At 39.2% G+C, this 144,179-nt stretch overlaps 7 protein-coding genes and 2 long non-coding RNA genes across 10 annotated transcripts; 3 read left to right on the top strand and 6 right to left on the bottom strand.

The window, feature by feature from the left end:
* Nucleotides 1-45,236: 45,236 nt before the first annotated feature.
* LOC135767068 (polymeric immunoglobulin receptor-like) lies at nucleotides 45,237-60,680 on the bottom strand. Its single transcript, XM_065276662.2, has 9 exons — nucleotides 59,627-60,680; nucleotides 59,019-59,333; nucleotides 58,636-58,929; nucleotides 50,468-50,501; nucleotides 48,450-48,547; nucleotides 46,440-46,492; nucleotides 46,159-46,218; nucleotides 45,977-46,030; nucleotides 45,237-45,554 (listed from the first exon to the last, which is right to left on the bottom strand). Exons 1-8 carry the CDS (start codon nucleotides 59,799-59,801, stop codon nucleotides 45,977-45,979), a joined length of 1,083 nt encoding a protein of 360 aa, XP_065132734.1. The 5' UTR covers nucleotides 59,802-60,680; the 3' UTR covers nucleotides 45,237-45,554.
* Nucleotides 60,681-63,109: 2,429 nt separating this feature from the next.
* On the top strand, nucleotides 63,110-70,894 carry LOC141282306 (uncharacterized). The gene is made up of 3 exons (XR_012336866.1): nucleotides 63,110-63,766; nucleotides 70,368-70,522; nucleotides 70,758-70,894. It is a non-coding gene; the product is annotated as an uncharacterized lncRNA (long non-coding RNA).
* Nucleotides 70,616-72,372, bottom strand: LOC135767067 (uncharacterized). Its single transcript, XM_065276660.2, has 5 exons — nucleotides 72,159-72,372; nucleotides 71,785-72,033; nucleotides 71,423-71,594; nucleotides 71,191-71,339; nucleotides 70,616-71,079 (listed from the first exon to the last, which is right to left on the bottom strand). The coding sequence occupies exons 1-5, from the start codon at nucleotides 72,310-72,312 to the stop codon at nucleotides 70,853-70,855; spliced, it is 951 nt and encodes a 316-aa protein (XP_065132732.1). The 5' UTR covers nucleotides 72,313-72,372; the 3' UTR covers nucleotides 70,616-70,852.
* LOC135767066 (uncharacterized) lies at nucleotides 72,201-75,674 on the bottom strand. Its single transcript, XM_065276658.2, has 7 exons — nucleotides 75,046-75,674; nucleotides 74,121-74,292; nucleotides 73,271-73,514; nucleotides 72,906-73,179; nucleotides 72,595-72,772; nucleotides 72,420-72,495; nucleotides 72,201-72,339 (listed from the first exon to the last, which is right to left on the bottom strand). Exons 1-6 carry the CDS (start codon nucleotides 75,316-75,318, stop codon nucleotides 72,455-72,457), a joined length of 1,182 nt encoding a protein of 393 aa, XP_065132730.1. The 5' UTR covers nucleotides 75,319-75,674; the 3' UTR covers nucleotides 72,201-72,339; nucleotides 72,420-72,454.
* An 8,119-nt stretch (nucleotides 75,675-83,793) lies between these two features.
* pigr (polymeric immunoglobulin receptor) lies at nucleotides 83,794-99,492 on the bottom strand. Its single transcript, XM_065276657.2, has 8 exons — nucleotides 99,343-99,492; nucleotides 88,500-88,844; nucleotides 88,117-88,198; nucleotides 87,347-87,570; nucleotides 87,083-87,158; nucleotides 85,872-85,960; nucleotides 85,596-85,645; nucleotides 83,794-84,335 (listed from the first exon to the last, which is right to left on the bottom strand). The coding sequence occupies exons 1-8, from the start codon at nucleotides 99,386-99,388 to the stop codon at nucleotides 84,225-84,227; spliced, it is 1,023 nt and encodes a 340-aa protein (XP_065132729.1). The 5' UTR covers nucleotides 99,389-99,492; the 3' UTR covers nucleotides 83,794-84,224.
* On the top strand, nucleotides 97,612-98,736 carry LOC135767065 (uncharacterized). Its single transcript, XR_010541880.2, has 2 exons — nucleotides 97,612-98,015; nucleotides 98,524-98,736. It is a non-coding gene; the product is annotated as an uncharacterized lncRNA (long non-coding RNA).
* A 654-nt stretch (nucleotides 99,493-100,146) lies between the features above and the next one.
* Nucleotides 100,147-103,564, bottom strand: dad1 (defender against cell death 1). The gene is made up of 3 exons (XM_065276656.1): nucleotides 103,252-103,564; nucleotides 102,709-102,872; nucleotides 100,147-100,364 (listed from the first exon to the last, which is right to left on the bottom strand). The coding sequence occupies exons 1-2, from the start codon at nucleotides 103,460-103,462 to the stop codon at nucleotides 102,742-102,744; spliced, it is 342 nt and encodes a 113-aa protein (XP_065132728.1). The 5' UTR covers nucleotides 103,463-103,564; the 3' UTR covers nucleotides 100,147-100,364; nucleotides 102,709-102,741.
* A 956-nt stretch (nucleotides 103,565-104,520) lies between these two features.
* abhd4 (abhydrolase domain containing 4, N-acyl phospholipase B) lies at nucleotides 104,521-109,806 on the top strand. Of its 2 annotated transcripts, none has more exons than XM_065276654.1 (8): nucleotides 104,521-104,677; nucleotides 105,351-105,439; nucleotides 105,749-105,853; nucleotides 106,022-106,310; nucleotides 108,316-108,500; nucleotides 108,665-108,776; nucleotides 108,857-109,043; nucleotides 109,285-109,806. In XM_065276654.1, the coding sequence occupies exons 1-8, from the start codon at nucleotides 104,655-104,657 to the stop codon at nucleotides 109,372-109,374; spliced, it is 1,080 nt and encodes a 359-aa protein (XP_065132726.1). In that variant the 5' UTR covers nucleotides 104,521-104,654; the 3' UTR covers nucleotides 109,375-109,806. The 2 variants fall into 2 exon arrangements, with proteins under 2 accessions (XP_065132726.1, XP_065132727.1); XM_065276655.2 differs by having other exon boundaries at nucleotides 104,545-104,584.
* Nucleotides 109,807-112,422: 2,616 nt separating this feature from the next.
* tgm1l1 (transglutaminase 1 like 1) lies at nucleotides 112,423-139,401 on the bottom strand. Its single transcript, XM_065276653.1, has 14 exons — nucleotides 139,247-139,401; nucleotides 130,667-130,914; nucleotides 128,315-128,506; nucleotides 127,317-127,568; nucleotides 123,122-123,240; nucleotides 120,870-120,977; nucleotides 120,550-120,727; nucleotides 119,749-119,887; nucleotides 117,733-117,925; nucleotides 117,258-117,411; nucleotides 114,802-115,086; nucleotides 114,480-114,640; nucleotides 114,163-114,299; nucleotides 112,423-113,907 (listed from the first exon to the last, which is right to left on the bottom strand). Exons 2-14 carry the CDS (start codon nucleotides 130,911-130,913, stop codon nucleotides 113,754-113,756), a joined length of 2,319 nt encoding a protein of 772 aa, XP_065132725.1. The 5' UTR covers nucleotide 130,914; nucleotides 139,247-139,401; the 3' UTR covers nucleotides 112,423-113,753.
* Nucleotides 139,402-144,179: the final 4,778 nt, after the last annotated feature.

The raw sequence follows: 144,179 nt of genomic DNA, 5'->3' as shown, positions 1-144,179 counted from the left end.
ATTAAAATGTAAAAGATTATTATTGAGTCTCTTGGACATAAATGATGACCGGTTATGAGACGTTAGAAGGCGTAAATAGCTGCTTCATCTAAGTAAATAAATGCTTTACTTTAAACGAATGCATCTATTTTTTTTATTTAAATGCTACCCCACGAATTTATTGTATATAATGACTATGTACCTGTGGATATGGTGAGATGAGAACGTTTGTAAATTCTTTATCTCTTGTTTGTAACAAATAAAGAATTTTTAGAGTACAAACCTTATATAAAGCCTATATTCTAAAAATGTAATTATACACCATGTATTTATTTTATAAAAGTATACAATATCAGAACTAAACCCATTATTATTTTTGTTCCATTTATGAATTGTAAGTTAAAAAAGACAGTAATAGTATTATTTAGTAAAAAAAAGATCTATATAAAAATATACTAGGTATGTTTCTGTGAGAATATTTTACCACTGTTAATCGACGTGTGATTTAAAAACGAAAGTAAAATATTTGCGTCCGCATGGATATTAAAAATTGTGAAGTTTAATTATTATTATGTTGTTATAATATTATATGTTGTATTAAAATATGTTCTATGTATGTATATCTGAAGTTATAATGAAAGTAATTTTCCCTGGGATTATTCAAAGTATTTCTGCTTCTGATTAATAGCGCATATATTTATCTTATAACTGATGATGTCTGTATGTTTCAGACCCTGGCTGTGTGCACTGAAGTGTATATGACAATAAAGTATTAAAACTCAATGTATTTATTTTTAAAATGTATTTAAAATAGGCCTATAGGCTCATAGGTTTTTTGTTAAAAAAAAAATTATTTCACAGCACCTCCTGTTCAAAACTTCCAAACTTTTTACAATTAAACTAGATTATCTTTAATCCTGTTGCTCCATTACTTTAAACTTTGTTTTAAATCTCTGATTAACTTTAATGTTTGATGAGTTCAAATAGATTTTCTACAATTAAATATGTGGCTAAATCATCAGAAACAGACACCGCGAGCGTGGTGGCACTATTCAAAGATGCGTTTATTATAACGTCTCAACAGAGTGAGTTTGACGGCTTAAAAATATTACTTAACACTATCAGTGACAGCTCCCGATGCTCGTATGCGCTTCTCCTCTGTCATGCGCGCTCCAGTCAGAAACTGAGAGCAGTGAATAAACGGACACACGGCGGTGCTGCATGACAAATGCGTCGCGTCGGAACATCTTGTTCATTCATTATATCACAATAACTGAGCTTCGCAATATTTCCTGCCACATTGCTTCGTTAATCAATACAATTGATTGTTTTAATGATTGTCAAATGTTTTTATTTGAATAAGATCTTTAGATTACCGATGTATAGTGATTTATAATATAGGCTACAAAAAAATATATTACATTTGCCTGCATAAACTGTTTATTTTCTTTATGAATGACAACGTCAACATTTGTTGCTGTTTAATTACACCGGCAGATTCATCAGCGCAGATGATGGGTTTAACATAAATAAGTTTTAATCTATATTATAAGGTTTGTAAGCTGTGTTTAAATGTAAGTGGTGCAACACAACTCGAATTAAAATTAAACTGAGATAAACAAACCATATTTTAGCTCTAAACTCGGCTTATTTTAATCTGTGCAACCCACGCTGAATCCTGCGCAGCGTGAGGAGGTCCGACTCCATAGTGTATTTTAACTACAGTAGGTTAAATCATAACATGAAAACTTTATCTCGTGATTTGTGTCATCACGACATACTGCAACATTATCTAACGTGTGTTTGAAAAAATTATGTAGGCTAATCGTCCTTTGCTTTTTTCTAGGGGGCATTTTATCCCAGACGGCGTAATAGCAAAAGTAAATGAACAAACGAAACTTCACAAGAGCAACAAGAGATTTGAAGCTCATGCAGACACGCTCTGTGATTGGCTGAATGTTAGTTCACTCAAATCTAAGTAACAAATCAGAGAACACTGTACATGACGCACTGCGCTGTTGCTCGCCGGAGCTCGCCTCCGTCTCTCATTAAAAATTTATGACTTCTGGCCACTTTGATGCTTGGTGGCCTTGTGAACGCACAGTAAAAGTGGGGGGGTCGTGACCCCCCCGTCCCCCCCGGTTGCTACGCCCCTGGTTTCGACACTGTGTCGAGATCCCGAAGCGTAAATGTTTCGAAACACTGCTCCGAAATGTGATTCGAAACACCCATGTCACGTGATGAAGTGATTCGAAACACCAAGCGGTGCATTTCACAAGTATTTCGAAAGGTCCCTTACGAAAATTAACCATGGTTATATTGTGGTAAAAGTGTAGTAACCATGTTTTTTTGGTGTATTGATTACTATCAGCAAAACCATGGTTTTACTACACTAACTATGGTTTAACTATGGTTTTTGAAAAGCATGATTGTCAAAACCATGGTTATTTTGTAGTTACTATGGTTTTACTACAGTAACCATGGTTTTTTGGTTTTTAACTGTAGTAAAACCATGGTTAATTTTCGTAAGGGGTGGCGTACCTGTCGAATCTGCTTCGAATCTTAAACTGACAGGGTATGAAACAAAACTGACTATACCTCATAGATGCGTTTTTGGCAAGATCAAATACTATAAATTACTGAAAAGAAGTTATTTTTCCTCATAGGTATGTAACACTTAGGCTACTTACAAAAAATGCATGCCAGCAAGTGTCCCTTGTGTGAGAATGTTTTCAAAGGCTGGAGAAATTATCAGTGGCGGAGCCAGAGGGCTAATTGGGGTGTTTGATTTTTACGAACATTTCTCAAATCTCCCAGCGGACGTGAATGCGCAGCTGTTGCTGCTACACTTTTCATTAGGCTTGTTCGACTTCATGCGGCGCCGCAAGAACAGACAGCCGGTGACGTCAAAGCTCCACGAGAGCGACTTAACAGCAAACTCCTCCGTATGATTTCGCGAATCGCTCTCGCGGTACTTTGACGTAATCCGGCGCCGCATGAAGTCGAACAAGCCTATTGGTTAAGCTGACACGCAGCTCCTTCGTGCAAAACATAACGCGGCAGCACACACAGGATCGATGAAGAGCGTTTTGCTGGTATGTACAGCTTTTATTGGTATTAAATTAAACAAAGTACTGTTTTAACGGCGAGTAAGGGAGACGTTGCACTGTAGTGCTTAGCATTAATACTTCAATGAGCCTTACTAGTCTTGTGAAACTGACTAATACTGTCACGCCTGCGTGAAGATGCTTAAAACAATAAAAAACATGTCGTTAGCAAATGTTCAGCAACAATCACAGACATTAGGTAGGCTTATTCATATTGGCACGTGTAATGCAGCATATTGAACTTAATAAAACCACCGTGGACATATTACAGGGATGTAAACATCTCGCTTTTCGGCGCCTCCCGCTTTTTTCACGCCAGTTTGGGTGACTTGGGTCTGAGAGGGTTGGATTATAATTTCACAAAGTCATCTGAAGCCATTCCATAGCTTAATGTGAGGGACATAAGTCTATTTACATGATTAAATTAATGATTAAATTAAATAATCATTAAATTAATCCCTTCTCCCTTAACATAACATGTCTAGACGTCTTTAAGCAATTTTCCTTGTGTTGTCAAATAGGCTAGACCTCAATATACTCAGATTTTGTCTTAATGTATTACTTTAGTATTTGTATTATTAGTAACGGTGTACTTATGGTAAATAAAAAACAAGCAAATTAAATTTTGGTTTCTTCATGAGGTGTGTAACCAAGTTTTCCTTTGTATAGGGACAGCAGAATGAAGAGAAAAAGCGATATTACCAACTTCTTTCTAAAGAAGCAAAAGTCAGGTGCAGATCAGGGCCAAACAGATCCCAGTTGTTCTATTTTGCTGTATACTTAATACATATAGGCTATAATTGTGTACATTTTGGAAAATAAACAACTTTAATTTAATCTATATACATTTTGTGGAAAATAATTTATTTTTAGTGTAATTGAACACTTTGTATATTGACCCCCCAGAATAATACCTTGCCACCCCTTTGCCACCCCTGTTTTAAAAGTCTAGCTCCGCCACTGGAAATTATATGTAAAAAAGTAGCTGGTTGAGTTTATCAACACAGAACAATTTATATATTTGAATAAAGATCTTTATATGTAAACAATGTGGCATATTATGGCTTGATTTATTTTATGAATCTCTTATTATTTATTTGGTATATCTCTATTCTATTTTTTTTCATTAAATAGACCCGAATAGCCTATAGTTATCGACAATTGTGAGCCTAAAAGCTCATGTAGTTGTCAAACAGATGTTAAAACAACAACAAAACTATTTTATTATGATGACGTAGCACATACATTTCCCAGGTTCGATCCTAAGATCTACGAATGAGAGTCGAGAGCACTATCCACTCTCCCATTCTATCACTTGTGTGTCAATCAAACAACATGTGGGATACAATTTGTCAGCGCAAGTCTAAAATCTTGTCAAGGCTGCTTCATGTAAAGACATGCAAACGACCGCTAGGTGTCACTGTGGAGGCGGTTTCGGATTGATGTTTCGAAGCCTCGAAACATACGGCACAATTGATTCAACTGTTTCAGTGTTTCACGAAGCCTCGCTCTGCTCACCACTAGTGAGCAGTGGTGAAATCCAGACTGAACACGGGAACATCCACACGAAGACGACGACAATACACATCCAACTGAAACTGTAATCCAAACAACACGAGACAACCAACCAACACAGAGCCGAAACACAATGAAAGAATCTGGCAGGGAACAGAAAGTCAGGTGAGTATTTATGGAGGTGATGTAATGATGAACAGCTGGAGCGAGACAATCAACACACAGGTGAAGGGGATCGCTCTAACGAGCACATGGCTGGGGTGAGTGAACAAACAAACACACACACACATGACACGGTGGAAACAGTGGATTTCCTACCGTGACAAGAAGTGTGTACGATTGAATTTGCGGGACAAGACAGATCTGGCGATCGTACCCCCCTTGGGCTTGGCTAACGTAATTCGTGTTACAGTGTTTGTGTGGCTGCGTTTTGTGAGTGCTGCTTGTCTGGAACTGTGTAAGGCAGTGTACTTCATTAATAAACTTGTAGTCACTAGACTGCTACCCTTTTTCATCTATTGGCTTTTTTTCTTTTTATTTAACATGGAGCTTTTTAACACCTTGTCTCAACTGCACCAATTGTTTTTCTCGGCAGGATTTTTCTACATATGAATGGTGTAAAAGCTTTGCCGCCCTCGTTATATTCATCGATCCCATAACCGCTGATTGATTCAACACTTCTCCTTCGACTTTGTTTTCTCTCCACCTTGCCAAATCTAAACCCAAATCTTCAATATCGTATCGAAACCTGAAAACATAAATGCTGATAACTTCTCTAGTGCTATTGCTGCTTCCTTCCTGCCTCTCTCTGTTGTCCTGGTGAGATTCTCTCATCATATAATGAAGCTACATCTAATGCATTGAAAGCTCTGGCCCCTGTTAAGACCTGGGGCATCATTAATTATTAAAACGACGTATGCACAGATTTAATCGTAAAGTGTGCGTACACAAAAATCCACAGCAAAGTCCATATTTATAAAAACTGTCTTTGACGTGGAAAAGTGCTTAGCACCACGTCAGGGTCTGAGCAGACGTACGCACTTATGCTTGTCTGATTGCTGCAGGTTTTTGGAAATATAAGCCATTCTTGCTGCTCGAAATTATGTTTATACATTGACAGGCGCTCATTTATGTCTATGACATTAATTAGGCATCGTTTAAAGGGGCAGATCTGAAACTGCTTAGCTGCGCACAAGTTCAAGATCATTTGCGATTTATAAATTTCACATCTGAAAGAAACGGGTATGTGCATTTTCTGTGCGTACGTTCAGTTTATGAATCACATGTACGCATTTTTGATCAATCATCGTAAGATCAAATGTAGGATGGTTTCTACGAAGCATTTTATAAGTGAGGCCCCAGAACTTGACCCTACCCAATCTCAAATTTTACTCTCACCAATACATCTGTGGTTGAACAGCTGATGATGAGCTCCTCCACCTGCCAGTTAGATCTTTTACCAACACATCTACTCAAAGACTTTCTCTCTTCCCTCATTATACCCATAACCCACATGATAAATAGTTCTCTTTTATTACTGGTTATGTACCACCTGGACTGAAAATAGCCATGATCACCCATATACTTAAAAAACCTGGCCTTGATGACACAGTACTGATTAACTTTAGACCAATCTCCAATTTTTCTTTTTTGTCTAAAATCCTAGAAAAAGTGGTTGCCACACAACTGCAGATTCACTTGGACAAAAATAATCTGCAGGAACTATATTTATTCTGATTTTCACCCCCTCCACATTACAGAGACTGCTCTTCTCAAAGTGGTGAATGACCTCCTCCTCACCTCTGATTCTGGTATTCAGTGGGAACCTGAGTTCAGTTTTTGATACCATCTGCTACTCTGCACATTTGTTCCTTTCTGCAACCGGAATTTCAGAAACGGCTTTACAATGGTTAATTTCTCACAGACATGTGGCAGTTCATTAGCACTGACAAATTAAATTCTCATTCTTTCACTGTCTCCCGTGGAGTGCCTCACGGATCTGTTCGTGGTCCACTTTTATTTTTAATCTACACAATTTCCCTAGGTCAAAATATGGATGGCTAAAAACTACTTGAAGTTGAACATGGACAAAAATGAAATTCTGCTAGTAGCCCCTAAATCACTCACAACATGTTAATCGTGTCAAGTCTAATTATTAGTATTTGTCATTAATATAGTTATTTTGGGGAAAATGCATTACTACTTGCATTGCAGGTTGATTTAAGGTCTGCCCTAAATTTTCTGCTTGTGTTTCTAGTTAAAAAGTTAGGCTGGAGCCCTACAATGACTAGACCTTTAAAATATGGGGGGGGGGGGGGCACTTCAAATGTTGTCACCCTAAGGCACTACATTGTGTTTATCCGGACCTGACAATCATTACCAGAATGTGTCAGTATTTTTCAGTTTTTATTGGCTGAAAGCAGGGCTGGACTGGGACAAAAAATTGGCCCTGGCATTTTGGCCCAGACCGGCCCACTACATAGGATCCCAAATCTCTGTGCAAACTTGACTACCAACTCCACACAATGATTAAGTAGAAAAGTATAAGAGCTGACACGTGACATTACAAAAATGTAAGCGCTGTAAAAGGCTTTGCAGGTTTTAAAAATAATAGTATTAGCCAGTGAGTGCACAATGTTTAAACTAACCATTCTGAACACCTTATGATAACACTGGCACCTGATAAATGTTACAATGAAGTCGCACTCTCGTGGCTGAGTCCCATTACAGTGTGTGCAGAATATTTTGATCACTTTTTTTCTGAACACCTTTTACCAATTCCAAAACACAGTAATTTTAATAACCAACATTAATTTTGTATATATCTTTTCCTTTTATCCTATTTAATGCCCTTGCTGGCCAAATCAGGATTTCTTGTATACCTCAATTTTGCAATTTCCATGCATGGCATCTTTGTTATGGACATCAAATAATGAATTTCCAGTGTGTGTGTTAAAAGTGTGTTTTTGGCCCATTTTAAATGAAAAGAAAATGTGCCTAATAATTCTGCACACTTTATATATAAGGTGTTTTTTTCTCCAGCCAGACATCATTTACAATAATGTATTACTTATAAATGCCTTATTTACAAAATGAATGGTAGTTATTAAGATTAATTTGGTTTGGAATTAGTAAAATATGTTTGATAAAAATTGTGATCAAAAGTTTTATGTAGCTACCTAATAATTCTGCCCACACTGTATTTTATTGCAGTGTAATCATCAAAGTCATTTTGCAAACAGCAATTGGTCTATCACTTGTGTTTTTGACTGTGTTTTATGAAGAGGATATCTAACAACAGAGTTTTAGATGCAGTTCTGCTTACCACACGTCCACTTGGATCTCAGTCGTCTCTTATTTTGACAGACGCACACTGACGCTGCATGCTTCATAAAATGCCCTAAAAGGTGTGATTGGGCTAGCCAAATGTCAAATAAAAAAGAACCAATGGGCTGCTGATTAGGTGTCTCCTGGGCCGGTCTGTTCGGAAAAAAAAATCTTACGCTAACTTTTTTGGAAAATGCGATACATTGCCACCGCACCTTTTAGCGCCATTAATGAATTACATTAAAACAAAGAAAGAAAGCAACGGGCTGCGTTGCGTGATGTACGAGTGTTATGGGCTGGTCAGACAAAAATAGTGTGAGATGTATGTTACGTCTGTATGATACTCGCTCTCTGTTTCTTGTGTCAGATGCCGCTCTGTCCATCTGACACAAGAAACAGAGGGGTGGAGCTTGTTAAGAGATGATTGGGCAAGCCCAGTGTCAGTATGGAAAATGAACCAATGGGCCGCTGTCCCTGCTTTATGGGCCGGTCGTTGGCCAATAAAAAAATAATCATATTATATTCACCGGCCCCCAAGGACGTCGGCCCACCGGGCATTTGCCCGGTATGCCAGATTACCAGTCCAGCACTGGCTAAAAGCAACGTCACTCTACACTCACAACTCATGGGGCGGCATTTGTCTGTAGCGGAAACGAGAGTTAGAAGCAGAATTACTTGTGAGCAATGTGTAGCTTTCAGCCTGTTGTTTCCGATGATCCTGAACTTCACTTTCCACAGTTCCCGTTTTAGAAATAAATCTGTCAATCTCCATCTCAGTTCCCCAAAATCATGTTACAGGCCTGGACTTAAATTTAAATGCACCATCCATGTAATGATGAACAGTCTGTTTCCTCTGTCAGAAATTGCTGAGGGCTTTGGGCAGAATGCAACAAAGATTAATAAAAATGCCCAAACATGACCCTTACAATTAAACAACAACAACAAAAAAAGATTACTGTCATGATCAAAATATAAAGTAACAATGAATGAAGACAAGCGTCAATGACAGCATTAAATTTAGATATGTTCATGTTGCATCAGGTTACGCATTATTTTTGCAGCATTGAGCATTACAACCAATCACAGTTGTGCCTCGTGCAATTAAACAATTTGGTTGAAGCAGTTATCAACAGGAGTCCACAGAAATGTGTAAAGGTATTTGATTTTAGACTTGTGAAGTTTTAGCGCAGTGTCGTTGCTAAGAAACGCTCTCTTGTTTACCTTTGTGTCACGTGCTGCAATCCGAGTTTGTTCTCGCGTGTCCTCGCGTGCGTTAGTGTATTACAGTAAATACAGTAGTAGTTTCGGCCATTAACTTGTTGGTGATTGTTTTCGGGCGTGGCCTGCTGAGTTTCAGCCCACATTTGAAGCACTTATAAAAGCAGTCAGTCCACCGCGGTAGCGGTCGCGTGCAGCCCTCGTCGTGTGAAGACCGAAGAGTGTAAAGACCATCGACTCTACCTGCGCGACTCCACCGAGCAGAGACACCGACAGGGCACTTGAGTATTGCACTTTTTGTACAAACTTTTTCTATTTATCTATATAGCACTCTTTTTCCTCTCTTGTACATTTCCCATTCTTATAATTTTACTATGTGCTTTCAAATCTCTACTGTCATTACAACTCGTAAATCTGTTGTATCACGTCGCTGCGGGAGAAATATTAATAACCTCCGCACTCTCCCACCTTCCACTATTGCCTCACTCTCTCTTCCCATTGGCTTATAGAACTGCCAATCTGCTGTCAACAAAGCAGATTTCATAACTGCCATTGCCTAACATTCTGGCCTTTCTGTTTTAGCACTTACTGAGACATGGATTAAACCAGAGGACACTGCCACTCCGGCTGCCCTCTCCAACAACTACACTTTCTCACACAGTCCTCGCACAACAGGAAGGGGTGGAGGAACTGGTCTGCTCATCCCAAAGGACTGGAAATTCCAACAGCAAACCCCCTCATGTGACAGCAACTCTTTCGAATCGCATATCGTTACTATCATCCACCCTACTAAAATGCATTTTTTAGTTATCTATCGCCCCCCCAGGTCAACTTGGACACTTCTTGGAGGAGTTAGACGTACTTCTGTCTTCATTGCCTGAGGATGGTACTCCTTTAGTAGTACTTGGTGACTTCAATATCCACCTGGAGAAACCACAGGCAGCTGACTTCAACACCCTGACTGCGTCGTTTGACCTCAAGCGAGTCCCTACTTCACCAACACACTGGTCTGGTAATCTTTTAGATCTTATCTACACACGCTGTTGTTCTACCTACCACACCCAGGTCACCCCACTTCACACATCTGATCACTTCCTAATTACTCTCGACCTCGACCTGACTCCCCCTGTCGCTACACACGATCCCCCATTGGTCACGTTCAGGCGCAACCTGCGCACGCTCTCTCCCTCCCGCTTATCCTCTGCGATTGCTTCCACGCTGCCCGCTCCCAGCCAACTCTCTCTGTTAGATACTGACAATGCCACTGACACACTTTGTTCCACTCTTACATCCTGCTTAGACACATTATGCCCTCTGACATCTGGACTGGCCCAGGTCACACCTCCTGCTCCTTGGCTAACTGAGGTTCTCCGTGAGCATCGTTCCACACTCAGGGCTACAGAGAGGAAGTGGCGCAGATCAAATGATCCCTCTGATCTCTGCCTCTATCAGTCTCTTCTTGCCTCCTTCTCCAAGGATGTCTCCGCTGCAAAGACCCTATACTACCATTCAAAGATTAACAAATCACCTGACTCTCACACTCTCTTCAAGACCTTCTCTACCCTTCTTTGTCCCCCTGCCCCTCCACCTTCATCCGACCTAACGGCTGATGATTTTGCTTCCTTCTTTGTGAAGAAAACGAAAACTATTAGCAGTCAGTTCTCCGAGCCGCCGCTTCTTGCGCATTCTCAAATCCCTGAGACATGCTCCCTTCCCTCCTTCTCTCTCCTATCCAAAGCAGATGTTTCCAAGGTCTTGGCTTCTAATCATCCGACTACCTGCCCGCTAGATCCCATACCCACCCATCTCCTCCAGGCCATCTCTCCGTCTGTTATCCCTGCTCTCACTCACATTATCAATTCATCCTTTTCCACTGGCACCTTCCCTGTAGCATTTAAAGAGGCCCGGATAACCCCACTGCTAAAGAAACCCACTCTCAATCCTGCTATGCTAGAGAACTACAGACCCGTTTCTCTTCTTCCCTTCATTTCCAAGACTCTTGAACGCATTGTGTTCAACCAGCTCTCCACTTTCTTCACACAAAATAACCTCCTGGATAGCAATCAGTCTGGATTCAAAAGTGGTCACTCCACTGAGACTGCGCTGCTCTCAGTCATTGAGGCCCTAAGGGAGGCAAGGGCAGCCTCCAAATCATCTGTGCTGATCTTACTGGATCTATCTGCAGCGTTTGACACAGTCAATCACCCTATCCTCCTGTCGACTCTCATGTCTATGGGTGTCACTGACACTAGGTCATTTCGGGTATCCTGGAGAGGTGACGTCTCCGAACCCCAACGTCTTGATACCGGGGTCCCTCAAGGCTCTGTGCTTGGACCGCTGCTCTTTTCGATATACATGACATCCCTGGGCTCTATCATTCGGAAACATGGCTTTTCCTACCACTGCTATGCAGACGACACTCAACTCCACTTGTCGTTCCACCCTGATGATCCTACGGTTTCTGCCCGCATCTCGGCATGCCTGAGGGACATCTCACTCTGGATGAACGATCACCATCTCCAGCTTAACCTTGCGAAGACAGAACTGCTTGTCATATCATCTGAATCAAAGATTCAGCACAACTTTTCCATTCAGCTAGGTTCCTCAACCATCACGCCTTCCAAAACGGCCAAAAACCTGGGAGTGGTCATTGATGATCGGCTTAGCTTCACGGAGCATGTTGCCAGCACCGCTCACTCTTGTAGATTCATCCTCTACAATATTAGGAAAATTAGACCTTTCCTAGATGAGCATGCTACGCAGGTCCTGGTCCAAGCTCTTGTCCTGTCCAGGCTGGACTACTGCAATGCGCTACTGGCAGGACTTCCAGCCTGCACGACCAAACCCCTACAGATGATTCAGAACGCAGCGGCAAGAGTGGTCTTTAATGAGCCAAAGAGGGCGCACATCACTCCACTCTTTGTCAAGTTACACTGTGTAAATGACCACTAATTCCCCCATCAATGAAGTGAGCTGACATCTTTACCTCCAGCTGTAGAGGGCGATGTTGTCAAGGAACTGTACAAAAAGGCTTTCACCAAAAAGGACCTTATTGCTAAACTTTGAGCAAAATGCTGCTAAAGCGCTATTTATTTATTTTTGCTTTAGTTAAATATTGATTTTGTTGAATGCTTAAAGTGTACTTTTTTGTGATTTGTTTTGTTTTAGTGCTTATGTTTTTACCACATACTTTTATTTTGAAATATGAGAGGAAGTGCGGAGGCGCTGTGTGTGTGTATTTTCGCGCACTTTCTAAGGGAAGCGTCAGTCTGATTAACGCTACCGGAGACGTAAGGTGATCGTTTTGTACATGCTGTTAAAAAAGGTTTATTTCTCCAACTAAGCTCCTGGCTGACAAAGGGCACAAGGTACTGTTGTGATTTTGTACTGTTTGGTGAACTTTGAGACTTTCATATGTTTATTTTACTTTGCTTAATCTTTTAATTAATCTCCTCTGAAGCTGTTCGCTAATGTTAAACGGGTCATTTGCGTATATTTGCTAATGTTGCTGATATCGTCTTATTTCTGTTTATTGCACCCTAAATAGTTTAGTATGAAACTGTCTTTATTTGGTAATATATGTTTTTCTCTAAATTGAGTCATTTGTACTAAAAGGTTGTTAACTCCAGTCCAGTGTTAATTAAGCTAACATTGCACTTTAAAATGAGATTTTTGTAATCCATTAAATGGTTTAGTCTTTAAGGTAGCACTTTAATTGAAGTTTATCAATCATCTAAAACCTTTTGGTAGTCTTTATTTGCACTAAATATTGTTACTGCCAAGTGTAAATAATTTATATTATTAAGGATTACAGTACGGTAAGGGAGTGATACTAAATGAGCCTGTAGACTAAAATGTGATTTATTGTCAGACTATATATGGTCTAAGACAGTGTAAATGTGTATTATGTGTTTATGGACATTTATGTTTAACTTGTGGGCAAATGACTAATTAATTATCTGTTTGTTTGTTTTTATTCAGCTCTTACGGTGTTTGTCCTAGAAATTAAATCTTTCATAAACATCAGTTGAGAGTCAGTTGTCATCTGTCCAGCCGGGGATGCTACACACTGGCTTCCTATAGCCGCCCGCATCAAATTTAAGGCTCTGCTCCTGGCCTTTAAAACCACCACTGGGTCAGCACCCCCTTACCTTCGCTTGCTTATAAAGCCTTATGTACCCTCTCGATCACTGCGCTCTGCCACCGAGCGACAGCTTGTGGTACCATCTCAAAAAGGGAAGAAAACACTAACTCGTACCTTCTCAGGAACTGTCCCACAACTGTGGAATGATCTGCCGGTCGTGACACGATCAGCTGACACTGTAGCTGTCTTTAAGACTCGGCTAAAAACCCATCTCTTCCACCATTACCTAACTTCCTAATTACAGATTTACTATCTTTCTTTAGTTACCCTTCTCTTTATCTCTTTCTCTATTTACCTTCCTCTTTATCTAAAAAAAAAAAAAAAAATACTAACATACCCTTGGCTATGTATATTGTGTTGGACTTGATGAGACTATTTCCAGTGCACTTATGTATTGCTGTTCTTATGTTGCCATAATTGCTTCTATTGTTTACCTCACTTGTAAGTCGCTTTGGACAAAAGCGTCTGCTAAATGACTAAATGTAAATGTAAAGCATGACACCTCTTCAATATATATAATTGCCAGTGCTGGACTGGTAATCTGGCATACCGGGCAAATGCCCGGTGGGCCGACGTCCTTGGGGGCCGGTGAATATAATATGATTATTTTTTTATTGGCCAACGACCGGCCCATAAAGCAGGGACAGCGGCCCATTGGTTCATTTTCCATACTGACACTGGGCTTGCCCAATCATCTCTTAACAAGCTCCACCCCTCTGTTTCTTGTGTCAGATGGACAGAGCGGCATCTGACACAAGAAACAGAGAGCGAGTATCATACAGACGTAACATACATCTCACACTATTTTTGTCTGACCAGCCCATAACACTCGTACATCGCACAACGCAGCCCGTTGCTTTCTTTCTTTGTTTTAATGTAATTCATTAATGGCGCTAAAAGGTGCGGTGGCAATGTATCGCATTTTCCAAAAAAGTTAGCGTAAGATTTTTTTTTCCGAACAGACCGGCCCAGGAGACACCTAATTAGCAGCCCATTGGTTCTTTTTTATTTGACATTTGGCTTGCCCAATCACAACTTTTAGGGCATTTTATGAAGCATGCAGCGTCAGTGTGCGTCTGTCAAAATAAGAGACGACTGAGATCCAAGTGGACGTGTGGTAAGCAGAACTGCATCTAAAACTCTGTTGTTAGATATCCTCTTCATAAAACACAGTCAAAAACACAAGTGATAGACCAATTGCTGTTTGCAAAATGACTTTGATGATTACACTGCAATAAAATACAGTGTGGGCAGAATTATAAGGTAGCTACATAAAACTTTTGATCACAATTTTTATCAAACATATTTTACTAATTCCAAACCAAATTAATCTTAATAACTACCATTCATTTTGTAAATAAGGCATTTATAAGTAATACATTATTGTAAATGATGTCTGGCTGGAGAAAAAAACACCTTATATATAAAGTGTGCAGAATTATTAGGCACATTTTCTTTTCATTTAAAATGGGCCAAAAACACACTTTTAACACACACACTGGAAATTCATTATTTGATGTCCATAACAAAGATGCCATGCATGGAAATTGCAAAATTGAGGTATACAAGAAATCCTGATTTGGCCAGCAAGGGCATTAAATAGGATAAAAGGAAAAGATATATACAAAATTAATGTTGGTTATTAAAATTACTGTGTTTTGGAATTGGTAAAAGGTGTTCAGAAAAAAAGTGATCAAAATATTCTGCACACACTGTAATGGGACTCAGCCACGAGAGTGCGACTTCATTGTAACATTTATCAGGTGCCAGTGTTATCATAAGGTGTTCAGAATGGTTAGTTTAAACATTGTGCACTCACTGGCTAATACTATTATTTTTAAAACCTGCAAAGCCTTTTACAGCGCTTACATTTTTGTAATGTCACGTGTCAGCTCTTATACTTTTCTACTTAATCATTGTGTGGAGTTGGTAGTCAAGTTTGCACAGAGATTTGGGATCCTATGTAGTGGGCCGGTCTGGGCCAAAATGCCAGGGCCAATTTTTTGTCCCAGTCCAGCCCTGATAATTGCCCCCCAGGATATCTGCCAGACCACTCTTCTAGCTGGCAAGAACCGGCCCTGACAAGTCATTTCTCTAGTCTCAGGATCTCTAGTCCATTCATTACTTTCAGGAAGCCTCTAGTACCTTTCTTAGTTTCAGGTAAACTAAAGCTCCTGGTTGCAAAGCTGCAAAGTTTTTGACTTGCGTTAATAATTTAGGAAGAATTTTGCTATATTCCTCAACATTAGCTCCTATCAGAGGTGTCAAGTAACGAAGTACAAATACTTCGTTACCTTACTTAAGTAGATATTTTGGGTATCTATACTTTACTTAAGTAATTATTTTTCAGACGACTTTTTACTTCTACTCCTTACATTTTCTTGCAATTATCTGTACTTTCTACTCCTTACATTTTAAAAATCGCTCGTTACTTCTATTAATTTCGGCTTGTTTTCTTTTTTTACATTCCGGTTTGTCAAAGCTTAAAAAAACTATCTTGATAAATTGCATCATCTGGATGAATGCGAATGTGGTTGGATGAGAAGTATAAACATACACAATTCCGACACCCTATAGGTTTGTACGCAATCCCCGCCCCCCAGCTGACTGCAGATGATCAAAAGTTTGTTCGATAGCCCTGCAAAGATAAGCATAAAAGAACCGCGAGAGCGATTAGAAAGCATGCGGAGCAGTTTGCTCTCGCGATGCTTTGATATCATCCGCCATCCGTTTGTACAGTAACAGAACGCAGCATTCTGTCTTCAAATGGAAAAGTACGAAATAAAACTCGCGCATCACTTTCAGGTCAGTTCACATTCACAAGCCTGTGTAAATGTATAGCTGGCTGCTGACACCAACTCATCTGTGTGATTAAAATAGTGTAACAATACCAATTTATATCAGGTAACTTCAGTTGTTCAACTTAAATGACATTGTGCTGCTTTGCGTTTTGAGCCATGGCAAATATATCTATGCTAAAGACATCTGTTGTTTTGTATATGCTAATAACTGTCCTAAAATTTATTTGCATTAACAAAACCTACTTAGCTGAATGCTTGAGTGTTAAATCAATCAAAACACATAACCATACATACCAACTTTTGCTTTTGTTAATATACATCAATTGTTTCCTTAAACCTGACTTTTAATTTACTTACAAGAAATATGTAAGTATACTGACATGTAAGATCAGCTCACATTAGATTAAGCTAAAGTCCATTAGCTAACACAAGTACAGATGCAGAAATATAGGCTATAATATATAATTGCATATTTGTAGTTTGTGTTGCTGTCAAAATAAAATTATAAATGATAACAATAGCATATTTCTATTCTCACACATACTATAGTTGTGTGTGATTTTGTTGTTTTTTAACTAAAGAGGGCACCACTGTAAAAGTTTTGCCAGCAGCGGCCCTGCTCTGAAGTTTGACTTTTTGCACCATTACAATATTTATAGGCAACTAGTCATCATATCTTCTTCTCTATGGAACACATGTTAATGCTCAGTAGTACACATATATGGTTCTTTAATGCAGTGGTTATCAAACCTTTTTTTTGCGGCCTCCCTTGTGTACAGTGGATTCCTTCGCGGCCCCCAAAAGAAAATGTATGACATAAACATTCTAAAACTTAAAATTTGAATTAAACAAAACATATTAAATTATACAATGTATTGCTTTTGTTTAGTAGCCTTATTTTTCTGAGGTTTAATTACAAAGAATTTATAATAAAGTAATGTATTTCATAAAATATTATAAAAAAACTGGGGCCCCTGGCACCATCTCGCAGTCTTCAGTTTGAGAACCACTGATTTAATGTATTTGTTTGCATTGTACTAAAATGCGTTCATTTTTAATGGGCATATACCGTATGTGGTTGAAACAGATGGCCTAGTGCAGGGGTAGGCAACTCCTGCAGTGTTTAGCTCCAGGTCTAAACAAGCAGACCTGAACAAACTAATCAAGGTCTAAAAAGTCACCTGAAACTACAGGTAGCCAAGGTTTTATAAGGGTTGGAGCTAAAATCTTCAGGACATCGGCACTCCAGGACGGACGTTGCCTACCCCTGGCCCTAGTGCATCCCACATTTTTTAACATTTTAATATAACACTATAGTTATTATGGCCTTTAGAAACGTTTTTAGAGGAGATAGTGTAGTGCACAATAGGCCCCTGTGGCGCGGCCTAGGCTTTTTTCCGTAATGACTTTTTTCCCTTACATTACTTTTACTTTTATACTTTAAGTAGTTTTGAAACCAGTACTTTTTCACTTTTACTTGAGTAAAAAGCTTAAGTTGATACTTCAACTTCTACAAAAGTCTTTTTAAACCCTAGTATCTATACTTCTACTTGAGTAATGAATATGAATACTTTTGACACCACTGGCTCCTATTAGCCACGTTTGCACTATCGGGCTAGTGCAAGCCAGGGCTTTAAACGGGCTCATGGAGCCAATAGCCTGTGCATGTACAGTACATTCACACAGGGCATAAGGGTTAACGTTTCTCATTTACATTAAATGGTTGACGTAGTGCATTGCAGAATTGTGGATCCTTCGGTGTCGTATCACTGCGATTGCTCGCTGCAGAAGTTGAACATTTCTCAACTTTTCAAGCGCCAATCTACTATTTTTCTTGTTATCAGAAATAAACTTCTCTTAAAGGACTTTGTTGTTATTAAATCTTTGTGGAGTTTAATGGAAGTTATGTTTGTTCCATGAAAGCCACTTGGATGAAAGCCATGTGGTTATTGCTAAAACCGTTTATAGAAGAAAAAAGTTAGGTGTGTCGTGTGAGCATGTAAACTAGCTGAAATGCTTGTGTCTCACAGTGAAAAAGTGAGACTTCAGAGCAGAGATGGGAAGTTACGAGAAAAAAAAACCTTGTTATTGTATTTCAGTAGATTTTTTCTGGTATCAGAAAAATCATTTAATCATTTAAATAAACACTGGTAATATTTATTAAAATAATAAAGCCATATCACCCTGTTGCCCAAGACTGGTTGCCCACTGAAGCTAAGTAGCAGAAGTGGGAGTAAGTCACACATGTGCAAGTCTCAAGTTAGTCTCAAGTCTTAACCTTCAAGTCTCAAGCATGTCCGAGTCAATTTTTGTGAGAGTCGAGTCAAGTCAAGTCACTGCTTTATGTTAAACAATTCCAGTCAAGTCGCAGCTTGTGTCAATCAAGTCACAAGTCATACAAATGTTTGATGATTTAACTAAATTTATATATTAAACAAAGTTAAATCTACAGTAGTTATAGACCATGAGAGTTTTATTTGCAAAAAAAAAACAGAGCCAACTTTAGGATTTAAAACAGAAATAAAAGTGTTCACAGCAATAGCTCCATGCAGAATCCTCCACTGATATCACCAACTCTTTTAGTTAATGGTGGTTTATACAAGATTCTCCATGCTGGCATAATATTTTCAACTAATTTAAAAAAAAAAGGATGCCAGGGTGTGTCTACCTTGTCATTTCAAAACTTCCTATTGAACACCAGAACACACATTTTATATAAATTTTTTACCACTAGCTGAGAAAAAATTTTTCAGCCTTTAAAAACACCCAGAACAGTCATCTTGTTGAGAATACATAAGTAACGGGTCGTCACTATTTGGAATTCTTTTCCCTGTGCAATAATCTGAAATTAAAAAACTTTCATTGAGTACGTTTACATGCACAGAATAAGCGGATAACTATCAAAAATCTTCTTATTACAGAAAACTGTTTTCATGCGTTTATATGCAAATCAATAAGCCGGCTATGCAGACAAATGCGTTTACATGGGACTTGAAGACTTATCAGTTTTCTCGCAGGCAGGCAGTGACGTCACCACCTATAGTACACAATAGTCGTTCAAAAAGTCAACGGCATATCTGTCTTAAGCTGTACTGTTGTATCTCTTCTTGTGTGTGCAGAACCTGTAAATGTAACATGAGTTTCTTAACAGTTTCTCTGCCAGCTGCTTTTGTCGAGCGGAGACTTTTATGCGTTACTTTGCGTTTACTTCCGCGTGTGACGTTTATCTTTCATACTCGGAGACATGCGCACATGGACAAAACTGTGAGAAAGCCGGTTAAGGTGTTTACATGCCACGCGAAATCGGCGTAATAAGCAAAAAACTACCTGTGCCGATCGCTTTTTGCTTACGCCGTTTATGAGCTTTCCCCGATTAAAGAAAACAGTTTTACGTGTTTACATGACCCCACGTGTTATCAGTTTATTAAAGAGTAACTAAACCCTAAACCAACTTTTTTTAGTTAATGATCTGTAAGAATGATGCTTTATTAGTGCTGTTCATTGATTTTAGTCAGTTTTTTGACATTTGGATATAAAGTGTTTCAATACTACAATATATGGTGTAAAAACGTCTGATTGCTGCCCTCTTCAGAACTACACAATATGGAATTTAAACCAGGAAATGTAAAACAAGAGACAGATATGTCCAGATGAGCTCCATGTACTAAAGGCTCTATTAGCAGCCAATGAAGCGAGCCCGTCACTTGTGTTCTTTAAAAACTAAATAGGCTCCATACTTAAAAAAAGATTCTGAAAAAAACTGGGAAACTTAGAGTGTCTAACTTAAGGGGATCTACCAGGAAAAGGGATTTATCCACCTTAGGCCTAACAAACAACCCCATCCCAGTTCTTTTTCATGGTGATCTCATCCTCTAGAAAAAAACCCAAGTATTTAAAAACCACCTTTACTCAAGGACAATTCAACAGTAAAAATTTTATTCTAATTGTTCACATTCCCACATAATAAAGCCTTGCTCTTATTCCAGTTTACTTTGGCAGAGGATAAGGACTTAAAACATCAAGAAACTTTATTAAACACTGTACATCACTTTGATTTTTAATGCCTATAACCACTTCATCAGCATACGTTGATAAATTAACCTTGTAGTTAAAACCAGGTATATGTAAACCACTTAACTTGGATCTTATTTGTTGCAAAAGGGGTTTAATTGCAATCGAAAAAAGCATGCCTGATAAAGAACACCCTTGTCTGACACCCCTACCGAATTGAAATGGAGTGCATGTAATGTGTTTGTTAATGTAATGTTGTTTAATGTAACTTGGTTTTGATACTTTATTTGAACCAATTATTATTGCATCTTCATTATTATGTCATTTTAAAAGCTATTGCTCACTTGAGTCTATTTTTATTACCCAAAAATAACAAATTACTTCATTATCAGTTAGCAAAATAATTGTTAGGGCCAGTCCTTGATTAGTTAAAACATTTAAAAATAATGTGACTTCAGTTTCTTATTCATTTATTTTATCATTGAGGATTTCTTAAAGTGTAAAAATATTGTCTCGTCTTGTTCTCGTGAACCCAATCTTGTGTAAAGAACCTTGATTTTATCAATAAATTCCTGACAAAAGCCAAAGACTGTCAGAGTTTTCCAAAGATACTTATGTTCGACTCTGTCAAAGGCTTTCTCTTGGTCTAAAGCAGTGTTTCTCAAAGTTTTTCTGCCATTTCCCACTTCGGAGGTAGGGAAGGGTTCCGAGCCCCACCTGTCCCCAATTGCCCTGACAAAATGGTATCAAGTAGGCTTTAATTTTAACTGCTGAAATTTGTTTAATCCCATCATATTTTAAAACATAACAGCATTAAACACTTTCAATAGAGAAATGCAAAAAAACAAACAAATGTGCAAATGTGAAAAAAACTTTTGCAACTGTGTTTGCATTTTGTCTCTGACAAAAGTCATCATACTTTCTTTACGGCTGGCGTTTTGGTTGATTGGGTTGACTGTCTTTCTTGGTTTTCTCTGCTAGTACAGAATCTCCAGTTTACATTCCTTGTCACAAACATATCCATTGTTAACTTTTATACCCACTACCGCCTATACCGCCTCTCCACATTAAAGTTTTTGTTCCACTTCAATTCTGACTTTAATTAATTCTTGTAGACTATGGTTCCGGGTGAAATTTTCTTCACAGTCTGATGTTGCTTTAAGTTAGGCTTATATTTAAATGTATCATTTTGAGTGTATGGTCAATGATTAAAAGAATTAATAGAGATGGGCACAAAAATGACCAAATTTCCTCCCATTTGTCACGCCCCACTTGTAATGTTCCTATTCCCCACCAATGGGGCCCGCCCCACACTTTGAGAAACGCTGGTCTAAAGAAATTAAAGCAAAGTCCAAATTAAACAATTTAGACTTCCAAAATATCTCATATTAAAGAAACATTATCAAAGATCGTTCTGCCAGGTACACAGTAACTTTGGTCTAGATGGATGATTAAGAAAGCAGTTTGTAATCTGTGCAGAGCAGTGAGACTGGGCGCCAGTTCTTGATATCAGTTAAATCCCCCTTTTTAGGAAGGAGGGTAAGAACTGCCCTACAACAGCTCAATGGCAGCAGTCCTTTGGCTAGGCTTTCACTGAGCACCGAGAGCAGATCACCTCCTAACTTAAGTCTAAAAAGACTTATAAAAGTCGACTGGGAGACCATCGATACCAAGAGCTTTACCAGACTCCATACTTCGCATCCTTTCAATACCTGTGCCAGATTTTCGAAAAAAAGACAACTCCAACATTAGTCTCTGCTACACACTCACAACTATACAGCTCTTTGTAAAAACAAACTGCTCTTTTTCGAATTTCTGCTGAGTCAGACAACAACAGCATTGGCCATTTTAAGAGAAAGAGCTTCCAATTAGTTGCTCTCTCTAGACAAGGAAGCTAATTCCTGAAGTTTAACTAATGAAGTCTCCAAAATTTTCATAAATCTGAATGACTCTACAGTAACGTTTTGAGTATACCGTATTTTTCGGTCTAGAAGCTGCGTTTTTTTTTCTTAACTTGGCTGGTGCTGCGTCTTACAGTCAGGTGCGCCTTGTAAGTCAGTATTAATTCATTTTGACATTGATATGGCAAGAGACATCATTACCGTCTACAGCCGCGAGAGTCCGCCGTAAGCTGCTTCTATAATTAAGTAATTCAATGGATTCTGTACTGTGGAATGACGAGTATGCAAACTTCACGCTAGTTGGCTTGTTCGGTTAATTTAGCCTATTCAACATTCCAGGTAAGTTCTGTATGCTATGGTTTATTGTTTAAATAACTGATAATATTATCTTTATAATTTAACGTACAGACATCTATTCAGCCTGCTGTTCTGTCTGCTATTGTTTAGTTGAATAACTTGCCTTTACAGATTAAATGTCTGTTCTTCCGCTTGGATTTTGTGAAATAATTTTCTATATAAACGCGACGTATAGTCCACTGTGACTTATATATGTTATTTCGTCTTAATGACGCATTTTTGAATGGTGCGGCTAATACTCCGGTGCGGTTTATAGTCTAGAAAGTATGGTACTGTTGACAAAATTGCTTTATTTGCACTTTACCAAAGTCCCACCATTGCCTTAAAGAATTAAAATAGCTTTTTGCATCCCTAAAAGTTTCCCAGTAATACTTAAAAGCATCTTTAAAAATTTTATCATTTAACAAGGAGTTCTTTTTTAAAGCTTTATTAACAACAACAGATAGCATGCACAGTGCCATATATCATATAACAGAAACAATTCACATGCCTCAACAAGAAGGAACAAGAAGAAGAGAAAAAACAAGAGAAAAGAGAAAAAAAGAAAATACAACAACAACACCAACAAGAGGGTACTTAGTTAGATATACATTATATTATACCATTCCAAAGGACATTACAATGGAATTTGAATACAGAAAATATACTTTATAGGTCAGCACCATTTATTCTATTTTACTTTTAATATTATGTAAAAAAAATGTTAAAGGAGGAGCATATATTAATCACTTTGTTTGCTTTACTATTTTTAGATTTTGACATCACATTTACAGTTAATAAGCTGAATATGTTTCCTACGGGAGGGCTCATGGGGCTCAATATGATTCCTATCAAGATTTTTTCAGTGCAATTAAAATCACCACCCATAATTAAAAATTCTTCACTAGGACAACTTTGCAAAGTTTAATTGAGGGTTTCTAAAAACACCATTCTCTTACCCAGTCTACAGCATTTTTAACATCACTGTGCGTTTCCTGAAGAAAAATAATATCCAATTTTTTCTGCTTAAACATTTCATATAAAACAGCTATTTTTTCTGAGTCTCTAGTACATTTACATTCAAAGATGTTATCAGCACTTCACCCATAAAGAGTAAAAAAGATAACAATAAACACAACCCATAAGCTTCATTAAATTACTCTTTACCACCTTCATCATTACTCAGATCAGTGTTGAGTTTTCTCACCAGTTTCTTTAACCTGTAAATTTCTTTTTTTGTAAAGAGACCCTCAGACATCAAATATTTAATTGTCTCAACAAATTGTTTGAGATCAGAAAAATATTCATTTACATGAATTCCCATTCTATTTTTAATTGCGCTGAGAAATAATTTAATATCATCCATCTCATAACTTCGACTGGTACATTCCGACTTAGAGAGAGAAACACTGGAATCAGACTCACTGTCACTCTCTGTGTCTTCTTAATTATTTAACTCAACATCAGATTTTTTATGAGTTTAGGGTCACAAACAATGTCACTTTTTTCAGTTTCAAGGGCATTTTAAACACAGCATGATCCGTCTCCATATTTAAACCACTGTCCTCACACATTATTATCGTAACTGGCAGTTCAGAACTCCCAGAGCCATTTACAAAGTTAATGACATGTTCAATACCATCGCTAATAAACTTTTCATTCCCAAAGTTAATGTCATTTCCATTTCTAGAGTTAATGTCTGTTTCAAATTTAAACTTAAGACTTTAAGTCTTTAACAAAGCATTCACATAATTTGTCTAGTGAATTATACTTATCTGCAAAAGTTAGCTTGTACAGAACAAAGCATTCACATAACTCATCTGGGTGATATATTCGTCCGCCACCTAACTTTGCCCTGAAGACGGCGTTTTTTCTGCAGGGCCTGTCATCGGCCATTCAGCCGCGACCGGTTCAGCCTCGTTGTGGTCCTCAGCGGGCCTATCTGCAACAGGTTGCTCGGCTGTTTCATTTCCATTAATTGTAGCCTTTTTTCTGGACAATCGCGGACCAAATGCCCTGTTTTACTGCACCTGAAGCACTTCAACTTACCAGTCATAGCAAAAACAGTGTAGTCAAAATCCTCAATGCGAAATTTAAACGATAAATCCAACTCGGCGTCATCCTTCATGATCATGTACACGAAACACCGAAAAGAAACAACAAGTTTCAATAAAGGGGATTCACATCCAATAGGTATTATTTTAATCTGTGAGACCATTTTGCCATATCCAGAAAGGACTTGAGATAACATCTCATTTGATACAAAAGGAGGAACATTGGAATGCGTCACTTTTTTATATGACATTGATAAAGGAAGAACAGGTGTGAATAATCCACCAATAACGATCCTGAGCTCGACCAGCACATTCGCTTTCTCCACAGTAGAAAGCCGATGCTACCTTAACCGCATTGCTGTGGGTAGGGAAACTCAAAGTCCGCGAGGCCGGGCCGTTATGCTTACCTAAGCACAGCTAGCATACGGCCCAGAAAAAAGTACAAAAAATAAACAATAAACACAACTCGATTAGCCTCAATAAATATAAAAAAAGAACAAAAATATAGAATAAAGATAAATTATTTATAGCCCAAAAGGCCATAAACAAGCTCTCACGGTTGACAACGCTCAACTCACTCAGCAGACGCTCACGCATGCGCGAGAGAGTAAAAGAAAGAGAGGTGCGTTCAAAAACATATATTTATTAAATAATAACAAGTTATTTCAAGTCTGTTTATTTAACAAAAAAAACATGTTATTTCGAGTCATTTAACTCCAGTCCATATCAGGTCTCAAGTCAAGAATGTAAAAGTCAATCTTTTTTTATATTTGTCAAGCAAGTCTAAAGTCTCAAATGTGCGACTTATGTCTGACTCGAGTCAAGTCATATGACTTGAGTCCCCATCTCTCCTAAGTAGGGTTGAGCCTTGTCGGTACTTGGATAGGAGACCTCTTGGGAAAACCAGGTTGCTGCTGGTAGAGGTGTTAGTGAGACCAGCAGAGGGTGCTCACCCTATGGTCTGTGTGGGTCCTAACACCCCAGAATAGTGATGTGTTGGACCGTGAGGGCCAGCAAAGCCTTCTCTGCTGGCCTAAACACTATCTGAATCACTGATTTATATTGTAATATATTTTTCCATACTGTGTATTAAATGAATGAAATAATATCTATTATCTACATTTTTTGTTGTCTAAATCTAATAGCCTATTTCATAGCTTTTCTCTCAGTTGCACTGCTTCCAATAGTGTATATTTATGATAGAGCATTTATCCAATTATATTTCAGCCAGCAGCTGACATCATGTGTTGCTAAGGTCAAAGAAATCTCTGCCTAGGCCTGCAGGATTTTCAGTGCTGGCGTCTTCAGCTTAAGATCAATGGCAATGAAATCATTGCATTAATCAATCAAGTTTGAGATGCCGGAGCCATCTCACTGGCCCACAATGACGTTAGCGTTTTCACGTCATTTGATTGGATTGACGCCCAGCAGTTTCAAACATACCGAAAAAAAGTTCCCGCGAGCGTTCTTCAGCTTAATGCAGAGTCACGGAACATTAGGTTTGTTTGAGATGCAGCTTGCCTGAAATTTAGACGAGAGTAGGCGGCTGCAGTAAGGGTAGGAGTGAAAAAAGTGCAGGCAAGCCGGACACTTCCTGAATCTCGCTGTGTTGTGGACTGCAAACATCAGCAATGGTAGAGATTGCGTTATATGTTATATGATCGCAGACGAAGTGGATGCAGTTGAAATTCCACTGTTTTTACACGAATATGGTTATGATGAGGAGAATCACCGAAGGTGAACAGTGCTCATTACTTAAAATGGTTTATTTAGTAAATGGCAGGGATATAAATCTATTTGGGATAAAGTGGTATTGGAATTTGCATCTTATTAAATTAATGTAGTGTAAAAAAAAACAGCCCAGACTGCAGATAAATCTGCACCAAATAAAAGAAAGGTTTAAAGGATTTTGTTAAAATGTAAATTTAGCCAATAGCAAGTTGCTTTTGAGAGAGAGAGAAAGAGAGAGAGGTCATTAGAAATGTTTTCTCTCTCCTAGGAATGTCCCTAAAATTCTAAAAATCTTTCCAACCAAGTCCCATAGAGAAGTGGCAGACAGATTTAACATGATTTCTGTTCTCTTATAATAACGCATTTGTCACATTATATCATCTGGCCCAGAGGACAATACCTGCATATATCCCAGTTAGGATTTGAAATAGCTGGGTTTCCTAAAACTGTCTGTGCAGTTGATGGATGCCACATTTCCAAGGTAAAACCACACTGTGAGAATCCTGTGGACTACATCTATAGGAAACAGTTCTATTCTGTTATACATAGGATTCTGTGACAGTCAGTGGCGGTTCTGTCATGTCAGTGTGGGTCACTCCGGTAGCTGGCATGATTCAAGGGGATTTCGTTTGTCAGAGGTAGGCCGACCTCTTGAGGAAGATCCACATTCCCTGGTTCCTGAGGACATGCATATAATTGGAGATTCTGCATTCCCTCTTTTGATTCAGCTAATGAAGCCATACAGAGACAATGGCCACTTGACTGTCAGGCAAAGATGGTTCAATAGGAAACTGAGAACATTTCTTCTGCAGTCACAGCCTGTTGCATTCTTCATAACATTTGCCTGGAATCCAATGACCACATTGAGAAGGATCAGCAGGCAGATGATATGGAGGATGACCCATACGAACCAGCAGCCAACATTCACATTGATGCATCACATTATAGAGATGCAATCCGTGGCCGCCTGTAAACATCACATTGACTTGTTCTACCTTCAACACTTGCCTTAAACTTATCTGTTTTTTATTTTACTGTTTTGTGAGCTGGTGGATGGGATTGCACAGGATGATATTAAGCACTTAATATCAAATGATTGACATGGTATTCTGCCAGTCAACCACTGTCCCCTTTCTAGGGAGGAATGTTTTGTGATCTCTATAATAATGATGTGATGAGCAATAAAAATGATGTGATACCTACACATGGGAATGGACTACATAATGAAACTTTATTTTTTAATAGATCAATCATTATTTCTTGGGATTTACTGATTTTTTTAGTTGTTCTACTATTTCTATACGCCCTTCTCCGCCTCTCTTTAAGCCTTCTTCGGCGCCTTCTCTAAGTCAGGCCGCACTAGTGACTCTAGAGCAGCTGTTCTCCTCTCTGAATGTGCTTCAAAACTTCACGGATTGTGGTTCATGTTTGTCTCCTTTTGTGTGTTTCTGTAAGGGGCATAGCAGTGGAGAGACCTGGTTGCTCTTCTGGAAGAGGATGTTCTTGTTGCATTATATATGCTGCTTAGTTTTTATCTGTAAAAATGATTTTTTTTAATCAGTTAAAATAAAATTCATTCCATCATCATAAAGCAACCAATCTTTTTTTTTATTCACCATTCTTTATTGTCTCAGCAATTTCTTTGAATACTGTTAATGTTATTGCTCCCTGGGAGTGTCAGGACTCTGCCATGAGAGTCTTGTTTTATATTTATGTTTTGTCTTGGTGGCAGAGTTCTGACAGTCTCTTATTCTATGTAGACGAGGCTCATATATTTGGTCATGTGCCTCTGGTGTCTCGTCTGTTGTCTCCGCCCCCCTGTTCTCTCAGCTCATCATTTAATCATTAGTTCATTAACCTCACCTGTGTTCCTCTTGTTATCCTGTTTGGGTTTTCTTATTTAATGCCCTCGTGTTCTCAGTCCTGTGCTCGTTCGTTTTGTATCACAGTTGTGTTTAGTGTGATGTTCGTACCAGTCCTGTTAAAAGACTCAAGTCTAAGTCAAGTGTATTTTTGTATGTTTTGCACCATGTGGGCTTTTGTTTCGTCTGTGTTAATTAAAGTGTTTTTTGTTCACCCCCAACATCGTCTGCATTTGGGTTCATCTTTCCAGCTTCCTCTCATAACGAACGAGCCATACCTGAACCCAGCGGACGATGGAGGTCCTGACTTGGATCGACCCTAGTAAGAGGGTGGCCGTGTTATTTACCCTCACAAGCCGAGAAGTCAGGGCAACGGAGGTCCTGTTCGCGGATGTTATGTGGGAGCCAGAGCAACCGGAGCCCGCGCAGTCGACCCGTCCCGCGCAGCCCGCGCAGTCGACCCGTCCCGCGCAGTCGACCCGTCCCGCGCAGCCCGCGCAGTCGACCCGTCCCGCGCAGTCAGAGACACAGCTGCGCCCACGTCCCGCGCAGCCGAAGACACAGCTGCGCCCTCGTCCTGCACCCCCGTGGACTGTCTTGTACCTTGTTGGACTTTTGTTTGTCTAGTTTAATTTGCTTTATATAGCGTTTTCCCCGGACTCACTAATATTATTTATATATAATGTTTAAGTTTGTTATCTAGTCCTGTTCATTTGTCTTGTGGTTCATGTCTTGTGTGTTCCCCTGAGGAGCGTCTGGTAGCCGCTCCTTAGGGGGAGGGTACTGTCAGGACTCTGTCGAGAGCCTTGTTTTATATTTATGATTTGTCATGGTGGCAGAGTTCTGACAGTCTCTTATTCTATGTAGAGGCTCATATATTTGGTCATGTGCCTCTGGTGTCTCGTCTGTTGTCTCCGCCCCCCTGTTCTCTCAGCTCATCATTTAATCATTAGTTCATTACCCTCACCTGTGTTCCTCTTGTTATCCTCTTGTTCTCAGTCCTGTGCTCGTTCGTTTTGTATCACAGTTGTGTTTAGTGTGATGTTTGTACCAGTCCTGTTAAAAGACTCAAGTCTAAGTCAAGTGTATTTTTGTATGTTTTGCTCCCATGTGGGCTTTTGTTTCGTCTGTGTTAATTAAAGTGTTTTTTGTTCACCCCCAACATCGTCTGCATTTGGGTTCATCTTTACAGCTTCCTCACAGGGAGTCTGATAGTGTTAATAACACATTCTCCTACTTGCTACAATTGTTAACTTTGTGGATGCCTTTTATAGTCAATGTACAAAATGAACAGAAGCATACAATACAATAAAGAGAAAATTAAAACAAACAGGACTTCAAACCAAGAAAATACAAATAAAATAGTAAATAAAGCACATATTACTAATGAAAATATTACATTTATATTAAAGCCTAATTACTAATAAAGTACTAGAGAAAAAGTAAATAGTATAATTGTGCATTCAGACCCCCACCGGCCAGAGCGTCAAAGTGGCCGGAAGTCATTCATTTTCAATGAGAGCTGGCGGCGAGCTCCGGCGAGCAGCGACGCGGCGAGCTTTGGACGGTTTGAGCGTCGAGGAGAGTTGAAATCAGCTCAACTTCATGGTAATGAGCTATGACGCTGTTCGGCGGCAACCAATTGAAAGGCGGAAACGTTCGGTGGCAACCAATCGGAATGTAGTCCTTCGCTTCTTAGAATTCCAGAGAAAGCGGTCCTGTAAACCACATTAGTTCTCAAGCAAAATGGAGGAGAAGTTGATTATTGCTGTGGCTGGCTTTCCAATAATTTATGATGTGTCCCTGTTTGATTACAGGGACGTTACTAAAAAAAATGATGCGTGGACAAAGGTGTCTTAGATCGTTGGTGTTCCTGGTGAGATGCTGATGTGTATTAACGTTATATTGTCTAAAAAAAAGCGCAAATTTCATGCTAACTTGGCGCCAGAACATGTAAAACAATTGAGCTGCAGCAAATTATTTCTAACATAATGTAAATAAACATAAATAACAAACTTTTTATATATAATTAATTTTTAAGTATATGTTATATTGGTTAATGCCTATTCTTTTCCCTACAAGGACAAATTAAAATGTATTATAACGTTGCCTAGTCTCGTGTGTGTGTGTTTGCGTGTGTGTGTGTGTGTGTGTGTGTGTCTGCGTGTGTGTGTACCTGGTAATTATCACGTTGTGGGGACCAATTGTCCCCACAAAGATAGGAATACCAGTGTTTTTGTGACCTTGTGGGGACATTTTGATGTCCCCATGAGGAAACAAGCTTATAAATCAAACAAGATGATGTTTATTGAAAATCTAAGGTACAAGAAAGGTTTTTGTGATGGTTGGGGTTAGGGAATGGGGCAGGTAAGGGGAATAGAATATACAGTTTGTATGGTATAAAATGCATTACGTCTATGGAATGTCCCCACAAAACATGGAAACCAGAATGTGTGTGTGTGCGTGTGTTTGTGTGTGTGATATTGATGTGTTGAATTCGCGTTGATTATATGTTGAATTTGTGTTTTCTATTGTCTTTTCACTAGTGGATGAGTGCAGAAAAAGGTGGAAGTCTCTTAGAGACACCTTCAGAAAAGAGAGGAAAAAGGAGGCAGAGAGGAAGAAGAGTGGAGCAGGGGCAAGCAGCGTCCGCCCATGGCGCTATAGTGGGGTCATTGGCTTCCTCAACCCCTTCCTAGAAGATAGAATAACTGACAATAATACGGTAGGGGGGGTTGAGGAAGCTCTGACCCCAGAGAATAGAGAAGATGCCATCGCCAGGCAGTGGCGTGTTTACCCACCACGCAAACCACGCAATTGAGTAGGGCCTCGTGGGCTTGGGGGGCCCCCTACTGACCACAAGGTGCGCGAAAGTATGTTACGTTTATTCAGACCCAAATCTAAGGCATGAATAAAGCACGAGCGATCGAGAGATGTGCAAGTATACACGCAGAATAATATATGCGCATTATAATATATGCGCACATCCTCGCGAGGGCACATATAGTATGGGGACGCACAAAAACCACACGCGAGCGAGAGATACGAGCACGCAGAACACTATTCGCGCTTGGACAAGCGTCCTCGCGAGCGCGCAAATGAGCGAACTCCACGGGACAACGTACCTCTGCACAGCGCGCACAAAAGCAGCCACACAAGTGCTGGAATGAGCGCTCGCTCGACTCTCTCTGTGCTCTCGTAACTGCACAACATTCACTCGATGATCAAGTTTACTTTAAAGACTTTGGGCTTCAAACTTGTGATTGGTTGGTTTGGTTTGATCAGTGACACGCATCTTTTGCGAATAATAATCTAATGCTTCCTCTTTTTCCTCATTTAGTTTTTTTAGTAAGATGTAAGACACTGTAGTTGCAGTATTAATTACATTGTTCTAAATACATATAATACATTTGTAAGCAAAAGATATATCTGAGAGGGGCGCGAAACATTTTTTTAAACCAATAATTTTTGTCATACCAAACTGTAACAATTTAGTGTTATTTTAAGCAGTGTAAAACAAAATAAACCCGGTTTATATATATATATATATATATATATATATATATATATATATATATATATATATATATATATATATATATATATATATATATGGAGGACTTTAGGTCGCTGTCAATAAGGACCAGGCAGGACTTGAGATCCCGAGCACCAACCCGAGACAGTCCAGCCTTGAAGGACAGGCAGGACCATCAAGTCTGACCCAGTCCAGCGAGGGACAGACAGGGCAGTCAAGCAGGAGAAAGAGAGCACACAGCAGCAGAGAGTTAGATGAGAGGATGCTAACAGCTTTGGAGACTATTACTAAACGATCTACCGCTCCTCAGGAAGATAGTGAAAGTCTATTTTTTTTAAGTCTTCTGGAGGACTTTAGGTCACTGTCAATAAGGACCAGGCAGGACTTGAAGTTTCAAATTCACGGACTAGTGTATGAAGCAAAATGTTAGGAAGCGTGCCAGACTAAACATTGGCGAGAGAGTAACAGGGTGCAGCTGACAAGTCTGTGAGGGGTGTTTGTAAGCTTAGTTCCCTCGCAGTCTGCACCTTGTGCTTTCTCCCTCACACACAATAATTCTGTTCAAATAACACAAATTATTTGTTACAGTAAATACTGTTCGTAATATCTACAGTATTTCTTATAACAGTTTGTTTATTTGAAATTAAAATAAAATGTCAATATATAGACAATAAAACATTGTCAAAATGCCTGGTTATGTGTTTTATATTCTACCACACACATTAAACACATATAGGAGGTGCAGGTGAAATAAAGTATACTTATGTACTTGTACTTAAAAGTGCTCTTTTCCAAACACTAATTTTGTACTTAATATACTAAAAATTATGGTTTAGTACTAAGTGCCCTCAACTGTGCTATTTTGAGACACTATATAAATTAAAATATGCTTTTAACATACCATCTATGTATTAAAAATAGTATTTAGTTAGCACTTGTAGTAAACTTTAACCCATCTTTGTATGAAATTTTTAAATAAATATGTATATTCTATTATATTTATGGAAACACCCTTTTTTTGAGTAATTGGGTGGCTCTGAAAAGAGCCGTTTAATGCTATGGCTTATGCCACAGGTTGCCAGAGGACAGCTCCCTCTGTGGAAAAATATGTTGTTAATGTCTCCCGGACACGGATGGGGAAATGCCTCATCAGCTACAAACACGTGTGGCTGTGGCCCCAAATGCTCTGCACCAGGCAGCACAGCATCCTGTGGCAGACAAAGGGTCCCATTTCGGAGTGCCTGGCCGAAGGTGGAGTTAGCCAGCACACCGCCATCGCTCGTCCTCCCGTAGCTGCCCACATCCACCACCCGGAAGCAGTACTGGGCATCTACCACTGCCAGAAGCACAATGGAGTAAGTCCCCTTGTAATTAAAATAGAGGGACCCGGAGTTGTCAGGGGACTTAATGACAACATGTTTGCCATTGATAGACCCAAGGCAGTTGGGAAAGTTCCACCGATGAAGGAAGTCATTGGCGATGCTTCGCCAGTCCTCAGTGGTGGGGACTGGCATGACCTCCTGCACCAAGGTGTCCCATATTGCTCTGGTGACCTCCCCAACAATCCCTGCCACAGTGCTCACTCCCACACGATAGCTGAAAGCTATGGTGCAGAAGGAGTCTCCAGTGGCCAAGAATCTGCAAAAAACAACAACTTATAAATACTAAAAATTCACCAAAATACATCTGTGGTAAACTCTCACTCTCTCATGTGTATATATATATATATATATATATATATATATATATATATATATATATATATATATATATATATATAGTCCTGCACCGATAAAGTTAAATATAATTAAATATAAACATTATTGATGAAACTATAATATATAGTATAGATAAAAGTTACTGCTCTTGTTTAATCCTTTCAGTCAGTTTCCTGATTAGTTACATTAGGAAATAATGTTTATATTTGATTATATTTAACATTTTCAGTGCATAACGTTTACTTGTATCAGCGTATTTTACAGTCTGGTATTAGTACTACTCACCGTAGACAAATTGCGAGGCGCTCAGCCACATTAATAGCGCGCCGATAGTTGGTTTCCTGCCTCGCAATTCGCGGCCCCACCTTTGACAGCAGGTTATCAAACTGGTCGCTGTCCAGCCTAAAATACCGCTGGAACCTGTCGCTATCCAGCCGCAGCTCCTGCACTAGGTGGTGATATTCTCCAAGCTGCTGACGGGCTTGGAGAATCTCATGCACCCAAACCGATCTCCGACGTCTTCTCCGCAGGTAGAGCAGTATTAATACAGCAACTTGATCATCCATGGTGATGTGAATGATAAGAAACCGCGCAACACTATTTATAGGGAAATTTTTTGCGCTAGAACGCTTGTTTTCAGCGGGAATGCAATTCATTTGCTTAAAACATCATAGATTTGACCAATCACATTAAGGTCATATTACTTTTCACAAAATAATGTTTATGTTAGCTATAATCATTTAGTTTTTTCCATTTACCATTTTTTATTACATTTGAAATATTTCATGAGGTTCATTGTGCTTGTGGTCAATCTACATAAGATTATTGATTTGTGAGCCCTTTAAATTAAGTTTGCACCTCAGAGCGTCATAGCGTCAATGAATATTTTGTACAGCGTTCGTGGCAGGGCGTCGAGAGCGGCGTTTGACGCTCTCGCCGGTGGCGGTCTGAATGCACAGTAAGGCTTTAGGTTATGGACTTCTTAAAATTAAGGTGAAAAAGTATCATCTGACATTCACAACCAATGAGCATTAAGATGTGTCGTCAGCAAGTCGTTTCCCACCATGCTTTTGCTGAGCACAGTCTGTGGAGAGCAATTGCGCTCGACTGCAGAATCCGACACATCAGAGGAAGGCGGACCGCCCTCGGACACAATTCTGACCGGCACGCATCTCGCACTGATCAGCGGTAGTCAACGGAATTCCAATTTCGTCAATTTAGTGACGCATAGGGGCACCCTTCTTGTCTTCCTACTGACGCTGAAGGCGTTTGAACATGCTTCAGATTTTGACGCCTTGGGAAGTGAGAATGTGTTGTACAAACATACATGACATACATTTAACATTTCTTTAATAAAAGTTACTTTGATTACTAATTTACTTGAACTTGTGTAATGCTACTTTGATTTTTGTTTAGGCAAACAGAACTAAGAAAATCTAATTTAGATCTGAGCATTAAGATGTGCCATATGATGCCATATGATTTATACTAATAGTAATAATAATATAATAGTATATATCATAATAATATTATAAAAAGTATTATTGACTCCTCAATGTCTAAAACTGTAATAATACTAATAATATTACTAATATATAATATTAATATCATCATAATATAAAGCTGCAGGTTTAATTATTTTATATAATTTTAGGAAAATTTGGCATGCACAATTAATAAGGGACACACACACACTGAACTGGAAAAAGGCTTTGTGAAACTGCGGTGGCCCTTAAAAGGGCCTTTTGTTTTAGCAAGGACTACTACACCAGATGCTACCATGGAACCTCACCATGTACAGAAGAAAAGAATGATGTGTAGGTTTTCCTCACATAGACATCCTTTCTTGAGGAATTGTTAGCGCCTTGACAGGTGATGCCTTGCATGTTGCAGTTTGGTCCATCCATCACTGGTGCAGAAGGGTCTGTTGTTTTGTTTCTCCACAGGAGATTCTGGAGGACACATGTCGCTTTCACATAGACTTCTACATTGTGAGGGTGCTCACCCATTACTCTGTGGTATATTCTGAACCTAGGCGACAAGATTCCACAACCAACCAAGCCCGGGACAGATGGTAATTAAAAATGCTAGCTGTCTTTGCAGGTTCTTCCCCGTATAAGGTGATGGCAACAGAGTGGGAAGGCTTCATCCCCTACAAAAGCTGAGGTAGTCGGGCCTTGATGTTCAGCTCCTGGTAGACATGCATCTGGTGTAATGTTAAGAGTGCCAGATTCAAGGGCCCTGCCAAAAGCAGAGTCCCTTAGGGTTCCACCATCAGGGCCATAAGCACCAACATTGATTACTGTAAAGCAGTAGTTGGCATCAACTACTGCAAGTAATACAATGGAGTAGGTCCCTTCTTAGCTGTAGAAAAGGGAGCCTGAGTGTGAAGTTTGGATGAAGACATGCTTTCCATCAATAGCCCCCAAACAATTGGGAAAATTCCAGCGCACACTGAAGTCCTGGGCCATCGTCTTCCAGTCTTCTTCTTGTGGCACTGGCATGTACTGATCGACCAGACCTTCCCAGATTGCCTTTGCCATCTCAGGGACAATGCTGGACACAGTAGACCAGCCCACTCTAAAGTGATAGGAGAGTGAGTGGTAGGAGTCTTCAGTTGCTAGGTATCTGAAAAAATAAGACAACAGACAAGTTGGAAATAAATAAATTTTATAAATTCCAGGTAAAAGTGTAAATTCACAATTTAAAAACACCCTAAACCACTCACTACATTGAAACATACGTGACAAACTAAAAGAATTATAATGAGCCTTTGACTCATACTTATAATGTAATTTAAAATGTCCTTAAGTTAATTGTCGTAGCATACAATCTATATAGCATGTGTGGGGTGTGAACAGTGTGTGTGTGTGTATATGTATGTAATTGTAATCGTGACACCCAAAAATAACCACGAAAATCTTCTCCATCAAGGCGCAACTCTTGCACTAAACGATGATAATCGCCAAGACTTTTCCTCCGAGTCAGGTAGTGCTTTAATCCAAACTGATTTGCAATATTTTCTTTGTATCTCCAGTAAAGGAGAGCAAAAGCAAGAGCCTGTATTCTCCGTCCATTCACCAGGGTGAAATGAATGAATAATGGATGGATGGATGATTAAATGCAAACAATCAACAGAAAATCATGAAAGACCACAAATAATTTTGGAGGGAACATGCACACAACATTAAAAATAATACAATATAAATATATAAAAAATGTATTACTTTTTTTATCAATAACCATGTTTATATTATTACATCAAATAGTGTTTCTGATAAAGTTTTAAAATTACTAAAGTTAAGAATGTTTGAAAAGTATTAATAATTATCACCTCACGCACACAAACCTGATTGGGCAACATTGTAATACATCACTTTCGGTCGGCATATTGCATGCAGTGTAGTCACACAAGTAAAAAAAATGTAAGGGAAACACCGCTCAAAACGGAGCCGAAATTTATACATCGACAGCCCCTTTGCGACTCTCCATAGCAAATTAATTAATTTCCGGTTTATCGTTTGTCATGTGCAGTGGAAATGCAGCTTAACCCGAATGTATGTACTGCTGCTGCACCGACTTGCGATTTATTGGCTCCTGTTGTCACTGACTGAATAATTAATACATTTTAGGGAGGGGTGAAGAGCAGACATTTGAGAGACTTATTTATCAAATTGCCTGTTCCTGTGGTTTTCATTAAAATCTGTGTCATACAAATATTATAAATATAAGATTTATTCACAGAACAGGTGTATATGTTTCCACAGGGAAATTTAAATATATTTCTTGTGAACTAGCAACTAAGTTGATTCAATAAATTAAAGACATATGTGACCCGTCACGGAAACCAGTGACACAAGTCGGCAGCACAAGTTTCGAAAAAATGAGAAACAACGTTTTTTTTTCAAAATTTGTGATTTTCGTTTTATTGCAGAATCTGTTAGTTGAGATCACGAAGAAGCCTCTCCATGTTTGAGATAGCAGTTTATGTATATTTAAAAGTGTACATTTTGAGGTTGAAATCGGCTTGTTTTTCCGGAGATTCCAGCGTGCAGTGGGGGGCGTCATTGTCTGTGTGTATTTTACATACTGTATAAGCTTGTATTTTCGCCTCCGCCCCCAAAGGGAACAGCGTGACTACTAAATAAGGATAGTTCTTTTAAGGATAGACACTGACTTTATGCGGCGCCGCAGTCGGATGACATCAAAGTACCGCGAGAGCTCTTCAAGAAATCTTACGGAGTAGTTTAATTTCGACTCGCTCTCGCGGTACTTTGACGTCATCTCTCTGTCAGTTCTTGCAGCGCAGCATGAAGTCAAACACATATAAGTTACACAGAGATCGTTGAACTCTTTATATAATTGGCTACATGTTTTGTCTATCAGTATTTTCCATGAAGTCATTGGCTGATGGAGGAACGAGCGAGCGATTGGTTACATCCCTAAAGGACATCACGTTTTCGACGGCGCTGTTTGGATTATATATTATACTACCTCCCTATTTTAAATACAAACTTTGAAGGCGGGTTCATGTGTTTAACGGAACGTAAATTACTGGAGTGTAATCTCATATACCCTTACATGTTTCGATGTAAATAGTCCTCAGATTGTATATTATATACTATAACCAGACGGTCATGTGAAATCCGATGTAAACAATAGACTACATATCTATATTTTACGGATTATACGCATTTGTGGACAAAAATAGTCATTGGATTGAAACAGACTGGATTCGACTTGTGATCCCCACAAAGGTAAAAAGTTCTGTTTATTTTTAATCCGAACTTCTGTCATAAAATACTACATATGATGCTAGAACATCTGTAACTCAAAACGGCTTTACAGGAGGTATGGCTTAGCTAAATGAGATGTAAATGAGCCCTATTGTTTCTCCAGCCAGGGAAAAGTGTTAACTTTTTTTTCTCAAATTTCTCTGCATTCTCTTTCTGAATGTGTTATATTCAAATGGACACAACTTCTCCAGATCTTATCAGATTTCCATGTGTTACACATCGTTGGAAAGCTTAGAAACTGCACTTTCAGAATCTGTGAATAACTCAAAATGCCCCAGATCCGACTTGTGTCACTACTTTCCGTGACTGGTGGAGCCTAAAGACAAAAACATTTCACTTAAAACAGACAATTATGACAAAACAATGCAACTGTCTGATTGTTTGCTTTGAAATAATATTTATTAACGTGTAGTGTAAGAAATTATTTTAAATGACTTTATGTAATTTAATCCTGTGCTCTTCAAACACACATGTAGACCTATAAAAAGTTCATATAACAGTCAATGAGGCTTGATATAAACACAACGTGTGATGATGACACACAAGTTCAGTGGAAACATCAGAGGTATTAAACTGGAAGTATGAAGCACATGAAGAGTAAGTGAGAGATCACAGAGTCGTCTTCATCTCATTTACTGTAGACGACAACACAGCACAACACCTGATGAAGAAAATGTTTCTCATGTTTGTTTATCTCTCTTTGTGTTTCTGCTGTCTAACAGGTGAGTTAAAAACATATGAGTTTTAAATCATATTTAGGATCAGTTAATCCAGTATAATATTGATCTGTTACTCAGAAGAGCTGCTCTTGCTTTTATACTTCTACTCTGAGTCTGGTTTTTATCCATGATCTCATATAATTTTTTTAATCAAGTTATCATCAACATTTATATTTATCTAAATATTTACAAATTGAAAAGTTGAAGCTTATGTTTTTCATGCTGCTAATTAAATGCTAAAAAGGAATGAAATCTAATTTGTAAAGGTATGTGTTTTAAACTACTGCTAAGTTTCTAAGCTTTAAAAGACAAACTTAATTTTTATTTATAGATCCATTATGACTGAAGCCATTAAACACTGTTAGTAGATCAGACCTCTTGACTAATATTGAGTGTATTTGCTTAGATTCTTATTTCTGTTTATTCTCTCATTTTTTTCAGCTCATCTGCCCGTTCCTGACATCAGCAGATATTGCACATCATCATCATTAAGCTCAAAATGTGTGTTGTTGTGTTCAGTGTTGAATATGAGTGATGTGAGATTGTCTTGGTACAAAGGAAACAGTTTATTGTCCAGCATCAGTGTGTCTGATCTCAACATCAGACTCTCTCTACCTATTTGAGGTGGAATATACAAACACAAACACATACAGATGTGTACTCAACAATCCCATCACAAACCAAACTCAACATCTCAACATCACTCATCTCTGTCAGATGTGTTCAGATACAACAGGTGCGATTATTAGTGCTTATTTACTGAGCTGAAGTCAGATCAGTCCAACAGATTTAATTACTGTACAGTAATGATATTCACTGATCCAAGATCAGATTCAGGCACTGGAAGGTATTTTATTATTTATTAAAAATATCACCTTCTTACTGATCTGTTGTGATGCTGTTGAATGTCTGTAACAGTTTTGATGTTCTGGATCTACAGGAAACTCATAAACACACATCACAAGGGTAAATGTTAATAATCCAACAATACTAAACAATACATTTTGTTAACAGATCTGAATGAGAGTTTTGGTTTGTAATGTGTCTGAAACAGTTCAGAGCGTTGAAGAGTAACTTACACAGAAAGAACTTTCCATCAAAGACAAACATGTAAACCGGTCAGTTCAATCTTTATAATTTATATTATTACCTAAAATTGTTTTATTTTTATCACACCCAGTGAAATGTGAATTTTAAAGAAGCTCGGATATACAATTATTCATTACATAATTTCCATACTTTTATTTGTGTTATTTCAGTGTCAGTAATATAACAAATTATGCAATGTAAAAAATAGTAATGATGAAGAAAATGCTTTAAACAGGTCTCTGACTTATACTACGATTACAATATGATTGATGTGAGATTAAAGATCTGTGATAATTATGAGGACAAGACAAATGCATGAACAAATCAGACAGACAAATGTAGAAATGGACCCTCATAAAGACAAACATTAAATATCTTCCTTTGTGTTTATCAGAACAAAGAAATTTATCCAGGTTTGTAACAACACAAGAGTGAGAAAACGATGACAGAATTTTCATTCCGGGGTGAACTATCCCTTTAAATCACACTTCAAGTACGAGGCTATATAACATTCTAACTTTAAACATAGATTTGTAATAATTTGATTAACAGTTATTCATTGCTATTAAATGTTTGTGTGATGTTGTGTACAGAGAGCTCCAGTGGAGGATGAGGTGGTGTATGTCCTGCAGCAGTCATGAGATGATGATCAAACTCAGTTTAAACATTAAGATACTAAACCAAACTGTAAAATATGATCAAAATCGCTGAACAAAATGTACTGAATGCATGTGACAGTTTAGCAGCTTTATCTCTGGGTTAAAGTTAATGCTGATGCGGAAAGAAATGTGGTTTTGTTCTGTTAGTGGACAAGAGATATGTGTTTTATTTTTGACTATTAGCTGGTGTTTGTGGTTAATGTGCATATGTGAATCTGTGAGAGGTAGCTTTCTGTTTGTGTGTGTGTATGAGAGAGAGGTTGTGATCATGGTGTGTACCAGTGATGGCTGGTGACTTCTCTTCCGAGCTTAAAATATGTGCATCATGTTAACCATGTGTGTCATGCCTTTTGTCGAAATATGCCTGCTGCAGATGCATCAAAGCGGTTTATGATTAAAGATACGCTCATGTTCACAAAATACTTTAAAGGCACTAAATTATCACTAAACTCTGATTAAATCTGATGAGATTAAGCGAGTATCTACCAAACACGCGTGTCACTTTTTTTATCATAAACCATTTACACACATGTGCAGCAGGCACTTATTCTGTCAAGACACATTTTGCACTTAGGTTCACATGACACACTGAACACATATTTTACGAACCACACATGGGCTAAATACAAGTTGTGACAAGTTCGCCTCATGTGCCCTCGATAAAGAAGTCACTGGCCACAACTGGTGTTTACAGCAGCCTATATGTTTGTGTAGCTCTTTTTCTATCTTGATATTATCTTTCATAAAACAGCTTTACAATGAAATATTGAATACATCAGAGCTAATGTTTGACAAATAAATGATTGGTTTAAATCAGACATTAAGCTCTTAATTCTGTTCATGTGGCTAAGTAGGTACTAGAGCTATGCAAAGGTCAGGGGTTAAGTCACTTTTTTATAGACTGTAAAAAGATGGACGTAGTGTCCGTGATGTCACCCATAGGTTTCTGAAGATCATTTTTGAAACTTAAAGTAGGCGGTGCCTGCCATCATCATCTTGGCGGCGAGTAACCGCGCATCACTCGTGGGACGTGGGTGAAGCGGACGTGAATGGTTGCTGAAACCACGCCCGCCTAGCTCGATTCTAGTGGCAGCAGTGGCTGATTAACCGTCACTGAAGTGACCACGCCCTTATATAATTTAAACGGATGAGTTACAAAAAATTCACCCCCTCACAGTTGTCAAAATTAACTATATAGACCAACAAACACTTTTTGTACCAGGCTGTAAACACATAAATGTCACAGGTCGGAGCGGACCCGAGATCTCTAAAAGGGTCACGCCCCTCTCTAAAATTGCCACCTCGAGGAGTTTCCCAAGACCAACCCAATGACCAGACAAACAAGTATACTATAATTAAAAGGAAACTTTATTTAAATATTTAAAAGCAAGGGGGAAAGGGCAGTTTAAAACAAATATCTCTTTCTCGCCTCCAGGCGGTTTGGACCAAGAAACGGGGGCTGGGACTCCTTCCTGGTTTTGTCCTTGGACTCGTGGCGCCCTCCGCTTCTTCCTGGAGGCAGAATAGGGGGAACACTATTAGTGGCTTATTACGGTACTCAGTTGCTACTTGCCTAATTTCTTCGGTCTCTTGTTCACCCTACAGGTTTCCTTGGCTGGACATCCTGGTCCCTCGGGGAACTCTCACGCCCCACGGGTGCGACCCAGTGGCCAGAGGTGGATACTCACACTACGAAGGCGACTCGTTTCTCGTTCGGGGATTGCTGTGGGCAAAGGTAGGTTACACAACCTGCAGGTAAGTTACTCACGGAACTTGGGATCTTTGTTCGCTCTGGGGCATTCACTGGAACAAGGTAGGTTACACACCACTAAGGTAAGCACTCACGAGGCTTGGGCTCTTCGTTCGCTTCGGGGCATCCACTGGGGCACGGGTAAGCGTTTCACACTATTTGTACAGTTCGTTCCTCCCTGGGACGTTGCCGGAAGCACAGCTGAATAATACACCACCAAGGTAGGTTGCTCACGAGACTTAGACGTTTCGTTCCCTTCGGAGCATTCACTGGAACACAGGTAGGTGGTTCACACTATTGGCACGGTTCGTTCCTCCTTAAGACGTTGCTGTAAGCACAGGTAGGTAACACATCACAATGGTAAGTTACTCACAAGACTTAGACTTTCCATTCACTTCGGGGCGTTCGCTGAGACACAGGTAAGTGGTTCACACTATTAACACAGTTCGTTCCTCCTTAAGACGTTGCTATAAGCAAAGGTAGGTAACACATCACAATGGTAAGTTACTCACAAGACTTGGGCTTTCCATTCACTTCGGGGCATTCGCTGGGACACAGGTAAGTAGTTCACACTATTAACACGGTTCGTTCCTCCTTAAGACGTTGCTGTAAGCAAAGGTAGGGAATCACATCACAATGGTAAGTTACTCACAAGACTTGGACTTTTCGTTGCTTTTACAGGCAGTGGGTTTTCGCATCAGCATCCATACACCGTATACCTCCACCCATCACCTAAACTTCCTGGGTGTCGTGGGGACTGAGGGGTCGGGTGGCACAGAGCCGAATGCTTCCCTAGCTCCCCTTTCTGTTGTAGTGACCGGGGTCGCGAGCTGGGGCGAACTCTCGACGAGGCTCCGCCCACACCCGGGGTTTCTGTTGGATAGATCTACACACCACTACGACCCTCCGTCCGTACAGTGCACGTTGGCTGCTACTCACTCTGATGTACCGCCGGGCTTCGCCACTGCCTGCTGGCTGGGGTGGTGTGACTCTTGCTAACGCACAGAAAGGCAAACAAAAGAAGTTTAATTCCCCTTCTCATAGGGCTCCAACCACAGCGTGTTCTCTCCTTCTCACGACCCGTCCGGGGCCAGGGCAGCTTTGGTCGCTACAAGCACAGCATACACAGCAAGCTTTAGTGTAAACACAAATGATAATCACAACACACCCACAGCACTCTGCACACACACTTTACGTGAATTTATGGACTGAAGCCGCCTGGCTTTGACTACCTCGTGAGGCGGGTTGAGCGTTGTTCTTTCCCCAGAGAAGACAGGTTAGTACACAATTTTGATCAATACAGCCCCTGTGTGTTCACAGTTACCTCTTTGGCTCACCCACGCTTCCTTCCTCCGCAGGGCCAGATAACAAACAGCACACATTTCCCCAGTTGAGTTTCTTTCCCGTGTTTCCGATCGATCCACAGCTCGCCCACGCTCCTCTCTTCAGTGGGGCCAGGAACCTTCAACACACTTCACATGTACACCAAGCAGCTCTTCATATAAATACTTCGTCGACACACATCAGCTGTTACTCACTCTTCGTTGTCAACATAATCTTACAACAACGTACTCGCTGACTCGATAGTAGCCCAGTCACACGTGAAATCGCCCAATGATCTCTTTGCCCGATCGTTTTATACTTCCTTCTTCCCCAAGGGATCGATGTAGGTTGATAAAGCGGTTCTGCACAGCAGCAACACAGCGCACACAAAGTACACCAAAAGCACCCCGTCTGCTGCTGCTTCTTCTTCTTCTTCTTCTTCTTCTTCTTCTTCTTCTTCTTCTTCTTCTTCTTCTTCTTCTTCTTCTTCTTCTTATGTTTTATGGCGGGTGGCATCCAACATTAAGGTGCAATACCGCCACACCCCGTCTGCTATCTTCAAAGGTCCTTTTGTACTCTGCCTTCTTTCCTCATTTGCCTATCAGCAACCGCTGTCTTAATCGCCCCCACCTGTGTACAATTTGGCTTGATTTTAGACTTCGGGGAAGCCCCGGGGATTCCGGTGTTCGGAATAAAACGTCCGGGCGGAACTCGTCTTCCCCACTTTTAGTTCCGCTCGCATAAATCGTCACCTGGTGACATAAACATAACATATATACATTATACATGGAGGTCTATGGGAATTGACTCCCTTTTGGAGCCTACCTCTAGCGGCCAGTCGATGAATTGCAGTTTAAATCACTTCCGTATTGGCTTCATCAGAGAGATCAGAAGGTTACCCCTCAGTCACTTTAGATAAAAGTTACTTCCCAATAGGGCAAAGCAGAATAAATGTTTACGTGCAAGTCAAAGACTCATGTAAGGTGAGGTCACAATTACCTACGTTGCTTCGAAAAACGCCAGTAAAACTCACTATTATCAGCTTGAATTGAATTTAGTCTGTAAAACGATAGCTCTGAATTCTTGTTAAATCTGTTAGTACAGTCTATCGCACAACATCTTTTTCCCAATTAGACGCGTTTTCCCAGTGTTTTCGCTGATTTCACACTGTACACAAATGCTGCCCCTCTGTCTTTTGCCACTCAGTGGGCATAACCGCAATCACTTTCGCCGAAGGTGACGTCACATGCATACCCTCTATTGAGATGTCCTTAAAGATGGCGGAGCTCGATCGGTTTCCGGGTCGTAGGATGTAGGAGAGTGGAGACGAGGAAGCATATTGAGAAGCCCCTCTAGGCCGTTTCTGAATACCAAGTAAGTACCCCAAGTTCAGACTTGAGTCCTCCGTAGTTCGGGTTTGCAAGTTCAGACTCAAAAGAATGAACTCCTGATGACAGGAGGACGCGAGTCCAGTTACATTGAAAATAGAACACTTGAGGTCATCATTTAGTCTAACCAATACGTGCAGTCCTGGCTATTCTAATTTTAATGTATTTTTAACAAAATTTAAAAAATGCAAAAACCCTGCATGTTTTTGTTTTGAAAATATGAAATATGTGTTTAAGGCAAATTTATTTTAATTCAAAAAAACATTTGTACAACATAAAAAAACACAAAAAACATCCAGTTGAAGTAAATTGTAGAAATTTACTACAGTGTTAAGATTATATATAAATCATAGCTAAAAATATATGTGATTTAAGTTATGAAACTTAACTTAAGCATCAGTTAAAAGGATAATAAAAAATAACAGACTTCATATGAATAATACAGATAAATAAATGATGCTTTTTTATGTTTGACCATCAGAGAGGGCAGAGCAGCTGCACTGAGATCGCGGCAAATTTCAGAAGGACTTGCCGAGATGAGGCTGCCCTCAGCAGGGTGTACGCCGCTGACCACTCGCTGATTCCCTGGAACTCACATATCCAAAAGGAAATTTTTAAAATAGGCACTATCTTTACTAACTGATCACATATTTGAAGTTTATTCATTTATATTCTCGACTAAACAGCTCTTAAAACTTTTTTATGACACAGAAAGCGTAATATTTCAAATATTGTGCAGGTTTTAAGCTTCATTGTCGTTGGCGCGAAATGCATTCTGGGAAACTTGGCTGTCATAAGACCACACTTCAACAAAGCAAATATAATTTTACTGTAATGTAAAAGCTTTATCTGTGTTGCTGTTTTGCAAGCTCTTGCATCTGTGTTCATATTTTGTTCAGGTATTTAATCCAGATCAAACGCCTGTGTGATAAAATGAGAAATTATCTTACCAGTATTTACAGTGTGTACAACATTGTGTGTTTATTGTGATTAACACAACGATAACATCTCACCTATTCACACACAGAGCTGTAGATCACATTTTCCTCTACATCTGCTGGTTCACGCTGAAAATAAAATACTTCATATAGAGTCAAACTGACAATAACACAAATGTTACTGTAACATAAACTAAAGCACTGTACTGAGATCAGAGATTCATTGTGTTTGTGTTTGTTTTTATGAATTCACTTACTGCTTCAGTCTTGGGAAGATTTATGACAGAACTGTACGTCACATCACATTCAGGATCATCCTGTCAATAAAACAACATCTGTATCAATCCCCCAGTTAGTTTACTGTCAAACATGAAACTCTGTGCTTGCTTGTACTTTTACAGCCACTTTGGATTGCATCCCTTAAAATGGGACCATCTCCACATAGGATGAATAACTTGCGTAACATTTCTCAAAACTAAAGTCACTTTGGATTAAAGGATCTCAAATGAATAAACCTCAACAAAAAATAATAACTCACTTCATCACTGGCTTTGTCTCTTTCTTCATTTGAGATGTAATTGTTATTTCTCCCTGTTAGTAAAAGAAGCAATTTTAGTTGCTTTGTTAGAGTTAAACATCAATACAAACATACAAATGATTCATAGAATCGCTTCTGTCCTGATTACTTTGAGGGGATGGTCTGTGGAGACTGTGGGCGAGTCCTTCTGCTTTCATTCAAATGCGAGCGGGAGATATTACAGGTTTAAATTGATGCAAACTAATATTATGTTGGAGTCTGCTGCTTGTGTTAAACATGCTGCACAATGTTTTCTACATGTATATGTAAGACCTTTCTCTGATATTTCAGCCAACTGATTAAATAAACTTGCGCAATTTTTACACACTCGCAAAATGAAACAAAAATGAAAGAGGTGGAGAGCAATGAGGTCATTAGAAGGCGTCTACTCCAGTAACTGATGAGAGACGGATGACGTGAACTCCATTGCTTCGCTCTCATCGGAAGTCGTTCCCGAAAGTCACTCATCATTTGCATAAAGATAAACTTTTCTTAATTTTGTCGCGTCACTGGACACGCCCATTTCCTTTAGCATATGGTCACTGTCGCCGGAAGTTGCCAAACTTTTAATGAAATTAATGAGATCATGTTCTCTGCTACTGCTAGTCGCTGGCGGTTCATTTTATCAATAAAACCCTAAAGACCACGCTGAACACTGTAGGTTCGCATTAGAAGTCAGGACCTGTGTAAAACATTTTGCTCAGTACATCATATTAGATCAATAGGCGTAAACACCTTGATAGCAATAGGCTCTGAGGCGGATCCGTACTGGATCTGCTCTGAAGTCGGCATTTTATTGTGGAATGTATTGCTATCAGGGATGCGCACCTACACCACAAAAGCAATCCAGTTGAATGCGTTTTTGACTACCTCTGAATGTGGTCTGAAATGAATGAGATCAAAACATTTCACAACCCGTTTACACCTGTATTTAGTGTCATCAACTTGTGATCCAATCAACCAAAACACATCCGATCAACCAAATCTTTTTACCAGGTGTAAACAGCCTTTATATTGCCTAAGGTGTGTGGGTGTCTGTAAAGTGTGTGTGTGTGTGTGTGTGTGTGTGTGTGTGTGTGTGTGTGTGTGTGTGTGTGTGTGTGTGTGTGTGCTTGTCCCTTGCGATGGACTGACCATCTACAAAGTGTAGCCTGCCTGAGACCGGAGATCCTGGGATAGGCTCCATCCCAGCTAGAAGAAAAAAGTTCTAAGAACGTTCCCTGAAAGTTCCCAAGGTTCCCAAAAACATTCTGCCAACGTAAAAAGTGTCCAGTTTTCTTTAAGTTCTAAGAACGTTTCTGGGTTGTCTAAACGTTAGAGGAATGTTACATTTTACCATTTTTAAACGTTGTGACAATGTCATGTTTTAATGTTCTCACACAATATTTAAAACAACAACTGTTTATTATATTGACTTGTTTAATTGTTATGTAAATGATAGAGAAACATTGCATTTTATTATTTTATAAAACATTATTTCTGAATGTTTGGTAAATATATTGCTGTAGAAAACACAATTCACTTATTAGGTTTAAATGTTGATGTTTGTTTCATTAAAAGTCACCATTATTGTGATAAGTGTTTGTTTTAGTTGGACTCTTGACACTTGACTTTTTGCTTGCTAGTTGTGTGAACATTAAAATTGTAAAATGTAACATTCCTTTAACGTTCAGACAACACAGAAACGTTCCTAGAACTTAAAGAAAACTGGACACTTTTTACATTGGCAGAATGTTTTTGGGAACCTTGGGAACTTTCAGGGAACGTTCTTAGAACTTTTTTCTTCTAGCTGGGATCCCGGATCACTATAAAAAGCCGAATATGTAAAAAATGTTTTGGGAAACACTTCTGAGTTTAAGGGTTATATATCATTAACTCAAAGGAACACAAACACTGATATAAACTGTCATTGAATGCATTATATGTCCCTTTGGACAAAATGCATGAATATAAATTTAATGCAATACTGACTGTGTTTGTTTTTCAGCATAACAGATGTCACAGTAACCAGAATTAGCAGCAGAAGCAGAATAATGGGTAGAAGCCACATCTTCAGATGATCATACTGTCTGTCACAATAAATAACAATACTCCTGTTACTGTAGCATAAATCATTGATTTTCCACATGAGGGGAAAAATTAAAGACACTCAAAAAGTATATTTCTGCATTATTATTCTCATTAGCCAAAACAAAACATAATAAGATGTAGTGCACTGGAAAATGAATCTTAAAGCTCCACTGTGTAAGATCTACTCCCTTCTAGCGGTGAAAGTCTATATGACAACCAACTGAATATTACTTTCTAGCCCCCCCCCCATTCGGAATGCGTTTTAACTCGTACGGTGGCCCGGCCGTGTCATGCCAAGGTTAACATGGCTTCCAGTAGCTACAAAGCAAAAGCAATGAAAAAAAATGAACAATTTGCAATGTCCTTTGCCTGTGATCCAACAAAGCACACAGATTTATGTTTAACATGGAAAAAGTCTGATTGTCATTATATGTCCGCTTAAAATCACATACAAAAAGCAACCATAAACGTAGCTTAGACACTCCTTTTTCATCGACGCGAGGAAAAATATCACAGGGGCTGTTAAACTTGGTATTAAATATGTGTTTTCCTCGATCAGATCACAAGTGGACGAGAGAGACACATTACGTTTACACTTGATGTTTTAATCCGTCTCTTTTTGTCCATTTTCGACCGCTTCTCTCCAGAATACTGAGGAGATGGTCTGTGGACGAGTCCCTCTCCTGTCATTTAATCATGAGCGAGAGTAATGACGGGTTTAAATGGACGCGAATATTATGTCAGAGTCCAATGCTTATGTTTTATGTAAATGTTACATGTCCGTGTATATGTAAGAGCTTTCTCTGATATTGGTGAAATAAGATTGCTCAACTTTCACACGCTTGTAAAATGAAACGAAAGACGCGCAGATCAGCTGCGTTTTATCAATGAAAGGCTAAAAATAGGGCTGTCGCCGTGTGTTTGTGCTAGAGGTCAGAAAAGACGAAAAACATTTTTCTCAGTACCTCAGATTATATAAATGGGCGGAGAGACGGCGTGTGGCTGTTCAAACACAATAAACCACATGCATGTTTACACTAACAAGTGTTATGCATAATCATGCTAAAGTTAGCCAAGGAACTATAAAACTTCAAGTTTACAACATAGACTGTATCGATGTAAACGAATATGCTGAATTACCTGTGGAGAATATAGAAAGTAGCAACTTCAGTGTCCCTTGAGCCCCATCTTGGAAAACTAACTCCAATATTGACTTTGGTCTTGATGTTTTTCCTGTCGCGTTGTCGTTTAAAATCCCCGTTTCGCTTCCTTGGCGACTTGTTTTAATGTCCTCGAGAATATGTCTTCAACAGGCTTTCAAATCAAAGCATTAGATCGCAGGTTCATCAAGGTTTGCAGCTGTCGCAGCCGAAGGATTCAGCTACGCAGGTCGTGGGCTGCATACGTCATCAAGCCTGGTTTATTTAAATTAACTGAGCATTACATTCACAAGTCATAAGCATATTACATCAATTTACAATTAACTAAGAATAATTGTCAGCTTTATAATTGTTAATATTCTGAAATAAGACTGTCTTGATGACGTATACCGCCTACACATGCAACCTCCTGGAGGCTTCAGCTAGCGGCCAGCGTGAGTGTAGAGAGAAAGCGCGAAAGGCAGGGCTTGAATTTCAGGAATGTCCCTCGTCGGCAAATGTATTTCAAAGATGGAGGCACAACATGGATTTAGCCAGAGAGCGCTTCGACGGTATGCATTTTAAATAGCAGATTCTACACTTACGAGAATACTTTGATTAGTGGGGTGGAAGTAATTACACATGAATGAGCACATACTTTTGAAAGAAAATATGGGTTTTTGCTAAGAATTAACTCAATAAAGTACACAGTGGAGCTTTAAAGCACAAATAAGATGACTAAGATCATTTACAAAGTTAAATGTTTAACAGAATACTAACATGTTTCTTGTTGAGCTGCTATCTGTAGTCACCGCTGTCAAACAGAAATGCAGACAATAAATAATTAAATGCTTTATGTGTAAGGAATAATTGACGATAGGCCATTGAATTATAAGAAAATATTGCACACTCAAGGTGCAATGCGGCACAATGTAAAGTGGAGTGCCGTTACACCGCAGGTGTGTGTCACAGGTAGGGGTGGACCCAGATGTTAATAAGGTCACGCCCCTTTCTCCACCTCGAGGAGGTTCCCAAAGCCACCCCAATGACCAGACACACAAGGTAGGCATAATATTAAAATGTACTTTATTTAATTTACTTAAAATAGTCGATAGGGGAGGGGAGAGGGGGGGACTTAAAATAACGGCCTCTTCAGGCTCTCGTTCTTCGCAGGCTGGGTTTCCACACAATTCCTTCTCGTGTCGCTCATCCTCTCTCTTTCTTCACAGGCAGCGGCTCGGACACAAGGCACAGTTAGCTCAATTTGGCTCTCTCACCTCTTCGCTGCATACAGCCTACGGTAGGTATGAGGTTTGTTCGGTTCGTTTTCTCTGGCGTTCACTTTCTCTCTTTCTCTCTCCACAGACAGCAGCTGGGACACAAGACACAGTTAATTCAACTTGGCTCTCTCACCTCTTCGCTGCATACAGCCTACGGTAAGTATGAGGTTTGTTCGGTTCGTTTTCTCTGGCGTTCACTTTCTCTCTTTCTCTTTCCACAGACAGCAGCTGGGACACAAGACACAGTTAATTCAACTTGGCTCTCTCACCTCTTCGCTGCATACAGCCTACGGTAGGTATGAGGTTTGTTCGGTTCGTTTTCTCTGGCGTTCACTTTCTCTCTTTCTCTCTCCACAGACAGCAGCTGGGACACAAGACACAGTTAATTCAACTTGGCTCTCTCACCTCTTCGCTGCATACAGCCTACGGTAAGTATGAGGTTTGTTCGGTTCGTTTTCTCTGGCGTTCACTTTCTCTCTTTCTCTTTCCACAGACAGCAGCTGGATGCGGTGCCCTCCTGTTCGAATTTAGATCACAGACCTGGGGTTATTTAGTTGCATAAGGTAAGCACGGCGGACTTACGATACTTGTAGTTGGGTCAGGTGAGATATGCAGTTTTCCATGTAACGTTGGGGGCGAACCCTCTCGACGAGCGTGTTGGTCGCAGAGGGGTGTACTCGTCGCACCGTCACACCAAGGCCGAGCGCTGCCCTCTCACGTCACCGTTAGGCGATCTTCCACCGGACAGGGGCGCCCTTTTGTAGGGACCTTGGGACGGCCAAGATTTCCTACACCACGTTCTCTGCAACAGTAAGTATTTCGTAGGATCAAAATATCCACAATAGCATTCCCTAGTTGTACTCACGTATCCACTAGTTTCCCAGCTCTTCGCCGCCGCTCGTTGCAACCCCCAAATGCCTCCTCAGGACTCGTTTCAGGGCACCACTCCGTCTCTCGTAGCTAGAAGCACACTCACACGTACAGTATAATAGTGTTCCACCAGGGCCGACAGCCTCTTCGTTCTCCCAGACAAAATGTATGAAGGCGGGGGTTTGTCTGACAAGACACACACCGCAATACACAGCAGAATACACAGCACCACGCTATAGTGAAAGTTTCCACAGCACAAAAGACTCACCCACCAAATCGTGTACACACAAAAGACGCCCGTCTTCGCCCACTTTGCCCGAGTCCGATCGGCGATGGATCTCGCGGCCTTAGTGGTAGTCTCGTCACTGTGGCTGGCTTCGACCAAAGAGTCTCCTCGGCTCACCCACCACGCTTCCCTAGGGGTAGGGCCGCTCTCCTTTTCCCGGAGGGATTTACTAGAAGACAGGTCAGTAAATACACAGTGGCTGTACAACATTATGGTTACTCACTTGTCAATTTAAAGTGTTCCGCTCTCTCCTTTTTCTCCGTTCCCTTCGACCAGCAACATTAATACTGCAACAGTACGTCTCTTCCAAACACTTTGAATACTTCTCCACAGTTAGTACTCACACAACTCCGTTTCTTCTCCTCTTAATGTGTCTTCAATTACGTTGTTTACGTTCGTCTTTCAACCTTTAAGGTTTGCACTTACTTCTAAAGTCTGTTCAACTTGAGAGAGAGAGTCCGACCGCCGCCAGTAGCGTGTCGAGTGAACCTACACAATGCCAACAATCGCAACGCCCAACAGTCACAAAAAGCACTTTTCGGGGTGCTCCTTTAAAGATCCACAGATACCTTCCTTTCGCCTCCTGTGGCTCCGTCTTCTTTCCGCGCGCTTTCTAGCGCAGCCCGGATCAACAGAGCCTTCGGCTCTTCAAAAGGTGCGTGTCTTTAACTCTGCCTTAGGCAAAGGAGCTTTCCCCGTGTCGGACGCTTCTCGTGTCTAACGTGCTTCGTTCATGTTTCTGCAGAGCCTTTTATGTGGTTCATCCTTCCATGGCCTCCAATCACCATCCGCTTCTTTAATATTTAACACCTGTGGCTCGTAAGCCCTGGTTGCGTTGCCCTGGAAACCAGGAAGTGAGCGAGTGCGTCATCGAATATGGCCTGGGCGGAAACCACCTTCGAGCGGAACCGAGTTCCGCCAATTTCGGTTCTGCTCTATAAAAGTCACCCTGTGACATCTGCATTATTTTCAAATAATTCAAAGGACCGGAGTCAGTTATTCCTCTTATACTACGGTTACCACAAACATTGCTCTGGTATATGTTTTTAAGACATTGGACAAGTTAGGTGTGCAGTTATCAGAAATTAATGCATACCCATGGAACATCTGGTATAATATAATTTAATCACCACCAACATGATTTAATTATTTAGAAAAAAGAAAAAGGAATGCTTCTCTGGGTAAAAAGAAAAGATTTAACCGATTAAAAGATTTGAGCTAATTTTTTCTATTTTCTTATGATTTAATTATTTTTGAATCCAAATCAACTGGTTTTGCATCAGTAACAGTGAATTCATCAGGAGTCTGTATCTTCAGAGACTGAACCCAGATAAAGAAGTTATTTTTAATAACCAATAAGCTATTTTTCTTTATATAGCAGCAAAATGTCTCGGTTACTATCGTAACCTTAGTTTCCTGAGAAACAGAAACGAGACATTGCGCCAAAGGCTGCAAACTATGGGAGGTCCTCCCCTCTTCTGATTTTCTGAAGCTTTTTTATAGAACAATGCCAGTGCCTGCCATGACAACGTATAGAGGTGTGCCTTCTCACGCTATATAACGACTGTCTGGCAGCGTCGGATTCTTTTAACTGAACAATAGAGCTGATATGAGCAATGACACGGCAGTTTACGCAATGTCTCGTTCCGATTTCTCAGGGAACCGCGGTTACGATAATAACAGAGATGCTCCCTTTTGAGAACGGTATCTCAACATTGCGCCAAAGGCTGACGCTGTGGGAGACTGTATTGAACCGGGTGATAGAAATGCGTATGTAGCAAATACAGCTCCATACCCGACATTAGCAGTAACAAAGTAGTTGTGGCAACATGCGGTACACACTGTGAATGCGCATTAACCATGCGACTGCCAAATTAGACAGACTTTGCAACCTGAGAGTGAAGCCGTCATGTCGCCCTCCCTTAGCATCCAACCCAGCAGCTGCGACTCAAAGCGCAACACAGCAGAAAGTCTAAGTCATCGCATAACACCACCGCAAACTGATTGTACAGCGGGTGGGAGTGCCCTTACAGAACCGTAGCTGATGCAGCCAGTTTGGAGACCCAAATAACTGATCCTCTCCCCAATTTTGCCCTTACCAGAAGCAGAATCCAACTCGGGTACACAAACTGGTGGTGCTAGGCAAAGCATAGCTTGTCCCCTACAGAAGTACAACAGAGAGAAGAACAAAGCATGTACTCTCATCTCGTAAGCAGATATGTGAGCAGCTGCCCACACCTGAGCACTGTCGATCAGGGAGGGGCAGTGCGGGCATTCTAGGGGCGTTCGTCGCCAGCACAACAGTGCCTCAGGTGGAAGGGCTTAAAGCAGACACACAACTAGTGGGCGCTCCTGAGAGGGACGGGCTCGCATCAAGCCCGGGTTCGAACCCCAACCAAGCACATCTCACAAAGCTGGCGTACAGACCGTCCTCCTATGCCCAAACACACAGGTAAAATCACTCTAAGAAAAAGAGCGTGCATGCGGGCAGTCCGCACACTCGCCAAACAGGCAATAATCAGGAGTAGGATGCGCAGCTGCCCACTCTTAATGGGATAGGGCTGCAGCCTGTGAACATATGCAGGGCCAAACAAACCCTGTCATATAGCACTGCCATAAGTGCGCTAAGCCGTGCATGTAGGGCTAAGCCGCACAAGAAGGGGCAGCCCACTGTGCTCGTCCACAACAGGCCCCGAAGAAATGGGGAAGGGATGCTTACAGAGGTGTAAAGAGTAGCTGAAAGCCATACTTGAGTAAAAGTACAAATTCCTTACAGTAAAAATTACTCCACTACAAGTTACAAGTCACCAATTTAAATACGACTTGAGTAAAAGTATTAAAGTAACCCAATTTAAAAGTACTCAAGTATTTTTACTCGTACTGAATGTTGGCTCAAAGATGCACTAGTCCTCAACACAAAGAGACATTGTAGGTCTGGGCAGTGAAAACTAAGAAAGTTTATTTATGAGGTTTTATTTCCTAAAATAGAAAAGAAATCAAACACCTCAAAATTTTGACCTGGCAGAACAAACACAGATTAAACATAGTCATAGTCTTCTTTTGACTAAATTTTTATTTAGTTTTAGTCATATTTTTGTCATCTGAATTGATTTAGTTTTTTGTCTAATTTTATTCATCTAAATGCCATAAGATTTTAGTCTAGAAATCTAAATTACATTTAATTTAAACCCATTTAATTTTAGTCTAGTGTCATTGTGTACTTGAATGTGCCATGCTGAAAAATATATAGCCTAACTTTGTGATATAAATATATGGTAACAATTTACAGTGGGGTTCATTGGTTAATATTAGTTAGCTACATTGGTTAACATGAACTGATAATGAGCTGCACTTATACAGCATTTATTCATCTTTGTTAATATTCATTTCAACAATTACTAATACTTTATTAAAATCTTGTTAACATTAGTTAATGCACTCTGAACTAACATGAACAAACAATTAAAGCTTACATTTTTATTAACTAACATTAACAAAGATGAATAAATGATGTAACAAATGTATTGCTCATGGTTTGTTCAAGTTGGTTAATACATTAACTACTGTTAACTAATGAACCTTGTTGTAAAGTGTTACCAAATATTCTTATATAGGCCTATCCTAAAAAAAGATATAATTTTTATATTTAGAAAATTCCAGTAAACTAAAATTACACTAACAGAAATATGATAATGCATATTAAAAACGTGAAGTTGTTCATTTGAAAGATTAATTGAAACACATGTAGTACGTAACACCATCTCACATTAAGTGCACTACATTTCTTCCGTCATGCATCCCTCTTTACAGTAAATACATTACAGCATACTTGATTAAATGTGAGGACAGTGAAATTGTACACTTATTATCAAACTTATAATGTACTTAAGTTACTCGGGCAATCAGTACAGGACCTCGCTGGTTTATTTTGGCTTATATAGTAAGTTATAACAAGTTATGTACGAGCTGAGGTTAGCTGATAAAGTAGCATCAGAGTATATATACATTTGTGCTTGCCTTTGAGTTGCGGGATGACTCTCCTGCAATCGCGCATCACTTTTGTTTTGATTGTAGCATCACATGTTTAACAAAGGGTCCCTTGACTGAAGCAAATGTGATATGCATCCATATGTTTGCTCTTTATCTCTTCTCTCAGACCAGACGCAAACTTTTCTCTACAGTTTATGACATACGCAGCACGCAGATGTCCCGCTACGGTGGCTCAACGCAAGCCATTCAGCGTTTGACATCAAAGTACCGCGAGACCAGACTTCTCCATATGCATTTGATTCGCTCTCGCAGTACTTTGATTACATACGATTGCTCTGCGCAGCGCCAAATGAAGTCCCTCAGTTGTGTGTGTGCGTGTAACCTTGCGACCACAGATTCTATCCATCATCACCCTCTGACACTTTCGTCTCGTTTTTATTTGACGAATAAACAATGTAGCGAGTAACGTTAAGTGTCATTTCAAATGTAGTGGAGTAAAGAGTACAAATACCCAATCAAAAATGTAATTGAGTAGAGAGTAAAAGTTGCCTATATTTTTGATACTCAGTACAAGTACAAAGTAGCCCAAAAAATACTTAAGTACAGTAACGAAGTACATTTACTCGAGTACTTTACACCTCTGGATGCTTATGCACATAGCTGTCCCACTTCCATAGCCTCAAACACCTTGGGGGAAACTTATAGGGTGGAGTGCCTGGCGCTGCTCGGTCTGCCCTTCTCTCGCGTGTGTGATGGGCACATTCGAGAGCGGGACTGAGAGCTTTGTGCTGAGACAGGTCATCGGACGCACCAGATGTTTGGAAGTCACATGGCGTTCTCTCCAGGTTGGTTGCGTCCCACCAGCGGCTGCCGAGAACACAGTCACGTTGATGACTTCCGGGTCCACACACGATTCTCTTTGCTTACCTTTCCCTCAAGGAGCAAAGCAATATATCCATGTAAATGTTCACCCGGAATGCATGTGATACTCTAGGCCAGTGGTTTTCAAACCCTGGGTCGCGACCCTCTGGTGGGTCGCGGAAATTAAAAACTGGGTCGCCACTCGCCAGAAAGATTTCAAAAAAATGTTACTAAAATAATTTATTCAATTTTATTATAAAAACTATAATAATTACAACACACTTGAATAAAAGCACAGTAAAATATCTTTTAAATACACTACATAAAAAAATACTCCACCACTGTGTCACATGTCCCATGTGCGTGCGCAGCTTACTGTATTAAATTCACAGACAGCAGATTAAATTGCGCACGGGGTCACAGCCATTTTTTAAATGATGCAAGGGGAAATAAAAACTCCTAAATAAAAATAAAAATGTGTTTGGTCTGATTTAACAAAATATATATTTTTAATGTATTTGATTGGTTTGTCGAAAGTGAGCGCGGAAATGTTTAGTTGTTTGCTAAGCAAAGCGCCACCGTTACGACACGGTTGAGTTTTGCAGTGAGACTGACACGTTATGGTTCTGCTGTTATCTTTGAACTATTTTCGCTGCTGAAACCACAAAAACAGTCAACATTGTGTCTAAAATGTAAGTGGCTTAATATTAATTTTCTTGTTTAGTGAACTGTCATGAAATCTGTCACATTTTCAACCGTGATGTGATGCTGCTTAACTGTATCATGTTATTAAAAACTTCACATTTTTACCGCAGTATGTTTAACCCACTTTGTCAGTGTTAACTCACTTTGTGTTTGCTGCACTTATTTGTTTAACTTAGCGTTATTACATTATGCACTTTCGGTTGTCATTGAGACTAAAGGATGCAGAATCATTAGCGTGTTTTGGTGATTGTTATTGGCGTTTTAATCTAACGTTACTTGTCCCTGATAAGCGGACAAGCATTGATGTCGAGCCCTGCGACGTGTTTTTAGACTGCTTCAGTATAAGCTAGGTCCAATCTTTAAGACTCCTCCGTTGTGTTGCGTATGTCAGTTCTTCCTCGTTTTTTGCCCATTTTCATAATTAATGATATTATGAATTGCAGTGAGGTTGATCTCATTTGTGCCCCCTGAAAAAATGAAATGCCCATCCGTGAATTTGTGTCTGGCGTCGGGTCTGCTCATTAGGTAATACATACAGATGCGCGCGTGCACGTTTCACCGGGCTCACTCCACTATGACGGCTTTCGGCCCCGCCCTGCTTGCTACTAAGGGGGAGGGGTAGAGTGTGGGTCGCATAATTTTTATTTTTTTAAATTAGGGTCGCTCCTAAAAAAGTTTGAAAACCACTGCTCTAGGCGATGCTTCAGTATCACAAAGTGAGGGAAAAGAATGTGAGGATACACCTTCAGACGGTTGCTATATAGTAGTGAAAGGACTGCCTCTATACGTTGTCATGGCAGGCATTGGCCAGTACACTGGTGTTGTTCTATAAAATGCTTCAGAAAATCGGAATTGGGGAGGACCTCCGATAGTGTCAGCCTCTGAGGCAATGTCAAGAGACCGTTCTCGAAAGGGAACTTCCACATCTGTAGCTTTGATAACTGAATAAGTTTTACCATTGATTGTGAGTTGAACAGGAGCCTGTAGATGTCCTACAGAACAGTAATACCAGCCTGAATCACTCTTCATCAGTCCAGACATCACCACAGTCAAAGATCCTCTCCCATTATCACTGATCTCAGCTGAATACTGGGATGTGTCAGAACTTCCCACTGTGTAACATCTCTTGTCTTTATATCTGCACCACTGTTTGGTTTTATTCTTATATGTTGAAGTGTAGAGACACTGTACACCGATATTACCACCTTCATCTACAGTTACACTGCTGGGCATCACGGAGACACCAGGAGCTGCCATCACACAGACAGATGATATTTGTCATTTACATTTATCAGAAACAAGAGCAATCTTATGATGAAGTGTAAAATAAATCTCATACCTGATTGGATTTTGAGATAAAACCACTCTGTCGCATCAGAGGTAATTCCTTCAATTTCCACAGCGCACCAGTAAGTTCCAGTGTTTTTCTCCTGCAGGTCTCTCATAGTGACAGTAAATAAACTCTGATCAGGATGATCAATTACTGACACGTCTCCTTTGGTTTCATTTGCATATGCCAGAATAGAGCAGAATGGGTAATATCCTAATGAATTATAGCACCAGTATTTCTTGAGTTGGGTGTATTTACTTTCATAATGACATGGAATAGTAACAGATCCTCCAGTCTGAACATGTACTTTCCTACACTCATCACCTACAATATATAAATAAAATAACAACTGTTACAATTTTACCTAAATTTTACCTAAATAGTTCCTGTCAACACGATCAAACTATAGATAATATTAACATGCCTATATACTGTACATGTTTTATTTTATATTCTTATTTGATTGTTTTTTTTTTGTTATCCTTTCTTTTTTTTAACAGCATTTGAATTACATTTAGTTTAGTTAGTTTTTTAATTAGTGATAAGATCTGAATGCATGAATTAGCATATAACTGTTCTTAGTAGAAAATCATTAACACAGAAGACATGAAACCTACCTGCAATAAGCCAAAAAATAACCAACACGAACTTCAGCCTGATTGTCTGCATGTCAAACAGCTGTGATGTTTCATTTCTCCATATTTTCATCATGTCCACATACATTTTCATTGGTTTGGTTGATATAACAGAAACAATTTCTTGTACAATAAAAAAAATGTTTAAACAAAACATAAAACTGAAGGAGAAAAAGATCAGCTATCACTACAGTGGCTGTATGTTAGATGTTTATATAATCTTTCACTTCCTTTATCTGCTAAAATTGCCCCTTATCTGAAGCTTGTGGCCAGGTCATATAAACACTGCATAAAGAATAACTTAAGATGACAAAGTTGAGCCATGTAAGGAAATCTTACTTTGTGCAATTTTTAGTTAACAACATTTGTTTTCACCTTATAAAAACAACAACAACACTTTAACTGCAGTATTTGGCTGGTAGCTTGCATTTACTTTCATGGGTTTACACTACTTAAAAATTAAAATAAAACTAAAGCAGCAAGTCACTGCAGTAGTGGGCTGTTTGTGGTCAGTAGACACAAAAATACAGGCGACAGCAGATCTTAGATAAAGACTTTATGTGATTATCATTTGATATAAAAGCATGTGAATCTGAATTAAGCTTCTGTTGTAATCATTTGTATGTTGATCACACAATGTGCACACATTCTGTTACTGTCTATAACACAGCAAACATATTAAAGGTCGACGATTTAAAGAAACGATTTGTGACTGACTTTTTTTCAAAGAAAGGTGAGCACAAACTAGAACACGAAATCTATAGTGCTAAACTATTTGAATATCCCCGCAATTGTTAGTGCTAAAAATGAACTGAGACCACCCATTGAAAAAGCTGAACGTAGATGATAATTTGGTTATAGGCTACATGCAATTTGAGGTGAAAGGATAAATAAACAAACTGTAAACTAACAAAGCTGTTTCCTTACAAAACACCGTTATAATAGCCTAATTTTAAAAATGTTTAATTTTAAATGCATAGTCTTAGTCTATAATATCTAAAATTAGCAAAAACAGGCAAATCAGTCACATAAGTGGCTTGGTAGCTCATCGGTAGCTTAGCTACATATCATTTCAACATTATATTTATGTCAGATTCAGTAGAAGCAGATCTTAATTGTGAAACACATGGGCCTCAGTTTCAGAAACTGTCACATCAGGGAGTGGAGTAGCAACAGACCCTTTAACCTCCTCTTTGGATTTCAAACAAGGTGAGCTAATATAGTTCAAAATTAAAGCAAACCATGTTTAGCCATTTTAAATAAAAGGTGTTAAGTAACACCAACATCGTAGTGTGTTTCATTATATAAAGTTATAATTAGTAAAAGAGGTTAATATCAAATGTATCCTTAATGTAGAGAAAGATGATAGAAAAGATGTGATTGAGGATAATGGTGGAAGTGAAGAGAGCAGGGAGCATGAACATAAAGGGCCCTATCTTGCACCCATCGCAATTGACTTTGTCAGTGACGCATGTATCATTCGTATTTTGCACCGGCGCACAGCGGGTTTTTCCCTCCACAGATGCACGTCGGCAAACTAGGGAATGAGCTTGCGCTCCCTGGGCGGTTCAGCGCAAAAAAGGAGGCGTGTTGCGGCGCAAACCATCCCTGATGCTATTTTGCAGTTTCAAAAAACAATTGCACCACTGACCAAAAAAAAAACTAGTCTAAAGTCAGTGGCGCGTTGCGCGTGGTTCATTATGCTATTTTAAGGGCGCATGCTTGACCATAATGTATATCGTGCACAACGTGCACACACTTTGCTTATCTAATCTACACAGATGCAACAGTTATTTTTGCAAATCATAAATTGTTACAATAAAAAATATTAACACATGAGATAAGGGAAATCATTGTGGTGAGCATTGTGGTGATAGTTTTTAATTATTGTGTGGCTGCGTTAAAAAATTCTCATGCAAATAATGATTTAAATATTTTCATAAGTTTGTTGTGTGGCTGTATTACGTTTATTTTATGTAAATAATATTTAAAATGTTTTCATAAGAAACCTTAATGTATATGAACTTGATTTGTAAGTTTACTTTGGGGTTGGACCTTGCTTGCTTTTCTTGGGTCCGATTTCAAAGCCCCCAAACCCTTTCAGGGGTGAGGGTGGACGCAGCGATGTCCTCTGCTGGCGTCAGGTGCTGTGTAGAGGCAGATCCACCTCCCGTTACACGGCGTGCCCGATTTATGCTGGCAAGCTTGGGATTCCCCCGTCTCCTGACATCATTTTAGCGCTTGGCGCAACGATGGGGATGCCAGCTGATGAGACTGTGGCTATTTCCTCTCACGCCTGTTTAACCTACGCTGATTTGGGCGGGTTTCTCCTATCCCTATACAAAACAACTTCTCTGTGTTTGACTGCTCTTACAAGAACGTGGGTCTCCTCGGCTGTGAACCGCTCCTGGCGTGCGCCTGGTAAATCCGTCATAATAATAGCAACCGGCCATGGAACTTGCGCCCTTGTGTTTAAAGGGAATGTTGGATAGCGTTCTGATTGGTTTATTTGACGTTACGCCCAAACCACACCTATGAATAATGAACCTACTTCAGACCAACCCCTTATTGATTTGCGCCTGGTGAAAGAGTTATTTCTCCCGCCGGGAAATAGCAACAGCGCCCAAGATCCGCCCACAAACTCACTTGCGCTTTGCGCTTTGCACTTGCGTTTCAGATCGTTAAAATAGGGCCCAAAGTCTTGTTTGGTTATCATACAGTTTGTTCGTGATTAGATAACTAAAATGGAGAAATGGGAGGGGCAACACCCTATGCATGGGGCCCAGGCTACGCCCCTGTGTGCAGTCACCATTGTTAAGGGATTTATGCTGAGTATTTTCGTGTTGTTGACTGGCATATGCTAAGCCCATTTTTGATGCGTCGTTATTCAATATTTTTCCCATCCTGTTGCAATGTTTTTTCTCTGATCTCAACACAAACTGATGCCCCCTGTATTTTACTCCTGATAAACAGGTGTAATTCAGAAATCGTATAGGCTTACCTTTAACATTTAATGCAGAACAATAATAGGTTGTTGGTTATGCGTTAACTTGCAAGTTCAACTTCAACTTTATTTGTATAGCACATTTAAAGAGTTGATTAAAGTGCTTTTAAGAATCAAGAACTTTATATTCACATCAACACACATCAGCTAAACACATAACACTGTAAAAATATCTCATTACTCAATTTACATTAAAAGCCAAAGAATAAAAATGTCTCGAGCAAGGTCTATAAACTCTCAAGTGTTTGGGCTGTTTTTATATGAACCGGTAAGCCATTCCATAATTTAGGAGGCACCACTGAAAAAGCTCGGTCTCCTCTATTCTTACGTCTAGACCGTGGAACATCGAAGCACCTGATTAGATGACCTCAATGATCTAACCAGAGTATAGACATGTAGCAGATCTGATAAATAAGAAGGTGCCCTTCCCTTTAAGATCTTAAACACAAACAACAAAATTTTAAAGTGCACCTATTATGCCCCAAAATGAGCACCTTACCGTATAAATAGGTCTCCTATTAGTAAATATTTTTGATAAAAACAATTAATTAATGCAATATTATTTTATAAACTGCCTACATACCTCACCAATTTTGCCCTCTTTCTGAAACGGTCTGATTCAGTTCCTGTCTCCGCCTCCAAAAATGTCTAGTTTACTCTGATTGGTCAGATGGCCTACTCAACTGTTATTGGTCAACTGGGTTCGGCGTATGTTCGAAAGGATACGCCCCTGACTTCGCGTGTGTTTCCCGGTCCTAAAGAGAGCAGGAACGTACGTAAACAGATACATGCAGATTGCAGAAACAATGGCGATTGTACTGCCCTACCAGTTCGAGCCCGAGTCCGATCCAGAGAGTTCAGACGAGCAGACGGCCGTTACAGCAACACCTCCGCAAGCAAGACTTTTGCAGAACGTTTCTCAATGGTAATTTTTTATTCACTCAGCCGCCTAACAATAAGGATGTATTGTACAGTAACTGCAACGTCAAAATATTACGTTTAAAACGATGTCCGTCAATAAACTCGAGTTTGCATTTAACTTGTTTAGGTGTTTGTGTGGCAACTGTGCCAGAATGCCAAACGAGGCTGAAAACTTGTGTTGCAAAGAGATTCCAAAGGTAATTATAACGTATTACATTACTTTGCAAACTATAGACCATTTCAAAAGATGTAAACGACGTTTTTTAACACTAGATAAACGTTGGGATAAAATAAACCAACAGAACATATAAACCTGAATTAACTGAAGTTAAACAAACATCTTAAAGATAATATATGTGAAATAAAAACATAACTGTCACAAACTGTAACGTCTCGGTTACGGATGTAACCCTCGTTCCCTGAAGGAGGGAACGGAGACGTCACGTCGTGACCGACGAATTGGGAACTCGCTTAGAGAGACCAATCTGCTTCGAATACTACTAAAACGCCAATGAACTTGGCATTGAGATATTTGCATAATGCTGGCGCCGCCCCGCCAGGTGCGTATATAAGCAGCAGGTGCAAATGAGGAAATTAGCTTCTTTTTCGCTGAGAAAGCCGGAAAGTGTGACCGGCCGTAACAGCAGGTGGCAGCACCTGTGGCGACGGGACGTGACGTCTCCGTTCCCTCCTTCAGGGAACGAGGGTTACATCCGTAACCGAGACGTTCCCTTTCAGTCGGTCACTACGACGTCACGTCGTGACCGACGAATTGGGAATCCCTATCAAAACGCCACTAGGGGCTGACCTCTTCCAGTGTCTGCGTAAAGCCCTCCGGTTCCACTTAAGGATAAGGAGAATTAGGTTTTAAGGCAGAAGGCCGGGCACTAGATGTTCCTTTAACCCCACAGAAGTGCCAGCGACTGGGAAGCGCCCTACCTGAGCGGGATAGGAACGCTGCGGAAGCCACCACCCGTCTTAAGGGTCAATGGTGGGCGAAAGTCAACCGTAGTTGAGGTAAAAATGACAGCCGTGGCTGTGTAAGCAAAGCAGTGCTCTGCTAAGGGAAACGTGGGCTAGTAGGATTAACCCCACGGAAAAATACTCACAAAGGAACCCGGTGGGACACAATGTGGAGCCCGAGCCAACACGTAGGTTCGCGAGGATGCAGCTAGTGAAGGCTGACAGCCAATGCTCCGCAACAAAGGCTGCCAAGGCAGCGGAGGAAGAACAATTCAAACCATTACGCATTTTTGTTCTGAAGGCCTTCCATACTGACACAGTTATGAAGCATCAGATGGAGGCTGCAAGCCGACCTGCGAGACTGTTCTCCGTGCTCCCCCTGGTGAGGAAAGAACACGAGAGGATACAGGCTCAATACGAACACTGTAAAATCTAATGAACGTATTAGGTGTCGCCCAACCAGCAGCTCTACAGATGTCTGTTAGCGAGGAACCACGAGCTAGAGCCCAAGATGAGGCAACGCTCCGTGTGGAGTGCGCTCTCAAATTAAAGGGGCAAGGAATACCCTGAAGATTATAAGCCAGGGCGATAGTATCAACTATCCAATGAGACATCCTCTGCTTAGTGACAGCTTTCCCTTTCTGCTGGCCACCATAACAAACAAAGAGCTGGTCTGAGGTCCTGAGGCTTTGCGTGCGATCCACGTAGAGTCGCAGTGCGCGTACGGGGCACAACAAAGCCACGGTTGGGTCTGCGTCCTCCGGAGGCAGCGCTTGCAAGCTCACCACTTGATCTCTGAAAGGAGTAGTGGGAACTTTGGGCACGTAGCCTGGTCTGGGCCTCAATGTTACGCTTGAGGCAGCAGGACCAAACTGAAGGCACGAGTCGTCAACAGAGAATGCATGTAAATCCCCTACTCTCTTCACTGAGGCCAATGCTAGCAGGGTCAGAGCTTTCATTGATAAAAGCTTCAGACTCACAGACTGCAAAGGCTCGAACGGGGGGGCCTGAAGGGCTTTCAGCACCATGGACAGGTCCCAGGGAGGAATAGAAGGAGGGCGCGAGGGGTTTAGCCTGCGAGCGCCTCTTAGAAATCTAACAACCAAATCATGCTGGCCAACTGTTCTGCCGTTAATAAGTGAGTGATGAGCAGAAATAGCGGCGATATCAACTTTAATGGTGGAGGGTGACAGCCTACCGTCTAACCTATGTTGAAGATATAAAAGCACGGTGTTAATAGGGCATTCTCTGGGGTCCTCGCGTTGCGAAGAGCACCAGGTGACGAAAAGGTTCCATTTAAACGCGTAAGCCCGTCTCGTAGACGGAGCTCGTGCCGCGTTGATTGTGTTAGATACCGCTTGCGGTAAATCACCTAAACCTTGCGCGCGCTCAACGACCACACATGGAGATCCCACAGGTCGGGGCGCGGGTGCCATAATGTGCCCCCTCCTTGAGAAAGAAGGTCCTTCCTCAGGGGAATCCGCCAGGGAGGGGCTGTCGCGAGGAGCATTAATTCTGGAAACCAATTCTTGCTCGTCCAATATGGGGCGATCAGTAAAAGGCTCTCCTCGTCCTGCCTGACCTTGCACAGCGTCTGTGCGATTAAGCTCACTGGGGGGAATGCGTATTTGCGCATCCCCCGAGGCCAGCTGTGTGCCAATGCGTCCACGCCGAGGCTGCCCTCGGTTAGTGAATAAAATAGGCGACAGTGGGTATCGTCCGGCGACGCAAACAGATCTATCTGCGCACGACCGAACTTCTTCCAAATTAGCTGGACCGTCTGGGGGTGGAGTCGCCATTCGCCGGGGCGCGCAGCTCGAGAAAGCGCGTCCGCTGCTGTATTGAGCGAGCCCGGAATGTGAATGGCACGAAGGGACCTCAGATGCTTCTGACTCCAAAGGAGGAGATGACGAGCGAGATGCGACAGGTGACGGGAGCGCAAACCGCCTTGACGGTTGATATACGCAACGGTCGCAGTGTTGTCGGTGCGTACTAGTACATCCTTCCCTCGCAGCTCCGTAGCGAAGCGTACGAGTCCCAGATATACCGCCCACAACTCTCGGCAATTGATATGCCAGTGCAACTGGGGTGCTGTCCACACCCCTGAAGCCGTAAGCTCGTCGTACGTGGCACCCCAGCCCGTGTCGGACGCATCTGTGTGTACAACAGCATGCTGAGCGATCTGTCTCATGGACACACCGGACCTGAGAAACGCGGGGTCCGACCACGGGGGGAATGTTAGGCGACACGCAGGTGTAATGGTTACACGATGGATGCCGGCGCGCCACGCTCTCCTCGGGACTCGATCGTGAAGCCAACGCTGAAGCGGTCTCATATGGAGCAGTCCGAGCGGTGTCACGGCCGCTGCTGCAGCCATATGCCCCAGGAGCTTCTGAAATTGTTTCAGCGGGACCGCATTCTTCCCTCGGAATGAACCGAGGCAAGTCAGAATTGACTGGACGCGCTCTTCTGTCAAACGCGCCGATAAATCGATCGAGTCCAGTTCCATCCCGAGAAAAGAGATCCTCTGCGTGGGGCAGAGTTTGCTCTTTTCCCAGTTGACCCGAAGACCCAAACGGGCGAGATGCCGAAGCGTTAAATCTCTGTGCTCGCACAGCGTCCGTCGAGAATGCGCTATTATAAGCCAATCGTCGAGGTAAGCCAATATGCGAACGCCGCTCTCTCTGAGGGGTTTTAACGCCGCCTCCACTACTTTCGTGAACACACGGGGAGAGAGGGATAGCCCGAACGGTAAAACTTTGTACTGGTATGCCCGTCCCTCGAACGCAAACCGGAGAAACGGTCTGTGACGAGGGATTATGGACACATGAAAGTACGCGTCTTTCAGGTCTATTGCCGCAAACCAATCTTGGGGGCGAATTGAATTGAATATTTGCTTCGGTGTTATCATCCTGAAGGACCTCTTCTGCAGAGATTTGTTCAGAACGCGCAAATCCAAGATCGGTCGCAACCCACCGCCTTTTTTGGGTACTATAAAATACGGGCTGTAGAAGCCCGATCTCATCTCGGTTGGAGGGACCGGCTCGATCGCGTCCTTCGCCAACAGGACTTCGACCTCTGCACGCAGTACGTGTGCATCGGACGCTTTCACCGTGGTGAAACGAATGCCCGAGAATTTGGGTGTGTGCCGGATGAATTGAATTTCGTAACCGAGGCGAACAGTGCGTAAAACCCAACGAGACGGGCTGGGAAGCTGAAGCCACGCCCCCAGGGACCGTACGAGGGGAATTAACGGCACTGTCGGGGTACCCGCGGTGGGGCGGCTGAGCGGGACAGGTGGTACTGCCGGTACGTCTGCTGAGACAGCATAAGTATCTACAGTATGTGTGTGTGTGACACTGACCTGAGCCCGCTGAGGGTGACGGTCGTCTGGTCTCCTCAGCGGAGAGCACAGACTCCGAGGAGGGTGCTGGTGGTCCCGTCTCCTCAGCGGAGAGCTGGAACTCCTCAGAACACCCGCTGGCGATAGAGGAGAGGGAGGAAGAGCATGTGAATGCCCGCTCACATCTCTCTCGATCCTCTGGAGACCTGGAGAAGGAATAGGAATGCACTCTTTTTGTGGTTTTGTGGGTGCCGGCTGAAAAGCCGGCGGAACAGAAACAAAAGGAAACCAAAGATTCTCCACCCGGCCCTCTACCGGTGGAGGGAGCGATGCCATCACCGTCTCCCGTAGAGTGATCCCATCCCAATCCAGGTCGCCCGTCTCAGGGCCGCTTCGTCTTCCGTTTACCACGGGAAGCGGGTGGGGCGGGCGGGGCGGGCTGTCGACGGCTGTTCCCCCTCCGTGGCCTGGAAGATGTTCTAGTGGGGGGGGCGGAGGCAGCCGCCGCAGGGCGCCCTCGGCGAGGAGCAGACGGGCCCGCCGGCGCTGGAGGGCGAGATGCAGGTCGCTTGCGCCGGGGCATGATCTGTGCGATCGCCTCTGTCTGCTTCTGGGCGGCGGAGAACTGCTGGGCAAAAGACTCCACCGACTCGCCGAAGAGGCCAGCCTGTGACACTGGAGCGTCCAAGAACTTGTTCTTGTCCGCTTCCGACATGTCAGCCAGACATAGCCATAAGTGGCGTTCCTGGACCACCATCGTGGACATGGCACGACCAATCGCCTGCGCTGTCACCTTCGTAGCGCGAAGAGCCAGGTCAGTGGCAGCCCGGAGCTCCGAAAGGACAGGCGAGTCGTGTCCTCCCTCGTGCAGATCCCTCAAGGCTTTGGCTTGGTGAACCTGCAGCAACGCCATTGCGTGCAGGGCTGAGGCCGCCTCTCCACATGCCTGGTGGGCAGCGCCCGTTAAACCGGAGGACTGTCTGCAGGCACGAGAGGGGAGGGTTGGGCGGTCCTTCCAAGAGGGAGCGTGTGCCGGACACAGCTGCATCGCGACAGCACGCTCCACGGGAGGGATCCCCGTATAACCCTTAGCGGCTCCGCTGGTGAGGGAGGTGAGGGGGGAGGGCTGAAACGGCCGTAATCTCGTGGAAAACGGCGACTTCCAGGTTCTAGTCAGCTCCTCGTGCACCTCGGGGAAGAAAGGCACCGGTGGAGAGGGTTGTGAAACCCGGGCAGCTCCAAAGAACCAATCATCCAGGCGGGACGGTTCGGGCTGAGGGGGGGGAACCCACTCTAACCCTACGGTCTCCGCCGCTCGAGCGAGCACGGCCACCATCTCTGGATCGAACTCCGGCGTCCCAACCCGACCAGAGGGAGGAAGGGCGTCGGGGTCCACGTCAGGGGGAGGAGGCCCACCCTCGGATGCTGCGGCGTCGGTGGACCCGGAGGGCGGCACGATGGATTCTAGAGACATCGTAGAACACGATGCTGAAGTCTCCATCGGCACATCAACCGGCTGTGGATGAGGAGGCTGAGAGCCTGAGGACGAATCCCCCGCTCGGCTCAGCACAGTGATGCGCAGGTCGTCTTTTGAGAGCTTCACAGCCGCACCGTGGCGGCGTTCAGCACTCGCATGACGAGGGTTGCGTTTTTCCCGGAGGAAAGACAACCGTCTGCGCAAATCCACAAGGGACATGTTCTCGCAGTGAGAACACTTACCCCCAGCGAACGCTGCCTCTGCGTGCTCGATGCCCAAACACGAAAGACAACGCTCGTGACCGTCCTTCGGACCCATGTACTTGCCGCACCCAAGATCGCACGGACGAAAAGCCATCCTGAAAAGGACGCTGATGTCCGGATATACGAGAGAGTGGCTGCCTTTAACAAGGCACAAAGCTCTCTCGTATCACTCTTTTAGGGAAATTCACTCAGATGCTTAGTTGATGAGCGCACAGGAAGGCAACGCACACACAAAACTCAAAACAAAATAAAGATGTAGAGTCGTGGAATTAAGCGAAGCGTCCGCTGTGGTACTGCTAGTCCAACCAACTTCAGCAATCGAATCCCACCAGAGTAGAGTAGCTTCTCAGTAGCAGATACTGCCGGCTTTCGAAGCGATAAAAAGCTAATTTCCTCATTTGCACCTGCTGCTTATATACGCACCTGGCGGGGCGGCGCCAGCATTATGCAAATATCTCAATGCCAAGTTCATTGGCGTTTTAGTAGTATTCGAAGCAGATTGGTCTCTCTAAGCGAGTTCCCAATTCGTCGGTCACGACGTGACGTCGTAGTGACCGACTGAAAGGGAACAGAAGTGTTTCTGGACCAGTGTTGTTTACATCATTTGAACTGGTCTATATGGAAACACATATGTGGCATATAGTAAAATATTAATTTAAACGACTTAATTTGTTAGTTCTACATTATTTTACTGTAATAACCTTTATTATAAAACACTGCTTACATATAAGTGCTATATAATTACTTATTAGGTTGTAAGGAGAATGCAACAGGTTCCAGGACCTCCTTCCTGCATGATTCATCATCCAGGTTTTGAACCAAACTGTCTTAATCCCTACACACTGCAGAACATCCACAACATTTATAGTACCGACTATGGGCCTTTGAGGCGCAGAACACTAGAGGAGTAAGTGTTGACAAGTTTTACTACATTTTTAACTAATAACACTAAAGTAGCATTATAGTAACAAAGTACCCAAAATATGTATCTAGGAAAAAACATATGACTCAGCCAAAAGTTTTTATTGCAATATATTAAAATTGTAAAAATATACAAATAAACATGCTTTAGTAATTATAATATACTATACTATATCCTATATTGTTCTCCTGTGAATAATTGTCCATTTTAATGCTTACAGAGGTTACAGATACACAGCATATCGAAGCTTTGTCAGCTGGTGTTGGGGCTATCTAGGACGACACAATAGGGTTGTCATCCCATCGTGTGTTGTTCTCAGGATCCGCTTGGAGTTTCCCGATCAGGCTGGTCGGTATGTCGGCTTCCGACCACCCCTACACTGAAGCGCGTGAGATTGCGTTCAATCACGTCCTCCTTGGAAGGCCTCTCGAATTGTGATGCCAGGTCCAATGGAATCGGGATTTCCTTCAGCTTTTCAACAAATGGAGCTGGGTCCTCAAGCACCTCGTCAAACACAAGCCTGATCAGGTCATCCACATAAACTGTAAAGATATGACAGTAAATCTTTTGTGTTTGATCATTTATTTTACAGCTTCATACAGTTTGTACATTTATTTAATTAATATATTTGAAATAAAAATGTTACTGCTTACAGTATGTCGCTTGTGTTTTTACTGGCCTTGCGATGCATTCCCCTCTCTTAGATTTTGGGAACACAACCTTGAACTTTGCCTCTCCTGCTTTTGTTACAGCTTGCTCACGGTCTGCATTTTCATTATAATGCATGGTTGCAAGGTACAATCTGTAAATACATAACAAGCAATACATTTATTGTAAATGTAAATACTAGTTTATTTTACACAATTAATAGAATACTTTAAATACCTGCACAGCATTCCAATAAATGGGAAGACCACATTTTTGGGTGCAAATCGAAGAATCAGGCTATGGAAGGCCTCCACTGATGATGTTTGATGGTGATGGCTTAGCTTCCCGACATCCCTGAGGACTCTCTTATTGACTAAGATTTTTTCTACTTTATGTAGAACCATTGACCCTTGGGTAACAACAGAAAGAATAATTTTTATTATCTCACCGATCAAACTATACAGTAAACAAACAGAATATTATTAGAACACAGATATTCCATCTGGATGCGTTTTAGTGAATTAGTGATTTTTTGTTATGTATTAGACTAATTAGACAAGTTCAAAAGTAATATTTACTAAATAAAGACAAAAACATACCTGGTGTTAACCATTTCGTTGAATTGCTAGACTCTTGGTCCGGATGTTCACATTTGGAAAATGTAGGGTCGTCATGGACATGCACATTTTGAAGATGGTTTATCAAGGAGTTCCACTTGGCCACCTTCTCAGGTCCAGAAGTTGAAGATGTTGCGCACCAGTAAACATGATTTCTAATACTGCGCAACCATTTCTTTAAAATCTCACAGCCCTTTTTTTCTGCCAGAAGGGCTAGTCTCTTTGACAAACCTGATAAGAATAAAGTTGTTAAGAAATCAAAAGCTATGTTAAACTTTTATAAAGTATTGTTTGACGCAAAGAATTGTGTCAGTAATATAGACTTGTTTAGAAACACACCAAAAATAAATTTTTACCTTTTTCAAAATGCCACACATCATAGTATTGTGTAATGCTGCGTTCTCTCAAAAACTTTTGGATTTGTGGATGTCGGTCAGTCACAATGTAGTCCACCATCAGACCATTTGAATCCAGAAGATCTAGGGAACGCTTCAGGCCCTCCTTCTCCATGTGATAGCTTCCTCCAACTTCATTGCTCTAAGGAGTATAAACGTTTTCAAGATATGACAAAAAACCTTCACATATAGACAAAGTTTTAAAAAGAATATATAACACACCTGAACAAGCTGAAGGTCGATTATGGTGTTGGTGTTCAAGTCGAGTAGAGTGTAGCTACATACTTTGCTGAGTGTCCTATAGAAAAAGAACAAAGATGGGAACAGTGAAAAACATAAATATCCAAGTAGTATGCTTGAAAATGTTTTGAAGCAATTTATGAAATTCTGGTCTCACCTGGTGAGTCTGCTCTCATATCTCCAGCAATTGCAATTTTATTATTCTTCTGCAACTCCAAAAGCATATTCGCTTGGTCTGTTTTCCACTTGTGGACAATAGCCGGTTCCAACAAATTCCTTGCATGTCTCCTGAATGTGTCATATTGAAAGACCTGGAGATTCATGGCACGGAAAACCTGCAAATACAAAAATAGCAAAGTATTACATAAAACTATTATTATTATTATTATTATTTTTAAATATTTTGATATCTACTAATACAAACATATAATTTCCTATGTAATGTGGTATGAATAGTTATATAAATACCTTTTCTATCTGGATGAATGAATTACCAGTGAAATACGTAGCAGCAGACAGAAGAAGATTTCCTGTAGGTGTACTTCCAACAATGGGCTGGCTATTCCACTGTTTGTTGTAACTGCAGTTTGAGCAAAGTTGACTGAATGCCACAAAAGTTCCCTGTTGCCGTTGACGAACATCACACTTCCTCCGGCAAAGTGGACAGATGTCGAACAAGTCTCGGAGGCAGCTTTCAAATACAACGTATTTTTTTTCATTGTATGAGAAACTTTGCCCAAATCTAAAATATGAGTAAAATAACACAATTTTAAATAAATTTACATTATGATTTTCAAAATTACATTATAACATACTGTATATATTGAACTTACGACAGTTCTGATTCTTCAGTAACAACTGTGTCTTCTGGGTTATATGTGGTGTCGTGAGGTTCACATAGTGTTTCGCTCTCAGTATCTTCCTCCTCCAACTCTATGCGACGTCTTTTCTTTGGATTAAAAGCAGAGGTCTTCATAGGTGTTGAAGAGATTGGAGATTGTAATCCGAATGGGAAATCTGGGTACGCTGATGTTGTTTCAGTGGAAACACTGTGACACAACACTGCTGCCTGGGATCCTACGATAATGCAGAGAAAAAAACTTTTCATTATCACTTATTTTTTATTTTATTTAACCTTTATTTAACCAGGTAAGGTCCTAATGAGTTACAGTAACTCTTCTTCCAGGGAGTCCTGGCCAAGAATGGCGGCCAAGTTACAATACATAACAGACAAAACATAAATTACATGATACACCACAAATCTCTATACACTATACATAGTAAAATAATTGTATAAGATACTCAATTAAAAACAGTTGCATTGTTCAGTGAGAGTTGACTTTAAAAGGTTTTTAAAAGAATTAATCGATTGAAGTGATACTAAATTTAAAGTATTTTGGAGTTCATTCCAGACATTTGGTGCATATGTTGAAAAAGCATTTTTACCAATAGCTGTTTTTGTTTATTGAGTAATTAATAGTATTTTCTTTGACGACCTTGTCCTGTAAACACTATTCTGGTAAATTAGCAAATTTGAAATAAAGAGGGGTAATTTACCCATTAATGCTTTAGCAATAAAATTAATAAATTGATTTTCCTTCTGAGAGAAAGGAAAATGATACATTTAAGTTTACATTTTTGACAGTGGTATTGTTAGCTATATACCTCAAATATGTTACATACCTTTGCTCCTCATATGCCAGTCCCTTAGTGTACCAAAGGACAATTGTGTGCTGACTGATTTCTGTTTTTTTGATTGATCATACTGTGTGCCCACTGATGTTGCATGTGGAGGATCAGTTTGGCATTCAACATGTTGCCTTCCAACAGTGTGGGGTACATGCTGCGATGTACTCTGGAAATAGAAAAATAAAACAAACATAAAATCAGCCAAAAGGACATAACAATAGAGGACAACGACTATCGTTAGACTATAACGCACCCAGACATTCACGCATTACATATTAAATGCCCCATTAGAGTAACACACAGGACGTGTTTACTTTGTTTCAAAATCTAAAATAGCTACAGCTTTAAGTAAATACAACAGTAAAATATATCATCTTTACTTAGAGTTTGACTTTACCGGTGTAGCAGCCGATCCTTTTCCCCTCGGAATGTCTGTTCCCCCTTCCAGTCGATAAAGCGTTTCTACTGATAGCGCAGGCGCAGGTACCCAAGAATATCTGCGTGTTTTTATTTATTTAATTTTTTTAGTATGGTATAGCGTATTTACAGAGTTTGTACAACCTAATACAGCTTACAACAATTAAAACTATAAAATAAATATTCAGAAAAAACAGCTGGGTGTACAAAAAGCGAGAAGGGGAACAGACATTCCGAGGGGAACAGGATCGGCTGCTATACTGTAAAGCTAACAGTTTAGCTGGTAGCAAGTTTGTAAACACGTCTAAATCAACATTTAAAAACGAATTACAACATGTTAAAACCGATAGTCTACATAATTCAACATACGTGTGGGTAAATATGGTACGTGGCTTATGAAATACAATATTACAATCCAATAAATAGCTTGCACGCTCGCTCCACACGGACGTAAGTTAAGCTCCGGTAACGTAAGTGGTAAACAAAAGACATGGATACTTACAGCCTGTGATCCAGAAGTGCAGGGTAATCCAAACAAAGTAGGAATTGATCCATCTTTCAGGAGAAGACGTTGCGAAAAACCAGATTCAAATTCGTTACGGTTTGCGAAGCAGTCATGGGAAAAATGCCGTGAACATATGAACAGCTTTTGACTGTATTGTGCCGGAACCGTATTAAACATGAATTTTATCCACTGCATCCTGATGTCCTCTGCCTTAGGAAGGCCATAAAGGGATAGTTTGCCCTCACATCTAAAGAAACAGCGTCTAGACATCTTTAATCACGCAACAACAGTTTGTAAACACACTCTAACTCCAGTCAACCTCCGCTCTGCCACCACTTCCGTTCCCTTCAGCGTTCTCGCGCCCCCACCCCCAGTTTTGAGGGCGTAGCCAAGCGCAGCAGAGGGGGTGGATTCATGATAATGTTGGTCTTATCTACGTCACCAATCCCAGGAAGTAAACTGTTGCCTACAATCCGAGCGTTTTTTGTAGTCCTTGAACGTTGGAGACGATAACTCGCGTCATCGTTTTCTTTGAGGTATGTGCTTTTTGAATATCGTTAGCATGTACTTATACACACATACACACAAAAGGATGTTTTAAAAACGTGTATCCCATAATAGGTGCTCTTTAAAATCTATTCTAAAACTAACCGGTAGCCAATGCAGCAAAGCCATGACTGTGGTAATATGCTCCCGTTTCCTTGTCCCGCTTAAAAGCCGAGCTGCTGCATTTTGAACCAACTGCAAACGTTTTAGAGACGACTGATCTATACCTACATAAAGGGTGTTGCAATAATTCAATCGAGATGTAATAAAGGCATGGATTGCTTTCTCAAAATCTTGGCGTGGCAAATAGGGCTTAACCTTGGCCAGCAATCTCAATTGAAAGAAACTAAATTTTACTAAAGCACTTATCTGTTTCTCAAATTTAAAAACCCTATCAAAAATAACCCCAAGGTTCTTACCCAGCCAACATTGCTTGATGGGGCCAATGTAGGCACCATATGGGCCTGCAATATGGGCCCCAAGTTGTTTTGTCCGCGGGTTCCATGCTGGCCCCATCTGACTTAGCCCACATGAACCTTCTGTAGAAACTAAAGTCAATGTGGACTAAACCAAAGCCAAGTATTGGTGTGGTTGGGTTGAAGAAGTGATGAAGTTAATTAGATAATGAAGAGATGGATGAAGTGATGGTTGACCATTAATGATAAACACCTGCTGTTAATAACAGAATCACTAAAGAAAGACGAACAAGAAGAGAATAAAGACCAGCAGAACCACAGCAACTACAAAAAATAAATAAACATTTCTTGGAGGAGCCAATGTAGACAGCAAAATCCCCAGTGTTAAATTAACATTAACACTGCTCAGTGTTTATATAGAACCAGAACCAGAGAGCTGTTTAATTTAAAGTCACCATTATTGTGATCAGTGTTTGTTTTAGCTGGACTCTTGACTCAGTTTTTAACTTATTATTTTCTGGTTGTTATAACTGTTATAAATCTGGTGTGTTTGAAAACATGTTGGTTATGGCAACGAAAGAGACAAAAGTGTGAAGTGTGATTCTATGGTGGTGGTTAGGATATAGTGTCAAATATTGTCATTATCCAGAACTCCCAGAATGCACTGCGGCATGAAAAAATCATGAATATTTTGGCATTTTTCTTTGTCACCATTGGTGAGATTCATACTCTGAGACTTGATGTTTGTGTGTTTAAATTTAAGTACACTTTGTTTCAAAATCTTCAGAGTGACAAACCGCTTTGAGAGTGTCAGATATCATACTGTAGTATCACATTACAGAGAGAGAAAGATACATCTGCTAAAAGAGCAAACACTAAATTAATAAATACATTTTCGAGATGATAATGTTCAACATTACGTATCAACCACCGTAACAGAATTCCAACATGGTCTCTTCTTTGCCATAACAAATATAACACACAAAGTTATAGCAACCAGAAAAAAACAAACAAGCTAACACACAAGAGTCAAGAGTCCAACTAAAACAAACACTGATCACCATGATGGTGACTTTAAATAAATCAAAGAGATCAAAAACAGAGAAATCAAACAGAGATGGTGATAGAGAAGATAAAGGCACAGATTAACTCCACACTATTTAATTTGTGTGGACCTAAATAAACACTGAGCAGCATTAATTTTACACTGGGGATTTTGCTGTCTACATTGGCTCCACCAATTATTTTTATAGAATGTTTGTAGTTGTTGTGGTTCTGCTAGTCTTTTCTCTTTATTCTCCTCTTGATCATCTTTCTTTAGTGATTCTGTTTATTAACAGAAGGTGTTTATCATTAATAATCAATCTTCACTTCATTCATCTCTTCATTATCTAAATAACTTCATCACTTTTTCAACCCAACCACACCCACACTTGGCTTTGGTTCAGTCCACATTGGCTTCAGTTTTTACATAAGTGTAGTGGGATTGCCCCTTTAATAATAGTTGGCGTAGCCCTTTAAAAGAGTGGACAGATTGCACCAGGTGCGTAGGTACGTACGTCAGGTAATCACGTAGCTATATAGGCACAGGTGAGTTCGCTTTCTTCATGACATTGTACCGATGTGACCTGTTGCTGTAGGTCTTGTATCTCCTTCACTCCTCGGGAAAGGTAGGTTTGGTTGGTAACGCTTTATTTCTAGAGTCCATGTCACACCCAGGGGGTGGCCACTAATGGCTAAAACCACGCCCCTTCTCCACTTCCACCTCGAGGAGGTCCCCAAAGCCAACCCAATGACCAGACAACAACAAGGACAGGTAAGTATAAAAATAATCTTTATTGATTTATTAAATATTTAAAATGTTCTTGGGAAATGGGGAGGGGGGGATTAAAACTAATATCCGTCTCTGCCCTCCAGGTGGGCCACGGACAGGGAGCAGGGGAGCGAAGGAAAGGTCCGGGACACTGGGGACCAGGGGGGCGTGAGACTCAGGCTCCAACCTGGTCTAGGGTATCCGTGGCGCGCTCCTTTGTCCTCCTGGAGGCAGAATCAAAAGCAAATGAGTGTTGTGGATTCTTATTCGGGCTGCGTACCTGGGTCTCCCTGGTGCGGACTCTTTCTCCTGCTTTCACAACTTTCGTCGAGTCACTCACTATTTCTTCTCTCTCCTCCGCAGGTAACTACTGGCGAAGAGACACAGTTAATCAGATGTGGATGGTTCTCACCTCCTGGCTAGACACCGCGCACCGTAAGTACAGGTTTCGTTGCTCTATCTTCAGGTTATTCCCTCTCTCTGTTCTTTTCCCCACAGGTATCAACTTGGACACAAAAACACAGTTATTTGGCCTTGAATGGCTCTCACCTCTCGGCTGGACACAGCGTACCGTAAGTACAGGTTTCTTTGCTCTATCTTCAGGTTATTCACTCTCTCTATTCTTTTCCCCACAGGTATCACTTGGACACAAAAACACAGTTATTTGGCTTTGAATGGCTCTTACCTCTCGGCTGGACACAGCGTACCGTAAGTACAGGTTTCTTCGATCTCTCCTCAGGTTATTCACTCTCTCTGTTCTTCTCTCCACAGGTATCAACTTGGACACAAAAGCACAGTGACTTGGCTTTGAATGGCTCTCACCTCTCGGCTGGACACAGCGTACCGTAAGTACAGGTTTCTTTGCTCTATCTTCAGGTTATTCACTCTCTCTATTCTTTTCCCCACAGGTATCACTTGGACACAAAAACACAGTTATTTGGCTTTGAATGGCTCTTACCTCTCGGCTGGACACAGCGTACCGTAAGTACAGGTTTCTTCGATCTCTCCTCAGGTTATTCACTCTCCACAGATATCAACTGGCGAACGTCTGATGGAGTAAGTGTTCCCTACGTGGCGTCGGGGGCGAACCCTCTGGACGACTGGGCGGTGGCAGGGGGGTGGGATAACTCAACGTCTCACCGGGCCGAGCGCTTCCCTTTCCTTGCTGCCGTCCGGCGTTCGAACTCTGGACAGGGGCGCCCCTTTGTAGAGGCCACGGGACGATGAGATTCACTTCACCTCGCTCTCTGCAACAATAAGACTCGCACAGTTTAACAGTATAGAATAGTAATAGCCACAAATCGTACTCACAATGTTGCTGTTTCTCCAGCTCTTCGTTGTTGCTCGCACCACCCACCAAATGTCTAGGCGGGGAAAAGATCGTCCCGGAGCACCGTGCTACTTTCTGAGATCTGAAACACGCTCACAACATATACAAGATTGAGTAAGCTGAGGCCAGCAGCCTCTTGGTCTTCCCTGAACGAAGTGCGTGAAGGCGGGGGTCTGTCAGACAGGACATACAGTAATCCACAGCAACCCACAGCAATATACAACACAACGTCAACTTAAAGGTTTTCACAGCACAAAGACTCACCCACCACGCTCAGTGCACCAAAAAGGACTCCCGTCTTCCTTTACTTCACTTCGGTCAGACCTGGCGATAAATAATGCGGCCCAGCTAGTGGTGTCGTCATTGTGACGGCTTCGGTGAATGTCCACTCGGCTCACCCACCACGCTATAATAGGGGTAGGGCCGTCTCCTTCCTCCTAGAGGAATCTCACATACAGCTAGATCGATACACAAGGCAGTTATAACTTGTACTTGGTACTCACTACCATGTTGTTTTCAATCCTCGTTTTCCCTTGGTCTCAATTCACCAATTGTTCCGTATTCTCCTCAACCTTTAAGGTTCTGGATGTCTTCGCAAGTGGATTACCACAACCTGAGAGCGAGAGAGAGTTTAGACAGCCACCAACAGTGCACCAATACGGCCCAACACAGCGTTTCAACGCACACCAAAAAGCTCCCCAACTGTGAATAAACTTGGCCTTAAGTACTGCCTTGCTTGGTGTATCCTCCAATCGCCAAACGCTGTTCCTAACTAGGCACAGGTGCATCGAATTCGCTGATTTTCCCGCTCGCGGCGCTTACCGGAAGTCCGGTGTTCGTCCTTTCCGGTCCGGGCGGAAACACTTCCGGGCGGAACCAAACTTCCATAATTTTTGGTTCCGCCCCAAAGAAAAAAAGATCGTCACCTTGTGACATCCACTTTAGACATTTTACTAATTATAAGTAACTTTGCAACTACTTATCAACTACCAATCTTTACAGTATTAGTAGATTGTCTGCTTAATATCTATTCACCCTTTATTGTGATGATCCCTCAACAGACATTCAACTGACTATAAGTATCTTTGCAGGTGCATGTCAACTTATTCCACTAACCCTAACCTCTTCCCTAACCCTAACACTTACAGTCTACTAATACTCTAAGGACAGTTAGTTGAGATATAGTTGCAAGTTAGTGAAAGTTGGTTGACATGTTGTTGCAAAGTTATTTATAGTTAGTAGAATTTCTAAAGTGGACTATCAAAATAAAGTATAACCGTTTGGTTAAATTGCCAGCTGCTGCTTTGCTTTGGTTAAATCGGCGTTCCCCGTATGAGACGCAGGTTTGCAGTGAACGCTCGTGGTTGTATTGAGCGCTCATAAGTTCATTGAACGTTGCTATTACCTGTAAGATGCCCTCGTTGGAGCAGCTGTAACCCCGTGACTTGATTTTGGGGTTGCATGGTGTTCGCCACTCCTTTTATTAATCGATTTAGTTACTTAGTACTTGGGATCGTTGTATTTCTGCTGCCTTCTGGTACATTAATACTGCTCACCTATGGAGCAGATTAACGGTGATGCAATCTTTTAGATTTTTTTCTTTTGTTTATTTGCCGGTTGTATTTTGTTGTGTGTGTGTGTGTTTGCCTGTGTGTAAGGGAGTTGAACTGAAATTGCGTTTTTTTTTTTTTTTTTTTTTTTTTTTTATTATTGTTGTAATTATCAGATATCATCCTCCAGATTTGTTTATTAATTGATTTTGTTATTTTGGTTATTTTTTCTTTGGTCCTTTTTTGTCTTCCCTTGTATTGATACTGCTCATTTACAGAAGCAGATCAATTGGGGGTAATCTTTTTGATTTTTGATCTGTGTTTATTTGTTGGCTGTATTTTGTTACATGTGTGCAAGGGAGTTAACCTGAAATCGTGATTTTTTGTTATTGTCATGAACTGGTATTATTATCCAGATTTGTCTATTTATTAATTTAGTTATTTTGGGGATTTGGGTTTGTTATATTTATTTTGTCTTCCCTTGTATTGATGCTGCTCATTTACTGAGCAGATTAATTGAGGTATAATCATTTTGATTTGTGTTTATTGTTGGTTGTGTGTGTGTACGGGAGTTGAATTGAAACTGTGGTTTTTGGTTGCTTTATTTTTTATTATTATTAGTTCTATTAGTATAGTAGTCTTACTAGGCTTTGTTTATGAATTGATTTAGTATTTTGATTATTTTGTTATTTGGGTTGTATTATTTCTTTGATTTGCTCTACATTTAATACTGCTCAAGTATGCAGTGAAGTCATTGTGGGTGATTGGGTTTTTGGATTAATTTTTTTAAAAGTTTTTTTTGATTAGCTTGAAGTGTTTTAATGTGTTTATTATTTGAGCAGTAAAATGTTTTACGCAATCAGAGAAAGAAACCAATTTGATTAGTTTATTTTTCTTTTTTTGTATTTCTGAATTTTGTGTGTGTTGGTCAGTGTATGGTGGAAGGCCCGTGTGAGCCAACCACAACAAAGACATTTTGTTGATCTATTCCCATTTGTCAAAAGGGTCTTTTTATTATTAATGTTGAGCTTTCATTTGGTTGAAAGCCTGGAGTACGGGCCTTAATAGTATGAGTTGACTGTAATACAGTCACATAAGGTTCATGGGCTAAGTCAGATGGGGCCAGCATGGAACTCGCGGACAAACCAACTTGGGGCCCATATTGCAAGCCCATAGGCCTACAATGGGCCAACAAAGCAATATTGGCTGGGTCACTGCAGTAGCCAGCTGTTTGTAATCAGTAGACAAAAATGCAGGCGACTACAGATCTAAAAGACTTTAATATGATTTATGTGATTATCATTTGATAAAAAAAAACATGTGAATCTGAATTAAGCTTCTGTTTGTATCAGTTCAATGTTCAGACATTCTGTACTGTCCATAACACAGCAAATATATTAATGGTCATCTAATGTTGTTTGAACATAATTGTATGTCACCTGTGTGTGTACACAACCGCCCTGTAATGATAAAGATCTGCACCTTTCTTTAATCCCTGTTAAACCTCAACAGTCTTATGCAGGCCCGGGGTGGGTAATCGGGAGAACCGGGAGAATTCCCGGTGGGCCGCTTCACTTTTGGGCCGGTCGAGTTTTTTTATTTTTTATATTTGTCACGTTAGTGAGTCTACCTTCTCTTAAATGACACTTCACACGTTTCGCATTGACAGCGCACAGCCTCTGCATAGGTTGTACCATGTGAGGGAGTTTTCCCCTCCCCTCCCATAGAGTTGGTTCGATCCATAGCACGTCCCAGAAAACTTTTCTCCGGTAGGCTGGGCCGGCCCTACCGTAACAATACGCGTCTGAGAGGAGGAGGGCGTAAAAACAGGTTGAAGAAAAAAATCCATTGGAGGAGGATGCTGCCAAATGTGCCAAACTTACAGATTTATTTTCAAGAGGACAAACAAAAGTGACAACAACAGGTAACTTAAAGAGAAATAAGCCTAGTAATGATTAGCATTAGCAACGTAATTATTCGGCTAATACCGTTGTCAAACTATTTACAAGCCAACATTTTTTTTAGTTAAAATATTAGCCTTTTGTGTATACATGACGATTCATAGACTTTGCAAATATTATGCAAGCAGCTTCTGAGCAGTAGATAAGCCAGTTCCCCGCTGAAAATGAGGAGGCCATGAGAAAACAATATGAATTAGTTATTTAACCCTCAGGTTGTGTTCAGAACCCTATAACACCTTTTGTGTTCCCAGTCAAAAATTACCAGCCGAAAAAAAGCTTATAAATCACTTGTTATGCTATATATTTACCCAATATTGGATTCAATTTTTTTGTCAAATTTTTTTCTTTTTTTAATTAAGACTGGGTTATATATTTCTATTTGCATCTGATTAATCATAGGCCTCATAGCATTAGCAATGCTAATAATTTATCAACCTTTCCTTGTGGAATAGACTCCAAAAAGGGCTGGATTATTTTTGACCCATAATGGGTAAATATTGGACAGAACACACTACTGGGTTAAAATTGACCCAATGCTGGGTTGTTTTAACCCAACTGTTGGGTTATTATAATCCATGGTTGCATAACAACAACCCAACATTGGGTTATTTTTAACCCAGCAGCGTGTTCTGTCCAATATTTACCCATTATGGGTCAAAAATAACACAGCCTTTTTTAGAGTGTAGAGGAATATTTTTGTTAACTTCTCATCTTAAGTGAAATATTATTTAACTTTTACCTTATTTGTTTAACCATGCTATTAATAAAAACTATAGTAATAGCTGAACTGTTGCTTTATTTGTTCAATTTGAAAAAAGTGCTAATTTGGAATAAGACTATGGAAAAAAAGTGGGCCGGTCTTGGGCCTAAAACTCCCGGGCTGAAAAGTGGCCCCACTCCGGCCCTGGTCTTATGTGACAAACAATCTTACTTTGTTTAGGCCCCGCCCACAGCCACCAAAGACCACAGTTAGGTCATAAACTCTATTTTAAATCTGCTTTACCACACCTTCCTTATTAACAATGAAATATAGTGATTGTCTTATTATAAATGGTGTATGATTTTGTTAGAGATAACAGTAAACAGGCAGCAGCTCATTTCCATTTAAAGAGACGCACAGAAATGGGCCTTTTCAACATGGTATAGTAAATGATTTATTGGGTATTTGGACCTGAAACTTTACAGGCACATGCTGGGGACACACGAGACTAATATTGCATCTTGAAATTTGCCATATTAGGTGAAATTTAAATATAAATGACATTTTTTCACATTCAACAGGTAAATAGAAAGGTCACAATGTTACCACAGTCTCTACACAACACCATACCATAGCATCTTCGCATCTGTAACTGATGACTTAAAGTGTCTTAAAGAAATAATTGAGTAATTCTTTACCTATCTATTGTTGTACCATAATCTCCTTATGCATAGGAGCATTGAAGTTTGTTTAAGTGTTTAATGTGATACAGGGCTCTTTAAACCCCTTACGAAAATTGGCCATGTTTTTAAAAGTGTAGTAACCATGGTTTTTTGGTTTTAACTGTAGTAAAACCATGGTTATTTTTCGCAAGGGACGTTCTCCATTAAAACATGTGCACCTGCTGGAGCTGGGCTGTTCAGGAAAATTACTGATGTACTTTTATAGTCCATTTCTCTCCATGGACCCATCTGTAAAACAGCAAAATGTGATTGCATCCAGTACCACCTCTTTTGTTTATTTAATCTCAAATATCACTTTGAAAATTATACAAATAGTGCAAATAGTTGTGAATAGTGCATTTTTAAATTGGCCTATTTTTGCAGCTTTATTGCATAATGTTAAAAAAATTTAAAAAATGACAGCGTTAACAAATGGCAAGAATTTTGAAAAGTTGCATTAGCTACTGTACAACAGTGCCTAAATAGTGATCCATTTGACTGTCTGTTAAAGGAATAGTCTACTCATTTTCAATATTAAAATATGTTATTACCTTAACTAAGAACTGTTGAATCATCCCTCTATCATCTGTGTGCGTGCACGTAAGCGCTGGAGCGTGCTGCGACGCTTCGATAGCATTTAGCTTAGCCCCATTCATTCAATTGTACCATTTAGAGATAAAGTTAGAAGTGACCAAACACATCAACGTTTTTCCCATTTAAGACGAGTAGTTATACGAGCAAGTTTGGTGGTACAAAATAAAACATAGCGCTTTTCTAAGCGGATTTGAAAGAGGAACTATATTTTATGGCGTAATAGCACTTTTGGGAGTACTTCGACTCGGCGCAGTAACACCCTCCCTCTCCCATTATAAGAGTGAGAAGGGGAGCGGACTTTTCAGGCGAGTCGAAGTACTCCCAAAAGTGCTATTACGCCATAAAATATAATATTGAAAATGAGTAGACTATTCCTTTAACATTAACTTATGGGGTGATTTTATCAGTAAACGGATCAAGTTATGACTATAAGATAACAAATTTTCACATTCATAGCAGACACTCTTATCCAAAGCAACAAGTCTGATACTACGGGAATTGTAATTTGTATGAATTCGTACAAAGTGAATTGTACAAAAACATATAATTATAAAAAAAATAATAATGAAACTCCATTCTTAACCCTAACACAACGGGATGAAAGCAAATCATACGAAAACATACGAATGTGGTCGTCTGAATATATATGAATTAGCTACACCGTAAAATACGTACAAATTGCCATGACATGAGATTGCGTTGAGGCGACTTACAAATGAGAGACCATTTAACAATTTATTTGTCAGTGAGGCAACAATAAGTGTAGTCTATAAAGCCATGTTTACAGGTTGATAGAGTTACATTTTCTATTCTTTACAGTAATGTGTTACAAGGAAAGTGTGCTAGGGAAAAACACAGTCATTCAGTTCAGATTTCCTGTTGATTTTAAAATAAATATGCTACAATTCGACTTACTGTGAGATTATCATTAATTTCTCTTGTCCATCGATGTTTGTGCTTGTTCTCTGAAAAATAAAACAAAATGCGACGTTAAAAATAATATTTTTGATATGAAGTTGAAAGAGGCAAAATAAATGGTTTCACAACCAGAGAATCAAATTCACATGTCTTTAATGCGATGGAAAGTTGAGGAGCCAGTGACCATGGGAAACCAGTGAGCAGTTCTGGAGGGATTTCTGTTTATAAACCAAGACAAAATGCAAATAACTTTAACAATCAGCTGATACTTACTATATTGTTGTCTCAACTTCCAAATGACCAGAAATGCCGTGATGACCAACAGCACAACCCCACACACGATCAACGGAGACTGAAAATTACTGAAAAATAATGAACATAATGATGCTCACTGAACATTTGTTTCATTTAACATCTATATTTTTATCCCTCCTGTACCTTATGTAAATTTAATGAGAATACGTGTGTATCCCCCAGAGTTAGATAAGTCCATACATACCTTTCTCATCTCGGTGCGTGCTGTAACTCTGTCTGACGCAGCCCCCGCTAGCTTAGCTTAGCACAAAGTCTGGAAGTGAATGGCTCCAGCTAGCAAACTGCTCCCAATAAGTGACAAAAGATAACGCGAACATTTTCCTATTTATATGTTGTAATTTGTATAGTCACACCGTGTACAAATAACAAGGTGATATGAGACACAGCGATCTTTTAACAGTATACATACTGGGAACTATATACTCAGAAGACAAAGCACTGCTACGTGGGCGGAGTGATTTGCTTGCAGCACCCGAGAAGCCCCTGGTGAGGAGCAGAGAGTTCGGCCAGAGTGGTGCAAATCACTCCGCCCATGTAGCAGTGCTTCGTCTTCTGAGAATATAGTTCCCAGTATGTATAGTGTTAAAAGATCGCTGTGTCTCATATCACCTTGTTATTTGTACACGCTGTGATTATACAAATCACAACACATAAATAGGAAAATGTTTGCGTTATTTTGTCACTTATTGGGAGCAGTTTGCTAGCTGGAGTCATTCACTTCCAGACTTTGTGCTAAGCTTAGCTAGCGGGGGCTGTGTCAGACAGAGTTACAGCACGCACCGAGATGAGAAAGGTATGTATGGACTTATCTAACTCTGGGGGATACGGTGAGTAAGCTAAATTCCCAAAATCTGGGCGTGTTCCTTTAACCAGCGATCTTGATCCCAGTTTTTATCAGCAACCGTAAACACCAAATCTCACATTGGTTATGAATTCAAATTCAAATATTGCACCTCAAGAAGCTTTATTACAATTTGCTTTACAGCAGTGATATCAAACACTCATTGGCGTTGCGTGCTACATCACAGATTTGCGACATTGAAAAAAACATGGTTAATGAAAGCATTTTGTAGCGTTTGCTACAGCAAATATAGTTTATCCATGGTTTTTGTAGTAAAACTGTAGTTTTTTACAAAATGTATAAAAGTGGTGCTATGGCAAAACTTTACCTGTGAGAGTCATTTGACTTTATTACAGGAAACGCAGCTGTTGACCTCAAAATTTGGACGAGAGACGTTGTGGTCTCTAGCACATAGAAAAGAGCACATAATCTTAAAGCAAGTATCAGTATTGAACCTTCAAGTCTTATCTACTGTATACTGATAATCTTTTGTTACTGTCAAACACAACACAATTCTTCTCACATCTGAGCTTTACCCCTCATTGTCCTGAATGAGATCTGTATTTCAGGCTGTGGTCTGTGTGTGATTTACTTGTAGCTCGTGGTGTGACTGACACACGGACAGCCACCTGGTGTTGACCAGCTCCTAACCAATACCATCCCGAATCCCTCATCTCCAGATGCTGTAAGGTTACGGTGAAGACACTTTTCCTGTCATCACGAATGATCAAGTTCCTACCGCTGAATGTTCCATTAGAGTTTGTTACTACGCACGAGCTCAAGTCACCGCTGCGGCACCATCTCTTCTCATTGGACCTGCAGGAGCAAGAAACATGGAAACATTCATGGTTGAACTGAATGGTTCTTTAGTCTGTTTGAGACTTGAATAGACTATGACAAGACTATTTGTACAACAAATGAAACAGTTTGATCATAGACAGAGTTTCACGTTTTTGCTTGGGGTGCACCTACCGGAAAACAAGAGTACTGCAATAATTTGAGAATAGCAAAAGAATGTAGCTTCTTGATTTTTAAATATGGTTTAATGAATTAAACTATTTGAGCCTCAAGTTACTCTACCTATAGTCTACCTATTCAAATATTAAAATTAAATATTTATTATTTCATTAAAAGCTCAGATAAAATCACAATGAGCTCTAATCGGGGAGGGGTCAGTGGCCCCCGTCCCCCCAAACTCCACCTATGATTTTGATAATAATTTATCTCACAGATTCTCATTACCGTAATGCTTTCATTTCTTACTTTTGATTTGGGGGTGAAATATAACATGGGCAGGTTCCTGACAAGTTTCATGAGATTCATTTCACATTTGGTTAATGATTAATGATTTGGTTAGTTTACCTAAGGTTCTGACTGTAGATAGACTGAACACTGATGCTACTTCCTTCATCTGCACTCACCATACTGTTCAACACTGACACACCTGTAATACAATCATAAGTCACATGGTCACCACACCAATGGCAGACATGAATTACAATTACAAATAAACAATAGAGCAGATGTGTTATGATGGCTAATTGAATTAGTTTTACATACAAATCTATCACACAGTTTAAAAATAAAAAAGCTAAGTTTAAACAACAAACAAAGCACTAGAGGTGTATATTAGAAAACACAAATAAAATGATTTTTTGATTTATATTATCACTATGCAGTATTTTTTTTTAAAGTAATATGATACAAAAATATATTGTTTGAACTTTGTGTAATGTCTTGCTGACCCTGATCAACACTGATATAAAGAGAGGCAGTGCTGTCAGAAGTCCACATTCCTCCAATCTCCACCCCACACCAGTACCACCCTGAATCATTCTTCATCAGGTCCCGCATGCTCACGGTGAACACGTGCTGAGTGGGGTCATCAGCGATCGTCACCCGTCCATTCCCGTTAGGGGCTGATTGAGGGTTATCGGTGCGAGCCAGGCTGGTGCAGAAGTCTTTCATCAGGCCTTGGCACCAATATTTCACATGGCTGGTGTACTGTGGGTTGTAGTGACAGGGAACAGTGACAGACTGACCCTCCAGTATAGCCAGATTTCCTGTAGTGGTTACCGTGCAGTAGGCACCTAAATACATAGGAATAGGCAATTGTTTGTGGGTTATGAATGTCCGCATTATTCATTTGCATTTGGGCCTCTTTGCACTTTTTTACACTTGTCCTAACCAACTATAATAAAATTATTGTGCTAAATTAATGCTAACTTCAGCTTATATTGTTTTTTTCTTGCAAAGACATTAGTGTGTAGTATACAATTTATACACAAAAGGTACAACTCATGGTATTAATAGAATATGTGACCCTTTCAGTGAAATCCAGGCTAAAGTCTCAAGTCGCTTAGTTTGATTTCAATCTTTGAATTTGATATGACCTTACTCAGTCAATATTAAAAGATATCAAGATTATATTTTAACAGAATGTACTGAGTTATGTAGGAGGATCACTAAAAATTGACTAGCTGGATTCACTGGCCACAAGTCACAAATTCTCTATATGCATGTTGCATTTAATGGTATTATCGCAAATTCTCTGTATGTTACACTGCTGTTCATATGTGTTTTTTTCTTGTTTTAAAGGAAAATACATGTCTGGATCAGTAGGACACCTGTTATCTATATTATACAATAGACTGATTGTCCTGTAGTGTAAGGGAAATTTCACTGGTGAATTGCAATTGAATTGCATTTTCTATGAAGACACTAACCATTTGCAATAATGCCATACATTCTATTCTGTATTCATCCTATTGTTACAAATGAACCCGCCCCTTCACGTCCTCCCGGTCGTCAGAGGGCGCCTTCAACGAGAGTTTTAGTTAGTCTTCCTCGTTTACTACATTTCCCACCATGCCACTTACCTGGGACTGATCACGCTACCACCTGCAACCAATTAGACTGGCTATTTAAGCTCCTTTGAAACTATAAACTGTGTGATGTCTTGATTTGAACTGTGTGATCATTTCTGAACGTTATATTCTGTGAGTGTTTATCTGTTGTGACCTGGATTGTTATTTGGAATATTGATTGTTATCTGCCTGCCTTTGATCTCTGCCTGTCTTTGGATTATTGATTGTTATCTGCCTGCCCTGACCCTGCCTGTCCCCCGTTTACGATTCTGGTTTATCCCTTTGTTTGTACTACTGTGTCATCAATAAAACTGCAAATGGATCCTCTGTCTCGTGACTCCTCGTTACAAAAGACTGGACATACAACAATCCAGCAGCGATGTCAAAGATGTCTGCCGAGCTCAGTGCTCAAGCTTACCAGTAAGCTGCTCACCAGAACCAACTCACCCCCCTCACACATATCACTGAAGAGATGGTTAAAGCCCTACAAGGTTTGCAGCTTGTACCTCCGGGAGCCGCGGTCTCACATTGCGCCACCGGCTCCTCCTCCACCAGCACCCCAGCCTCAGAGCAACGCGAGTCCCCGGCTTGCTTTCCCCGAAAAGTTTGACGGAGATGCTGCCCGCTGTAAGGGATTCCTGTTATAATGCTCACTCTTTATTAACCAGCAAACTCACTTGTACCCCACAGATACCAGTAAGATCTCCTTTGTATGTTCTCTACTTACTGGACGAGCACTCAAATGGGCAAAGGAGGTAAAGGAGCAGGTGAGCAGTTGTTGACGTTACACCAGGATCGAAAAACAGCGGCAGATTATGCTTTAACATTTCGTACTTTAGCTACACAGACTGATTGGGTGGAGGATACATTGAAACTCCTGTACAGGAAAGGCTTAACTCCTGGACTCCAGTCCGAGTTAGCATGTAGAGATGAAGGATGCTGTCTCCGTGACTTCACAGAACTCTCCATTCAGGTGGACAACCTAATTCTTCTCACATCTGAAGAAATAGATCAACGACGGCAGCCCCGTCTGTGTTTGTATTGTGGAGAACCCGGACACCTGAAATATTCTTGTCTCTCTAAACCACGAACACCAAACTCAACAAGGTGAGTGAAGAGATTCATATTCCCAAGTCAAAATCCTGTATGGAGATAGCTGTCATTATTTCGCTAAGTTTATGTGAGAACGATTGCCCGAAGTCCGCAGAAGAGGTCTGCAGTTCATTTCCTGAGTTTGGGCAGCGTTCTTCAAGCAACTTAATGTTAACATCAGCCTCACTTCTGGGTACCATCCTCAGTCTAACGGTCAAACAGAACGACTCAACCAAGAGGTAATAAGATTCCTACATTCGCACTGCCAACAAAATCAAAATGAAAGGAGTAAATATTTGATGTGGGCCGAATATGCTCAGAATTCCCTTCTCAAGCCATTTAAGTGCACACTGGGCTTCCAACCACCAATGTTTCCGGGGCCAGAAGAACTTTCTGATGTTCCAGCAGTAAACAATTGGTATCAACGAAGCGAAGAAGTTTGGGAGAGAGCTCACACCCATCTACTACGTGTAGTAAGATGACAAGAACAACAGGCCAACCTTCATCGTCGTCCCAACCCAGCCTATGGTCCGGGCCAGTGGGTGTGACTCTCAACCCAGGACGTCCATCTTCGACTCCCCTGCAAGAAGCTTAGTCCCAGGTATGTTGGTCCATTTTAAATTCTTAGACAAATTACTAGGGCTGTTCCGAATACCATTTTTTGAGCTTCGAAGCTCTAGTAGAAATAAAATCGAATATTCAAAGCTTCGGAAGGAGGGGCTGAACATATTTTTCTCTTTAATAAAGGCAGGAATCTGTGTGTGTGTGTGTGTTTATCTACAGTTTTATTATGTGGCGGATGTGTTGCTGCGGACTCAAGGGAGTGTAGTGCCTTTTTTTCGTGCAATATGGACATGTGAGACGTTTAGAATAAACTTTAAGAAATAAACTTTAAAAATACTTCAGAACAGCGCAAGCTGGAAGCGGCGTGCCTGTCACGCGTCCTGCGAGAACAGCATTAGTGAAACAAAACACAAGAGCAATACTTTTAATAAGGTAGCCTAACATTTTTCTAACAAATAAACATTCCCGTATCAGAAATTAGCAGCACAGTAATTACTGACAACGTAGGGTAGGCTATTTAAATAAAACAACGAAAATAAATGAACGAAGTTCAACAAACTGTAATAAAACAGTAGCATACTTTCAAAATCAAGTTTATTTATAACACTTACACCATCAATATGTTTTTTTCATCAGCAGAACAATAAAGAAGATATTTTGCAGAAACCCCAGTGCTCCGTCATGCAAGTCAACCGATCCGCACACTTTAAGAGCTAAAGCATATATATCCAATACAAAAGTAATCCCCCATAACTCTGTGTGACATATTGACGTCTTGTGAAGCAAATCAATCAGTTTTTGCAAGAAACTGAACGTTATTTACAACACTATTAGCGTGAATGCCAAAGCAGGAAGCGCGCTTTCCGTTCGAGGCTATCTCTTCCACTGGTGCTGTTTGATGGCTGTTGACTATGGATGTTGGTCTCTCTGCGCCACCTACAGAGCGGGAGCGTGAAGCGCACTTCCTGCTTGGCAAAAGCTCTGCATTAACGCTGAAAAATATTTATATATATATATATATATTCGAATCTCAAAACTGAAAATCGAATGTCAACCCACGGAACGAATATTCGAATATTCGAATTTTCTGGTCCAGCCCTACAAATTACACCAGTTTCATTTCAGTTAGAGTTGTTTGCTAACTACCATATCTCTCCCACTTTCCATGTCTCTTTGTTGAAACTCGCTGCCGGTTCGAGAGGAGTCGTGGAGGGGGCACCCGAGACACAGACCCCTCTGCTCTTAATCATGGTCCAGAGGAACGATCCTGGGTCAACACGGATATCCTTGATCCCGCTCTCACTGAAAAGTTCCACAGGTTACACCCAGATAAACCAGCCCCTTGCCCCCGTGGTAGACCGCGGCGTCGAGGGCCTCCTCACGTCTGGAGCCGTTTGCAGGGGGGCTTGTTACGAATGAACTTGCCCCTTCGCGTCCTCTCAGTCGACAGAGGGCGCCTTCACAAGAGTTTTAGTTAGTCTTCCCGGTTCATTACATTTCCCATCATACCACTTACCTGGGACTGATCACGCTACCACCTGCAACCAATCAGACTGGCTATTTAAGCTCCTTTGAAACTCTGAACTGTGCAAAGTCTTGATTTGCCCTGTGTGATCATTTCTGAGCATTATTTCCCTGAGTTTTAATCTGTTGTGACCTGGATTGTTATTTGGATTATTGATTGTTATCTGCCTGCCCTGACCCTGCCTGTCCCCTGTTTACGATTCTGGTTTATCTCTTTGTTTGTACTACTGTGTCATCAATAAAACTGAAAATTAATCCTCTGTCTCCTGACTCCTCGTTACACCTATACATTTAATAAATATATAATTTTTTGTAGAAGCTTTGCAAATCTGCTTTGAAAAATGTTGCATTGTATAAAGTGTTATAAATAAATCTGAATTATAAATCAATATAAATTCCTATTGTCATCTATCTAGAGGTTAACATCACTTTACATAAAATTGTATTCAGAATTTTCATAAAATTGAAAATAAACTACTAAACAGGTGTCAAAAACTAATTGAGAACCACTTAGGAGTGAAACATACAGGTATTTAAAAGCTCAAACTTGATGTTAGCAATATATGTGTCTCTGGGCCACAAAACGAGTCATTTGGGTCAATTTATTGAAATTGAGATTTATATAAATCAGCTTTTCCGTTAATGTATGGTTTGTTAGGATAGGACAATATTTGGCCGAGATATAATGTAATGGTGCAAAAAACTGCAAAAAAAAAAATCACCTTTAAAGTTGTCCAAATGAAGTCCTTAGCAACACACATTACTAATGATAAATACATTTTTTTTAATTTATGTTAGGAAATGTACAAAATGTCCTCATGGAAAATGATCTTTACTTAATATCCTAAGGATATTTTCCATAAAAACATGTATAATTTTGACCCACACAATGTATTGTTGGCTATTGCTACTAATATACCCATGCGACTTATGACCGGTTTTGTGGTCCGGGGTCACATAATTTTTGAGAAATATGTACATATAATTATTCTCCAAAATTATATTTTATGTTAGTGCCAATAAAGTGCATAACATCCACCTACATGACAACAACAAAGCTGGAAAAGAGTAATATTTACATGCTTGCTGCCAGGGGCGTAGCAGCCATTTTAAAAGTGGGGGGGACAGTAAAGCTGCTGTTCATAATAATACATTCCAAAATAGAATACCAATTGGCATTTTACAGCACCCTAGTGGCAATTTTGGGAACATGCCATGATAGCTTACATGAACCTATATTTGTGAAATCATACTCACAATTTAAAAATACTGCAGGACTTTGAAACCAATGTGAGACCATAGCCTACTTTATTTTTATGAAATAAAGATATTTTATGATAGTTACAATATTTCAGTTACACTACATTTGTATTTTGATGAATATACAGATTACATCTAGACTAATTTTATACAACATACATTTTATGAAAATATAGCAATAAAACCTAAATCAATGTATTTACAAGTTTTTAATATTTTCAAGATGGAAGTAAGTTATTTAATCATACATGGCCGTGGGAAGTGGAGGTGCTGTGGGTGCTGCAGCACCCACTGTTGGCGAGAGGGAGATTTTTTTAAGTAAAAATATTTTGCACAATTTATATATTACTTATGAATATTTTAGGAGATTATTTTTGACACACGTAGGTTATTACGTGTATTTTGGATTTTAATTTCATTACTGTCTGTGCCTACCCATCTCCGTGGCCTCATCCGAGCGCACTTTCTCCGCCTTGCGTCTTTTGAAGACATGGGTAAGCAGCACCATGACCCAGAATAGACTCACACACCTTTGGCTAATGCATGCCCACACAGGAATTCTGAACTCCCTGGGCATTCGTCCCCTAGCTCATGACTTTGGACTCTATTATACAACCGGCGCAATGCGCGACGCGAGTGTCTTTTGCTATAGTAAAGAGCGCGTTGATATTATGCGCATACAGTATTAACGGGATGACAACGCGGGTTTGCTTATCACATACATGAATGCGAAGAAGCACAAAAACGCTTTTTAATATAAAAAATTAAAGGATTAAAATGTAAAAGATTATTATTGAGTCTCTTGGACATAAATGATGACCGGTTATGAGACGTTAGAAGGCGTAAATAGCTGCTTCATCTAAGTAAATAAATGCTTTACTTTAAACGAATGCATCTATTTTTTTTATTTAAATGCTACCCCACGAATTTATTGTATATAATGACTATGTACCTGTGGATATGGTGAGATGAGAACGTTTGTAAATTCTTTATCTCTTGTTTGTAACAAATAAAGAATTTTTAGAGTACAAACCTTATATAAAGCCTATATTCTAAAAATGTAATTATACACCATGTATTTATTTTATAAAAGTATACAATATCAGAACTAAACCCATTATTATTTTTGTTCCATTTATGAATTGTAAGTTAAAAAAGACAGTAATAGTATTATTTAGTAAAAAAAAGATCTATATAAAAATATACTAGGTATGTTTCTGTGAGAATATTTTACCACTGTTAATCGACGTGTGATTTAAAAACGAAAGTAAAATATTTGCGTCCGCATGGATATTAAAAATTGTGAAGTTTAATTATTATTATGTTGTTATAATATTATATGTTGTATTAAAATATGTTCTATGTATGTATATCTGAAGTTATAATGAAAGTAATTTTCCCTGGGATTATTCAAAGTATTTCTGCTTCTGATTAATAGCGCATATATTTATCTTATAACTGATGATGTCTGTATGTTTCAGACCCTGGCTGTGTGCACTGAAGTGTATATGACAATAAAGTATTAAAACTCAATGTATTTATTTTTAAAATGTATTTAAAATAGGCCTATAGGCTCATAGGTTTTTTGTTAAAAAAAAAATTATTTCACAGCACCTCCTGTTCAAAACTTCCAAACTTTTTACAATTAAACTAGATTATCTTTAATCCTGTTGCTCCATTACTTTAAACTTTGTTTTAAATCTCTGATTAACTTTAATGTTTGATGAGTTCAAATAGATTTTCTACAATTAAATATGTGGCTAAATCATCAGAAACAGACACCGCGAGCGTGGTGGCACTATTCAAAGATGCGTTTATTATAACGTCTCAACAGAGTGAGTTTGACGGCTTAAAAATATTACTTAACACTATCAGTGACAGCTCCCGATGCTCGTATGCGCTTCTCCTCTGTCATGCGCGCTCCAGTCAGAAACTGAGAGCAGTGAATAAACGGACACACGGCGGTGCTGCATGACAAATGCGTCGCGTCGGAACATCTTGTTCATTCATTATATCACAATAACTGAGCTTCGCAATATTTCCTGCCACATTGCTTCGTTAATCAATACAATTGATTGTTTTAATGATTGTCAAATGTTTTTATTTGAATAAGATCTTTAGATTACCGATGTATAGTGATTTATAATATAGGCTACAAAAAAATATATTACATTTGCCTGCATAAACTGTTTATTTTCTTTATGAATGACAACGTCAACATTTGTTGCTGTTTAATTACACCGGCAGATTCATCAGCGCAGATGATGGGTTTAACATAAATAAGTTTTAATCTATATTATAAGGTTTGTAAGCTGTGTTTAAATGTAAGTGGTGCAACACAACTCGAATTAAAATTAAACTGAGATAAACAAACCATATTTTAGCTCTAAACTCGGCTTATTTTAATCTGTGCAACCCACGCTGAATCCTGCGCAGCGTGAGGAGGTCCGACTCCATAGTGTATTTTAACTACAGTAGGTTAAATCATAACATGAAAACTTTATCTCGTGATTTGTGTCATCACGACATACTGCAACATTATCTAACGTGTGTTTGAAAAAATTATGTAGGCTAATCGTCCTTTGCTTTTTTCTAGGGGGCATTTTATCCCAGACGGCGTAATAGCAAAAGTAAATGAACAAACGAAACTTCACAAGAGCAACAAGAGATTTGAAGCTCATGCAGACACGCTCTGTGATTGGCTGAATGTTAGTTCACTCAAATCTAAGTAACAAATCAGAGAACACTGTACATGACGCACTGCGCTGTTGCTCGCCGGAGCTCGCCTCCGTCTCTCATTAAAAATTTATGACTTCTGGCCACTTTGATGCTTGGTGGCCTTGTGAACGCACAGTAAAAGTGGGGGGGTCGTGACCCCCCCGTCCCCCCCGGTTGCTACGCCCCTGCTTGCTGCACATGAACATTTGTATGACGAATGTTTGCAAAAATGTTAAGTTCAATGATGCTGATCCGTACACTGTAAAAAATCCAATTAATGAAATGTTGGAAGGGCAAAAATATATAAGTTAAACCAATTTTCTTGTTTGGGCTTAGTTGAGTAGACATATTATTTTAAGTCTAGATAAATCTGTGTTTAAAACATTAAGTTAATGGTTATTTCCAAATTCAGTCAACATCAAGAATGGCTATGTTGACTGAACTAATTAAGACAAATCTGGTCAATATGTGGACTTATGACAGCTATGTTTCCTGACAACAAAATGCTCACAATATTACTGTTATTTGGTAACAAAATGTAATTTTAAGAGTTGTTCAGGCGTGAATGTATGTGCTTTAAGTTTAAATATGCGGTCGGTTAATATAGATAGCGTCTATTTAAAAATGTGCTCGGGCACTTTCGGACGGAGAAGAGCTCCAGATGAGCTCCAGAAAATCACAGACACTTAAGCGCTCACACCCCGCCCAGCGCAGCCTCGCCTCGGCAAGCCCATCAGAAACCGACTGCTGGCTCTGATATCTCTGTGGCGTTTAAACATGAGATTTAATTCATTTTAATTTCTTATACTTAATAATAAAAGCTTTACCGGTATGTTTTAAATCATATTTTAGGATTGCACTTAAATGATATCGCTGTTGAATGATATTTCATATCTTTCACATTTGTTATAACTGGGCTGCGTACTGCCTGCGATTTTGAACTTCAGAGCTGAAGGTGCGAGTGGAGAAATAGTCCCAATATCATAACAATCTTAAAACTTCTAAATATACCCGTGTGTGTACCCGTGTGCGTGCGTGTGTGCGCGCGCGCGTGCTCGCGTGTGTATGTATGTATGCGCGTGCGTCTGTGTATTTTGAATTTAAAATGTTTTAACTCGGAAGGATCTGGATCACAGGTCATTTCATCTGAGATCAATCCGCACGCAACAGCTTGAATCACTCACTGATTCACACAAGGGAGGACACAAGTCAGCCGTTTCCTCAAGTTCACGTCAGGTAAGTGTAAGTGTTTGTAATTAAATGTTAATTTTAGAATATATTAATTGGCAAAGACGCAAATACTCGACGTTTTTGTAATTATATTTTTGTAAAGATACATTAGAAGTGTGTTATGTTACGTGACCGAAGTAAAGTGGAGCTATTTTAGTTAAGATAAAAAGCCTGGATATAGGGTTGGTTTACCGGACAAAGTTTAGAACTCGGTCTTTATTATAATTGGGACATTTTTACAAACAAACCTTATATAATACAATACTGGCGTGCATTTTGAGACAAAACAATAGCACTCATATTTTAAGAGATGTCAGTAAGTTATTTTAGTCAGTGAAAAGCCCTGTCCGAGAAAACCGCCCAATAGTGTTTAATTATGTGTGATGTCTGAGGGAAATTTGGCCTAACATTAACGTTATTTAGGGAATAAAGTCTTTCACCGTCAAACTTTATTATATTAAACATGTTATTAATGTATGTGTGTGTGTTTATATTCCTCTGTTTATCAAACCAGAGCGGAAATCATGTGAGGGGCGGACCAGAAGGATACATAGCGAGACAGTCTCCGCTTGGACTGGCTGAGGAAAGTCTCCTAAATGGCCCTGGAGATGTTCTGACTGACTTTGGAGGCTTTTTGGACTGTTTTATGCCCTCTATTTAAAGAAGACTTAATTCTGTATGTTCAGTCTGTATGATAAGTGAATAAAAAGCTTTTGTTTTTATGTGACTGAAGTTAATTATTTTGTTTACAACACCAGCATAAATTATTTGATAAATAATTTAAAAATGTTATTAAAAAAATCCCAAATAATAAATATTAATTGAAGTAACACATAAAACATTGAGTGAATACTTAAATTTTAATTGACAGAGTCTTTGCTGTAAGTTTTTAAAGATTCAACTGATTAAAACATTTTAGTTGAATGAACTATAAAGCTAATTGAGCCAACATACTTTTTTATATTTGAGTCAAATTTGGGCCAACTAAAAAACATCAATCCAGGTAACACTTTGGAGACAGAAATTGAGTGAACGTAAAATTTCTGTGGAACTAGTTACTAAAAAATAATTCATTGAGCCAACAATTTATTTTTTACAGTGTATAACTGTAAAAAATTTTGGTCATAGCATTTTTTATTATGAAACTCTACTGTATGTTAGAATAAAAAGGTATATAATGCTTTAAGTACAGACTCAAAGCAGGTTTAGTAATGTTCTGGAGAAATGAAACTTATCAATTTTGTAGCTACGGAAGTTAATTATAAAAGAACACAATCTTAGAATAATATTTTCAACATGTCATTACCCATCCAAAAGATTGCTAAAATCTAACCTTGAAGTTGACCAACAACAAGAATGGCTAGAAGTTTTAGAAACATCGTCCTTTAGTGTGATCAGTTCCTCGAAAATGCTTTTTCTAATGGAGCCTGTCAGAAATATTCCTGTTTTCACTCTTACGCAACTATTTCCAGATGTGGATGATTTAACCATTTGTGCACCACACAGCAATTGTATTCAATGCTAAAACATATAGGGGCGGTTTCCTGGACAGGGTTTTGATTAAGCCAGGACTAGGCTATACTTATATTAGGACACTTAAATTTACTTACCAAATAACTTACTTTGTGCATCTTGAGACAAAACAATGGCACTGTTTCCATTTAAGACAGCTCAAACATACATTTTAGTCCGGGAAACTACACAATAATGGATAATTATTTTGATGCACATACAGTGAACAAATTCATTTTTTTATAAATTCAAAAAGGGATGGCCACATGTATTAATCTATTAAATGAATCCAGAAAATCTTTATATTGATCAAATTATAGGTCAAAACAACTCAGAATTTTAGGTTAAAACAACCCAGCATAGGTTAAAGGAATAGTCTATCTTTTTGCCATATTAAACTATGTTATTACCTCAACCTAGACGAATTAATACATAACTATCTTTTTTCAATGCAAGCACTGTACAGCGCGTTGGGAATGTGTTAGCATTTAGCCTGTTCACTTTCAAAATAACCCAGCATTTTGTGTGGAACAGGGACTCAAATCCATTATCTTAGTATTGAAAATGACACATTGTACCAGTAACAAAAACATTATTTGTACGTAAAATAACACAACATAAGGTCAACTTTTCATAATTTTTTTAAGGCATTTATTCTGTTTCAGTAACTTATAGAAACAGTTTTAGAAAAGTAGAAAACATTTTTAGGGATCATGTGGACAAGAATTCATCACAAATGATAATTATGCCAAAACATATATTAACATATTGAGGGAATCACAGAGAGTGATGTTGTAGTTGTTCTGCACCTGAGACTCAGGCTTCAAAATTTGGTCTTCTTATCTGTGTAAAAACAAACATATTCAGCAAAAGTAAACCAGACAGTTGTGAAGAAAACCTTGCACATTACATTACAAAATTACACTACATTCAGTATTTCATTGCATGTGAAATTTGAACAGTAGAAACCGTACATTCATGTATCAGGTAATTTTCTATTTCAGATCCCAAATGAGTTTATGTTAGACCTCCAAAAAGTTTTTTGAGAAATCCGTTTACATTGTTTTAAATGCATTTTTTTTATATATATTTATGGACTGGGGTTCCAATCCTGTTCCTGGAGGGCAAACTGCAATTTATGGACTGGCCACTAGAGGCTGGCTCCATTAGGGAGTCAATTCCCATAGACCTCCATGTTAAAATCATCTTCATCTTTAGAGCAGAAAATATTACCCACGTTCCACCTCTTTACCCATATGATGCACGGTGACTAGGGTGGTCCTTATAATGGGTCAAACATTTTTTAAATGTTCAACTCTCACCCCCTAAATGTTTTAGGATATCAATAAAAACTTGCGTTGCAAAATTTTGAAATTTTGTTCCTACAATATTTAGCAGTTGCTCAAAGCCTTTAAATATTTCCGAAATCACATTAAAAAAAAAGCACAACACACATAAAACTTGCTTCTTGGAGGGTAACTTTGTTCCAGTTATTTCAGTCTCTTCTGATCCGAGTAACCATATAGCGGACTTACTTCGTGTTGCTTCAGCCATAGTCTCAGTGTATATTGTCTATTATGCATTCACATCGACGCTTTCTTCCTTTGAAAGACATAGCACAACTAAAACATGAGTTTAATTGCATGGAGCATGGTCAAATAAGTCCATTGCTGTCATAAGTATGTTATTAAACAATTAAACATGCTAGAATGTGTTAAACTTCAAAGGCCTTAAGCAACCTCAAAATTTTAATGAATATTGAAAAAAATATGCCTAATTTTTTATTTATAAAAAAATATTGGTGTGGTGAGAGCATGAACTTTTAAAAGTTGAAAAATAAGGACCACCCTAACGCTGACGTTCGGCCAAAATGGAGACGGCAGGCACCGCCTTCTACTGGCTTCAAAAACGATCTTCAGAAACCTATGGGTGATGTCATGGACACTACATCCATCTTTTTTACAGTCTATGGTTCAGAGTGTCATGTGCGTTGCTCGTCATGTCAAAGTTTGTGTTCGTTGCATCACGTGAACCTATGTGCATCATGCGTCTTGTCAAAATATGTGCCTGATGCAAACGCGTTTAAGTGTTTAGGTTAAAAAATACGCTCACATTTACAAAATACTTGCAAGACACTCATTTAACACTAAACTCAAAGTCATCACCAGACACCACAGTTCCAGTTTTAAAAGGCGCTGCACCCCTACCACCCTTGCAAATAGGGTCACCTATCAATGTCATCACATTTGCATTATTGTCAGTTTCAAATTTACTACAGTAAAAAAATCATAGATGCGTACAACTTCAAGCATTGCTTCGCAGACCGTTTGGAGTACAACATCATAGTATTATGAGCGATTCAAAAGTGAGATGTCAAAACGATATGCCAAACGATATGCACAGCGCCGTATAAGTTTTGTAGCGTCTAGCACATGACTCTATTGTTGTTTCTATCAAGCTACTCTGTTATCTTCGGTATAACATACCGCTTTTAAAACTTTATTTTATTGCATCATCCATGAACATGATTTGTGAATCCTGTCAAACTGATTTCCAGTCGTCAGTGAAGGTAAAGGCTACGGATTCCATTATTCTATGCTTCCTCCTGGCATCATCAAGCTGTGATTTTGTTTTTGCATCGTGACGACACATTGCACCTTAAGATTCTGTCCTAAAGAGTTAGGAGACACTTTTTTGTACAAACTAACCTCTACTACTAGGGCTGGGCAAAATATTGATTCTCTGATTTAAATTGATTTTAACAAAACGATATAGATTCGGGAAATCCCTGAATCGATTATTTATTCGCAAGCTTTACTTTAGAGGATTTTGATTATTAATAGATATCGGAATTAATCAAACCCACATCCAAAAGGATCTAATCAATCCCATAATTGATCACAATACCCAGCTCTACTTACTATCATGGTAGATGAATAAAAAAATAAATATTGAATTAAAAACAAATTAGCATTTAATCGGGGTATTCTATTATTCTGATGTGTTGCTTTCCCATTATATTTTGTTTTAAAATACATAGCTTTTGCTTTTAAGTTTTACAATTTTGACCATCAAAGATACAGGTCACAATGGTCAAATTACACAGATTATGTACATGTTACAAAAAGAAAACAAACAGATTTTGAAATATTCACATAAGTGTTATTTATGTACAATAAGCACAGACCTGTACTAAGAGAAACTGGGCACGTGGTCTTATTCAGCCCACAAAATTGACAACCACTAGATGCAAAACAGTGTGAGCAAACAGGAAGTCAGCGAATGCCCTCTCAGGTGACACCGTCAGAAATTCTCCTTTATTCTGTGGGTTAATCTGGATACGAAGACAAACTGCAGAGAGAAAATAACAACAAATTATCAACATGTTTAATTAACTTCTGATAGCACTTATTTGTTAACTAGTAAAGTCAGTCATCTACAATTGCACACAAATGAAAATTACAGATATTTGATAAGAATATTATTAGTTCATATCGACAAATCATACCAGTTTAATTCAGTTTAAACGCTGCTTTGATAAGTAAAAGTTTCTGTTAAAAACATAAAATGCTTTTATTGTTGTTGCTGCTGCGCAAAGAAAATCCTAACGCGCTCATAGGTGACCGTCTGTGAACAAACAAATCACGCATTTGCAGACTGTCTCCTAATAATCAACGAGTAATCTTGATTCAGGGTATATAAAATCGAAAAGATTAAAAAGTATAAATACCGGCCAGTATGAAAGATCCCACACAGGAGATGAATCCAGATAAGAAGCTGTTGAAGGGAAATGTTCCCACCAGGAGACAGTAGAGGAACTGAAAGACTCCGGTCAGCAATATATACAGCAGATAAGCATCGATCACCTTTAGTTTGTTCGGCGTACTGCTCCTGTACTCCTCCACAAAACGCGATATAACAGAAAATACAGAATTAGACATGATTTATGCGCTTATTGTGCACACACTCCAAAATCTAGCAGAGAAATGAATGACGTGTAAGAAGAGAGCGACAGATGTGCGTCCGCAAAACGATCCCCACTGAAACACGAACATTAGTTCAGAACATTAGTTCCGCTGATCGCGTGAGTGAAAGGATCTGTCATATTCGGTCATAATCAATTCGTTATTACTATTTCCACGGACTCAAGCCATCAGAATTATTTCAGATTCTTTTGTTATACATTTTAGTCAAGTGCCCAAATTGAGACGCAGTCAAACTTCATGGCGGTTTTTTTGGTCGAATTGTATTCATTTCACACATTTATAAAATGTCTAATATAATTGTCAAATACAAACCACTTTTTTCTCATGTTTTCAAGTTGATCTACGCAATTACATAAGTTATAAGACTGCTTGACTGGTTTATTATGTTGCCATTATCTTGTTGTAATTCGAATGGATATTTCTAATTGCACTGTCCCTATTAATGCCATTAATTCAATACTATTTTTTTATAATGCGCGTTTCCAACACGCTCGGTCAGTTTAGGTCTAAAGACTAAGCATTCACCTAATTCAGCCTAATAAAAATATGTTCGAAAAAGGATTTAAAATTAACACCGATGACGTAAATGGCTTTTAATTAAAAGTACAACGTGAAATGTAAAAAATTGGATTTACAAGAACGAGTTTTGAATCGCTCTCGCGATATTTTGATGTCATGCGTCGACCGGTCTGCGCAGCGTGACTTCGAACCTTTGTCCGTCTCTAAATTCAAAGTTTGCGGCCTGCGGAGTTTGCATATGCAGGTTATATACGTCGTCAATAATGGTTTATTTAAGTTATCTGAGAATTATATTCGCAAATCATACGCATACAATTTACGATGTATTAAGAATAATAGTCAACTTAATAATTTTCAATAGTCTGAAATAAGACATATGCAGCCTAGATATGCGACCTTCGGAGGCTGCAGTCTACGGATTGAGAAACGGCCTTTATCGCATCTAACCAATTATTAGATAACTTCCTGTCTAAGAAGCCACGCCTATTGGAGTCGTCAGTTGACGTCAGTGTTACAAAACGCAAACACTGGCCTTTAAAGTGAACGCGAAGAACTCAAGTATGTTTGTGTGTTTTTGCGGCTTTTTCTTGTGGTATGTTTCTTACTAACTTGTTTTGTAAACGCCGCCATGCAAGACGAAACTGACACAGAGTAAGTAGTTTAATGTTTAAATATTCACGTATATAGAGAGATGGGACAGTTTGATTTTTGTATCGAGTATGTATCTCTGATGAAAGAACGTACAGTGTTTTTTTTATGAAAGAACGTACAGTGTTTTTTTATGAAACACACTTGTATGTATTTTAAACACATCTGTCACGTTTTCTGGAGAATAACCATTCATACATGTGTTGTCATGTTAGGATTTTAAGTGTGTAGGTTAACAGCTGATTTCATAACATAATGCATAGTCATGCTGAGCTGGTACATTACAACACTGTTCACAGGTTCATTGTCTTCATAAGCTATTATAATGTGGCATGCATTGCTGTTCAAGTAGCTGTGTAATGCGTCATGGTTTGGCATAATATCACGTTCTTTAAAGAAGTCAATGTTTATGTGTTTTATTTTTTTCTCAGCAATATTTTGTTTACACACAAAATATTTGAAAATATTTGCTCCTGGCATCAACATTTGATTTGAAACAGTTTGTTCTTTTCTTTTTGATTTTAGTTAAGTTTTTTAGTAACTTAAGTTATTATATATAGTCGTTACAGTATATAAATGGAGATGACAATACTACTGTATGTGACTGTGTGTACATCATGTCAACAAAGCCTCATAGGTCACTTTAATGGTTTCTTATTGTCTCTTGTATTTTTAGGCAGACCTCTGGGTACTGGTCTTGGTGGCCGTCTTGGAGACCAACATCTATGTCGCTGTTGAAAAGTGCAGAGGCTAAAATTCTTGCTTGTATGATCCTCACTTTAACTTTTTCTTTCAATAATCAGATGTTCATTAAATTGACCTGTACAACGATGCAGAAGACTTAAGAGATAAAAAATGGCATAAGATGTGATGTATACATAAAATGTAAGCACAGAAATGTACTGGGCTTGTATTGTGTAAGTGTACGGTAAAAATAAGACCACTACTAGTGCAACCTGAGCAACAAGCTTGTTTTCCGTATAGAGATTAACTTGTTTTAATACATACATTCTTTTAAAAATGCATATTTGTCTTTACTTTATTGTAATTTGATGGTCCTCTGTTGTTTAACAGGTCTTAAAAATGACATGTGGTCCAGGTTTGTGACTTTGCCAAATCAAAACAGAATATGGACCCTTAAAGTGACCAACAAGACATCGCGCAAATCTACAGACCAAGGCAAAGTTTCAACATCATTGCATTTGCTTATGATAAATGATAAATTGATATTACGTGGTGGTACATTTTTGCATAAAATAATTTGCCAATGTCTTACTCTAGTCATGTTTTATTTGTCATTTTTCTCTGAACATAAAAGAGTTTATCTCTCTCTCTTTCTCTCTTCAGCCAGTCAGACGCCACTTGTTATGGTCCATGGGTTTGGAGGGGGTGTCGGCCTCTGGATTCGTAATCTAGATGCATTGAGTCGCTCTAGACCCGTCTACGCCTTTGACCTGCTGGGTTTCGGTCGCAGTTCTCGTCCTTCATTTCCGACGGACCCCTCATTGGCTGAAGAGCAGTTTGTTAGTTCCATAGAGCAGTGGAGACAATCGATGGGACTGGAACGCATGATCCTATTGGGCCACAGTCTGGGTGGTTACCTGGCAACATCCTACACCATACAGTATCCTGAGAGGTACTTGATTTAGTTCATATTAAGCATTTGCTTAAAGGGATACTTAAAAAAACATTTACTCACCCCCATGTCATCCAAAATTTGTCCCCCCAATGTCTTTCTTTGTTCAGTCGAAAAGAAATTCGAGGATTTTCTTAATTTCATAGACTTTATTGGAGTTTAAAGTTTCAATGCAGTTTAAAATTGCAGCTTCAAAGGCTTCTAAACAATCCCAAACGAGGCATAAGAGTCTCATCTAGTGAAACGATCATCATTTTCGGCAAGAAAAATACAAAATATGCACTTTTAAACCACAACTTCTCCACTTGCACCAGCCGTGTAATGCGAAAGCATGTCGCAAGGTCATGCATTGACGTATGCAAAACAACTTGTGTTTAAGTGTGGAAAAAGAGGATTGTTCCAATGTTGTTGTTGTTTGTGGAATGATATTATTTAATGTCTTTGTTTCAGTTTACTGTTTAAAATGGTCAACAAATGCATTTTACACGGCTGATGCAAAGCGAGAAGTTGTGGTTTAAAAGTGCATTTTTTCATGCCGTAAATGACAATCATTTTGCTAGATAAGACCTGGATTGGGATCGTTTAGAGCCATTTGAAGCTGCATTGAACTGACATTTTAAACTGCATTGAAACTGTAAACAGTTGGGGTTGAATAAAGTCTATTAAACTGAGAAAAATCCTGAAATGTTTTCCTCAGAGAACTTAATTTCTTTTCCACTGAACAAAGAAAGACATCAGCATTTTGGATGACATGGGGATGAGTAAATTATCAGGATTTTTAAGAAAGTGGAATAATGTTTAAAATGTAAAAGGTAGAGATGTTACGATACCATTTTTCTCTTCCCGATACCAATTCCGATACCTGGGCTCAGGGTATCGACCGATACCGAGGTCCGATCCGATACCTGGGTGTGTATCTGTAAATGCAACTGTACGTACTACTTGCCCTGTATGAATAGATATAATTATTTTATGGTGTGCTTTAGATTTATTCCTGTATAAAACATGAACAAATACATACAGTGAACTAAAGTATTTTTATTATCTGAAAAACATTTGATAGTAATATTAATTTCTCTTAAGTGAAAAAGAAATGCAGACACAAATCTAACACTGTAAACTGAAAGGATATTTTAGTTTTAGAATATAACTGTATAAAAACAACAAATAAGGAATAAAAAAATTATATATGAATAACATAACAAAATAATCTATATAAAACTTAAAGTCCAGAAACAATTTCGTTAAATAAAAGGCATTTCAGCTTTTAAATACAAAAGCACAAAAAAGGTCTTTTAAAAACACTTTAAAAAATGTAGCCACAAGTGTTTTTAAACCACTCCTGTTTTCTGCTGTTTCTGATTTTTACATAAAAACACGTAACCAAATCATTGTATATTATTTAAAGGTATAGCGGAAGATTTTCCCTAATTTTTTAAAAGAACCACCCTCCACCTAAAAAACAAAACAAAAATGCACACGCGCAACACTTTACCTGCTCCAGAGAGGGAACGCCTATTAAATGTGTGCACGAGAGAGAGCATGCACGAGCCTCTTCTCTTCGCTCTGTTTACAAATTGTTGTCGGCATGTTTACCGAAGCCCAACCTGTGCTTTTAGGGCACGCCAGCGTGTGAAATCCCAAAAACACTCTGGTCTTGTTTCTTTCTTCAGAGGCCTTTCTCTTCTTGTCATATAATTCGTAGACACTTTTTCTCTTGCGACCCTCAGACATTTTGAAAAAACACGATGAGAACGCGAGCTTCCATGAATGGTTAAAACCACACATATACACCTGAAAGTGCCCATGTGCAGAAAGCGAATCTAGGGACGAGCACGTACAATGGCCTCGCGTCAACATATCACCAAGTGATTGACAAGTGGGATGACCAATAGTCTTGATGATCCACCCGGAAACCTTTAAAATTCGAGGGGTTTTTGATCACATGTAAGAATGAGCTTTTTTATCAATGAGATAATGATTGGGGCGGGTTTCTGTCCAATAGAGTCAGTCACCTCATCCTGGTGGATCCGTGGGGTTACCCTGAGCGATCACAGCAGCAGTCACAGGGATCAGGAGGTCAAGGGTCAGAGCTGAAAAGGGTATCACCACCTCGCTGGCTTAAAGCTGTGGCATCAGTGATCAGCCTCTTCAACCCTCTTGCTGTCATCAGAGCGGCTGGACCGTGGGGTGAGAACATTTGGACAGTTCTGACTAAAACCTTTTCACCTGCTTTGTTATCTATATATAACAATAAAACAGATATGTAATAAACAAGCCCATGTTTTGATATCGCTGAGTTCTGAATCAATCTGAAACATAAGATGTGTGACATTACACGTGTTTGTCTGCAGGTCCAGGATTGGTGAATAGACTTCGTCCTGACTTCAAGAGGAAATTTGAGGATTTGTTTGAGGACGACACCATGACACAATACATTTACCACTGTAATGCTCAAAGCCCGAGGTACGAACTACCCTACTGATATTCAATGTACTTCTGCAGAATAAATTATTTATTTATGATATTTTTCTCTTTTCTCACAGCGGAGAGGTGGGTTTCAAAGCCATGACCGAGTCTTTTGGCTGGGCGAAGCGGCCAATGGTCCAGCGTGTGAACTTACTGCCACCCTCGATGCCCGTCACCATATTGTATGGTGCTCTCTCCTGGGTGGACAGCAGCACGGGAAACACAGTGGTTCAGATTAGAGGCAAAAGCCCCACCACTATCATAGTAAGTGAATCATTACAAAATGCAATGTTTTCAATTTTATCAGGGGTCCTGTTTATTCTTCTTTAAAATCTATTGCACATACAGACAGACTGAACATGGATTGAACCTTTGTATTTTAGACATTTTGGGTAATATTAATACAGTCAAATGAAAACACTTCACAGTCTTTGATGTTGTATGTTTTCGGTCATGTTTCCTTAAAAGGCCACTCCCAAACTTCCTTTTATTTTTCTTTCTTTAGCTCATCGAAGACGCCTCCCATCACGTGTATGCCGACCAGCCGGAGGAGTTTAACCAGACCGTTCAGAGCATCTGTAATACTATAGACTGAGAATCAACATAAATATATTTATAAGATAAACAGAATGTCACAGGATTTTTTTAACGAATGAGGTCTGTAAAACGCAGCCTAAATATTGTTGGAAAAGTTTCCCGATCTGGGATAAAATCACTCGAGTGCCAGTTTGATACAAAAGACCTCATATGTTCATAAAGTCATTTTAATATGTGTGGCCTTTAATGTGTAAAGACTAAAGGATTATACTGCTGAATGTAGTTCACTTTCTTCCTGTGGTTTGTATCTTGTATTTTAATCTTTTTTTTTTTTTACAAGTGTGCACTGAGAGGGCCCTGTTAAACATGGTAATATATATATTGCAAATGTTTAGGCAGTCATATTGACTAAAAGGTTTAATGTAAAATTACCAACAATTGTCTGTATTGTATAATGTGCATCCTAATATATTGTAAAGACTTAAACACAGTTTTGTTTCTCTTTATTTTAATTTTTCAGCTCGTATGCTTTTCCACCTTATATAATAAATGTCCACTAAGAGGCGCTAGCTCCAAGATTTTACTACTAACACAGTACTCACTGTAAATATGAGTATTTGTTTACAGATGTGTTTTCTATAAGTCTTAATGCATCATATGGGAGAGATACTTTTTTTTATTCATTATGTCAGTCTAGAGGTAAAAGGTCAAATCATATGCAGTGCATTGTGGGATAAAATAAGACCTCTGGTTGCATTCTGTCCATTCAAACAGCTCTTTTAAAACTTGCAAACTTAAGATGTGCATAGTATACCTCACACTCTAAAAATACAACTAGTTTGGCAGTATGTTGTAAAAATATATTTGGCTAAGACTGTTGAGAAAACAAACTTAAGTTTATGATTTATTAGCAGAAACACTAAAGCCTGTCATTTTATTTCTCTGGAGTACCGAGCCCTGCAGATGACATGCATAAAGGATTTTATTTTATCATGGGCACAAATTAGGAATAAATTACCTCGTTTTGTTATATCATGAGCACGTTTTCCTAATTTGTTCCCTCATTTTAGGTAAGTCGTGGGCACCTTTCATTATTTCATGCCCAAAGTTTAATTTAAACAATTGGGACATTAACATGATCTTAAAGGCGGGGTGCATGATTTTTGAAAAACACTTTGGAAAAAAGGTGTCGGGCCGAGTACCAAAACACACTTGTAGCCAATAAGCAGTAAGGGGTGTGTCTACTAAACGACACTGTTGCCCGGGTTGCGTATGTGTTGGACGGGTCTATCAAAAGAAGGTCCAGATTCATTTTGAAACAAAACAATGGCTGATATATGTCAAGATGGGTGAGTGCAAGGTGTTTTTAAATTAAAACAACTCAAACATGCATTTTAGTCTGGGACTAGGATTAGCTCTGTCCAGGAAACCACCTCATAGTTTTATTAGTTCCTGCCTAGATTTTCATTAAAAATATTGGCACATTAATGTGCTGCTTAACGCACTTCAGTGCTATAAATGATCAAATGCACTACATCTAATAATGAAGCATATATTCTGGCCTATACATAGTAGTAATATTTTATTCATATGTAAATTTGATTTCATAATATCACTATGCACTAAGCCAAGTTAAGAATGTTCTTTATCATGATAAATTAACAACATCAAGGTGTTAAGGTCCCAATGTTTTATGAAATTCTGGACAGGAATATGTAGTATGCTTCATCAGTAAAGTGTAAAGTGAGTTTGATCTTTTTATAGCATTGTATCAATGTTTTAAGATGCCCTAGGCGTCATGTTGCCCATGATTTACGTAATGGAGTGTAAACCTCAGAGATGTACAGAAGATAAGTCAGCTATGTTTCAGTGGATTTTAACCGACTGAACTTGACAGTTAAGATTTATAGGCACAGCAAAACAGATGTAAATGCTCATCAAAAGATTTATGCATTGGTTTTATGTGGTAATTATGCATGGATTTTCTTGCAAAAAAGAAAAGAAAAACTAAGCACAAAAAAAACTAAGTGCTCGTACGGTAGGACCCAGTCAATGATCTTTTCTAAAGGAGGACAAATAGACATGGAGGGTTTTTAGCAATGGTGAGTGAACTGCATTGTGGGATACAGTATTCCAGTATTGGTGTCATACCTTCTCATCAAGCTATTATCAACTTTCCTCCAAATCAAATGCGTGTATTTATGTAAAATAACAGTCAAAAGTTTGGACACACTTGACTGAAACTCAACAAATATTTTAATTTGAAGGTGTGTTTAAATGTTTGATATTATGTCTGTAAACAAAAACATTTGGCAACATATTTTTATCATTAAAAATACTTAAATATATTTTTTAAATGGTTGATTTAAGGAGCCAATAAGAGTCCAGAATAGATAAAATGGCATGAGATGATAAATTATAGTTTTTATAGGCTATATTTTGGATGCATAATTCCTATAGTTCATTTGTGTTATAGGTTTGATTTTGTTTTACAATGTAAACAAATCTTTAAAAAAAAGAAAAAATTTATCTCCAAGCATTAAACCACTACTGTACATATGATAATTGCTGAAATTATGACATATTTTGAGAGGTGTGCGATTTTCAGTTTTATTCAAAGCCATTAACTGTTATTAAATCAAATATTAATCATTAACTGTTAAAATGGCAATATTAGGGGTAGAAAGACCCCTGGAGGCTTTTAATCAAACCAAGCCTTTATCATTTTACAATTATTACTTAATCTTTTTTGTATTGATGACAAAATTATAAATCTTTTTTGTATTGTTGACAAAATGATTAATGTTTTTTATATTGATGACAAAATGTTTATAAGTGAAGTGATGTTAAGGAATCTTATCTTAAGTATTATTTCCTAATACTACATTCAATGACAAGCGATTGCACATAAATGTATTTTTTGTGCGTGTCTGAACTGATTATGTAACACATCGTTCAGACAGGTCACCTCAGGATTGTTTATATTTGTTTAATAAAAACATAAGGTAGGGTTTAGTTGTATCTTTCTCAATCAAACTCACAAGACTTGTCTTGTTCAAGGAGATGAGAAAAAAAAAAGAGTTCAAATAACTACAGAGACAAAATCTGCCAAATTATTCATAAACTTTATTTGAAAGAAAACATATATATTTAAATAATATAAAACATACAGTATTAAATCAAATTAATATTTGTCCTTCATAAAATACTAATAGCCTATGAATTGTTCTTCATAGTTTAAGTACAGAGGATAATAGTGTTTCAAAGACTGTCCCCATTATTCATTAGACAACTCAATGCTAACTCAGTTCCCCTACAGCACATTCAATTTGATGTTTGTGCACAATATGCAATATAAGGGATTGAAATAAGCAGTGTGAGTTTAGAAAAATACAGAAAAATATACTTTCATTAGTAAGAATTTCCACATACAGTTTGTTAGATTTACACTCAGTGCATACATATAAAATTATCATTCTCAAACATGGTTAAAAACGTTTCAGTGCCGTGACAAAAGTTAACTGTAACATTTCTTTTGTACTACGAATAACACTTGGTACACTTTACAATAAGATTGTATTTGTTAACATTAGTTAATGCATTAGCTAACCTAAACAATACTTATTGTATTGACTGTATAAAAATAACTGTATTTACTTTAACTAACATTAACAAGAATTAATACATGCTGAATAACTATATTGTTCATTATTAGTTCATGTTAGTGAATGCATTTACTAATACAACCTTATTGAAAAGTTAATAAAGTGAACAAAGGCATGTATAAAATCTAGAATTAACAAGCAGTTAATATATAAAGCAATGCAAAACCATAATAATAATAATAATAATAATAGTTATAATAAATACTAAACTGAATCAGAAATTGTTAAGTCTTCATGATACATACATACATACAATGAGGTCCCAAAATCTTGAGACTTTTAGTAAAAATCTTATTTTGCATACTGATCTTATTTAATAGAGATGAAAGTGTTATAGCATTACAAATATTAGTATCAGAAATGCAGACCTAGTAAAAGTCAAGTGAAAATGTAACATGGTATGTCTCTTTTGTTTTGTTTTGACAGCATCACTTGAATTGGAGTTGTCCAAACATGACTTGAGAAAGAGTTACAATGAGCACCTTGTGTGTGCCAATCCAAAAAATATGACGAAACTTGAAATGTCATTATCTATTCGTCAACCAGTCCACTAGAAATTGTGCATAACCGTACATAATTCCTACATATATACGTTAAAGCATGGTTAATAATTTTAAAATGAAAGTATGCACAAAGAGGTTATTTAAAATGTCTGCATTTAAAGAAATAACACCTTGGCTCAGTGTAAACAAATAAGTAATGGTTAATTTGGTAAAGAATATCGATTGCAGGATCGATGCTACAAAAACAACACTGTAAAAGTATACAGACTCTAAGATGATTCGTTTTCATGAACCATGATGTCGGCCACGCCGTGCACCTGACTGAGCTGTCTGCAGTCCAGTGAAGCCACCAGCTTCTTCAGGCCGGCTATAGTCGGGATAAAGTGTTCTGTCACAGTCACATTGGCATGTTTGCCCACATCGCTGCAAGAAAAACACAACACAGTCTTGAAATAAGACTTTATGGGCACATTTTTATATTTTAAACAAAGGTCTATGATACAAAGTAGAGTTACATTTTATTTTTTTAAGGATTTTCACAATGCTTTACCCTGGAACACAATTTTTACCCTGGTTGAGCAGCGTTTTACCCTATGCCATTATGATAAAGGAAATCTTGCCCTGTATTCTTCTCAAATATTTTGATTGAGTTTAGGATGAGGAAATTCAAGCTCTTACCCCACTTTGATGGGATGGAGGTTTCTCAGCCCTAGACCTTCGACTCGCACCACCACGTTGCGTAAAGTGCATGGCAGAGGGTTTTTAAAGGTGATCTTCGCTGTCATCTCTTTGCCAACATAAGCCTCTCCTATGGGCTATAAAAGCAAGCAATAGTTAATAAATTGCTCCGTTTTTTTCTGTTAACTAAAATCAAGAGCACAACTTGATTGTTACAGTACATATATTGCAAATTGTCAAAAGTTAAAAGAGACATCCGGTTCAAATATAGAAACAACCAAAACTGTTTTAAATAAAAACTTGCTGTAGGTTCTTACCTCGATGTTGAGATCAGGTGTCCGGAGTCTAAAGCTGGTCTGATTGGCCAAAACCTGTTGGGTCTCGGTAACCCGCCCAGATAGGGTCAGCATGAGCGCGGCCTGGTCCACAAGCTGGTTCTCGTAGTGCTCGTACGGTAGGACCCAGTCAATGACCTTTTCTAAAGGAGGACAAATAGACATGGAGGGTTTTTAGCAATGGTGAGTGAACTGCATTGTGGGATACAGTATTCCAGTATTGGTGTCATACCTTCTCTTAATTAAAATATCCAAAAATTAGGGTTCTTTTAAGGTTGAGTAAACATTAATTAACTAAACTCACCTTCATTTGGCATGAGCTCCACAGGAAGCTTGTCTTTCTTCACGGTGTCCTTCAACACACCGGTGTAGTACATGACTGCCACCTGACTGTTAATGGTGGTCCTGCGAGGTTGAGAGCTCAAGTTCTTCACTACGATCTTCAGTCGAGCATCTCCTCCCATGCATGGACCGTCATCTTCCACTTTCACCTCCACCTGCACGTCCTCAGCTATGGGACTCGAGTATATTTCGGGTTTACTGCCGTAGCGGCAGGCGGTCTCCACTGCGATACGTTCCTCTTCTGAATCTGTAGAGGAGGAAACGTTACAAATGTGATCACTTCAATATTGTAGTTGTTTAGACTGCAATGAGATTAGGTGGAGATAAAATGAAGACATATCCTTAAAGAGCCCCTATTTTCATTTTCATGATTTTACATTTCCTTTGGTCTGTGTGTGTACTAGTAAATGTTAACAATCTGCAAAGTTACAAATCCCAAAGTCTATGATGACGCAAGTTATCGTCTCCAACTGAAATTTCTTTTCTTGGACTACAATGAACGCAAGGATTGCAAGCAACAGTTTACTTCCGCAGCGAGTTAACGTAGACGTAAGGCAATGTTTGCATATTTAAAGGGGACATATTATGAGATTTTTTTAAAGATGTAAACTAAGTCTTAATCTAGGTCTGAGCAAAAGTGTGCCGTTTTGGGTGTGTCATTTAAAATGCAAATGAGCGGATGAAGTTTAAACACTGATCACAATGATGGTGGTTTGTTGTAATTAAAACTCAATTGTGCTGTCAAGTCCTTCTTTTCTCTCTCTTTCTCTCTGAACTAAATGGCAGTGCTGTGGTTGGATAGTGCAGATAAAAGGGGCGGTATTACCTTATTCTGACATCACACTAGGAGCCAAATTACAATGACCTATTTTTTCACATGCTTGCAGAGAATGGTTTACCAAAACTAAGTTACTGGGTTGATCTTTTTCACATTTTCTAGGTTGATAGAAGCACTGGGAACACAATTATAGCAGTTAAACATGGAAAAAGTCAGATTTTCATAATATGTCCCCTTTAAGAAAAATTGCTATTGACTAAACCATGATTCAAACACGGGTTTTGAGAAGTGTACAGCGCTATACATGGTTTTAATGTTTTATTATCCTAACCTTACCAATCTGGTATGTTCTGCTTAAGCCGCGGTGGCAAAGTTGATTGATCAGTTTGATCATTTGCGTTATCAGAATCAGATTCGGGCTTGTATTGATAAGGTAGTAAAGATGATATTATTTCCTGTTGGGAGCTGATCTCCAAATATAGTATGGAGCGTCACATTTCCTGCACACAATTGAGGTATTCGGCCAATCACAATGCACTGGATAGCTGGCCGATCGGAGCACAACGCGATTTCCAAACGATGAGCTTTGTAAAAATTGACGCATTTCAGAAAGGTGGGGCGTAGATGAGCAACAATAAAATACGGTATGTGAAAAATAATGTGTTTTTGAACCATAAACTAACTAAACACATTGCATTACACTAAATACACAAAATAACGTCCTTTTTAAGCAACGTAAAGGGGGCCTTTAAGTATCAAGCTTTATAGATTGTTCCTGCCAGAAAATAACCAAATTTAAGGGATCGTTTACAGAACAATACTATAAACCAAAACCTGGAAACGTTTTTATACTTTTTGGCTGTTGGTTTACTTGACAGTGGCATTTTTGGATCCTGAGCATGCAAACTTTTGAAAACATAGGGCAAGTTTTTAAAAATGACCTACCTCGTCATCTGTTTAAACAAAACTGCTCAATGCGATTGCCATCTTGTTCGTTCGTATTTATCGCTCTATAGATACCCCCTACAAGTAGCCTAAAGCTGCATGCACACCAACAGCAACTAGCATCGGCGGAGTAACGCAATCTCTTTTATTTCATTGGAGACTTGCCATAAGAGACTTTCGGGAGCGACAACCAGTGGAGTTCACGTCATTTGTTTTTCGTCATTTACTTCATTTGTTTATAGTTGTCACTAGGACAACCAGAATTAGGTACGCCTCTTACTGACCTCATTGAAAGAAACACAGAGTGGCTTAAAAGTTAAACAACCATCCAGAAGGGAAGATAAGGACAGTATTGTGGTTAGATCCCAGTGGTGCAGGCATTGGAATGTTAAGCCATTAACCCAGGCTAAAGCATTGTGTAATTTTGGCTGCCTATCCTGGCATGGGCTTGCCGTGTGATTTGTGCACTGTATTGTAAGTTGCTTTGGTAGCATTTTCTAAAAACACGTTTCACCTAAATGTATGAGTGAATCTTAAAAAAAATCTTGTGAATGTTCTTGAGATATGGGCTGTTTAACAGTTCGTTGGCGTTCACCAGCTGCAATAGTCTGTTAAGGGCAGGTCGAGGCATGGATGTGCAAAAAAAAAAATTATAAATGCTTTAAAATGTGTGTGTGTGTGTGTGACATTCTCACCTTCAGGGTGCTTGTAAATGTGTGTGATGTCAACTCGCTCATCTGAGCCTACAGCCTTGGTGCTGATGCAATGGCCGACAGCTTTCTTCTCACTGTGGATCTGACTGAAGGTGCCGTCGAGGTTCCTCTGCCAATAGATCTTATCGCTATTCACCTGTACCAGAAAAGCACAAGAAAAATTAGAGCTCCAAATGACTTCCATTGTAGATGGAGCTTTCAAACACAGAAAAACAAAGAGAGGGGATTAAAAACCTATTTAACATTGAATGTCTACAGTTCAGGTCCCCATCCTACAGGAATAAAGCCAATAAAAGCTCCCAGGGCATCTGATTTATGGACTGCCTTTTCATTCATGGTAGACACATACAATTGTGTGTCTTGTTTTTATGATCTCGCCTCGGTGCAAAACACCCACAGGCTGGCCCCAACAGGGGGTTTTGCGCTTTGAACTGAATTAAGTCTGGCATGGACTCACCTCAGCGAAGACAAAAGGAGCATCATATTTCATAAAGACTTGGCCAGAGCGTATAGCAGCCAGCGACGCCGGTCCACACCGGAACGTCCCGTAGCTGGTTTCCTGAGGTGTGGAGTCCACAGCCTGCCATCCGCCCATACCAGGGGGCAAATCCGGTCTGGCCATCCAGCAGTCGTTCCAAACATGGAAGTTCCTACGAAACGGAGTAAACCAAATAATGAGTTAGGAAGATGGGTGTGTCAAAAGCAGGATATAGGGGTTAATTCCTGAGGTGTTTCCTGCTATATTAAAGCGGCGATAAATCATTTTAGAGTGTGTTTTTGCTGGCACAACAGTGGTCTCGGACTTTGGGGCTACTTGCAAAAGCGAATGCTTATAATGTTAGTCGCTGCATTTCCATAACCCGACAAACTGCGCAGATTGACATTGCATATTGAAAATAAGGGCAATGGAAATACATCAGTTTTGCAAAAACTTCCATATATCGCAAAGAAGTTTTTACGTTTACATGAGGTGGTTTTTGCAAAACTGCATATTTAGGTAATCTAATCACATAATCATTTTTTGAAGATAAAATATGCACTCACACCTCAATACGTGTCTGCTCGAGGCTTTCCTTGCCAAAAATGTTTGGATAACACTCCTCTTTGGATTTAAAATAATGCACCATTACCTCCAAGAAAGACCTATACGTTGCCGCTCCTAAGTATAAGGGGCTTTCCTTGCCAATAATGTTTGGATAATACTCTTACGTCTCCTTCGGTTAAAAGTAATGCCTAGTGCGGTGGATGTGATATTATTAAACCTACCAAAATCACTCGTTGTTATGTTTAGAATAACATATCGTGAGAGGAAAAACTGTATTTCAGTCGCGTATCATCGATTAATGAAAACGCCGTCATTTTGCAATATTTTTTTGTCGACATTTAGAAAATAATGCTAAAGATTTGCGCAAATCTGTGGAAACGCAACTAGCATTGTGTTTGCAGACGTGTCCCCTTTGATGCATTCCCTATCCGATCATTTTTTTTCCTTGCTCGAAAAAAATAATCCGTAAACACGAAAACACTGAAACCGACTGAAAGCGGTGTAGTATATATGCCGGACCAGTATGTGGCCCTGTAATTCTGCCACAGATATACACTATACACGGAGAAGAAGACTTTGAGCATGCGCATAACCAACGTATGGTGTTGTCCATTATCGCTTGTTGGTCACCACAATTGCATAGAAGCATTAGATTTTGCTGTAATAAAGCTAGTAGGCTTTAGTAGCTTCTGTAGCACGAACACAATCGTCCACCGTTATTGTTGTTGCTGTTACGTGTAACGCTTCCGACACGTGATGTGATGACGTTTTCGCTTCACAAAATATACGGATTGGCTGTACAGACAAAACCGCAAGGGTGTCGGTTTCAGATTTATCCACTTTAGGACCCGGTTTCAAAAAATAGCGGATTCAGTCTCCCAAAATGCCGGATCCGTGTGGATGAAACGCCAATACGATAACAAATTTATACGTATACAGTGATACGCGTCTCCGTGTGGACAGCCCCTTATTTTGCAACTGAAAGTGTCTGATAATGAGGGGAGAGATTTATTGATAATCTTAAATCTTAACATTGCATCATCTAGGGCTGTGCGATATTGAGAAGAAATTCAATATGCAATAAGCTGCTAAAATATGGGATACAGTATGTGATACAATAATGCTTTGTAAAATCTATTTCAATAATAGAAAAAAAAAAACAGTTTTCACTCTTCCCGTCTCACCGGTCTCTCTTCTACCTTAACTGACCTAAAACGCTGACTATACACAACATAAAGTATTAAAATCATTCTGTTATTAAAAACTATTGCACATTTGGAGTATTTCGGTGCTGGCCAGATCCAAAAATATGTCTTCATCTGCTGACATTTGAGATTTGTTATGATGAAAATTGTTATAGAAATGATTAGAATTATGTATTTAACACTTTTCACTGCATTTTTCTATAAAAACAACACAATTACACACCACACAGAGTCAGAGTTCAGCTCATCGATCGGTTCCATACTCTCATCGAAATACACATCCGTCGTCAGGGAGACGTCCGTATCATGCGCAGACTGGAAATTTGTAACGGATCGGGCAGGAATACCTAAACATCTCAGTACTTGGATGAGGGGAAAGATAAGGGAGAGAAAAAGACAAATATTCAGTATGGCAAACAATAGAAAAAACAGGCAACACATTCAAAAGATACACAAAGATGCAATGTTGAAAGAATAAAAACAAAACAATGATTTTGGATACTGGATTAGAGAATGAAGGAGTTTCCAGCGCTATCTGATGGCAATTTGTACAATTTATTTCATACAATTTGGCCAACTCGGAAATATGCACAAATTCTCATGAGTCTGAATGTTTCACACAGAGGGAGATGCTATTAATGGACAGAATGCAAACAAGAGTATTTTTAAACTGAAGGTCCCATATGGTGACATACTGAGCTATGATGAATAACCCAGCACAGCATTTAGACAGCAGTAGATGCTTCTGGTTGACGATTTCAGATTAATTTCATTTATAATAAGACTAAAACATGTGCAATTAAATCTGTTGTCCATTTGTGAACATTTATATAAATCCATATAATAATGCATGTGAATTAAATAAGGCTAATCTTTATGCGTTTGTTATGAGAAAGAATTAAGTTACACTTTTTAAGTCAAGTTTTCTATTTGAACTATCCTGCATCCTGAATAGTGAACAAACTACTGTACATCTTTAGTTTGTAAGAGCCCCAGACTGTAGGCCGTAATCTCTCTCACACACCTGTGGTGGTGACCCCGGAGAAAACCCAGCACTGTCCGTACTTGACAGGCGTTCCTCCTTCTTTGTGGTATCTCTTGAGGATCTCCACACTGCCACTCCAAGCGGTGGGAGCAGTCCCACCCGAGTAATTCCCAGACCAGTTTCCCTCCAGAACGCCGCGGTCATCTGGAGAGTTTATCTAGAACCGAAAAAGAAAACCAAGTCAGATAAGTTGACACTGAAGTATTTCATGTCAAAGCTGAATTTATCTCTGTATAGATGCTTATAGTGACTTAAGGAAACAGATCTTACGATAATGAAAGATCAGAGGTGGAACCTACCATGGCAGAAATGACTCGGACCACACTGATGGGATCTCCTCTGCCTGATGGAGGAACCTCGCTGTTTTCCAGCACATACAGACAGGCATCTAAAACACCTTCATCAAACTGAGAAAGAGAGAGAGAGAGAGTTAGGGTCTATGTGCTGGGGTATTTCATATGGTATGATAAGAAACTCAATGGCTCTGTTATGCAAAGAGGATGCAGAGTTGTGCAGTAACAAGTAAAACAGGCCAGATAATCTTCAATTATTCTTATCCAAAATGCAGCTTAATTGCAGTATAATCAGCATTTTTAACGCATACGCAAGGGTCCTCGTTCAGTGCACCTGACTCAATTTTCACCATCAGAAGTGTGTGCATGTATTGTACGTGCACCGCTGGATTTTGCGGACATAGGTTGCCCATGTGCATACAGGAGTATGTAGTATGTAGGCCATGAGAGGTATTGCGATTTGTGTTGAACACCAGAGCACTTGTATGAGTCAAATAAACTATGATTTGCAAAGCTGTGGCTGGACTAAACTAAGGGGCTGTTTACACTTGGTATTAAGATGTGTTTTCATCGATCGGATCACAAGTGGATGAGAGAGACACATTACGTTTACACCTGGTATTTAAATCCGTCTCTTTTGTCCACTTTCGACCGCTTCTGTCCTGAATACTGTGAGGGGACGGTCCGTGAGATGGTGGGCGAGTCTCTCTGCTGTCATTCAAACCCGAGCAGGAGTAATTATGAGTTTATATGGATGCAAACTAATATTATGTCAGAGTCCTCTGCTTGTTTAGCAAGTAAACATGCTGCACAGTGTTTTGTACGTTTATATGTTGGAGCTTTCTCTGAATTTGAATGATCGCGCAACTTTCACGCTTTCAAAACTAAACTACGGAGAACACCCGCAGTAATTTTATCAATGAAAGGCTAAAAATAGCAATGTTCACCTATTTCACGCCAGAAGTCAAAAAAATGACGTAAAACTTGTGTTTAATACCTCAGATTAGATAAATGGGCGGAGAGAAGGCGGTTGCGTATGGCTGTTCGAACACATTCAACCACATTTGCGTTCCGCAACTCCAAAGCGATCCAATCGAAAGTGGTTGGAACTACCTCTGGATGTGGTTGAAAGTGGTCGAAAGTGGACGAGCTCAAAATGTTTTGAACACCGTTTACACCTGGCATTAACGTCGTCCACCTGTGATCCGATCGACGAAAACGCGTGTTAATGCCAAGTGTAAACAGCCTCTAAGGTTGTGCACCGACAGACGAAAGTATCGACGATCGACAGACATATCGCCAAAGCTTGGCTTTCATGACGAAAGTTGGCGATAGTTATCATTATTATCATCATAGTTTAACATTAGCATTGCGCGCTTTTCCGCGAATGAGAGGGTGTGTAGGCTTCACTTTGCGCGAGGGAGCTTGTAACGCGCATGGATTCCTTCTCGCATGCCCCTTGACATCTTGGATTCTTGCTTGGACCTCAATGCGCGCAACATGGACTCCTTAGCACCTGAACTTGCAGTGCGCAGGACTCGGACTCCTTCTCGCACATGAGCTTGTAATACACGCGCCTCTGACATTTCCTTGCAACGGAGGCACGTAGGAAATTTTTGAGAGCGCCTGGACCTAATGACGCGGATGGATAGTGTTGAATGACAGTGTTGCAGTCATGACAGTGTTGCCCTTGCTTCTTTTTTATCCACCAAATAAGGATCGCCCATACACCCAATACTATCGTGTATGGGCGATCTCACAGGCTGAAGATAGGACAATTTCAAAATGGGGCATTTCACCCAACACTAGACTGAACAATCCATGTTTTTGTTATTTATTTGTCAAACTATGTATTTTCTGTGTTTTATGAATGACCAGCATCCCGGTAGAAAACAATAGGTTTAAAGCGCTATGGCTCTGGACGTCCATTCCTCAGAACCTCGTTTTGGAATCAACATGGCGGCGGACCGAATCAGGTGTATAGCTAAGTTATCATCTAAGGTGTGAATGGGCCTTGTGAAAACCATGCTAAAGTCTTTTTTGAGAATTTAACTTTAACCTAGATATGATTGATTTGTAAACTGACCAATTATATATGATTTTGTATTTATGTCTTGAGTAGGGGTGGGGGGTTAAATAGCACACCAAAGTGGAAAAAAACCCTGGCTAATGCATTTTTTTTTTTTTAAAGTCTGCTATTGTTGGAAATTTTTTTTTCCAAAAAATAATTTATAATAATTTGTTTTCCCTCTCCGTACCTGCCCGAAGTTCCATGTACGAGCTCCGATCTGCATCTCAGTGCCGTAGTAAATTCTTCCAGTGTCATTTAACACATATTCCTGTAACTCCTTCTCACTCTCCATGTAAACTGTGTCATCTGAGATGAAAGAGAGAGAGAGAGAGATTATGAGGAGTTTGTTTAGACAGGCTTAAGTCATTTTAAAGCCCATGAGTCTTGAAGTATGACATCATCACCAGGAGGCCTGGATTCGCTCATGTGTTCTGAATTTAAGGAACATTCTCTTGTCTTGCAGATGGGTGTGACTACTGTATCTAAAGCAAAGGGAGTTGCAGTGTGTACACAGGAAAGAGAGAGAAAGGGGTGATAAAGAAACGAAAATAAAATGGGGTTGAGCAAATATGATACTGAGGAATTAAAGATTATAGCATCAGTAAAGCAGTGAGTCAAACATGATGAAGAAAGGACCCTACGTGATGAGTCTGCGGATTGTGAAATACACTATTGTGAAAGTTTTAGTTTGCAATACAGAAGAAAACACTGTTGGGTCATTCCTGCTTTGCTTTTTATTGATAGATTCCCATCATTTGTTTTCTAAAGTGTTTTTTGTCATTTATTACATAATATAAAGAATATTTTGAAAAAAGAATCTTACTATGTAAAATTATAGAAGAACTCTCATTACTTTCTTAAATTACAACACAAGCACATTTATTGTTTTAAGTTACATAGCTGAAAATGTACAACAGAAGAAGACTGAACATTAGCACTGAAGTGAGACACAAAAGCACATAAATATGGTGATGAAACAACACAGGCTGAAAAAGGCAAAGAATTACAGGAAGAGGCCCAAGTAAGAGAAAGTGTTTGAGAGAGAGAGACAAAAAGAAAGAAAGAGAGAGAGAAAGTGTGTGAGAGAGAATAAAATATATGAGGGTATGAGGTGTGGGTCACCACCCTAGAGTTGTTTAAGGCAGTGTTGAAATAATTTAGAGGAAAAGACAGAGAGAGAAAAACAAGTGAAAGTAAGAAGCAAAGCTCATGATAGAGAATAGAGAGATTAGCATGTAAATAGCAAAAGCTGACTTGGCAGATCTCTCTTTGCTTGCTAAACATCTCAGGGCATCCAACACAGAACCAAGTAAACAAACTAATAAACTACCCATAAGAAATCCTCTAACAAACTATAAATTGTAGACTACTGACACAAACAGACACTTTAAATCAACACTGAATGAAAGTTAAAATGTGTCTCTGGACCACACATCCAGTTAAAAATGTATTTACACCATGTTTTACATTCATCCCTGAAGGCTGAATAAATACACTTTCCATTGATGTACGGTTTGTTAGGACATGACCGAGTTTGGCTGAGTTACAACTACTTGAAAATCTGGAATCTGAATCCTAGCAACACATATTACTAATGATAAATACATTTTTGATATATTTACAAAATATCTTTATGGAACATGATCTTTACTTAATATCCAAAAGATTTGACATAACATCTTTAATTTTCTCCCATATAATGTATTGTTGGCTATTACTACAAATATACTTATGACTTATGACTGATTTTGTGGGCCAGGGTTACAAATAATGTTCTTTGCATATTATTTCCATACTGTTTAAAATATAAAGAGGTTATTTCCTACACTTCTGGAGATTTCTTTTTTTATGTTAGTCAGAGTTGCTGTTCCTAGCCAGTATAAAAATTTTCTTAAAGTTATATCTACTGTGTATATCACATACTGTATAATGTACATATCAAACATATTGGAGTAGCTATCTCCTCAGCTATTTAAAAACAAACTTTCTGAGAGTTTGTGTTAAACTAATGGAAATCTCACACAGATGTGCAAGAGTGCCTGCCAGTAGATGAAGCAAAGCCAACTGTGTTTTTCATTCAGCCCGCTGTGGTTAAACAAAAATAAATTGCACGAATCCTGCTGAGGTAAGATACCGGACAAAATTACACTTGCACCTTCATGTTACATAGTTTTAACAGTTGCCCATGCATACTTTAGGCTAAAAATATAAATGTTTCCAAGACACGGTGCAGTAGATGTGTGCTTTGGCTTCTTTTCAATAACTGAATGATTTTTAAAAGTGCAGCTCACTTTATTTAAGGCTGACCAGCGATATTTTATATAACATGATGTATGATGCTCTGTATTCTTGTAGCTCAACTGGTAGAGATTGTGTCAGTAGTGAAAAGATCAAGGGTTCGATTTATAAGGAACATGCATACTGTACTTATAAAAAATGTATATCCTAAATGCACTGTAATGGGGCGTACACACCAAAAGCAAAGCATGGCATACGCCCTATTACTGTCCCTTCAATATATAAGTTTTTTATAAGTATGTGTGTTCACTGTTTATAAGTATGCGTGTTCCCCTAGCATAATAGGACGTACACACCAAATGCGAATTGAACAATTTGCGCGAGTAGTTTACATACAAAGTCAATGTAAAGACCTGAATAGAAGCAAACTCCCGTGGGACGATGCGAATGACACAAATCAGGCAGCGTGATTGCAGCGAAAACGCGCGCTATTTCGAGCAAAAAAATATTTAACTTGAGCAAAAAATTTGCATGACACGAAGTTAAATCCCACGAGTAATCTAGAGCAAGGAACACGATGCTTTGTGTTTGGTACGTATGCAGCATAATAGCACATTCACACCAAATGTGAACTGATTTGCGTGAGTAGATTAGATACAAAGTCAAGATGAATGGAATCGAATTTGAATGGGGCAATGTGAATGAAGCAAATTGGGCGCCGTGACTGCAAATTGGGCGCCGTGACATGCTATCGCCTCAAAGGTGTTTTCGCACAAATTAAAATTATTCAACTCAAGTGAAAAATTCACATGATATAAAGTTAAATCCCACAAGTAATCTAGAGCAAGCAATGCGATGCTTCTTGCAAGATAAAAAATATTCAACTCAAACAAATACAAAGTCATGTGATGCCTTGCGTTTGGTGTGTACGCAGCATAAACACACACTAATCACCTAAAAGACATCTTTGCGCAAGTTAAAAATATTCAAGTCAAGTGAAAAAAAATCACATGACATGAAGGTAAATCCCACAAGTAATCTAGAGCGAAGAACGTGATGCTTCCTGCAAATTAAAATATTCAACTTAAACACATACAAAGTCATGTGATGCTTTGCGTTTGGTGTGTACGCAGCAAAATAGCGCATTCACACCAAATGCGAACTCAATGATTTGCGCGAGTAGATTAGATACAAAGTCAAGACAAATGGACGCGAATGACGCAAATTGGGCGGCGTGACCGATATTTGAAAAATATTCAACTCAAGTGAAAAATTCACTAACATAAAGTTAAATCCCGCGAGTAATCTAGAGCAAATGCGATGCTTCTTGTAAATTGAAAATATTCAACTCAAACGAAAAATTCACATGACAAACTTAAATCCCACAAGTAATCTAGAGCAAAAATAAATCGTTTAGGATAAAGCATCTGCCAAATGCTGAATGTAAATGTAATGATGATCGTAGGGCAATTTTAAACATTTAGGAACATACTATACTGTCGCATACTACACACCAAGCTGTCACTGGAGCAGTACCCATGTCCTAATATGTAGCATTTAGGTACAGATATGTATACACTTGGTACCAATATGTCCCTTTGGGGTACTAATATGCACTCTTTGGTAATAATATGAACTCTTTAGGTGTACTTTTTAAAGCAACACTAAAGAGTTATTGCTCTTTGCTCCCCCTACAGGTTAGAAGCGTAATTGTTCATTAGCACTCTCGTAAATACTGCAGCATAGCTGGCTCTGATTGGATTGTAGGTCTGCCGTAAATCAAGTTTTTGTAGTTTTCTCTCGAACTACAGGACACTACCCGACGGTTGGAAACTTCTTTAGTGCGGTTTTGGCCGATAGAGGGCTGCAAAGCAAATGTGAAAGTGCCATTCACCCTGTTTTGAGTGGATGAACACTGAAACTTTTTTGGAAACGTTATTTTAAGGTAAAAAAAACACTTTGGTGTTGCTTTAATTGGTACTGCCCTAGTGACAGCTAGAGACCATTTTTCAAAAATCTTTTCTAGGTTAAATCACTTAGCACACCTCTACTTAACAAGTCAACATGAGGTATCATCCATGTCCACAGCAGAGTTATGCACTAAAGCATTATATACATCATTTTATTTCTCTGCAGTCTCTCACCTTCACACCAGGGATTAAAGAGCATGATAATGTCACTGTCATGCTCATGTGTGGTCCTCTCTTCTGTCTTCAGGTACTGCGTCGCGATGCTCAGCTTGTATTTTCCGATAACAGCGGTGACAGTGGAGTTGATGGAGAGTTTGATTCGTTTGTCGTTCTGCTCCACAATCTTTGCCTCCCAGCATTCATCTTTAAGTTCCTCCACCAATGGAATGATGATGTGCGTGCCCTTTGACACCAGAGGAAGCGAACCTACAGTAAACAAGAGCATGGACACAAAACAAACGACTTGAGGAACGGCTCAACTGGTCTGCAAAGGAATGCATTGAATTTGGTTCCAGGTCGTGAAACTCGGTGAGTGATTGAATATGGGAGTATTCAAAACATGTTGCTTACAGACTGATGAAATATTTCCAAAGAAAACACATAGAAAAAGACTCCAATGATAATTATTCGCATATCTGGACAAACATGTTTGTTATTATTATTAACAACCATCCACATTTCTGAAACCTAAACCCTTCCTCTTTCAAATTCCTTGTTCTTTATGGACAGGAAATTGTTGATTTAATAATACCAAAAGTCACAAGTTACTTTATGTTTTCTCCTAAAATCTGAGAGAACATTTTTTTTTAAACGGTCGAGTTATCTTCTACCAGTGTGCAGAGGTTTCTCTTGCATTGTTTTCTTTCTTACTCCCTCATTTCATCTTCAGGACGGGAGGTTAACCACAACTTGGGTGCGGCATTAAAGGAGAGATGCTTGCGAAACACAGTTGTTTTAAGCCCTTATCAGTAAACTGAGTATCAGGCTGTATCTGCTTGTGTATCTGCTAGATTTAAGTAATAATTTATGCAGGTATTTACTTTGATGCAGTCAACCGAAGCAAGAAAAGCAAGAAACTAAGGGTACGTTTACATGACAATGATGAAGAAAATGAGAATTACGGCCACTAATGTTTTGCCTGTATCTACATATATGAGAAAACTAGTTCTCACCCGTCTTTAGTTCCAGGTGAAGTTTATCTTTGTTCGGGTCGAAAGCTCTTGAAAGGTCAATCTCTATCTGAAAGGTCCGTCCTCTACGGATGATGAGCTGATCACTGTGGTACTGATCCGTATGATGTTCCTTCCTGTTCCACTGGGATTTCTTGCTGAGCAGATTCACAGAGCGCACCTTTAGAGTCAAATCTAGGAATAGATAACAAGCGAGAAGAAATACGTTTATCAAGAGAACGTCTCAAAATGTGATGGATGCTACACTTCATATCTGTCATTATGCACTATTTTTATCATATTTGTAAATGATCATATATTATTTTCTATGCTTACTTTGTACATATTTCCCTTTCCTTATCTTGTTTTTTGTTGTACATAATTGTCTTAATGTTGTTTTGTTAAAGCTGCAATTCTTAACTTTTTTGTACTAAAAATAACACATAAACGATCCTTAAAACTTACTACGATTCACAATAGTGAGATTGTAATAAATGATTTATAAGGTAAGCAGTCAGGTCAGATTTTGTAGAAAATGTCAATTGTTTTTAAATGCACATAATTGTAGTGTAAGCACATAAAATGAACTACAATTCTATGTTTCAAACAGAGATGGCGATAGAGAGACAAAAGTTACAAATTGCAGCCTTAAAGCGATAGTTTGGCCAAAAATGATATTAAACCCATGATTTACTCACCACCAAGCTGTCCGAGTTGCATATGTCCAACGTTTTTCAGACAAACACATTTTCGGATATTTTAGAAAAAGATTTAGATCTTTCAGTTGATTAAATGTAATGTTACGGGGTCCACCCATAGTCCACGACCTTCAAGTCCAAAAAAAAGTGCGTCCATCCTTCATAAATTAAATCCAAACGGCTCCAGGATGATAAACAAAGATCTTCTGAGGGTAATCCGCGCGGTGTTGTTGTAGAAATATCCATATTTAAAACTTTAAAAACTAAAATAACTACCTTCCGGTAGCGCCGCCATCTTAGTCGCGTCCGCATTCAGGATGAGAGCTTACGCAGCCTACGGAGGTTTCTCTGCTGCTGCTCTGTGCCCACGCCCTCCGAATTTGTCATACGTCACTAAGAAAAGTGCGTACACTACGCTAATACTCTCTCCTGAATACAGAGGAGTCTAAGATGGCGGCGCTACCGGAAGGTATTTATTTTCGTTAATAAAGTTTTAAATATGGATATTTCTACAACAACACCGCGCGGATTACCCTCAGAAGACCTTTGTTTATCATCCTGGAGCCGTTTGGATTTATTTTGTGAAGGATGGACGCACTTTTTTTGGACTTGAAGGTCGTGGACTATGGGTGGACCCCGTAACATTACATTTAATCAACTGAAATATCTAAAACATTTTCTAAAATATCCGAAAATGTGTTTGTCTGAAAAATGATGGACATATGCAACTCGGACAGCTTGGGGGTGAGTAAACATGGGTTTAATATCATTTTTGGCCAAACTATCCCTTTAATCTTAAATTTAAGGGCGTGATGTGTAACTTTTAGGAGATCTCTTGACCGAAATGCAATATAATATGCATAATAATGTTTTTAGTGGTATAGTGGTCTACAGAGCGCGTTTCGTCACTATGTTGTCTCGAAATTGCCGTTGGTTGCATTTTACAACCTAACCGCTATGCTGCTAAAATTTACACAGTGCTAGCCTGGGTTTTCCCATGTGCCACTAAATTATGTTGCTTTCCAATACCAATATACAGCTACCGGTTTAGTTGCATATCTTTCAGCTGTGTGCACACATACCGATAAAAGTTGTTTACATTTGAATCGATGTCGCTCTACATACGTCATCTGGTATAATTGAAACGATTGGCTGTGAGCTACATACAGACACATTTGATAGACATTCGAAGCGCCCAATAAACCACGCCTCAAATATGAGCATATGGTTCCCAGACCACGTCTCATTCTCTCTCATTCTCTACACTGAAGCTGTTTAGGAAGAACATTTCATTGAAATATAGTACGTAACTTAAATATGACGTCATATTTCGCAGCAATATATCAAAACAATTAGGACTTTAAAAAAACACCAACAGATAACTTTATATGAAACATGACCAATAAAACTAGAAAATAAACTATTTGTATACATTAGTTATTTGTATAACAAATAGCAGTATTTAAATATTGAAACTAAGTATTTAATAATAAAAAACAATGAATAAATCTGCGCATGGACATGATATTGTAATTTTTAAGAAACAGGTTCATTATAGGAAGGACATTTTAACGTGTTTGATTATTGCCTCAAAACGCCTGATCATGTAATATTTATGTTTAATATGCATTAAACTCAGTCAACATTAACTCCTCACCATCCAGCTCTGTGCCATCAGTATGAGGCAATGTAGTCGGTGTGTCCTCATTTTCTTTACCATCGATCACCACGTCATCATTGCCAAAAGTGACATCATACGAGCTGTTCTGTCGGCGGAAACAACACGGACAAGCTTTCCGAAACCAACTCTCCTTTTTCACCTGTTGGTTCTGTTTCTCTGGGACGGCGTGGCCATTGCTCTCAGTAGCACCATGGAAACGGCCGATGGCTATCTCTACTGGCATTCTGAAAGAAATCATACATTAGAAATTTACTTAAGTACTGAAGTGGCATGCTCCCACATAATGTTTTTGCACAATGCAGTTTGCATATTGCGCATAGTATATGAATCTATAGTATGTATGGGTTTCCCAAATGTTTCAAAACCGCATCTAAATGTATTGTGGTATTACTACACAAGTTAATGCTTTACAGTTATTAGGGATGCACCGATACCGATACTGGTATCGGGTATCGGCCTCGATACCACATTTTCTAAAGTACTCGTACTCGTAAAAAGTCCCCCGATACCTGGACTCGATACCACGGTCTGAGAAATGTCTATGTTTGAGTGGCGTGTAAGGGGTTAATGCCTCTTGTGTTGTCCAAAGAGGCAGAGTTTACAACAGACTGGAAAACTAGTCCTTTGTTTTTTTTGTTAAATTATATTTACCTGTACATTTAAATCATGTTTTTTTTATTAAGTACTCAGTATCGGTATCGGCAAGTACTGAAATGCAAGTACTCGTGCTCGTATTCCAAAAAAGTGGTATCGGTGCATCCCTAACAATTATTTGTATTTGTTAACATTAGTTAATGAATTAGCTAACATTTTGAAGAAAATATACATATTCACAGATCATCAATGGTCAAACCAAATCAAGAACAACAGAAATTTTGCGCTATTGCACAAACATTTAGTCCAGGGACACTGAGTAAACACTGAAAATATGAACCATGTGTTTTCCTTCATACGCCCTCCCTCGGTCTTTCAGTCTGTTCACCACATTTTTATGTTTTTTTTCTCAAGACTTTCTCCACAACTTCTAACTTCTGTAGCTAGTGTTAAAGCATTGTGACGCAGCGCAAAGGTCCTAGGTTTGATCAGGGAACAAACATACTGATAAATTGCATGCCTCTCAATGCATTGCAAGTCGCTTTGGATAAACGTAATGTAATGCAATTCCAACTTCCAATCATCAGGGCTGCACACACATTTTCAATTGTGAGAAAAATATGCTTGGATGGTGTTTTTTACATTACGTATTGTTTAAAGGCATTTTTATAAAGAACAAACCCACAATTGAGCAAACCGACAGACACTTGGGAAAGAAAACTCTAAAGATGTTTAAACAGATGAAGAACATCTGTACGCATGCATAGTACACCATGTAGACTACGGTTGCTAACATGACAAACAAAAACAACATCAACATTGATGTGCTACTTAATGAGAACATATTCAGACGTGTTAAGGCTAGACTGAAGTGTTATGTCACGAGAGCATTTATGAACGCTCTCACAGGGCAAACGCCCTATCTCTTACTGTATTCAAGAAATTCTTCATGTCAACCAATGAATCATTCAGTTACCTAAATACAATATTCAAGAGGTCATGACCTCTACAGTACTGCAGGGCAAATAACAGAGACAGTATTTCTAGTGATGAGCTATTGGACTCTTCACACTTAACATTAAATAGGGGTGTGGCATGACACAATTCACAAAACACATCAGTTTGTACTGTATCTTGCACTGCAACTGAAGAGCGTACGCATAGCCGGGGAGGCCTCCCTTAGATTCTTTAGGACTTTCATAATGTTGCACTGGATACTGAATCTAAACTTCTCTCCTCAACCATGATTAATATTCCTGATCTCTTTGTGGGCGGAGTTGTCAGCTGTGACGTCATTTATACAGCTTGCAAACGCATATATATGATCCATGGTAATGTTAATTTTTATGTCAGGGTCTGGACGTACGTACGCACTTTTGCTCGTCCAAGTGCTGCAGATTTTTGGCAAAAAATCCAGCCTTGCTGCTCGAAAAAGATTTAAACACTGCCAGGTGCACTTTTATATGTCTATTACAATAAAGAGCATCTATTTAATTTCTAAAAAACAACGTTATTTTGTGTATTTGGTGGTATAATACAATGTGTTTGCGTGGTTTATGGTTAAAAAACATTTTTTTCGTACATTTTTGTAGCTCCAGATTTCTCTCTCTTCCTGAAACGCACAGTTTCCCTGATTGGCCAGCTAATTTGTACATTGTGATTGGCCTGAAAACCTCTGACGTCAGCTGGAAAGTGACGCTCCTTACCATGTTTGAAAGATTCGCTCACAATGCAATGCTAACAGGAGTTAACTTACAGGCTGTGAGTCCGAGCGGAAGGAATTATGATAATGTCGGTCTTGTCTACATCACCAGTCCCAGGAAGTAAACTGTTGCCTACAATCTGTGTGTTTGTTGTGTCCAAGAAAAGAGAAACTCGCGTCATCGTTTACTTTGGGGTTTGTACCTTTAGCATATCTTTGACATACTAATACACACACACACCAAAGGAAATGTAAAATTGTGAATCGGACCATTGGTGCTCTTTAAAAAGGCATAGTTTTAAAGGTGCCAAAGAATGCATTAAAATAATATGTTAAATTGTTGTCTGATATCTACAAAAACGATCCAGAGATGGTTTTACATGTCCATTTACAACCCAAGGATTTGCTTTTATTAGCCTATTTTATTTGCCTATTATTAGCCTATTTGAAAGGGTCATGAATAATAATGTTGAGCTCTGCTACTATTGGCTGTTTCACAGAACAACTACTTTAGTAGCTCTGTGTGTGTGTGTGTAAACAGAACTTATGTCTGAACCAATGATGCACAGTTTGATCCAAAATGAGCGGGTGCCTGCGGTCATCCAGTCATCCAAAAATATTTTTAATGATATTCGGGTCGGGTCGTTTGAAATAAAGACGCCAATTGACTATTTAAAAACATTAATGCTTTTAAAAAATGTGTGGATTCCGAGTGGTTTGTGCGTGTTTTTCAGTATGGACCTGCAAAAGGCAACTGTAACATCAGTAGTAACTTCTGTGTAACTTTAGCCTAAATGCTAGCATATAGCATTAATTAGCATGTAGCGCTAAATCAGCAGTCACAACTTTGTTTTTGCATTCATTAATTTAATGTTGGGGGCGTTCATCTCGACTGTCATGTCACAGTCGATGTTATGTTGTCCAGATGTCTTTTGAATGCACAAGGTTTACATAAGAAGGAGGAATCAATCGTGTCATTATTATGTACAAAACTCTTATTATTCATCTACGTAAATACAGTTTAACATTCTACTGCACATTTAAGTATACTAAAGTAACTTAGTAAGCTGTTTAAAGGGCGGTCACGTTCCATTGACTTCCATTCATAAGCATGCAAATGCATCAGACTAAAAACGCAAGCTCGTGCGAAGATATTTTGCAATTCGCTGCGAACCAACTTTCCGTGATCTTTCTCTCTACTGAAAAGCAAAGATGGATGATACGCACCCCACCCGTATTCGCAGTAATGTACGAAAAATATTTGCATGTTCAATGTCTAGTGTGACTGCACTTTTAAGCTGTGGCAAAACCTGTAAACCATTTTTAACACCCAAATGACATCACACCGTGTCAACACCATAAGCTTCGAATCAAATGTCTGAAAAACATTTCTGTTTGATTCAGAGATGTAAGCAAATTACTAAAAAAAAACAGACGTAATCTTATGCACCGTTAGAAATGACTGGAATGTTAGCATGCAAACCTCTCACACATCCTGTAACCCAAATCATTATTGACTGTGACCTATGACTTCAGTGCAGCACACTGTGAGGTGTCTATCTGTGTCTAGTTTTGTAACTGTGTGTTTATGAAGTGTAAGATAACTCCAGCAGCTGGTCTAAAGCCGAGAGAAAGCAGCAGGTAAATATAACCACATGAGAGGGTTGGATCAAGATCATATACGCTACAACTCTAAACCCTATTAAGATTTTAAAGAAACAGTTCACTCAAAAATGTCATTCAAAACCTTTGTGATTTCTTTATTGGAACACTATGACGAATGTTAAGCATGCTCTTTGTCCTAAAATGAATACTACTGTATGCTTTATTCGTTATATGATTTCTACAAACATCTTTTGTGTTCCACATGATGTTAAGTAAACCATGACAGAATTTTTATTTTTGGGTGAATGATTCGTTTAACTAAATTTATATGGTGCACAATAAAAGTCTAAGTATGTGTAGGTGTATGATTATAGGAGTAAAAATACACTTACACCTCTGAGTTTACACACCCATGCCTTATATGGCACCAAGTTTGTGTTTTTACAAAACCTAGGGCAACAGACTTCAAAATAATAAACAATAAGAGATATGAAAGGATGTTCTGATAGAAGGTGATGTCATTGTGTGACGTAAAAGTGAATACACCCACAGATGTCTTAAGTCACCTACACTCCCCGATGCATTGCATCACTTCTGTCTGTGATGCAGAACTGAAAGGGTTGATGAAGAAAGACTGAGATCATAATCTATTAAGAAATGAACATGACTTAACACGCTCTACAGTAAAGCGCATTACTGTTAAAATCAAATTAATGGCATACCCTCATAGCCTGAAAATTAGAAGTATATAGATGCATTTTCACATTATCCCTGGGGATCGAACCTATGAACTTATGCAATACCCTAACCGCAGGCACACAAATTAAATATACAAACTTTAACTGTTACACTTTTAGGAAAAAGGTATAAAAGCTGTCACTTGATGGTACCCTTTAAAAATTTACAAATTTGTACCCTTTAAAGGTAGGGCTGGAACTAACGATTATTTTCATAATCGATTAATCGGGCGATTATTTTTTTTAATTGACTAATCGAATAGAAACATAAATATTCACTCAATTAGTTTTTCAGTTATTATAGTTAATTAAGGCACTAAATTCAGGTATTCATGTATAAAGACGCAAGTGCAAAAGCCACACGCTACTACAAAGATTTACTAATATAATTTTTCGATTTTTAAGCCTTGAAGGGGACATTTCAAAATACTTTTTTAAGATGTCAAAGAAATATTTGGTGTCCCCAGAGTACATAAGTTTTAGCTCAAAATATCATATAGATAATTTATTAAAATTGTCACTTTGTAGGTGTGAGCAAAAATGTACAGTTTTGGGTGTGTCATTTTAAATGCAAATGAGCTGATCTCTGCACTAAATGGCAGTGCCATGGTTGGATAGTGCAGATGAAGGGGCAATAAATATTATCCCCTTCTGACATCACAAGGGGAGCCAAATTTTTATTACCTATTTTTTCACATAAATGGTTTAACTAAACTAAATTACTGGGTTGATATTTTTCATATTTTCTAGGTTAATAGAAGCACTCGGGACCCAATTATAGCACGTAAGGATGGAAAAAGTCAGATTTTCATGATATGTCCTCTTTTAAATAAAAAAGTTATGCAGCTTTTAAATATTAAAACATCTTTAAATGTCAAAAGAAAAATATGAATTCATAAAATTATAAAAACTAATTAAGTCTTCAAGGATTTGCTGGTAAGGAAATTACAGATTAATAAAATTATTGTAATCCTTTACTTCAGACCAAGCCATTATGATATAAAAATGATATAGATAAAAAGATTTTCCCCCTCGCTTTACAACAATTTTTATGAAAATCCAACATCAATTTAACAAATACAAACTCACTTATATTAAAGGATGAAATTGAACCTTTATTAACCAGCATTCGTTTGTGCTTTAGCTTCTATCTTTGGGGCTGTTTACACTTGGTATTAAGATGTGTTTTCATCGATCGGATCACAAGTAGACGAGAGAGACACATTACGTTTACACCTGGTATTTAAATCCGTCTCTTTTGTCCACTTTCGACCGCTTCTGTCTGGAATACTGTGAGGGGACGGTCCGTGAGACGGTGGGCGAGTCTCTCTGCTGTCATTCAAACGCGAGCGGGAGTAATTATGAGTTTATATGGACGCAAACTAATATTATGTAGGAGTCCACTGCTTGTTTAGCAAGTATACATGCTGCACAGTGTTTTGTACGTTTATATGTTGGAGCTTTCTCTGAATTTTCAGCGCAATTGATAAAATACGATCACGCAACTTTCACGCTTTCAAAACGAAACTACGGAGAACACCCGCAGTAGTTTTATCAATGAAAGGCTAAAAATAGCGCTGTTCACCGTATGTTCACGCCAGAAGTCAAAAAAGACGTAAAACTTGTGTTTAATACCTCAGATTAGATAAATGGGCGGAGAGAAGGCAGTCGCGTGTGGCTGTTCGAACTCATTCAACCACATATGCGTTCCGCAACTCCAAGCGATCCGATCGAAAGTGGTTTCGACTACCTCTGGATGTGGTTGAAAGTGGTCGAAAGTGGACGCGTTCAAAACGTTTTAAACACCGTTTACACCTGGCATTAACGTCGTCCACTTGTGATCCGATCGACGAAAACGCATGTTAATGCCAAGTGTAAACAGCCTCTTTGTCCTGTCAGGGTTGCCAGATTCCCATAACAAAACCAGCCCAGTGGCCATTCAATATTAGTCCAAAAGCATACCAATGACTAATCATAGCCCAAATTCCAACAACTAATGATGAATCATTCCTCCTTTTTACTGATTACTTGTTGCAGTGTTATAAGATTATGTGTACCTTAGAGGTACCAGTATGCACCCTTTACGTACAAAGGTGTACTTTTTGAAATGGTCCCGCCCGGTGACAGCCTTTGTACCTTTTTTCTGTAAGTGTAGTAAGTAATAACCACCTAGCAACCACCCTAGCAATTGCATCACACCTAAGCAACCAAACCGCTGCCACACCCAAGCATCCATGGGAGTTACTGTATATGCTTGGGCAAGCAATCACTCATATATTCCACAAAATATGTAAACATCATGTACTTAAGTATTTGGATTGTTCCTGTTCATTGCATTAATGTGTTTCACAATGTGTCCATCTCAGTGTGCTTGTTGTTTTAGTCTTGCAGACTGTTATTGCTGGAATGTAATATGGCAGGAATGGGCGGCTCAGATAAGACTAACCTGCACCTCTCTGCCCTCCACTCCCAGTAACTTTAACAGCCTGATAGAGCTATTTATATGGTTTATGGGTGATCAGCATTTATGAGAGGTTCTTAACGCATATTTATTTTAACACAATTAAAAGTACAAATGCTTAAAAATAAAAAATGCCCTTACAAATCATGCCCTACACTGTCAGAAGATATTGCCAAAAAATGGTCATTTGCTCTCACTGGGATGGAATGCAATATGCAAATAAGATTCAAAATCTCTGAGAAATGAATATATAGAAATGGCATGCGGGTGAGTAAATACTGATATATGGTGAGTTCTCATTTCCCATTGAACTTTTCCTTTAAGAATTTGCCCAACAAATGCCACAGTGATAAAAAGTTGCAGCTGGTGGAGTCACAAGAAGCACATGATAATCACATTGTAACGGTATGTGGACAACACCAAAACCTTGTTTGACTTTTTGAAATCCCTTGTTGAAACGGATCATCAAATTTGATTACATTCTTAAAAATGAAGGCATTAAAGATGCATATTCTTATATTGAACGTTCTTCACAGAGTAACAGCCCAAAGAGAAACTTTATTTTAAAAAGGATCAAGGGAAAGTGACTCTTAAAAAGAGGAAGCAGGAAAGTGTGAAAGAGAGAACTCTGAAAAGATCCCAATCTGTGCTTACACACATGGTAAGAGTTCAAATGGTCTTATTGTAGGTCAGAGAGGTACTGAGGTTTCTAAACTATGTGAGGAACGTTTCATTTAGTTCTCCTATGACACCAATGCCAGATACAGTACAGATGTTACCACATCTGTAAAAAAACATCTGGAAACTATACTATTTACATTCATTTTGTTTGAGTGTGTGTGTTTTCCTCAGCATCTTTTGTCCATGGTTGCATGTTTAGGACCCAAGCCATAAGCCACAGTTAAATATGAATGAATAGGCTACTAGTTCAATGCACAATAAAGTTGCATCAGCAAAAGAATAAAATAAAAGTTAAAAATCTAAAGTCATTTTAAGTGTATGAAGTTACCCTCATTCACACAGTGACAGTGAGAATAACGAATAGAAATACGACATGCCACATGATTTGAGATTTGTTATCCAGAGTAAAGATAACAAATAATTGTTTGGGAATACTGTATGTGAACTCGTGCATCAAAATAATCTAAGCTTTATCCTGAATAAAACCGCTCAAAATACCACAACCCTGTCACAAATGTGGTTTAGGTTTTGCAGTAAAGTGCTCACAATCGTCCAAACGGAAAGCGTGTAAATGTATAGATGTGCACTTTATGGATAAACATCTTAATAATTTCGATAATGTCTTTAGTGAAACTTTGATATGTAGCCCAACAAAACTTGGATCGGCATCTGTGCGCTGTACAGAACGCAGAACAAACCGCGCTCTGTTCGCGCATTTACGCATAAGCTCGAACAGAATGTCAATTACACACAATGAAGTAAAATATTCAACTTACTTTTCTTAGCTGGTTTTCGTAACGGGATTCTTGCAGTCAACTTCAAATATATATTTACGAACCGTCTTGGTTCAGTCAGACCAGCAGAACTGACTCTTGCCAGCATTATAAAGCTCTTTCCATGCCCATATCAGAACATGCCCCGCCCATGAACCGGAATACAGAGGTTTCATATCATTTTACAAAAAAAAAAAAAAAAACATAGTGATAATCTATGAACAAATAGTTCCCTTTGAAATCTGGAACAGTGTTTTCAAAATAACATATAATACTAAATAAGTTAATGCATTAACTAACATGACCAAACTATGAATAATAAGTCAACACTTACCATGTTATCAATACAGATGTGAATTAGTTCATGGTGCATTAATTTACAGTTACAACGCTTGCTTTTATAAATGTATTAGGCTAATCAATGGCAAAAATAACATGAACAAATATTAATAAATGCTTTAGAAGTATTGTTTACTGTTAGTTTATTTTAGTTAATTAATTATTAACAAATACAACCTTATTGTAAAGTGTTACCACATAGAGTCAATATAAATTATTCAGATTAATTTTATGTTGCATTATTGTTATAGGCAGCTTTACAGAACATGCACCTTAACAAAAACAGTAGACATAAACATACACTGGTAAAAAAAACCTGTAGAAATGACAGCAGAGCCTATCCTGGCCTTCTGGGGGTCCTAGGCAACTTTGTGAGGGGGCCCTGTCATCGCGTTCATAAAAAAACATTCACTGTCTCTGCTTAAATGTACCTATAAACAAAATGTTAAGTAAAACACTTATTATCTTATAGCTGTACATTTTTGCCACATGTACATTACTGTGACACTCATTAGAATACTTCCTTTGACACGTTTTCTGAAAAGACCTTAATCTGTTACATTAGTACTTAGAAAACAAGGTCTACTGCCAAATATATATATATTTTTTAAGAGATGTAGATTATCAGGGAAACAACTTTAAAATTATGAATCAAATAAAAACAAAATAGCTGTCAGATAAACTATAACAAATAACTCAACAGATTTTCCAATTTGTTTAAAAACTAAGGCATGATTCGACAGATAAACACACCAAAATTCATAATTCTTTCTTTAAATATGCAAACATTAGACCTAATGTGCATTGCTTTAAAAATGTTAACAGGCGTCACAGAACATCTTGCATGAATAAATGTGTTTTTTTGATGTACAAGCATTTCTAACAAAACACACTGCACTAAAACTGAATCTAGGGATTTCGACTGCAGTGTTTGTTATAAATCCATTGCATGGTTAGTCAAGACTAAATAGGAATTTTGTGTTCTTAATCTTCACCTTCATGGCGCTTGTCTTTCCTGCTCCGGGCGGATAGCTTTAATATCCGAATGAAGACGCATGTTGATAAGCGCGTCAAACGCATGCGGAGGTGCATAGATAGACTGACAACTAGACTTGTTATAATTTCGAATGGATCCCGTGGCACAATGATTTCACTCGCCAGCTGGTCTGTGAGTTAAGAACAAGGGGACCCCCTAGTCGTGCGGGGCCCTATGCAGCTCGCGTAGCCTGCATATAGGGTGGATCGTTACTGTTTGCCAGTAACTTACTGTGTATTTAAATGTATGTTATTTACTGGCAACAGTTTGTTCAAAGTTAAAGAACATTCAACATTAACAAGTCTTTATCTTTACAGAATAAAACTAAAATAATTCTGTAGAAAACAACATCTGAAGGAAAAAACAGAAAAGGGTTGATGAGGATTTCTAGTTCCCAGAATGCTTTGCATGAGGCTGTTATTTTATTGTTTTATTCTGTGAAAACAAAGTCTTTGCTAATGCTGAATGTTTATTTAACTTAAAAGGGGCAATCAGTAGGATCGACTCCCATCTAGTGGTGGAATTGTATTTTGCATTCAAACGAACAGTGCTTACTAGCTCCTCCCCTTTCCAAATGCGTGTTGTAACTACGGTAGCCGTTATGTAATCGCTGATCTCCTTGTTCGTTGCAGGTTCACGTGTTCTGAATGAAAATGCGTTGTGGAAATGCGTTGGTAGTCTAGTGCTTTTTGTCCCTCTCTGCTATTATAGTTTATCAATACGGCGGAAAGATCTGGATGCCTCCTTGGACTTACCCGTTCAATGTAAGTAAAGAGAAGAAATTCTAAGCTTACGAAGAAAAGTCAGATCACTGGCAGAGGTCATTTGACACCAACGAGGACATATTTATGAATAAAGACATTGATTTTGATTAATAAAACACTTAAAATCCTACTTATTGACCCTTTGAAACAAACTGTTGCTAGTACATAACATATATTTCAATTTACAGTAAGTTACTGGCAAACAGATCATTTTTTCAGTGCCCAACAAATTGGGTCGAAAAGGGACGAATCCATCCCACTGGGTTGTAATCTAACCTATGTTGGGTTGTTTTAACCCAAAATGCTGGGTTGTTTTAACTTATCGTTGTGTCAAAAAAAAAAAACATTCCAGCTTTATTTGTAGCATAGTTGTTAAAGAGTCGGCTTATTACCTGAGAGATGCTGGTTCGAATCTCATGGCTGACATGTTGCCCTTCAGCAAGGCACCTTACCCTAATTGCTCCCCTGGCGCTGGGATAGCAACCCACTGCTCCGGATGTGTGTACATGACTTGCAGTGCGTGTGTTTACAACTCACTGGGATGGGTTAAATGCAGAGGTCACATTTCGAGTATGCGTTGCATAGTTGAGAAACTTGTCACTTTCACTTCACTTTCACCCAGCGGCTGGGTTCCTCCCTTTTTGACCCAGCGCTGGGTTGGAAATAACCTAGTATTATTTAGAATGTGTAAAATATGTGGTATCATGCAGCCTATACGTCTTCGACCAAAGGTACAAAATATGAATTATTGAGATTAAAAATTACACATTGTATCCAATGAACCATTCAATTTACATCTCTCTGTTTAAACAAGACCTATTACTTTAAATGATTCTTATGTAAACTAAAGTCTACTGGCAAATGGACAATCCTTTCATCATATCCCAACTTATAAAAATAAATAAACAGACCAAAAAGTTTGATATACTTTTTAAAATGTATTGTAATTATTTATTTTCTAGCCTTTTCAGGCTTTTCATGTAAACAAAAACTAATTTATACTTTCAGTATTGTAGACTATTTTTGCACCTTTAAAAAGTTGGGTTTTATTTCCTTTCAATTACTCCCAGTTTTGTCAATGAGCTCTTTTAGATTTAGCTGTTTTTTGCTTATGTTGCTTATCACAAACACAAAAGTGTCATTGTTGAAAGCTCTAAGGAAGTTTATCGGGTCAAGTGTGACAGTTAGGAAACCCCTCTTGAATCATGTGGTTTTCTATAGGCTATATTGCGTAGAAGGCACAGCTTTTGACGTAAAAACGTTATGCAACTATAAAATACTGTACTTTACAGTAAGGAAACCAGTACCCTCATTAATAGTTACAGGAAAATACTCCACTCCTGTCTGATTCAGCATTAACAGTGAGGATAGCAATGACATCAGATATAAAATACAGTCACATCTATAAGTATGTAAAGGTGTGCCACACTTAAACAAACGATCCATTCAGAAAAGGAAATTGAGACATACATTTAAGATGTCTTGATGAGAAATGACCCCACCAACTGTGTGTATAGAGAACTAAGCTGACTCATGTGCATTCTTAAAAAATAAAGGTGCTGTGCTATGATGCCATAGAAGAACCCATTTTGGCTGAATGGTTTCATAGAAAACCTTTAAGAACTTTCTGTTTAAAGAAAGGTTCTTTGTAGTGAAATAGATTATAAACTATACTGTCAAAAAAAGCACCGTCCTTCGGATGAGACGTTAAACGGAGGTCCTGACTCTCTGTGGTCATTAAAAATCCCAGGATGTCCTTCGAAAAAGATTAGGGGTGTGCCCTGGCATCCTGGTCAAACTTGCCCATTGGCCTACTAATCATCCCTCATACTAATTGGCTATAATCACTCAGTCTCCTCTCCACTAATAAGCTGGTGTGTGGTGGGCGTTCTGGCGCAATATGGCTGCCGTCGCATCATCCAGGTGGATGCTGCACCTTGGTTGTGGTTGAGGAGATTCCCCTGTTCATATGTAAAGCGCTTTGAGTACTGAGAAAAGCGCTATATAAATGTAAGGAATTATTATTATTATAATAAAATCTTTAGAGGGAATGCTTCTTCTTTGAACCTTTGACTACATTGTTCTTTTAGTAAAAGTTGTTCTTTGAGTAACCGAAAATGGTTGGCATCACTATGAAGAACCTTTAAAGCACTTTTATTTGTAAAAGTGTGCTAGTTATATCTAGCTGACTACCAAGTAATGTAGAAACTCTTAAAAGGCTTGATGCTACCAAGAGCTAGACAGCCAGCGTCAGTTAGGTTGAATCTTACTAGAGTTTTTAAAAAGGGACAGAGAGAGGGACAAAGAGTTTCAATATTTTTCCTATTTAAAACTTGACTTTTCTGTAGTTACACCGTGTGCTATGACCGACAGAAAATTAAAATTTGCGATTTTCTAGACAGATATAGCTAGGAACTATAGGAAAATTATCAAAACTCTTTGGTTATTTTTGGAGCTAATGGTCTAATCAGATTCAATGGATTATGCTAAGCTATGCTAAAAGTGGAACCGCCAGACCCGAAGATCGGCTGAATGGATTCCAAAACTGTAAAAATCAAATGTTTAACTCGAAAATGAGCATATTTTGGGAGTGTCCCTTTAAAGGGCCATGTCACAAGACTTTAAGATGTAAAAAAAATCTTTGGTGTCCCCAGAGTACATATGTGAAGTTTTAGCTCAAAATATAATTTATTATAAAATGTTCAAATTGACACTTTGTAGGTGCGAGCAAAAATGTGCTGTTTTGGGTGTGTCCTTTAAAATGCAAATGAGCTGATGAAATTCAAACACTGATCAC

Source organism: Paramisgurnus dabryanus, chromosome 6 (assembly GCF_030506205.2).
Source record: "Paramisgurnus dabryanus chromosome 6, PD_genome_1.1, whole genome shotgun sequence".
Classification (NCBI taxonomy): domain Eukaryota; kingdom Metazoa; phylum Chordata; class Actinopteri; order Cypriniformes; family Cobitidae; genus Paramisgurnus; species Paramisgurnus dabryanus.
The sequence above is the reverse complement of the archived record's forward strand: the minus strand, read 5'-3'. Positions and strand labels throughout refer to the sequence as shown.

Excerpts from the sequence above, each read along its gene's own strand:
- LOC135767066 (XM_065276658.2), bottom strand. The coding sequence starts at position 75,318 with ATGTCTAGACGCTGTTTCTTTAGATGTGAGGGCAAACTATCCCTTTAT. Across the intron at positions 73,180-73,270 it reads ACTGAAGAATCAGAACTGTC|ATTTGGGCAAAGTTTCTCAT; the intron begins GTAAGTTCAATA and ends CTCATATTTTAG. Across the intron at positions 72,496-72,594 it reads TATGAGAGCAGACTCACCAG|GACACTCAGCAAAGTATGTA; the intron begins GTGAGACCAGAA and ends CTTTTTCTATAG.
- abhd4 (XM_065276654.1), top strand. The coding sequence starts at position 104,655 with ATGCAAGACGAAACTGACACAGA. Across the intron at positions 108,501-108,664 it reads CAGAGCGGCTGGACCGTGGG|GTCCAGGATTGGTGAATAGA; the intron begins GTGAGAACATTT and ends GTTTGTCTGCAG. Across the intron at positions 108,777-108,856 it reads TGTAATGCTCAAAGCCCGAG|CGGAGAGGTGGGTTTCAAAG; the intron begins GTACGAACTACC and ends CTTTTCTCACAG.
- LOC135767067 (XM_065276660.2), bottom strand. The coding sequence starts at position 72,312 with ATGGAGAAGGAGGGCCTGAAGCGTTCCCTAGATCTTCTGGATTCAAAT. Across the intron at positions 71,340-71,422 it reads TTTATTGGAATGCTGTGCAG|ATTGTACCTTGCAACCATGC; the intron begins GTATTTAAAGTA and ends ATGTATTTACAG. Across the intron at positions 71,080-71,190 it reads AAAAACACAAGCGACATACT|TTTATGTGGATGACCTGATC; the intron begins GTAAGCAGTAAC and ends ATATCTTTACAG.
- dad1 (XM_065276656.1), bottom strand. The coding sequence starts at position 103,462 with ATGTCTAATTCTGTATTTTCTGTTATATCGCGTTTTGTGGAGGAGTAC. Across the intron at positions 102,873-103,251 it reads GGGATCTTTCATACTGGCCG|TTTGTCTTCGTATCCAGATT; the intron begins GTATTTATACTT and ends TTCTCTCTGCAG.
- pigr (XM_065276657.2), bottom strand. The coding sequence starts at position 99,388 with ATGTTTCTAAAACTTCTAGCCATTCTTGTTGTTGGTCAACTTCAAG. Across the intron at positions 88,199-88,499 it reads TTATATCAGTGTTGATCAGG|GTGTGTCAGTGTTGAACAGT; the intron begins GTCAGCAAGACA and ends ATTGTATTACAG. Across the intron at positions 87,159-87,346 it reads AGTCACACCACGAGCTACAA|AGACCACAACGTCTCTCGTC; the intron begins GTAAATCACACA and ends TCTATGTGCTAG.
- LOC135767068 (XM_065276662.2), bottom strand. The coding sequence starts at position 59,801 with ATGTTTTGTTTAAACATTTTTTTTATTGTACAAGAAATTGTTTCTGTT. Across the intron at positions 59,334-59,626 it reads TATTTTTTGGCTTATTGCAG|GTGATGAGTGTAGGAAAGTA; the intron begins GTAGGTTTCATG and ends TATATATTGTAG. Across the intron at positions 46,219-46,439 it reads GAGACAAAGCCAGTGATGAA|GATGATCCTGAATGTGATGT; the intron begins GTGAGTTATTAT and ends TTTTATTGACAG.
- tgm1l1 (XM_065276653.1), bottom strand. The coding sequence starts at position 130,913 with ATGCCAGTAGAGATAGCCATCGGCCGTTTCCATGGTGCTACTGAGAGC. Across the intron at positions 123,241-127,316 it reads CTTTAATCCCTGGTGTGAAG|ATGACACAGTTTACATGGAG; the intron begins GTGAGAGACTGC and ends CTTTCATCTCAG. Across the intron at positions 114,300-114,479 it reads CACCTGATCTCAACATCGAG|CCCATAGGAGAGGCTTATGT; the intron begins GTAAGAACCTAC and ends TTGCTTTTATAG.